We start from the raw sequence: 144179 nt of genomic DNA, 5'->3' as shown, positions 1-144179 counted from the left end.
AAGATGGACTGTATGAGTTTCTTTCTCCCTTTTCCTGCCGTCAGGAATCCTGAGATGTGCTTATGTGGTGACATCATAAAATAGTGGTGCATCCATCACATTAGGGCCCTGAGTAACCACACTTTGCTGTCTGCTGTACTGTTTTTGTTATGAAAATATTGGCAAATATTTTAGGAGCTTCTCATACGAGATAATAACTCTGCGACTAACATGTTAATAACAAATATGTTCATATATCTTTGAAATTAACAACCTTAAGGTTTAGGGGCAACTGGCTGGCTGAGTGAGGACAGCGTGTGACTCTTGATCTCGGGTTCGTGAGTTTGAGCCCCACTTTGGGTTTAAGAGATTACCTAAATAAATAAATCTTTAAAAATAAAAACACCTTAAGGTTTAGAAAGTAACCTTAAGGTTTGGCAAGCTGGCCAAAGGCAGGTTAGCAGAGAGTAAAATGATGAGCAAATTACTAATTATCAGGATAATAGAACTGCAAAAATTTTGAAGAGTTGTGTAGGTTACCTACATTGTGTACAGATGAAGAAACAGAAAGGCGTATGAAGTGTAGGTAAAAGGGGAGAGGCAAGACTCTTGGTTTCTTGCCCTTTCATCCCATGCATTTCTTGCCATATACACTTCCCCTGAAGAAATGACATTCTTCCTTCCATTTAACTTTTGTCTAGCTGTCTAGCTAATCTAGTTTGAAAATGTGTTTTGCAGCCATTATCAGAACTGTAGAGTAAAATGAACCAGGTAGTTAACAGCATGCTTCAATAATATATATTAATGTTCACTTTATGATTAATTGTAATGTAGTTTTCAAAATACAGGCCATTGACTAATATTACTCTGTCAAGGTTATCTTATTGCCTAATGTATAGAGTACTTTGCTAGGCATTAGAGAAAAAAAAAGTAATATTCAAACAAACAAACAAAAACACCATCCTCAACGACTCCTCAGTCCAATGGAGAGTAGAAGAAACCTTCATATTAAAGTGATATGTGTAGTGCTATTTAAGTTATTCTCCAGGCACTAAGGAACACAGAAGAGAGACTGGTTAAGGAAAGGTATTTCAAAGGGGGACTAATTGAACTGATAATTGAAACATGATTAAGAGAAGTTTTCCAGATACAGAAGGGAAGGAATGTGTTCTGACGGCCGAGAGTTTGCAGACATTAAAAAGTTGGAATGCATGATGCAGGTGCCGAGTATGGCTGAAACATGTTGCAAGAAATGAGACAAAAGATTAAAGCAGGAATCATAATCTATGCCAAGTATAATTCCTCTGTTTCTTAAAGATTTTGAATGAAAAAAAAAAGGCATTGAATGATTCCCTGTACACATTGGATTAAAATTTTTTTGAACAAATAATTTTCAACATTTTATTGTATTAAGTTAAAAATAATTGGGGCGCCTGGGTGGCGCAGTCGGTTAAACGTCCGACTTCGGCCAGGTCACGATCTCGAGGTCCGTGAGTTCGAGCCCCGCCTCGGGCTCTGGGCTGATGGCCCTGAGCCTGGAGCCTGTTTCTGATTCTGTGTCTCCCTCTCTCTCTGCCCCTCCCCCGTTCATGCTCTGTCTCTCTCGGTCCCAAAAATAAATAAACGTTGAAAAAAAAAAATAATGATTTTTGGGAGTGTCTGGATGGCTCAGTTGGTTAAACAGCCGACTTTGGCTCAGGTCATGATCTCATGCGTTGTGGATTTGAGCCCTGCATCCGGCTCTCTGCTGTCAGCACAGATCCTCTGTCTCCCTCTCCCCTGCTTACATTCTCTCTCTCTCTCTCTCTCTCTCTCTCAAAGTAAACATTAAAAAAAGTAATGATTTTGGATAAATAGACAAACTGGAAGACAAGGATCAACAATTTCGTTATTAAATAACTGTTAAATGGCATATGAAAGGCAGTAGATCTTAAGTATTCTTACCACACACAAAGAATGGTAAGTATGTGGGGTGATGGATGTGTTAATTAACTTGACTGTGGTAATCATTTCTTGCTGTATATGTATGTTAAATCATCCCACTGTACTTTAAAAATCCTGTTGTATAACTTAATGTTACTTAAAAATATATAACAGATAGGGACACCCTGGGTGGCTCGAGTGGTTGAGCATCCCACTTGAGCTCAGGTCATGATCTTGTATTTTGTGGGTGGGTTCAAGCCCCACACAGACTTGCTGCTGTCAGCACAGAGCCCGCTTTTCATCCTCTGTCCTCTGTCCCTTCTTTATGCCCCTGCTCTGCTTGTGCTCTCTGTCTCTCAAAAATAAATAAACAAAAATAAATGAATATATAAAGCAGATAAATAAATGAGAAACGTGAGAAAAAAGAAAATATTAATTAAAAATCTATATCAAGGTGGCTGGGTGGCTCAGTTGGTTGAGCATCCAACTCTTGATTTCAACTCAGATCCCAGGGTCATGGGATGGAGCCCCGCATGGAGCTCTGTGCTGAGTGTGTAGCCTGCTTAAGATTCTCTGTCTCCCTCTGCCCCTCTCCCATGTTTGCTGTCTCTATCTCAAATGTAAAATTTACTAATTAACTAATTAATTAATTATAATAAATTTGCATTTATAAAATGATGTATCTATAACTCTATTACAAACTATATTTTAATAATTAGATATTTAATACTTTTATTTTAATAATTTTGTAGTTATTTTATTACTTCTGGCTATAATGAGTTGCTTAAATAACATTGCATGGGATTTATAATTGTTATATACTATATAAAATTCATGACTTTTTTATTATAGATCTCCAGGGTGTGTGTGTGTGTGTGTGTGTGTGTGTGTGCATAAGCACCTGTGTAGGGAGCTGCAATAGATATTTTCAAAGTATTTATTTAGCCATGAAATTATAGAATTCTACTTATTTTTAAGTTTTCACTTTAATTCCAGTTAATTAATATATACTATTATATTAGTTTCTATAATTCCACTTTTAATTTATCTAAATTCTTAAGAACACCCAGCAAAAATGTGATAAATTGCCATGTAGAAGAGGGGTGGGCCAATCCTGATTCTATTTCAAAGTAAGAATTAGCTTCCCTAGGACTCCAGAGTTCCACTGGGGAGAAGGCAGCAAAGATTCATTAGAATCAGTGTTAGGGAAGAATCAGGGCGGGACAGTGGACCCCTTAAACCTTCCCCTTGAATGTCTCAGAATAATGCATAAGACAAAAACACATCCATGTAACAATGAGGGCTTTAAGGGGATGATAGTGTGTAATGAGGCACTTGGGTAGTTTCCATTTTGATCCAGAATTTGAGGTGAGCTTTCGGTACTATTTTTTGCTAATGGTGCCATGTTTTTGTTCATTTATTTACTTTTAAGCTCATCTCACTACAATGCTCTTAATATATTTATACATATTAAAATTTAGCTTAAAATAAGCATTACAATCAATGGCAATAATCCTGACAATGTGTATCATATTTCCTGGTTTTAGGGAAGAAAATTGTAGCAATCAGGAAATGTACGGATATTTATGAAGAAGCAGTTCTAGCTTTACATAAAATAAAAAAGACAGCTATATAAAGTAACTAAAAGCATGTGCAGATATTAGTGCTGGGTAAATGAAAATTCTTTGAAAACCAGTCTAAGATGCTTCTTATTCATCCTTTTTCTTCTCCCTCAGCTATAATAGGTTTGCATATTCCTCCAACACTTGGCAATCTCTTTATCATGTTATTTACATTACTGAATTCTAATTTTTTTTTCATTGGGTTCTAGAGATCATGTTCCACTCTTATTCTTGACATCTGGAACAAAGTGCATATTAAAAAAAAAATTTAACGTTTATTTATTTTTGAGACAGAGAGAGACAGAGCATGAATGGGGGAGGGTCAGAGAGAGGGAGACACAGAATCTGAAACAAGCTCCAGGCTCTGAGCTGTCAGCACAGAGCCTGACGCGGGACTCGAACTCACAGACCGCGAGATCGTGACCTGAGCCTAAGTCGGCCACTTAACCTACTGATAAATTCTCCTTTATAAGAATTTATAAGACTAGAAAATGAGTCTTATGTCTTCTCTATGATATTTTCATGCCTTTTTTTAACAAGGTATTTTTTTTCTTTAAACTCATTTTGAAACATTTACTGAATAAACGGAACATATGTCAAACTGAAGTAGTAGCTACTGATGGCTATTACTACTACTGATACCACCTATATATCTCACAGAAAACATCTATGAGAACAGCTGAAATCTTGAGGATAAAATTGTACATAAGTTATGGATTTTACTAGTATTTTATTAACATTTTATTAGTATAAATAATTATGGTAATGAACCATCAGAGAAGGGTAGCTAGCTATTGTGAATTGTTTTGTATCTGATTTAGTAAGAATTACAATAATATTGAGATTAGTTCTAGGGATTCTTAATTAATAATAAACTCAGTATTCTGTTTATATTCACACCCTTCTAGCAGTAATCTGAAGATTTTGGCATCTGATCTTTGTTTACAGTTGTTTTCATTTTCTCACGAGGAATGTTTCATCAAATTTAATACCCCAGGCAGTAGAATATATTGAAGGATCTATGGCAAATTTTAGATGAAATAGTTTGATCCAGTGTAAGTTTCAGAAAATAATGAGTATTATAGAAATTAGAGAAAGAGAAAGACTGAAGATTGTATAAGACATAAAAAACAAACTTGTCATGTAATTAAACTAGAAGAAACAACTGATTTAAAATGACTATAAAATAAGTTGTTATATGCACGTGTATTTATTAAAAAGAATGGTTCAAATTCAATAAATGTATGGTTAATTAACACTGAGATATAAATTTCAAAGGTGCTTCTTTTTAGCACATCTATAAAATGTAGCAGGTGTATGGCCGGTTAAGTGACATGTGACCTGCTTTCCTTGCAGCTAGGGTACTGGCAGTGCTTCTTCAAATATATGCTTCCAAAGTTGTCTCTCATAGCACCTACAATCATCCCCAGAATGGATTTGCTATTATTTACAGGTGTAATGTGTAGTCTCTAATACACTGCAGCTGTGGCCAGGATTTATGATTTTAAATAACTTTTACAAAGTGCACTTGAGGTCATTTTTCCATTGCATGATAAGTTCTCCATTATAATATTAAGTTGTATTTTCATGTGGTTGCTCCCAACCTTAAAATATGCTGTACAGGAGAAAGTAGTAGGAGTTGTGCAAAGCATCTTCAGTAAGAAGCTAGCTATATGATATGAAATAAAGGCAAGAAGAAGTATATCATGGAAGCTGGTTTTTCTATGGTTAAAGCTTGGTGTTCACATGTCAATATTATGTTGGGTCCCCATGTCCAGGGATACTTCCCATGGTGGTTGTTCAGGTTGTACACTGTTCAAAGGCTTCTAGGAGAGGAGGAAAGCTGAGATACCAGGTATGCTCAGCACGCCAGGCAGTGCATCCTGGGATGATGCTGCATCAGCTATTGGAAAGGAGTGCCATATTGTAATCTGTCTCTACAGATTGGGTGCCTTTTTGCATTTTACCTGCTGAAAGGGAGTCTTTTCTTCTTCTTCACATAAGTGTTTTTCACATCCCTGTTCTTTACTTTCAGCCAATCTAGTAGGAAATCCTCTTTTACTTCCTTTGTAGGCTGCTGACACTCTGCTTCTTAGCATTGTTCTCACTCATGAGTCAAAATGGTCTCCTACATGCTTCACTTTTGCACATTGTTTTAGGGGAAATTTTTCAATCAATCCTTCTGAATTTCGAAGCCACCTCTGTTTCTTCCTTATTATTTGACTCATGGGCAAGTGGCCTAATAATTTTCAGCCTCTACTTCCTCTTATACAAAATAAGCAAGATTATTCCTACTTTGTAGATTATGGGGTAAAGAGAAAGGTAATTCATGCCAGTGATGAGCAGATGCACAGCAATTAGGATGCACTTAGGCACTCGATATATATCTATTCCTTTTTTTTTCCCTCCCTGTGTGCTACTACTTAAAGCTATACATGTTTTTAGTTGTTTTTTTTTAATTTATGTTTCTCCCTAGTATTAAAACTACAAATAATAACAAAGGGAGTCTCAGAGTTTTAAAAATCGATGACACCCGTCCTCTCTATGACTCCACACCCGATGTTTCCTGAGTTCCTTGCAGATAGCCAGGCTCTGAGATCATCCTTCTCCTGAATGCATTCCTGAATGTCCGGTTCTGCAAACCACTTCTTATACCACTTGTCTTCCCTACCTCAGGAAGTAATAAAGCTCAGAGCTGAGAATATAGGCTTTACAGCTAGACAGCATAAGTTAAATTCTACTTCTTACTAGCCATTTGACCTTAAGACAGATACTTATATATTCTATTCTTAAAATTTTTTTTCAACGTTTATTTATTTTTGGGACAGAGAGAGACAGAGCAGGAACGGGGGAGGGGCAGAGAGAGAGGGAGACACAGAATCGGAAACAGGCTCCAGGCTCTGAGCCATCAGCCCAGAGCCTGATGCGGGGCTTGAACTCCCGGACCGCGAGATCGTGACCTGGCTGAAGTCGGACGCTTAACCGACTGCGCCACCCAGGCGCCCCATATTCTATTCTTGTTTCATCTCTGAACTGAGAATAATGATGGTACCTACACTTTGGGTTGTTATGAATACTTAGTGAGAGGACTACATGAAAGGTGTTTAGTGAAATGCTGTGGACTAAGCAAATTCTCAGTTTGTTGTTGTTTATCATTTTCTACTTCATTCCTCAGGAAAACCCATCTGTCCGATTGTAGAATTAAATCTCAACTGAGGAACATTTCCCAAAGTGTGTCCTTCTAAAGAGAAGTTAATAAATATTGTTGGTTAAAGCTTACACACACATAAACCCACACACAACACACACATAAATTTGGGAAAAGCTGACTTTAAGGAAAGTTGTACATGTTTATATCCTGGATGAATTCTCAGTTCCTTCAGTATGCCAGGGTGCATCAGTAGATTATGGAGCACGTAGTATGTACTATACTAATTTACCCATAATACCTTCCTTCTAGTGAAGAGGCTTTCAAATCTCTCCTTTTAATCCTAATTCTACCCATCCTTGTTTTAAAAACCAGGAATTGGTAACCTTGGCATGTTTTAGACATTGCATGACAAATTGTCCCAGCTCCATGATCTTTTATTGCCAAAAAGAGAAGACTCAGCATACTAAGTAAGACAAGCACAGAACTCTAAGGACTGTGAGACAATAGTAATTTGGCCTTTGCAGTTATTACCTCATTTGCTTAGGGGAGCTTGTCAAATGGGCATTACAAAAGATATGAAATAAAGCCTCCAACAACAAAAAATTTTCAGGGGTGCCTGGAAACTGGACTCTTGATTTTGGCTCAGATCATGGTCTCATTTTTCATGGGTTCAAGCCCCTCATCTGTGCTGAAAGTGTGAAGCCTGCTTGGGATTCCCTCTCCCTCCATCTCTCTCTGTCCCCACACTGTTTACTCTCTTTCCTTTTCTCTGATGACAAATAAACATTAAAAAGTTTTTTTTTAATTTTTTTGTAATGTTTATTTTTGAGAGACAGAGAGAGACAGAGTGTGAGTGGGGGAGGGAAAGAGAGAGAGGGAGACAGACTCTGAAGCAGGCTACAGGCTCTGAGCTGTCAGCACAGGGTCTGACTTGGGACTTGAACTCATGAACCATGAGATCATGACCTGAGCTGAAGTTGGACACTTAGCTGACTGAGCCACCCAGGAGCCCCTTAAGAAACTTTTTAAATAAATAAATAAACCCAACAAAGTTTTATTTGTTTCTAGGAAGCATGGCCAGAAACCTCAAATCATTTAACCATGTTATTGCAAATTTTATAAAATTTAAAAATAATAACAGCAAACACTGAAATAGTATTTGCTATAAATTGGGGGATTAACATATATTAAGTTATTTAACTTCTACCAATTGTATTGTAGGATACGACTTTTATTCCTATTTTTCAGATGAGAAAACTGAAGCAGAGAGAAATTTGCTGAAGTTCACATTACTTTTATGTTAGCTGCTCTGGAATTTGAACCCAGGAAATAATTCTGACTTTGAATCACAATTATACTTAACAAGTATAATTATACTGTCTTTCAAAATATAGTCCTGACATTAAAATCATAATGAAAACTATGAGCCTCAATGAACTATCTATGGGAATCAAGAGTAAAAGCATGCATTAAAGAAATTATGACATTGATACCATTTGTTTACACACCTTAACATAGTTTTAAATGTTCTAGTATATGATCACATTGAAAGAGAGTATCTAGCTCAGTGGCTTTTGCTGCCTATAAAATTTGACTTCCTTACTCCATTTTTTTTAATCTGAAAAATAATGAGTAAGATACTGTAGTGAGTGCTGAAATAGTGAAGTGGAAAATCACTGATCTTTAACTATATAATCATAGTACAGTTTTTAAATCCCAGTGCTGCAGCTTACTGCCTGTGTGCCTTTGCATAAGTTATTTACCTTTTAATGTGCAGTTTTTCCATCCATAAAGTTGGGATAATAACTCAGTTCTTGGATATTCTGAGGGTTTAAATGTAGAACATATAAACCAGCCGAAGGAGAAAAGCTTCTTAAAGTGATCAGAGTCTTTCTCCTAGAACAAAACCGTTCTACCCTTTCCCTCTGCAAGGCTGACAAAGGTGTGACACAGGAAGACACTGCCACCTGTTAATACTGAGATGTGACAGTGTGTGCCCAAACAAAAAACAAAAAACAAAAAACACTTTTCATTAACAGCTGTTTCAGTCAGAGAAAAGGGGTGATGTATGGGGAATGCTTTTCATCACGTGAGCTGCTTTTTGAATTCAGTAATAGTGATAAAAGAGATGTGTCAGACAACTGATACAACAATCTATGTCTTAATAACTTTTCCTGTCGCCCTGTGTTTGACCAGTATCCAAATCCAGTAGTGTAGCCTAGAAGAGGTGACAATATTGCTTGTATGACATTCCTCCATTGTTCAATATGTTTGTGTTGTTAAGTGGTCAGAATGGTCAGTCTGCAGCTCTACTGCTATAAGCTTACTGAACGTCCATTACAGTTCTGATGTGGAAATGTTAGGGTTCGTAGCAAACAGGAAAGAAGTCTCGAGATGTATTCAATGCAAAAGGTGGGTGGTTTTATTGAAGCATGGGAATAGGACCCATGGACAGAAACAACTGCACTGGGATTGTGAGAAGCAATTGATTATAGACTTTCAAGTTGGGAGGAGGTTAGAGATAGTGTTAGTCTCTGAGAAATTTTTGAAACAAGGTTTCTAGGACCTTGAGGGGGCTAGCTATTGTGAGGAAAATGTCATTTATTACTGTCCAGTAAAACCTGAGCAATGAGACCCTCCAGATGTGTATCAGTGGGTTATATGCTTAGAGGATGATTGCTAACATATATCTTGGGGGGGTAGAGATAAAAGAAATTTCCAAAGGAATTTTTATAAGTTAAAGAAGACTTACAAGATCCTGGAGGTCGGGATAATGTCAAGCTAAGACTGCCTTTTGCCCTTAGCAAAGTGTCAACATCAAGGCAGGTGAATTCCTAGAAGAAGGTCACTGTGCCTATTTCAAGGACTTGTCGATGGGCTACAAGTAGGGAATTTAATTTTGTCCCTTGTTTCCCACATCAGTTCAAGGTCCCCTTGGTGTATATGTAAGGGCAATGGAGGTACACAAGGCACATAAGATGGGACAGATAATATGACTTCAGGCATGGCAACAGTAAACATGAGAGACTGGGCACTTTGGGAAGAGAATCACTGACTACTGGATAAGAAGAAGCATGCCTGACTTTTGTGCTTTAATATGTTCAAATGTCAGAGATATGTGTAGATGAGGACGATGGCTATTAAAAATCCTATCTACGATCACAATACATAATTAACTAATGTTTTAATTAATGTGGGAGACACATTTTGGTTGTATAAAAATAATGCCTTTACAGTAACTCATGTGAACTGCTGACTAATTATGGCTAATTACCACACAACACAGAATTGCTGTCAATTTGGTTTTAAAATGTTCCAGATTAACACTTTTATGTTTTATGCATTAGATTAATAAAGTCTATGCATATAAACTCAGTTTTCATTCTTGTCCGGATGTCATGCTGTTCTTGCAATCTTGTATGTAGAGAAGAAATCACTGGCTACTTTTCTGTATTGAACTGCAGTGGGTGATCATGAGTAATGAGAAGGGTAAGACTGTATTCATGTCAGTATGGCTGATCTATTTTTTTCTAATGTTGCATTGCAAGTATCACCAGAGGTGACATGCAGGTATGATGTGGATTATTCATTCGTGGCTTTGAAGTAAAATATGGCACAATTATAGATTCCTGACAGACATTTTCAGACTCTAGGATAAAATATTGAAATACTCTATTATGTTCCATCTGTGGGGTAGGCACACTTTTACCTTATATTTTACTGTGTTTTGCAGATTTAGCACTGCAAAAAGAAAGAGAATATATCAAGCTAAATCCATTAAAGTGAAAGCATTCCTCTACTATTTGAAGTGTCAGTATGAGACTTCATACACGATTTTGTTTAGAACCAGCAAAATGACAGAATATCTTACCTACGCCTCTTTCCTCTTTGTAGATTGTGCATAGTTTTCTGTTTTCTTCAAATTTCTATGCTGACACCTTAAGGCTTAAAATACTCTTCTCTGAAGTTTATTGCTATTGTAATGAATCTTAAACCAGTCTATAGGACACTCTAAAGTGTAGGGAGCCTTTATGTGATAATGGAAAACAAATCAGTAATGCTAATATCCTTGCATTTGAAGAAGTCCATGATAACAAATGCATAAAAACCTGGCACTTGGTGTAAGAGTGAAAGAAGGATGAAAGCTTTTCACTGTTGGTTGTCAAAACATTTTTTGAAATTCTCAGGCCTGGAAAATTAGCTTACTGTCATCACAGCAGTCTTTTGCCATGCAAGCCATTATTTTAATTTCTTACTGAAATTCCTGTTGAGAAGTCAAGCTCTACAGCATCATGTTTTACATAAACCAAATATGATTATAGATATGGTGGGTCTCCATGTGACAGAAGTGACTGATGTCAGAAATGGGAAATGATATAATATGTTTCTCTGGACAATTATCCTGCCCTGTTTCAGAAGAAAATGAACTATCATTTTTTTAGTGATTTTATTTTTGCTCTCTATGGTCTCTGATAGGATTAGTGTAAGTTACAAATGATTGTTTAAGAAAGAAAAGGCGTGAGATTGATTTTCAATCCCTTGTCTCAAATCAGTGCTGAGAATTGGGAAAATCATATCACATTTATGTTAAGGACCTTCTGCTCAACATCCAGTGTCTCTGCTTTGTGAGTAATTTTATACTATAACCATCATAATAAGTCTCATAGGGGTTGAAATTTACTAAAAATATTAATATATAAGAAAAGAAGGAAAACTTTTAAAAAATATGATAAATACAGGGGTCAGTTAATTAAATGTCCAACTTCAGCTCAGGTCATGATCTCACAGTTTGTGAGTTCAAGCCTTGCATCAGGCTCTCTGCTGTGAGCACAGAGCCCATTTCATATCCTCTGCCTCCCCCTCTCTCTGCCCTTCTCCCATGCTAGTGTGCACACATGCTCCCTCTCCCTCTTAAATAAATAAATGAATAAATAAACAAACAAACATTTAAAAATAATAAAATAAGATAAATAAAAGTAGGATAAATTCAAAGATGGATAAATACAAAGGTGGAAGGAGTAACATGTTAAAACCAAGTCAGCCAATCTTACAAGTCTGGAAGCTTTAGAGAAATACATTTTAAATAATTTTTAAAATTTACAGCTTTCATAGGGCACTTTTTGACAAATAGCAATGCTTTCTAAATCTCTGATTATAAATATCTTTGATAATAATATTATGTGACTGAAGCCAATTGCAATATTTTCTTAGCAGAAAAAGATTTCAGTGATGCTTTCTGAGAAGTGCCTAGGGTGGTTTTGTAATTAACAGATTGGCTTACAATTCCCTGTCAAGTACAGGCCCTCACCTTTTCAGAATTCAAAAGCTTGCGTGTATAATTCCTAAAACTCACCCAATAATGAAAACAGAAAAACAACTTTATATCCAAATAGACATTTTATTCAGACATATATCCTGATTTTTTCCTTGACATAAGCAAGCCACTGCTTCCTATGTCAATGTTTTATATGAGGTATAAGTGGGAGACAGATTCCCTTAGGCTCTACTTCATCTTTACCACATTGTAGGGAAGTACAGTATTGATTAGATGTTTGTGTCTTTAACAGCATTGCCTTGGTCTTTGACTCTGTGGGCAGGAATCAAGTGTAAGCCAAAATTTATCATCTCATAAAGAACTTAGGAGATGTAGACCCATACAACCATGCATTACATACATTACAAACCATACATTACTCTGAAGCTAAGGTTATTAGGAGTGGCCTTTTAAAGGATCAGTTAATAATTTCCAGTGTGGATAAAAAAGGTAGGCTCTGCTAACCAACTTCTTTTGAACTTGTTCTTTAATGATGACATTACTTTTGAGTAAGCTGGATGCCTTCCCTGCCTCTCTAAGGAAATGAGAGATAAGTATTCTCTTTCATGAAGAAAATATGGATATATGATCATAATCTGTAGCAGTCTTAATAATAAATGACCCTGCTTTCTGATTATTCCTAGAAAGCCTACAAATCAGTTACTCTAAAAATAATTATTTTGGTAAACATCTATCTTCTGATTGACATATACTTGACATTCCAAACCATAACTATTTTAAAAGAACTGGAAAACATTTGGGCTGTAAGACCTTATGATAACCCATCAAAATGCACAAATATTTTAAGTTTCTATTTTAGGAAGAAATGTTCACCATTGAATTTGGAAGGTCTACTTTCCGTCTCCACTTACAATGCTATTTGCATTCAATTTCAAAATCAATTTCTGGTACTGAACACTTCAGTACTGACTTGGTCAGTAGAGGGATATATTTTAAATATAGTACCTACAATAATTAACTCTTCTCAATGAAACACTTTCAAGTAATTTTCCTTTTACTATTGGGACATCACAATCTTGCCAGAGAGACAAAAATAATTACTTGCATTTTATGAAAGAGAGAAGTTAAAAGATTCTTTCAAACTATGCAGTAATTAATAAAAGTGTCTAAATATGTCCTATTAATCCTAAATTTCAGCCCAGTTTGTACATAGTTTTTCATGCTTTATGCATTTTTGTTATAGTTCATTGAGTTTTTTCCATTAGGAAATCAAACTCTGCTGTCTCTTGTTTTGCATAAACCAAACATGATTATAGAAGCAGTATATGACAGTATTGACTAATGTCGGAAATGAAAATGGATAACATTTTTCTCTGGACAATTAGTTTTAGGGGAAATGTGTGTGTGTGTGTGTGTGTGTGTGTGTGTGTATGTATACATACTTCTTTATTTTACTTTTGTATATATTTGTGTAAGAAACATATTATATTATTGTAGGATACAACATGGCAAATGTATGATGTAGTAGAATTTTATATTCCACTAAGAAAGAAAAATACTATCAAAAGAGACCATTGATTGCAAACATGCCACTTTATTTCAGGGTTGTTAACATGTGAAAAAAACTTTGCATCTTAGAATCAATTAAATGCATTATTACATAGCCTATTTTCTATAATTTTTGTCATTTATTTGGGATAGTCTAGTTCTTGCTGGATGGGTTTTGATTCACATGTATACTTTAATCTTTAAGCTGCTTGTGAATAGTTTGGTACTTCCTATGTGCTGAAACTGTCCTTTTTTTTTTTTTCTTTAATAGAAAATTCAAAGAGCTGACTAAAAACAATCAAAATTAGGTTTTTAATATCTTATGTCATGGCTTAATTTCCCCCAGAGATTTAAAAGATTTACTACTGCAGATTTTGTCCCAAATGCCTAAAGTCCTTGGTGAACATACTATTCTAGAGTACTCCAAATGTTCTTAAGTTTTTGCTAGTAGAATGAATAAGGACTAAATTATATGTCAACTGAGTTAGATTTTAACACAGTTTTATAGACCAGCCCTAAATTTTTTCAAACCAAGAAAATGATAACTTGTTTTTAAAGAGTGAAATAAGGGGCGCCTGGGTGGCGCAGTTGGTTAAGCGTCCGACTTCAGCCAGGTCACGATCTCAAGGTCTGTGAGTTCAAGCCCCGCATCAAGCTCTGGGCTGATGGCTCAGAGCCTGGAGCCTGTTTCCGATCCTGTGTCTCCCTCTCTCTCTGCCCCTCCCCCGTTCATGCTCGATCTCTCTCTGTCCCAAAAATAAATAAAAACGTTGAAAAAAAATTAAAAAAAAAGAGTGAAATAAAAGATATTAAGGATGACAACTCTGCTATATTAGGTACATATACCTAGTTTTAATCAGAAACATAGTTTTGAACTGTTCTTGAATTTCCAACTAAGACAACTGAGCAATTTCTTTAACTTGTAACTATTTTTCTTCACTCTTCTCATGTGCTGGCATACTCTGTCATGTAAAAAAATGAGAGAAAGAGAGAGATCGATCTAAATAATGGACTATTTCATCAATTGCCTTTAATTTGAAATATTTTTTCAACATCTTTACATTTCATTTTATTTTTGAAGTAGAAGGTCAATAGCTCACACTGCCAAAAGTATGCTGGTTCTACTCTTGAAGTATTAGACTTTATTGAGTTATGTTTCTCCCAGCTTAGTTCACACTTTCTATGTAGACTGAATAAGAGAGCCTTTTATTTTCCTTCAAAGTTTGAAAGGTATTAAAGAATTTAGCCTCCTTTATGTAATATCCAGGTATAGTAATATGTGTAAAAGATAGAATAAAACACTTTCATGAATTTTCTTTTCTTGTAATTTTTTGGCCTCAATTAAAGTCATTTAAATAAAGAACAGCCTCTCTATCTCCCAAGGGGGACTGCGGGGAGGCAGAATGGACCCTGGCCAGAAATCAGAAAACTTGGTTCTACTATGGGATATTCTACATATTACTGATATCTGGAACACAAAGAGTACTCAATAAATATCCATATAGTACATAGATTAATTAATAACTTATATAGAAACAAGTATCCTGAGCCCTGTCCTCATGTTCCTCTTCATGTTCCATCCATTGGAAGTATGGATGCAGTCATCACTGGAGACACTGCAGAAGAGGGAAGAGAAAAGAATTAAAGTTTACCGAATTCATCTCAAGAAGCATGCACATTATAATTTCAATTGATTAATCAGGGAAAAAAAAGAAATATACTGAACCAATCTACTTTATCCAAGTCATTCATTTACCGTATTTGGAGAAGTTAGAATTTGGCTCTGGCAAAATCTGAATTCATGAAAATTGGGGATGATTGAATTGCTAACTTTCCAGTACCTACTCCTCTAGTAAATGGCTCAATTGGATTGGATGCTATGTCATATCCTATTTTGCACTCTTCAATATTGCCTACTTTTTTAGCCAAATGTATGTGTATTTATTCACCTACATCACAAAATCTCAGCAATTATTTATAAAACGTATCAACTTCATCATCATTTAAGCTTTTTTTTTTCAAGTTTATTCATTCATTTTTGAGAGAGAGAGAGGGAGGGGCAAAGAGAGATGGGGACAGAGAGTCCTGAGCAGGCTCCATGCTGTCAGCACAGAGTCTGACATGGGGCTCTAACTCATGACCCGTGAGATCATGACCTGAGCCCTAAATCAAGACTCAGACACTTAACCGACTGAGCCTACCAGACGCCACCCAACTTTATCATCTTTTATCTCTCCATTTTTCTAACCCTTCCTGTTGTTTCCTTACCCACTATTATTATACATTATGGTATAACTAAAAGACTTCGAGCTTACACTAGCTATTAGCTATGTCAAACTTTTCTCATAGACTTTTGTGCCATAGTATTTCAAGACAGAAAATCTCTATTCTATGTATGAGATATTTTGTATTTATTAATGTGTATTATAATAAACATAATCATAGCAACCCTTAGTTTGTTTTTTGTTTTTCTCTCATATAATCCATGATAATATCTAACATAAAATAAAATTTGCTATTTAAAAGTGTATAATTCAGTGGTTTTTAGTTTATTTACAAGGTTGTGCGTCACCATCAAGCAATTCCAGAACATCACTATCAGCCAAAAAAGTAATACAGTACACATTAACACCTAAACTTTAGTGAGTATGTTCCATGATTAAGCACTATGCTGAGCACTTTATGTATAATGTATTGTTTAATACTGGTAATAGTTCAAAGTTGGTAGGTAAAATTTTCACACCTATTTTGTAGAAAAATTGAAATTAAAAGAAGCTGATTAGATTTAGTATATGACAGAAATTCTTGACTACCATCCACACCTTGCAGACTTCTTGTGTTCAGTAGTAACATTCCAGTTCTTTTCTCTTCTTGAAGGTGAAATTGACCTAAAGAGGTATCTTCTTTCACATAGAAATAAAGGCAACAATAAGATATAGGAATCCTATCTTCTTTTCTCCATCTTTGTATTTCAAGAGTGAATAGCTTGAATTTTCTAAGAGAGTCCTGACTTCAAATCTTTTTTTCCCCTGTCATTTGATTATAAATCAGAAGATGTGTACTTGAAGTCTATATATATGAAAATCTTACATATTTTAGATTTACTTCTGTTGGAAACATATTCATTTCTTGCATTAAAGCTGGAAATTCCAATTACATTTTCCCCTGGAAACCTATGGTGCTTAAGTAGAGATGAAACTGTCCTACTCCTACTCAGTAGGAGGATATAACTTTTCATTGGGATGTAATTTTCATAGCACTGTTTCTATAGAAAAAGATGACTGTTCCAAATAGCCAGGTTTTAAGTAGTCGTTTCTTTACAACTTACCAGTTACTTAATGAATATTGATTGAATAAGTAAAGTAATAAATGGATTAATATATGTCATTATTTTCAAATTCCCTGTACTGCCTTAAAGAAATTCATTCTAAAGTATTGTAAAATATTATAACATATTGAAGTATATTTGATTGTATTTGGGGAAGAACTTAAACTTTCCAAAAGAAGTAGACTATATTTGTAGTCTGAAAACAGTATATTTATTGAGAACTTATTATATTGAAATCCCAAATTTATAAAATTTTCCATGTGGCTACACACTTTAGATAGAGCTATGATGCTTCACAGTAAATGCTTGTTTGTTTTTCCACTGGTTCCAAGTGCTTATCTCATAATAATTGTTGCAATGCTAAGCAGTCATTTCTATGAGTACATTCAGTTATAAAACATTGAATCACTCATTTCTACCTACAAAGCAAGATGAGAACTTAATTTCCTCTGGGTGTTCTGTGAAGAGATATTTTGGAAAGTTCTCATGGCACTCCAGATGATCAGTTATTATAATATTAGTCTCTTAGTGTTACTAGATTTCTTTTCAGTCCCTTCCTTCCCTAACAACTCTCTGCCTGGGTTTGATGGGAGGCTATATTTATAGTGATATAATGAATAAACTACACTCTAAAGGATCAACATTGAGAACAAAGTTTGCCCACATCTTCAATAGATGCTGTAAAAAAGAAAAAAAGTTGTAGCATAATTGGAGGATCTAGTAATAATACTAGCAGGTATTCCTTTTATGTAAATTCAGAATTTTAGAGACTAAAATTTAGTCCTCATGCTACCTTTAAGCCACAGTGAAGATGAACATTTCCATTTGGGAGAAGAATTTAAACATAAGATGAGTGTAATACAAATACATCTGTGTGTACAAAGTTTAGTTTTAAAAAAGTATAACGTTTTGCTACATTATTATATATATTACATTATTTTTTAGTTCCTAAAAAAGAAGTAAATCCAAAATGTTTTTGAGGGGAAAAAAAAGCTTTGTTTATATTTTGCTGCTTAGTTTACTTTTTACTTAAAAATATTTCCCCTAGCAACTTTGAAAAGGCTTATAGCAGATTAATTCAATGGTCAGCAAAGGATACTGTTGAGGCCTCATTTGGAATCATTTCAGAGGTCAAACCCACAGTTTGTTCTCCCCTAAAAATGAGAACTGCTATAAACTTAGAAAGAACTTTAATTATGAAGAGTAGATACTAGACTTGAAATCACCTTTTCAAAGGAGCCATTACAACAATATGTGTTTATATTTTCTTTCATTTATCCTAAACAAGATACAATAGAGAATAGGCTAGATAGTTGTTTGAAGGGCTACAGGTGGTTCTTTTCAACATTAGTGCCTCTAGTGTTGGGGAGGAGGACCTTCCTCTGCCCTATGGTCCTGCTAAAGGGACTTAGAATCAAATTGACATTACATAGATTAACAGATTTAATAGATGTATATAGGGGGGATCTGCATAGAAATGAAAGTCCGAAGATCAGTGAGGCAACTTGCAGTTTACCTGAGTTAAAGAGAGGGGTAGGGGTCTGAGTATACAAAGGGGAGAAAACTAAAGAAGGTGAAAAAGGATGTTGGGGGGAAGACAAGTTTGCTTTATTATGCAGATAATGTCCTTTCTTAAAAGGGAGCCTCTGTTAATAGTTCTGTTCCTTTTGTAGGCTCTCCTTTCCAAAGTAAATTTAGGCAGTCTTGGAGGAGGCAGAAAGCTATTCATGCATCTGCTAGGTTTTTATTACTTTTAACCCAAAATAATATTTATGCCAATGTGGCATATTTTGGGGCATCTCATCCTGAACTCCTTCAGTAGGTAGACATGGGACTTGCATGCTTAATAAACTTAACCTCAATCCTAACAACCTGCAAGAAGCTCTTCATTTGCCTAACATGAGAGTCCCAGCATCAGAAGTATTTGTCTAAGCTTGCTTCTTGGAAAGGGACAGAGATGAGGAGCCAAGCTCATGTCTTTCTGAGCTGAAACGGATTCACTTCCATGCCACTGAGGCAGGCAATAGTTTGAGCTACTGGTTTAAAGGACTGAACTCCAGAACATGGAGTTCCTTTCAGTGGTCATCATGGTGACTGAAAAGCAGAGGATGGTTGGATTGTTCTATTGCTGACAACTTTTAAGATACTGTGGGAAACAAACTCCCAGACAGTGAGTACTGATGTTAGATGAGTCATGTGCTGCTTTATACAGTCATCACATGTACCTAAAATTACAAATAAGTCTACAGCATTTTTTATACAAATGATATAATTAGGCCTTTTTGTATTAGACATCTCACTTGTCACTATGAAACTCACCTATTTGCCAGTCCTTATTAAGTGCCACTGATGTGTCATACCTTTACCAGTTCTTATATATTAAGAATCAGATAATTTTTTAAATTGTTTTTCTGAAACCTTGGCAACTGATTTCTGTACATTGAGTTGATCATATAGGTATCGAATAAGACCCCAATTGGTTGTTAAATATGCTGCTAGGATTTCATTGTTTTTAATCTTGTATCCTAGAAACATTGTGTTGGTTGTAACCGGATGGGTTAGATTTCATGAAGCAGAGATTTCATAGGATAGAAGTTGGCAGTTCATCAGGTTCTGAAATATATTTACAGAAATTTCAAAAACATTACTGATGATGTCTAAAGAAATTGATAAAACAGAACTTTTTTACCTAAAAATTACAGGTTAAGTGACAGCTTCCCCTAATCCTTTCCCACTTTGGGAGTTGTTGCTCAGCAAACAGGAGGCCTGTGTGTGTGTGTGTGTGTGTGTGTGTGTGTGTGTTGATGGTGGAGGAGGTGTGTGTGTGTGTGCATGCATGCACCATTATTCATTATCAGTCTTTCCCACTTTCCACCCTGTAACTTGCTTCCTGGGCTTTAGCCATGATCAGCATCTTTACCCCATTCCTGCCTGGGTCTCTTATGGCATATTGCACTGTGTGGAGTCTTTCATTTCTCAACAAGAAAAAATTGAAGGACCGACAGAAACACTGGCTTTCAATGCAGAACTTGATCGTACAGTCTCACGCTTAGGCTCCTGAATGCTATTCCTATTTTAAAGTGCTTAAAAATATCACCAGCACTTATAAATAAATCCCATTACCACTCACATGGAGGGTGTTTCACCATTCAAAATTATGTTGGCCGGGTTCACCATGAGATCAATATTCATTGTAATTTTTCTGTTACTCATGTTAATCAAAAATTTGAAATTAATTGGTTATCTAGGTTCCATCGACTCCAGATTTTGTTTAATCTCTTGCCATATCATTTAAAAAATGTTGGCTCTATGCCTCAATATTGGTATATATTTATTTATAAATTACATAAATATAAATGCATATAAGACTGTAGTAATATATTTTATGCATTATATTGCATACACAAATTCATGGAAAAGAAATTCTAACATTTTATAGCCAGTCTTAATGAATGGTCATTTACCCACCCACCTTACCTCACACCCAGAGAAGTCACCCCTTACTTTGAAAAGCCCTGAAATTAATTTTTCCAGACTATTCCAAATCATGACTGTGGTTTAAATCTATGCACCTTCATGCTATTGTCCTAAGTGTTTTTATCCAAAAGAACTGAAGCTCTTATTGATATTTTCTATGTATGCTAAAATTTCTGAGTTTTATCTACTATGTTCTAAGTATGTTGTGTTGAACTGAACAAGGGCCAGCAAATCCCATGGAGCAAATTTATTTTACCCTGAATTTTCTAAATAAAGTTTTATTCCAACAGAGCATACTCATTTGTTACATAGTGTCTATGTCTATTTTCATACTATAGGGCAGAACTGAGTAGTTGTGAGAGACTATGTGGCTTGCAAAACATGAAATATTTATTATCTAGCCCTTTATGGAAAATGTTTACTGACTCCCAAACTAATCAATCAAATATCATATTTAGCTAGTGATACTTACAAAGAGATTAGTATTAATATGTAAGAATACCAGCAAATATTGCCATGCCTATTAATGGAAATTAAGGAGTGAGTGGATTATAACCTTGATTTAATGATAGACGAACATACATAAAAAATAGGTTTAGTCATTAATTTAAATTTCACCCTGACATAGTTCTATTTGCATTATATTTTCCTTTTTTTTTTTTTTTTAGGTCCTCACACAATGTAACAGAAATACAATTACCTTATTATGTTCTTGAAAACTGAATTATAGTGTTTCCAGTAGAGCATCTGGAGAAACAAAGGAGAAAAATATACATTTTCTATACTTCATAAGAGATAGCTAGACAAAGAAAAATAATTTGTGGGGTGCCCGGTGGCTCAGTCGGTTAAGCCTTCAACTTTGGCTCAGGTCATGATCTTGGGGTGTGTGAGTTTGAGCCCTGCGTCAGGCTTTGTGCTTACTTACAGCTCAGGGCCTGGGGCCTGCTTTGGATTCTGTGTCTCCCTCTCTCTCTGTCCTCCCCCACTTGCACTCTGACTCTCTCTTCAAAAATAAATAAACATTACAAAAATTAAAAATATATACATACTGATGATCTAATCACAGCACTTTTATTCTTAAGTATAACAAAATGATACCTAACAGGACTATAGCATAGTATGGTTTACATGTATTTTTACATATATTATATCACTTGGTACTTAAAACTCTAAGAAGTAGGTAATACACCTCTTATTCTCTGTGTTTTCAGACTGGAGAATACAGGTTTAGGAAATTTGTTTCATCCAAAGTCAATGACTATTAAGAGATCAGGTATGATCTTGAGCCCAGTTCTCTAGATGACTATAACCAAGTATTAGTGTTGACCCATTTGTGAGGTCATTTAAGAGTGTTATCTGCCAGTGTTAAGTAATTTGCATTTGTATTTATATTTTAAGTTATCATTAAAACTCTATGCTTTTATTAGAGTGTGCTGTATAAACATCAATTTACTGACAAGAATTAGCTCCCTAAGCAGTTTGGCCAGACTTTGAGAAGCAAATGGTTCAGAAATATCATCTATCCCTCCTTACACAGGCATTACATACCATATGGTGTCCTTTTCAAATAGTTGAGTATGTAATATGTGTATATGACTATCTACACATATATTGAGGGTAGCTAAGAAATATAGACAAGGCACCTACCTATAAGGGACTTCTAATCCAATTGGAAACCAAATTTAATCTGACATAAAAAGTCAAATTATTATTAAAAGGTGACATATGTGAGTAGGTTAGACAGAAGGTTATTACAAGAAATCAGAAGACAGCAATATCCAGGGACTAGGCGAGTCAGGGAAGACTTTTAAGATAGTATAGAATTTATAAGATTCAGAATATTATCATAAGTAAAGAGGTAGAAAAAAGAGGGGAAATATACTTCAGATGGAATTTATATAGCTTCAGAATTTCATTAAGAAACACAGATTTGGAAGGTGAAAATAATTTCTAATGTCTAAATCCAAGATTGTATGTTATCTTTTTCCTAAAGAGGGACTGTCGGCACCTGGGTGGCTCAGTTGGTTGAACGTCCGACTTAGGTTCAGGTCCTGAACTTGGAGTTTGTGAGTTAGATTGTGCTCTGTGCTGACAACTCAGAGCCTAGAGCCTGCTTTGGATTCTGTGTCTCCCTCTTCCTCTGTTGCTCCCCTGCTCAGACTCTGTCACTCAAAAATAAATAAAGATTAAAAAAAATGTTTTTAGGGGCTCCTGGATGGCTCAGTTGGTTGAGTGTCCGACTTCAGCTCAGGTCATGATCTCATAGTTCGTGAGTTCGAGCCCCGTGTCAGGCTCTGTGCTGACAGTTCAGAGCCTGGAGCCTGCATCAGATTCTGTGTCTCGCTCTCTCTGTGCTCCTCCCCTGCTCACACACTGTCTCTCTCTCTCTCTCTCTCTCAAAAATAAAGATCAAAGAAAAAATTTTTAAAAACTATTAAAAAGTGTTTTTTTTTAAAAGATGGACTGTCATCACTTAGTTTCATTTTGAATAATCACCAATGTGACCAAATATTGAAATATTGCCACCAACAATTAAAAGAATGTCGTGTGTGTATGTTTTTGGGGTAGGAAGAGATGGAGTTTGCTTTCTAGCATAGAGTTTCCTTGAACAAACCTTGTTATGGTTAAATAAACATATTCTACCAATTAGCATATCAGTTTTGTGAACTGTACTTTTCTTAAACACCTAGTGCTGTCAGGGCTCAGAGATCATCTTTGCAGAACTTTTTGGCCCTAAGTACTTTCAAATGGTCAAACTCAAAATGACAATGAAGATTGTATGTAACTCTCTCTCTCTCCTCTCTCCCTCATTCTCCCTCATTTGGAATCCATAGTGCTTACTATAAAACCTGACAGTAAATTTCTGCTTGATGGAATTATTTGCTGCCAAGTCCTTGTAGCCACAAAAATCACACCCACATTTGCAGCATAATTGGTGCCTGCACCTTGTCAACCTGAAAGCAGCAACTCCTGGATGGGGTCATTGTTCATATTATAAGGGTTGAGTCCAGGCTACTTGGTGCTGTCCTCCAGTTGCAGGTCAAAGGTACCAATCCACATGGAAAGTGTGAAGATGGTGATACTTCTGAACCTTACCAATTTGATCAGTTAAAAGCAGTGTTTGCAGGCTTGACAGATACCATTAATTAAATAATTAACCCCAGGAAAATAGATTTGTGAAAATTTCTTAGATCAATGCCGTCATGAAATAATAGATAGTAATGAAGACATTTGTAGGAAGCCAACACATTTGCAGCTGCCAAAGCAAATCAGCCACATGGATTTATTGTTGGCATTTCAGAGAGATAGAATTCTTCTATTTGGCCCAGTGAAGGTTAAATGTTACACTTAGTTTTTCTCTAAATCCTAAGTGACCTAAGTCTAAATTTTTCAAGTTATTACAAAACACTGGTAATGATGAGTGGTTAGATTAATTAAGAAGTACTCAGTTACTTTCATGAGTAGCTCACTTAGAAATTCCATATGAAACTTTATAAAAGCAAACCTAGTAATCCACATAGGATACAAGAAAGTACTTAGCAATTAAAACTAAAAGTCATAGGGCACCTGGGTGACTCAGTCGATTGAGTGCCCAAATTCGGCTCAGGTCATGATCTCAAGGTTCGTGAGTTCAAGCCCTGTGTCGGGTTCTGTGCAGACAGCACAGAGCCTGGAGCCTGCTTCAGATTCTGTGTCTCCCTCTCTGTCTGCTCCTCCCCTGCTAATGCTCTGTTTCTCTCTGGCTCTCAAAAATAAATAAACATTAAAAAAAAAAACCTAAAGTCGTAGCCAATGTTATTTCCTTATAGTAATAATACTATAACTCCCATTTCCATTTGTTTCATAATTAATTTAAATCTTTAAGGAAAATCACCAATATTTAGAGAATAATTTATTGATTCATGTGTATTAGAATATTGTAATGTTTGAAACTTTTTCTAGAAATTTAAGAATTAATATTTCTTTGAAAGGAATACTGAGAAGCATGCTTATTTATCCTCATACTTTTACCTTAACTGGATAATGAGAACAGCAGATATTTTTAAAAGGTAAAAAAGAAATATTTTAGGGGATATTTCATGTCATTTAGGTGTTCCAGTTTAAAAAACATTGTAATTTTATTGAAAGATATAACTATGTCTTAAAATAATAGATAATGGTTCCTAGTTTTAAAAAAAAACACCTTAATATATTATCATTTCTTTCAATTATTGGTATATCCATTTGTTCCACTATTTTTGTAATGTTTTTAGAATATTCACACTAATAATGGTATGTCTAACTCACCAGGAAATTAATTTTCATGATGATAGTTTTATAATTCTCTAGAGCATAAAATGATAATTTTATCTTTCTCTTTGCCTCCCTAGTTAAGGAATAAGAACTCCTATAAAGAAAAGAAATGGTGTTATTATCACTTTTTAAAACTATCTATAATGTCTATGATAATAGATTTCAGCTATCATTATGTATTGAGATAGGTCAAAGCCCCTCATCCTGGCTGGTCTGTTATTTGTATGTAAAGCATGTTTTCTCAGGAGTTTCAGACAGATAAATGTGAGGCTTTTACGAGGGAAGGGCTAGGAGTTTAAGCAGTTTAAGCTTGTCACCTTTTATATGCCCCATTCTTCCTGTTTCTTCTAATACATTCCTAATTTCTCTACTTCTCTCCCTTGTGTCATGATTGGATTAAAATGTGACTATGACAAGTGATTTGAATACCAATGCCTTCCTATTGCATCTAGTCTACAAGCACACTCTTGACATTCAGGTTTAGTCTAATAACGGAGATACAGCATTTTGTCCTCTGGTAAAATTGTCATTATTTCTTCTATTTTCAGTTTTCCTGCTTCTGCCAGATTTTCCTTCACTGTGAACTGTTTTTGCTACTCTGTGCTACCAGCTCTAAAGATGGTGATTTGTAACTAGTTTCCTTTAGAGGATATGCTGTCAGGCTGTTACAGAAAGCTTCCTTAAATTATCATTTAAATGTATGCCGTTCCCTTTGCATTTAAGTTTTCTTAGACCATTAGCAGCATTTTCTCTTCCTTCTTCTCTATTTGTGTTTTCTGTCTCCTAAGTACTGTTCTCTTCTGTCACACAATTCCTTGTTCGTTCTGACCACACATTGGGTGGTATCATGTGACAGAATGGGATTGTGCACACTGAGCAGAAGAAAAAATTGTGACTAGAATTACCTTGCATTCTCTGAATCTATTCCTGTGCTCCCTGAGAGTTATTTCCGGTAAATACTCTGTCTGCATTCCTTGCCCTTTGAGAATCAGTGCAAATATCCCCATTTAGCAGTTGGCTTCAGAGTGACTCTGAATTTGCTGAGTACCCATTCCCAAAAGTGAGGGAGACCAACCTTAACTTAGTCAATGCCAGTTCACAAGATGATGAAGACAGGCATGAAGATTTACAGCTGAACAGGATTTTTGAGTTTTATAGAGAAAGTAATTGAAGCAAACAAGGGTGAGGTTGGTGTCAGGGTACTATATTTAAATCCAAGATCACGTAATTAGCAACAAGGCCAGAATACAATTCAAATCTCCAGCCATGATGTATTCACTGAAACATGTGGCAGTGCATTGGTGTAGTGGAAAAGAGGGGTGTGAAAAACAAAGGGTCTTAATTCTGGAGTGCCTCTTGCCTTGGTTGCTCTGAAAAAAAAAATAGCAATAGCCCCAGGGTAGCCTCAGGGTTTCATTCCTGCCAATGAACATTTGGATGTGAGAGGGGTATTGCCTTGTATTACCATTTCTTTTAGTGCGATCCCTGTGTACTTGGCCAAGAGTGAATTTGCCATCTGCAAGAGTAAAGCCACCAGAATAGCCGCAGTGGCATGTCTGCCTAAATCAGATCAATCCATATCAGGTAGTCAGACACAACCTTAAGCTGGAAACTAAAGTTCAGAAGCTTTCCAGTGCCGTTTTTACTTTCCAGGACTGGCATCTGAAATTGGCTTGGAGGGAAGGGTAGCAATAAAATAGATTAGTCTTTTAGGGGAACATTTTAAGATTTAAAACACAGGTAAAGCCGGGTGCAAAGGACAAAGATCTAAATGTCTTCTTATATTTAAATTTCAACAACAACAACAGATCCCCACTTATAGTATGATAGGAGGCAGATTTAAGCTGGATAATGATCAATCAGAAGAAATCCAGAAAAGAAAAAAAAAAAAAGCCAGATGGTGAGGACTCTAGAAATAATGTCTCGTATTTAATATTGTTAGAAGGAGAAGAATAAGGGAACATATGAAAACCACCTCTAAAATATTTCAAGAATTATCAACTGGAAGAGGCAGCATTTATTTTACAAAGATGAAGAAGAAGAAAAAGAGGAAGAAGAAGAAGAAGAAGAAGAAGAAGAAGAAGAAGAAGAAGAAGAAGAAAGAATGGATATAAATTCCTGAGACAAATATTGTTAAGGTAACTGGAAGAGAATTATAGAAATTAGAGCTGTTACAAAGGCTATTTCATGAAATACTTAAATAATGATTAACTCATCTTCTGAAGAGTAAAGGAGACTAGATGGCCAATTACCTGGTGGAGATTTTTAATGACACCAACAATAAGTAGAAGGCTAGTTTATATTATGTGAAAAAGTTCTTTCTAACTCTAAGATTCTATGAATTTATATAATTATCAATATAAAATATTTGGTTATTTTTTTTTAAATTAACGGTTTATTTTTGAGAGAGACAGAGAGAGACAGTGTGAGCCGGGGAAGCACAGAAAGAGAGGGACACACAGAATCTGAAGCAGGCTCCAGGCTCTGAGATGTCAGCACAAAGCCCAACATGGGACTCAAACCCACAAACCTTGCAAACATGACCTGAGCCGAAGCCGGATGCTCAACTGACTGAGCCACTCAGGTGCCCCCAAAATATTTGGTTGTGTTTTGATTTATTCTTTTTTTTTTCTTTATTACTCTCCTGGAGTCATTTCTAAGGGATTTTCTAACATCTCTCTGATCCTTTGAATTACTCCATTCCTAGACATTTCTCTGTGGATAATTCATTCCTATAAAAATTGGGAACTAGCAATATGTCAAGTACTGTGTGTAAGTTGAAGGAGATACAAAATGAATGAGATTTTGATTCTATTCGCAAGTTGCTTAGTGTGTGCAGGGATTCTTAGATTTGTGATGCATTTTACTCTCAGCTATGGGCTTCAAAATTGGTTTTGTAGAGGAAAGGAAAATAAAGTTGAAGCCCAGTTGCATTTGGTGTGTGCCAGGCTATATGACTAGGCAATGACGAAACCATTGATGTCACAACGTCTTTCCTGCAAACCCAGCAGCCATCATCATTTCAAATTGGCATTCATATTTAAGGGAACCACTGACTATACCTGTGCCAGGTTTTAACTTTGAGGAAGGAAAGGGAAAGAGCATGTCAGCATGGCTTCATCAAGTAAGTTTTCCTTGAGAGTTCTTATAAGAGTCTGGGCACTGCTTTCCAAACTCCACAAAACGGGGCAGCTCAGTTTTAAAAGATGAGTCCCTAGGGGTGGGTGAAAGTCACCTCAGCATAGGCCAGCCTCATACTTCAGCCTGTGAGAGTGGCTGATAACCTCCTCAAGAGTCATGCTTTTTACAAGAGACATGACACAAAGAGGCCAAGGGTTGTATTTTCTACTAGGTTTTTGTATGTTTTCTTTTTGTCGTGTAGACCTTCAGGGGTATATATTTTCATTCAAAGTCTTCCCAGTACCGATGTAATTCACCAATGGGAGTTAATAAACAATGATGTCTCATAATACAGTTTCCTGTTTATGCATTTTCAAAGAAACAAAGCTGAAATCTTCCCACAGAGAAAAGGTATATCCTGCTGTTAATCCTTTCTCCCCAGATGGTCTGTGAGCAGAAGGTTATGATGAGTACTGGAGTTCAAGAAGATTAGCTGGTAGCAGATGTATGAGAAAATATTGGCAGTGAAACTGGAGGCGGGGAAGACAGAGGCAGCAAGCAGCACATGACATACAATAAACACTCGGATATGCACTCAAGAAGCTAGAGAGCCACTTAACAGTAGCTTGAATGAAAAATAATGAGGATTCATGAAGATGTTGGCAGTGAAAATGGGAAGAGGGAACAGATCAGATGACTATGATGGAAGTACTGAGGCCAGAATTGAAACCTTTGTTAGGAAGATGTTAGAGAGTATCAGTTAATCTGATTCCAGTGATTTTTCCCATTCCACAGAAAGAAAAACATTAATGTTAGGATTTTTGTTTTTTTTTGTTTTTTTTTTGTTTTTTTTTTTTGAGAGAGCACTAGTGGGGAGAGGTGCAGAGAGAGGGAGACAGAGGATTCGAAGCAGGCTCCGTGCTGACAGCAGACAGCCCAATGCAGGGCTCTCTAATCCGTGAACTGTGAGAACACAGCCTGAGCCAAAGTTGGACGTTCAACTGACTGAGCCAGCCAGGTGCCCCATGAATGTGAAGGTTTTAAAGCACTTATGCAGAGGAAAATAGCAGCATATACTTTATGAAAGATGATATGATAGCTATCAGAAATGACAGGACTCTGAGCTTTTGGTCCTCTTCCATTTTGTTTCACAAGTAAAGTTTAGTATAGACTTCAAAACTTTAAATTTTACAATGACCCTGAAATCAACGTGTCTAATACTGCAATTTTATCCTAATACAACCACAGCACAACCCCTCCACTCCCAAAAAGTGAAACAGAGATAAAAGAAATAATTTATCTACTCAGCAAATATTTACTGAGTGCCTTCTATGTACCAAATACTGTCTAGGCACCTGTGAATATCAGCAAACAAAACTGATGAAAATCTCCCATAATCTTAATGATTAATAGAAAATTTATATAATATAAGGCAGTAAATGCTGTGGAAAATAAATGAATGAGTATCTAATAAAATGCAAAATCTTTAGTAAGTTATTTTTATCTTGGACTTACATTTGTTTTAAATCTTTTTTTTTTTTTTTTATTCTTGGGGCACCTGACTGGCTCCATCAGTGAAGCATGTGACTCTAGGTCTCAGAGTTGTGACTTTGAGCCCCACACTGGATATAGATATTCTTTAAAAATAAAATCTTTAAAAAATTTTATTCTAGAAATCTAAAAATAATGACAAAAATCATATTTCATATAATTCACCAAATTTTTGGCTTATAGTTAATAATCATTACATAACTCCAGGGGTCCACTTCTGTAACAGATACATTTTTCAGTAGTAAAAATAAATGTTCAGCTATTGCAAGTATTCAAAACAAAAAGGCAAACCTCATCTTGCTGTATTTTTTCTCTTTGGTAAAAGTTAATATGTACTGGAATCCAATGGAAATCTTAATATTATTCCCATATCAATATTTGTGCCAATGACTTATTACTTCATTAAATCCATTTAGTATACATACAGAAAATGAATTTACAGATTTGGAATTTCTTCATATTTTTGTCTCCCTCTTTCTCCATACATCTTATTTATGGAAAGGAATGGAAATGAAACAAATTATTTGACTATGTAAAACTTCCCAAAAAAACTCTAGGGGAAAATGTAAGCATTCCACAAAGTGGTTTAAGGGAACTATGTTCCCATCATTACTGAAGGTCTTAAATGGTAGATAACCATTTAACAATTCAGATGGTTTCAGATTGATGCCTTATATACCACATTTGGTATATAGCATGGCTTATCAAATCCCTTCCATTACTCTGGTTCAGAAATATGAGCTGAGTGCACACGGTATACAGGGAACTCATAGGAGCTCACTCTTTTTTCTAACCAGATCTGGGATGAAAGGGTTTCTGAATAACTTCAAAAATTGGCGACCTTAACTTGGCATCCATGGCTTTAGTAGGATCAGAGAAAACAACATGAAATCAAGTGAAAATGTAGTGTCTTAGTGCATCCTTTTTTTTTTTTTCCTGAAAAGAGCATCCAAAGCACTCATCAGATTCTCAAAAGGTCCCAGTAGCTTTAAAAAGGTTAAAAATAGGGGCACCTGGGTGGCTCAGTTGGTTAAGTGTCTGACTTTGGCTCAGGTCATGATCTCACCATTAATGAGTTTGAGCCCCGTGTCAGGTTCTGTGCTGACCACTCAGAGCCTGGAGCTTGCTTCAGATTCTGTGTCTCCCTCTCTCTCTGCCTCTCCCCTGCTCATGCTCTGTCTCTCTCCATCTCTCAAAAATAAATAAACATTGACAAAAAAAAATTTTTTTAAAAAGGTTGAAAATATCATTCTGCTGTCAGTTTTAGAAGTTCTAGAGATCCAAACTGAACCAAAAGCACCCCGAGTAGATAGGTACCTAAAGAGGGTCTGGCATTGAATCACATTCTTTGATGTTTGTTTGTTTGTTTGTTTATGGATGTAACATTGGCTTTGGGTTTGGACTGAAAAGCTGTAAGCTGTTTTCACTCCTGTGGTTATCATAATTTAAACATTATCAGGCCACCGCAGGAACCTGCAGAAATGAGCAAGAACCAGGTGGTCCATGGTATCAAATGGTGTACAAGCAAGGAAGTGAGGGAAGCCAGAAACTCTCTGATGGGACAGTTCAGTCCAGCAAACATAGTACAGAATTAAGTAGACCATTGGAATACCTGCAACTGTGGTAGAAATTTGAATACCTACCCTGAGATCCTAGCACGAGAGCTGACAAATTCAGAGACAACCTACCCAAGGTAAAGTGTAACTCTGTAAGACACTCATTTGATGATTGTAAAGAATTATGGGTATCACAATATTTTATGTACATTTTACCTTTTATTAAGAACAATTGATGGGACGCCGGGCTGGCTCAGTCAACAGAGCATTTGACTTTTGATCTTGGGGTTGTAAGTCCAATCCCCTTGCAGCATGTAAAGATCACTTAAGAATAAAATCTTTATTGGGGCGCCTGGGTGGCGCAGTCGGTTAAGCGTCTGACTTCAGCCAGGTCACGATCTCACGGTCCGTGAGTTCAAGCCCCGCATCAGGCTCTGGGCTGATGGCTCAGAGCCTGGAGCCTGCTTCTGATTCTGTGTCTCCCTCTCTCTCTACCCCTCCCCCGTTCATGCTCTGTCTCTCTCTGTCCCAAAAATAAATAAAAAACGTTGAAAAAAAAATTTAAAAGAATAAAATCTTTATTGAAAAATTAAGAAAATAAAATCTTCATAAAAAAGAATAATTGAGGATTTTCTTTTATTCCATTTTCTAGCTCTGCTAGTTTTAAAAGTTGTTAGTCCAAGGCTGTCTAGGTAGCTCAGTCGGTTAAGCATCGCACTTCGACTCAGGTCATGATTTTCTAGCTCATGAGCTTGAGCCCCACATCCGGCTCTGTGCTAACAGCTCAGAGCCTGGAGCCTGCTTTGGATTCTGTGTCTCCCTCTCTCTCTGCCCCTCCCCCAGTCACTCTCTGTCTCTCTCTCAAAGATAAATAAAACATTAAAAAGACATTTTAAAAAAAGTTCCTAGTCTATTAAAATTAGAAAAGCATTAATGTACATTTTAAATCAGTCATTTGAAAAATCTTTTGTTAAATCGTCAAAAATCTTCAAATCTTTAAAAATCTTTAAAAAAGGATCTGAACCCAATATAGTGTTTCACTCCTACCTTTCTCCAAAAACTCATTACAGAAATGAGTGGAAGATAAACATAATAGAATCTGGATGAAAAAATCTGGCTCTTGCCAACAGGAGGTCTTTTCATTCCTGGACTGTTGGCAGTTGTCAATGACATTGAAATCCAAGGCTATGGAATGCATGCACACTGATGAGATCTCTTCTCTCCTAGTGGAAAGAGCTCTGGACTCAAAGTCAGAGGAAATCATGTCCAGCAAGTGTGCTGCCACTTTCCAGCTTTGGGATTTTTAGGAAATCACATGAATTATTTTGTGACTTGAAGTTTCTTGTGTGTGTTTTTAATTGGTTTTGTTTTTAATTGAAGAACATATTTATTTAGATTTCTTTAATTTTTCCTTCATGCCCTTTTTGTGTCCCACAGTTTCATCCAGGATAACCATATTTAGTTGCCATATTCTACTATCTTCTTGGTTGTGATAGTTCTTTAGACGTTATTTTTGATGACCTTTACAGTTTTAATGATTACTAGTCAAGTGTTTTGTACAACATCCCTCAACTGGTATTCGTCTAATGTTTTTCTCATGGCCACAGTGGGGTCGTGGTTTGGGAAGGAAAATCACAGAAGTGAAGTACCATTTTCATCATTGAATATCAAGGGGACACACCATAAACATGAATTATAGCTATTGGTATTAATCTGGCCACCTTGATGGCATAGTGTTGTCAGATTTCTCTACTGTAATGTTATTCATTCTCCCCTGTTTCCATACTGTGGGCTTTGCAGAGATGTATCATATCATCTACACTGATAGGAGAGGGGAGTTATACTCTATCATCTTGAAAATGGAATATCTAAATAACATATTTAGAATTCTTCTAGATGAGAATATTTTCATTTCCCTCATTTATTTATCTACTTGGTTAAAATATTTAATGATTTATTAAAATCAGTATAGGTTCGTGCATATTGAGTTTATGGATCAAGTTGTGTGAGCTTTACCATTGGGAATTCTTCCATTTGGCTCTTGTCCCTTTGTCATATCCCCATTATTGTGGATGTTTGCTTTTTTGAATACTGTCTTTCCTTTTTGGCACTAATAGATGTTCTTGGCTTACCTTTTAGATTTCCAGGCTCAGTATTGCAGTCAGCAACTTCTCTAATGAGCCTTGGTTCATTGGATACTGAGCTTGTTGCTAAATATTTGTATGTGTTTCATCTGTATCTACATTAAGCCACACATGAGTTTATACTGATGTCTTCATTTCTAGTACACTATAACAGGGATTATTCTGGACAGTTGTCCTTCCTTATCTATAAAGTTCCACCCCAACAGTGAAGGATCTAGTTACCACTATTCTCCATCCAGTTAATTAATTATCAGCTATAATACAGTGTTTGTATGCAGTTTCTTTTGCCTTTAATCTTAGAGACTACACTCATTTCCAGGTTACTTAGGTCAGCACCTTTGCCCCCTACTCTCTCCATCAAGGTTGTTTCATACGTCTGTATGCAACTAGCTTCTTTTGTCACAGTCTACACTCTATCCCAGAGTCTCACAACTTCCTAAATTTTAGATTTTTTTAATTTTAAGTTTCACTTTCTGTGCTGTAAAGTTACATGGAATATTGACAATTACCTATTGTCATATATCTACCATTACAGTATGATAAGGAAAAGTTTCACTGTACTAAAATCCCATATGCTTCATCTATTCAAAACCCCTCCCCCTCACTGGAACTCCTGATAACTACCAATCTATCTTCTCTGTTGCTTTGCCTGTCCTTTTTCACACTGGCTTCTTTCACTTGGCAATATGCATTGGTGCCTGCTTTTATATGACTTGATATTTCACTCCTTTTTATGGCAGAAGTATTCCACTCTATGGAACCATAGTTTGCTTATCCATTCACCTATTGAAGGATATCTTGGTTGCTTCAATTTTTAGTAGTTATGAATAAAACTGCTATAAACATTTTTTGAAGATTATATATGGAAATATGTTTTCAAATTAGCTCTAAGAATGTGATTACTAGATTGTATGATAAGACTTAGTTTAGCTTTGTGAAAAACTGCCAAATGGTTCCAAAGTGGATGGATTATTTTAAATTCCTGCCAGCAGTGAATGAGAGTTCTTGGTGTTCTACATCCTTCCTAACAATTGATGATTGTCAGGTTTTTGGATTTTTGTCATTTTAATAGGTGTGTAGGAATACCTAGTTGTTGTTTCAATTTGTCTTTCCCTAATGGCAAATACAGAGAACATTTTTCATATTTTTTAATGTTTATTTATTTTTGAGAGAGAGACTTAGCACACGCATGCACGCATGCAAGCAGGGAAGGGGCAGAGAGAGAGGGGGGGCGACAGAGGATCCCAAGCTGGCTCTGGGACAGCATAGACAGCATAGAGCCCAATGTGGGGCTCTAACTCAGGAACCTGTGAGATCATGACCTGAGCTGATGTCAGATGCTCAACTAACCAAGCCACCCAGGTGCCATCAAGCATATTTTCATATGCTTGGTTGACATCTATCTGCCTTCTTTGGTGAATTATCTGTTCAGACTCTTGCCTATGTTTTGAATGTCCTCTTTGATTTCTTTCTGTCGAATTTTAAAACTTCTTTTTATTTTGGATACAAGTCCTTTATTAGATATATGTTTTATAAATATTTTCTCCCAGTCTGGGGCTAATCTTTTCATTCTCTTAAGATCATCTTTCACAGATGATGATTTAGTTTCAATAAAATACAAATTGTCATTTTTTTTTTCATAAGTTTTGCTTTTGGTCTTACATCTAAAAATTCATCACCAAATTGAAAGGCACATCAGTTTTTTCCTATGTTTTCTTTTAGATGTTTAACACTTATATTTAGGCCTATAATCCTTTTTTTAACTTAATTTCTGTGAAACTTATGCTATTTTTTTTTCCTGCATGTACATCTAGCTTTTCTGGAACCATTTGTTGAACACACTGTCTTTTCTCCATTGATGTGGCTTTACTGCTTTGTCTGCCTTGTTGATGTGCCTTTTTTTGTTGTTGTTGTTGTTCTTTAACAATACCCTGCTCGCTTGATTACTGATTATTGTATTTTTACAGTACATCTTGAAATCGGGAAGAACAAGTCATTGAACTTTGATCTTCTTCAGTATTGTGTATCTTTTCCCTTTTTGTATAAATTTTAGAATCAAGTTGTTGACATATACAAAATACCTTGCTAATATTTTTATTGTAACTATACTAAACCTATAGATCATATTAAGAATACTTGACATCTTGGCAATATGAAGACTTCCAATTCGTAAACATGGAACCATTTATTTAGATTTTCCATTTATTTAGATTTTCCATTTATTTAGAATTTCTTTGATATGTTTCATCAGAGCTTTGTAAATTTCCACCTACAGATTCTGTAAATCTCTTGTTTCATTTATGACTATGTATTTTATTTTGTCTGCTATCATAAATGGCATTTTTTTTACAATTGAAGTTTCAGTTATTTATTGCTAGAATATAGGAGAGCAGCTGGTTTTTACATATTGACCCTGTATCTTCCGACTTCCTTACTCAATCCTTAGTTACAGATGTTTTGTTTTGTTTTGTTTTGTTTTCTTTCTCCAAATTCTTAATTAAATTCCAGTTAGGTAACATACAGTGTAATATTATTTTCAGATGTCAAATTTAGTGATACATCACTCACATACAACATCCAGTGCTCATCCCACAAGTGCCCTCCTTAATGCCCATCACCCATTTAGCCCATCTCCCTGCCCACATCTCCATTGGGAACCATCAATTTATTCTCTATTGTTAAGAGTCTGTTCCCTGGGTTTGCCTCTCTTTCTTTCCTCCACCCCCATATCCGTGTTTTGTTTCTTAAATTCTGCATATGAGTGAGATCATATGGTATCGTCTTTCTCTGACTTATTTCGCTTAGCATAATACTGTCTAGCTCTGTCCATGTCGTATGTATATATACCACATTTTCTTTATCCATTCCTCAGTCAGTGGACATTTGGCTTCTTTCCATAATTTGGCTATTGTTGATAATGTTGCTATAAACATTGGGGTGCATGTATCCCTTTGAATCAGTATTTTTGTATCCTTTGGGTAAATACCTAGTAGTGCAATTATTGGATCATAAGGTAGTTCTATTTTTAACTTTCTGAGAAACCTCCATATTTTTTTCCAGAGTGGCTGTACCACCAATAGTGTAAGAGAATTTCCCTTTCTCCATATCCTTACCAATACCTGTTGCTTCTTGTGTTGTTAATTTAGCCTTTTTTTTTTAAGAGAGAGAGAGAGAGAGAGAGAGAGAGGGAGCTTCTGCATATGCATGCACTTGTGCATGTGCAGAGGAGGAGCAGAGAGAGGGAGAAAGAGAACGCCAAGCAGGCTCTGTGCTGTCAGATCTCATGAACTGTGAGATCATGACCTGAGCTGAAATGAAGAGTCAATGCTTAACTGGCTGAGCCACCCAGGACCCCTAATTTTAGTCATTCTAAATGGTGTGAAGTGGTATCTCATTAAAGTTTTGATTTATATTTCCTTGATGATGAGTGATCTTGTGCATCTTTTCATGTGTTTGTTGGCCATCAGTATGTCTTCTTTGGAAAAATGTCTATTCGTGTATTCTGCCCATTTTTAACTGGATTATTTGTTTTTTGGGTGTTGAGTTTTATAAGTTCTTTATAATTTTGGGCACTAAACAAATACCTTTTCTTATGCCATAGGCTGCCTTTTATTTTTATTTCCTTTGCTCTGTAGAGCTTTTTACTTTGATTAAGTCCCAAAAGTTTATTTTTGGTTTGGTTTCCCTTGCCTCAGGAGTCATATCTAGTAAGAAGTTGCTGCGGCCATTATCAAAGAGTTTACTGTCTGTGTTCTCCTCTAGAATATTGATGGTGTTCTGTTTTATATTTAGGTCTTTCATCCATTTTGAATTTATTTTTGTGTATGATGTAAGAAAGCAGTCCAAGGGGCGCTTGGGTTAAGCGTCCGACTTTGGCTCAGGTCATGATCTCCCAGTTTGGGAGTTCGAACCCCACTTTGGGCTCTGTGCTGACAGCTCAGAGCCTGGAGCCTGCTTCAGATTCTGTCTCTTCTCTCTCTGCCCCTCACCCACTCGTTCTCTTTCTCTCTCTGTCTCTCAATAATAAATAAACATTTTTTTTTAAAGAAAGCAGTTCAATTTCATTCTTTTGCATGTTGCTGTCTTGTTTTCCCAACACCATTTGTTGAAGAGACTGTCATTTTTCCACTGGATATTCTTTCCTGCTTTGTCAAAGATTAGTTAACCATATGGTTGTGGGTTCATTTCTGGGTTTTCTATTCTGTCCCATTGATCTAGGTGTCTGTTCTTGTCCAAGTATCATACTGTCTTGATGAGTACAGCTTTGTAATGTAACTTGAAGTCCAGAACTGTGATGCCTCCAGCTTTGCTTTTCTTTTTCAAGATTGCTTTGGCTATTTGAGGTCTCTTGTGGTTCTGTACAAACTGTAAGATTGTTCTAGCTCTGTGAAAAGTGCTGGTGATATTTTGATAGGGATTGCATTAGATGTGTAGATTGCTTTGGGTAGTATAGACATTTTAACAATATTTTTTTTCTTTTAATTCATAAGCATGGAATGTTTTTCCATTTATTCGTTTCATCTTCAATGTCCTTTATCAGTGATTAACTGTTTTCAGCATATAGATCATAGATCTTTTACAATTTGGGTTAGGTTTATTCCTAGGTATCTTATGGTTTCTGGTGTAATTGTAAATAGGATTGATTCCTTGATTTCTCTTTCTTCTGCTTTTAGGAAGATTTTGTTGTTGTTGTTTTTGTTTGTTTGTTTTAGATTCATGACTATGTTTTTTTTACCCTACAAAATAAGACTAATAAGAACTCCCACCTCATAGTTTAACCTAACAACAACAAAAATACAGTATTATAAAGGTGATGGATAATACAGATTCTCATACATAGTAAGAGTTTACTAAACAGTAACAATAATTTTAATTCAACAAGAAACTTTGATGTAAAGATTGTTTTCATAATTTGTTTGAAAAAAACTAAGCAAATACATTCTTTTCCTAATTACTTCTGTTGTTAACAAAAAAGTAATTAAGGAAGTATTTAATAAGGTGATTTTAAGTTCTCTGTACCTGATTTTTCTTTTGTTTTCCTTTAACTTGAGACAAAGATATTATTGTCAATGCATGTACAATGCATTGTTCTTGGTGTTACTTTCTGTCATAGAATTTCTTATGTAAAAAGGTGCAAATCTTTCATATTATTGTTATCATAGTGTTATTGTACTAGATTTTATCTATACTACTACAAAATTGCTGAATCCAACTTGAAGGAATTACACTATCTTTAATTAATTTTATCGAGCAAGGAGTACAGATAGAGGTTAGAAAAAAATTTATAATACTTTCTTTGACCTATTTTATTTCTTGGGATTTCAGTTTAAGTAAGTAAAGTAGTAAATAGTGAGGGGATAGAAGTGTTTGAAAAACTTCATGGGGCAAAAATGATACAACAGCGACAAGTGTTTAAAGTAGAGATGGCATGGTGTGTGAGCCAGAAAAGCCAGCATACAAACTTCTCTCTGGACCAATTGGCCCATATTCTGGTGCATCCTCTATGAGCAATTTCCACTTTTGTTTGAGCAAAAGAATCACATTTTATTGCTATTCATATTTCTCAATTCTAAGCTTCACACCAAATGTTTTGATTTAGTATGTCTGGATTTAAGTATGGGAATCTGAATTTGAAGAATAGTTAGGATGTCTGGCAGACATATTTTGAGAAAGTACCTGTTAAGTACTGAATTGTGTTTCCCCTCAAATTCACTGGTTAACCCTAACACCCAGTGTGGTGTCATTAGAGAGAGGGCCTTTAAAAGAGGGGCACCTGGGTTGCTCAGTCGGTTAAGCCTTGGGCTTTGGCTTGGGTCATGATCTCACTGTTCGTGAGTTCAAGCCCCATGTCTGGCTCTGTGCTGACAGCTCAGAGCCTGGAGCCTACTTGGGATTCTGTGTCTCTCTCCCTCTCTCTCTGCCTCTCCCCCACTTATGCTGTCTCTCTCTCTCTCTCAAAAATGAATATATATTAAAAATTTGAAAAAAAGTAATTACGGGTAAATGATGTCACAAGGGTGGAAACGTAATTTGATAGGGTCGATGTCCTTATTAGAAGAGGAAGAGACACTAGGGTGCATGTGCACAGAGAAAAGACCATGTGAGGTCACAGCAAAAAAGTGACCATCTTCAAGCTAAAAAGAAAGGCCTTAGGAGAAACCAAACCTGCCAATACCTTGATCTTGAACTTGGAAACTCCAGACCTGTAAGAAAATAAATTTCTGCTACTTAAGTTACCAAGTCCATTGTATTTTGTTATAGCAGCCCTAGCAAACTAATACAGTATCCTCCTGCACCATTTATACCATGTGTCTATTATATGCTAGATATTTTTAATATAAGTATGCTGAGCACTAACTACATAGGATCTCTTCCTTTATAAAACACATAATTTCGTTGGCATTAATTATTTCAAAATTCATTTCTCAAGAGATGTCATAATATCAAGGAGTATGGCTTCTGATTCTTGATTATTTCTCTCTTTGTGAAACAAAGAACAAGAGTCATTATCTATTGGAAATACCACTATTTTATAATAAAATTAATTAAGAAATCAAGATCTTCTTTTATTGGGGTCAAAGGCAAAGTGTCAGTGGATGATTAGTTTGAGTGCTAACCCAGCCATCTACTCACCTACTCATTTGGCAGACTTGCACACTATAAATCTGAATAACTGCATGTGGTTTTGTGAAAGAAAGGAAAACATCATTCTCCCAAGAGAAATCCAGGGAGAAATCCACTAGAACTATTCATAACTGACAAATGGTCAGGTAGTTTGGAATTGGTATGTGGAGGAGAAAATCCAATTCCAATAGGGAGGCTGGCATAATACATTGTCGCAAACCAGGAAGGGGCTAATGTTCACAGTATGACTTTTTGCAGGTGCTCACACTCTTAGAATTATAATCGAGAATCATAAAGGGAGTATCGTTTTGTTTGCACTCTGTTGGAGACAAGCCTCACCAATTTTGTTGCCTTCTTATAGTCTGGGGTTCTTCCCATTGTGTTACCACCTCCAGCCTGACTATAGTGAGAAGGTCAGGATAGATGTCCTATCTCTCTTCTCTGAGAGATAGGTGGAAGCCATACAGTGTTCACAAGTTAAGCAGAACAATGAAAGCCTTTTTGTGAAGAGATGAAGGGTCTAAACTTGAGATGACAGAACAAAACAAAGCTGACAAATCCAAATGTCTAAAAGAGATCTGGCAACCAAAACAGTGCACGTGTGCACACACAATATTGATGAGTAAAGATTATACTGATAAAGAAGCTGGTTAATATAGTGGAAATACTCTGAAGCTGAGAGTGAAAGCAGACCACAGATACAAAGGATATTTTTGATTTCAGTTACCTCTTATACTTTATGGATATGCTGGGTGTATTTTAAGGGGCCAAAAATACAAAACCAGCATATATGCTAAACAAATATGCAAAAAGGGGAGAGCATGTTTTTGTGCTCATTCTTCTTAGTATTTCATGCTGTTTCCACTGTTAATGCCCTTCCCTTCTGCTCCAACTTGGTAATAAAAATGCTTGTTCAATCCTGGTGGAATTAATACACACAATGTTAGAAGGTGCATTAACAGTGCTTGTAGTTACATTAATTAATCTGCAAGAGTTGGCCCAGAGGAGCTCAAAAATGTAGAGGAACTTGGTTTGCTGGTTAAAAATATAGTCAGTTATTTCATTCTTTGAGTCTGTATTGTGTGAGATACACTCTCTGTATTATGTAGATGAAATTAGTTGTTATGTGAAAGGATATAGAGTGTGTGACAGACTAACACAAAGGAATAGAGAATGTCATAGATATTAATTATGTTCTATACTTTTGTTAATCATATTATTATTTATTAAATATTTCAGGGTGGATTACCTTTTATGTTATTCACCTTGAAGGCAGTTAACAGAGGAGTTACCATTTTCCTCTGCATGGTGAGAAAGCCAAGGTTCGGAAAGGTGAATGTTTTTCACCTTTCCTACCTCTAACCAACCAGCAAGTGGGATTTGGAATGTAAACTGAGTATCAGTTCCTCTCATTCCTTGTCTAGTGTGCTTTCCCCTATATCTGATAGCCTTCTCATAAAGCATAAACAACTCTAAAAACTAATAGTGTTTCTGGAAACTGTTGTTAATTTCAGTAGATCAGTTAAATCCATTCCTGATTACCAGACATAGAAGATATAGAGCAGAGAAACACAAGATTACATCATAACTATGTAAGGAAAAAGTTTGAATTTGATCCAGTTCGTGCTATAGGCACTTAGCACCAAAGAGCCCAAGAGCCACTTGATTAACATCTATTTTCAACTCCATGTTCAAAAGTTTGTAATTGGTAACTTGAAATTGGCCAGAGTGGGTGTATTTACATTAGAGAAAAAAGTAAATGCTATGCAGTCATGATTCTTTTATCTAGAAAGATAGTTAAGTAATTTTATTTGCACATTGGGGTGGGAGGTGGGGATATGAGTAATGAATAACAGAAAAGTATGATCTTTGGAGTAAAAAAGAATTTGGTTTGAGTTCTGTCTGTACCATTAGAGAATAGAGTGGCCAAATCATTCTCTCTGAGCCTCATTCCCTATTAAGCCTAAGCAGCTAATAACATCCTTGCAGAGCTTTAGGATTAATAATCATGTATGTAAGTGCTGACATATAAAAAGCAGTCAATTTTAGGTGTTATTATTAGGATTATCAGAAACTTCACTGTTTTTTTTTTCCCTTTGTGACAAGTTTCCACATGAGTAAAGTTAAAATCACGTTTGTGCTCTGTGGAAGATGTATGCCATTGGAGAAAAGATTTTTTCAAATGGGAAAAAAATGATAAAATCCATTAGGCTCTTTAGAAACAGGTACCATTATAATTTTAGCTATTTATTGTTACTACACAATACAACAGAATATAAAATCCAGCTAAGAGAGAGCTACTTTTGCCAAATTGAAATAACAGGAGGTAAATGGTACCGTTCTCCTCCAAAGGATCTGTAGATTTATAAATTGGTTGGAAGCATAGGGTTTTGGTTATTTTGTTTCATATGATTCACAGCGCCAAGCACTGCAGTCCTAATTTTATCCTGGGGCATCCATTCAATACTTGCTTGGAGAGAATAGTGCCACCAGCCGCGTCCTCATAAGCACTGCCAAATATCCAAATTTTTTTTTCCTGTTTGGAGACGAATACACTCTAAAGAGCATCTATGAAGCCTAAGCTCCTTTTTTTTCTCAGGATGACAACCCAACTCTTGTATCAAAGTAAGAGTTTAGATTAGGAGTGACATTTCTATAAGAAGCATCTTATTCCAACATCCAGGGACTCAAGGAACCTAAGACAATACAAGTATTGTGAAATCTTCAAGAATATACAAGGCAGTAAACATAGTAGTGGTGAAACCAGAAATAATACAGAAGGAAAATAAGCGCATAATGACAAAACATTGAAAACTAGCTTTTGTTTAGTAGAAATGCTGAGGAGCATAACTGTTTTGGGTACCTCAGACTCAGGGAAAGCACCTTTTTGGTCCTTCAGGCACATTGCATTGAAGAAATTTAAAGGGCACTGCAATGCCTGCTAATGCCATATAGAAGACACTCAGGAAGAAGTCCTGCTACTAGGGCATGATTTCATGTAGAAAATAACAGCTTTTGAGGTACCCCATTTTCTGCTTATTCTATGAAAGGTATGAAGCAGGTCAAAGTGAGTCATATAGATGATTATGTATTTATTCATTGAAGCCTTGTAATAAAAGTATAATTAATGGTTTAGATTAATGAAGTGGTTAAGGAGCCTCTCCTCCAAAAAAAATGAACAACAGAACCTTGGTTGTGGATCAGGAAGCCTTTGAAATAGGTGGTAAATTTGCTATTGCTTCTTTGTATGCAAATAGATAAGCATTTACAGGACAAAAGAGAGGGTTCTGAAATATGAGGTTATATTGGTAGCAAAGCTTTGTTGCCTCTCCTTTTAAAATCATTGGCTGATGTTGAGAAGGAGGAATATCCTCCAGAGTTGGCAAAAGAACCAAGAGGTCACTGAATAGACTGCTTGCATTACTGGAAACAAATATTTCACTTTATGTTCCAAGACACTTTGCTAGGAGGTATTAACATCCAGAAAGTTGAATATTTTTGGATGAGAAAAAACGTAGTTACTTCTGTGCAATCTCTAAAATAATGCCTTCTGGAAATTTGCATTGGCTTCATTTGCTTTATGATACCAGTAACATGAAAAGACTGGTAATAAGTAAGAAATCGATCTGAAATAGAGACCAGTCTTCCAGCCCCCCAAATGGAATTGGTCATGATAAAATCCCCTAGCTCTCTTAATCATTGGCAAGTGCATTCTTTCTCAGTTTTTTAGGGAAAATATTTAAGGAAAAAAATCACCAGGCCCACCTCATTTTTTTGTATCTTGGTTGAATTTCACAGTGTTTCTTGCCTTTTAGCTCTTCCATATCTTGGTAGATATTTGAGGTCTGCCTTAATAACTATAGCAATCTGTAAATTCTTTAAGTGGATATTTCCTGTCAAGCCCTGGGGATCAAATGTATCAGACCAAAAATTTGATTTTATTTGTAATGAAAATGGTAGAGCACTATAACAAAAATCCAATGGTCTAGTGGTGCAAGCAAATAAAATAGGCCTTCTCCCAGGAAAAAAGCCTAATGGAGTTCCTGCTTCAAGCATGAAAAGTAAAACCATCTGACTGTGACAAAGCTGCATGGTATTTTGTTTTTTGTTGAAATTCTAACTTTTATAGGGCTAGTGGCCAATGACAGAAAACAACCATGGATCCATTGACTATGCAACTCTGCACCAGTTACCTTGGATTAAAGTTGTGTTCTCAGGCAATAAATATGTGCAAACTGGAAATGATGAGTTTCTGGATCCCTGCAAAGCACCTCCCCCCACTCTTTATTTTTTAATTCAAACCACAGCAGAATAATAGGCAGAGAAATTCATTTTAAAATTTAGAGAGACAGTGCAGCATTCTAAGAAAGGCATATTATTGTGTATATTTGAAAACATCTTTTTATACCTAATTGGATTTCTCTGGTTCTTAATTAAATGTTACAATTTAAGTCAGCTATTGGTTGCATGAACTCTTAAGTTAGCAGGAAGTAATTGTAGAACTAGAATTTCAGTTTAGCATTCTGCTTTAATATGTAGGACACTGACCTGGACCATGAAATAGCAGATCAAATCTTTTGTCTCATGGTTTTTGAAGACTAACTGCTTAATGTCTTTAAAGCTCATTTCCTCTTTTTCGAGAAAGAAGACAATCTGGGAATAATAAGACCAAACCTACTCTGAGCTTCTTGGAGAGAGTCAACTTTGTGGAATTCCTGATGATGCTGTTAGTAAAAATGCAAAAGAAAGGAAGAAGGAAGGAAGGAAGGAAGGAAGGAAGGAAGGAAGGAAGGAAGGAAGAAAAAAGGGGGGGGAGGGAAGGAGGAAGGAATGGAGGAAGGAAAGAAAGTATCATTAACTACAATTCTCTGACTGAAATGAGTTTGAATTCAGTGAAAAAACAAAAGAAAACAGGTATCAAAGATAAAAAAAATATTTCCCCTCTTGCAAGACATGAGAGAATAGGAAGCCTAGTCTTATTATAGTTTCTGTCATTTTTTAGGTCAACTGGGTTTTGGAATATCTATCATCCAAATTCGGCAAACATAAAGTACTCTGTCGGGCAGAAAGGTTATAAGTTAATACACCCTAGTCCTTCCTCTAAAAAATCTCACAATCGAGTCAGTGATAAATATTTAGACAGCTCACTGTTTCTAAAAGCCAGAATTAAATGAAAACCATTCCAAATATAAAGAATTTTTAACAGAAACAAAGAGAGAGGACTAAGTCTTATAAGGATGAGCAGTAGACAAAGAAAATTCCAAAAAAAGTATTTTAAATTATACATTGAAGACTGAAAAAGATCTCACTAACTGAAAATAAAGGAGGGACATTCACTACAAGCTAAGGAAAATATCCTGGGAAACATATGGAAAATTTATGATGGTTGAGGGAACAGATTTGATGTGTTTTTACATTATTTATATCAACATCAATGAAGGGATTAAAAATCCTAAAATTGGCTAATAGTAGATGTTTTTGAGTTTTGCAAGTTGAGGACTATCCCCTGTAAACTGGAGATTCTGTGTGTGTGTGTGTGTGTGTGTGTGTGTGTGTGTTGTATTACTTCTCACACTTTCTCTCAACTAGATGGTATTGTTAGATTGCAAGAAATATGGAATACTTTCCAGCCACCTTCAAACCTCAGGTTCAATATCTTAAAGTTTTGACATTTTTGGACCATAACTTTCCAAATTTCATATATGTATAATCAGGTGTGATGGAATTCAAAACATGCTACCCCAAAATATGACATTTGGCATATTAGATATTTATTATTATTATTTTTACCCTTTATTTTAGAGAGAGAAAGAGCTTGAGTGGGGAGAGGGGCAGAAAGAAAGAGATAATCTTAAGCAGGCTCCACGTCCAGCTCAGAGCCCAATGCTGGGCTGTATTTCATGACTTGGCATCATGACTTGAGCTAAAATCAAGAGTTAGATGCTCAACCAACTGAACCACCAAGGCATCCCTATATTAGATATTTTAAACTGAAGGAACTTGAGAAATGCAGATGAAGAAAGGACTCTAACCTCTCCCTTCTCTCCTGAAGCAGGTCATATCACCATCTTGTGAGAGGTGTCCTCTCCATACCTGGAGGAAAGAAACTTCCTTTTCTCCAAAGACAGTGAGACACCAATTGCAATCCAAATGAACAGACTTTAATCTTTTGTCCTATCATGTTTTTCTACAACTTCCCATAATTCATTAAACCTACATTTTAAAAAATTAAAAATTCAGGTTTAACTGTTTTCTGAGTCATTTCCTTGTCATAAAAATTATATTAAATTAATGTTTTATGCCTTTCTCTTGTTAATCTGTCTTTTTAAAGTCTAATTTGCAGGGCGTTAGCTAGAAGGGTAGCTAAGGGTAGTAGGAAAAAAAAATGTTTTTCTTCCCTACACGTGCATATGATGCTCACTTGTCTGGTGTTAGAACTTAATTATTGTTTTATGACATATGCAATTTTCTGCCATACAGTAGAGGTCTCCTCAATTCAAAGATATAAAAACTGAGACTGAAGGATCTTACTAAATGATCTGTTAGTAAGTACTAATTACTACTAATTACTAATTACTAGATTAACTAGTAGACTAATTAGTAATAGATCTGGATCTAACCTCATGCCCCAAATTTTGGTTTGGTTTTTCATAACTTTTTTGTTCCACTGTAGGGAAAAAAACATAATAATTTTTTCTCTATACTTCTAGGTTCTTGACTGAGACTCTCTGTGATATAAAATTAACAGATTAACATGCAAAAGACAATCAGAAACTTAATACCATGTATGTATGGGAGATAGCCAGGAAAACAGTGACTCCCAAATATGGCCCAAGCCACCACTAGCTAAAGACTAAAGGTGTTGGGGCTGATGGGGTGAGGTTGGGGTAGGGTCGGAGCCAGTTACAGGATGGTTGCAGGCATAGCACAGTAAACAAGGCTAGTCAGATCCTTGCCTTTTCCAGTGATACAGTTTCTAAAAATGTAATCATCCTCCTTTTCCTATTACAGAGATGGAGACATTCTTACAAATGGAAATTTCTCTTATAAATGTAAATGTTCCTTACAAAAGGTTAACTTCTACTTGGTTTTCAGAGTTTTTTCCTGTCTGCTCTTTCCTACCATAAGTAGCCTAAAATAACCCTGGTGGCAGAGTCATGTTTTAGGGTGGCAAATTTTGTTTCCCTTCATTACTATACTGCACTGGTCCCTCCTCTTCAATAGAAGCTTTGAAGGCATAATTAAACCTAGCTTGGGATTGGCAGTTATTATTAAGTGGAATACATTTCTTAAGAGAAAGGAGGAGAAATATATATATATTTTTCTCTCTATGTTGTTGACAGGCTAAGTTTTGTAAGCTGAGTACCTATGTCAGTATGAATTGGTTAAAACTATGACAGAAGTAGAACACTTGAATTTTGCTGATTTTACTAAATTCTTTTTTTCAAACCTTGACCTTATTGCATACAATAACATATTAGGATACTTGTTTTATTTGCTATAACTTATTGCCTTTATAGGATAGATTTCTACTGCCCATTTAGCAGACTTTCTCTGCCCTGCAGATAATCTGCAAATGATACTAAGTTACTTGCTACACTAAAATTTCAAGATACTGCATGGGATTCTATTTCCAGAAGTGTTTCTCGCATTCATTCTTGGGACATCCAATGCTCAGATCATGCCAAAAAAAAAAAAAAAAAGACATACTATTTTATCCCCCTATTCCATGTTCCCTCAGTATTAACTCATTAAGTGATGTCAACTGGGAGTAGATCAGAGGCAAAGATAGGCATAAAAATGGGAATTTTGAGTTAGGATGACAAGAATTCCAAGATGAATGATGTTTAACCATACTAAGCTTTATGTGAGCTAAAGTGTTCTAAACTGTTAAGAAAAGATATATATAAAAGATTTATATGCATATATATATATATATATATATATATATATATATATTAGGAAAAAAAAACTCACTGTCTTGCCTAGGGTACCATTCCCAAAGTGACTATGGCTACTTTATAACCCTGATATAGAAAACTGGTGGCAGAAAACTAATAATAATACAGATGATCCATAGAAAAGCAAATAGATTGTGCTTGATGAGTACAGTTGACTACTGCCCAGTGAATTTAGTAGTCTTAAATCTTTTACACATTCGTTTCAGTGTTTGTTATTATCTAGATATGTATAGTTATTTGAATTTGTGTTTGAACTGGTTATGACATCTTACCATCCCTCTCATTAATGAGTTAAATAAATCAGCACATGATTATTTAAAATCATATTAGAGTCATAATTTTGCCACTTTTTCAAAAACGCTTTTAGCAGTATAAATCAGTGGTTCCAAACTCTGGTGTGTATTACAATCCCCTAGAGGACTTGTTAAGACACAGATCACTGGGCCCCATTTCCAGCGATTCTGATTCAGTATTCCTGAGTGGGGCCCAAGAAGGGAAAAGAAGTAAGTGCCAGGTGGTACGGATGCTGCTGGTCCAGGGACTATCATGTCAGAACGAACCACTGGTATAGATCATAGTGCCCCAGGCTGATGATTACAATCCCAAGAAATCTCCACTTTGCCTAAGCAGAAGGATATTCATTCCAAAACCTAATCTGCAGCCCTAAACTTTTTTCAGGTCCCTATGTGAAAAGAATGTTTCTAGTCCTTTCATTTTTCCCCCTATAGCTGAATAAATCAGCCTCTTAAATCTCCCGATTTGAGCATTAGAAATAGTGGCAGCTTCTATTAAGTAATGTGATGGGAAATAGGACGGTATCATAGAAGACAATATAAGATTCACTCTAGACCAATTATGTAGTTAATTACTCTAGTGTGTGAACTTAGCCTTCAAAGCAATCTCAATCGGGCTGAGGAAAAAGCTACTACAGACAATTATGGGATGTGTGTGGTGTTAGAAAGGGGAAGACAGAGCTATTGTTGGAAGAACAGTATAAATGCTGAGCAGAGTAATCTGAAATAAACATAAATGGAACTGTGTTTTCCCTGAGCTGTAGTCTTCATTGCATAATAGGTCCTTTCCATTCTAATTTCTATGATTCATTTGCTCACTGGGACATGTTATATATTTTTCTTCTTTCCCCTTTCCTATTGCAGGATATACATTATCCTTCCCTATTGTGACTATAGAATTCAATATGCATTTTTATTGTCAGACAGGAAGGCAGCATTGGAGAGTACTTTAAATGAACAAACATCTTTTCCTTATTTAAATCAAAAGGAAATCCTGATACCCTTGGATGAACACTATATATGCCACCTAAAGATGTAATTATTGTTTTCCTTTTGTATTTTCACATTCCCAAGTGAAAAAAAAAAGTAAAAGCAAGTCCTGTCATTGCTATGCTGATAATGGGAAAAATATAAACAAAACTTTCAAATACTTGATGTTGACTTTTTAAAAAGCCTTTTGTGAACCCATACAACATTAGGTAAATTAAATCTAATTTGCATGCAATTTGTCATGTATTTAGAAGTTGGTGGCAATTAAGAAATGCAGTTTTTTAATACTGTATTTCTCTGTTATGTACATTAAAAAAACATCAACACATTTCTCTTATATTCGTGAGATTACGACGGTGCACTCTAGTGGACAAACTGAGCACTTGAAATTGCACACTAAATTTCTGTAAGGGTTTGATAATTTTATACACACAAGCTGACCTGTATTAAATTCAAACAGAAACTCAGTAATGGCACTTTGAGTAAGTAGAAGACAGTGCGTTATTTTAGGAGGAGAGAATTTGTGGATGGGACAATGTCTGAGTCAATTTGGATTTAGAAAGTGGTTTTCTTTTTCTCCCCTCTTTTCTTTCCTCCCATTTTCATTTTCCTTTGAGCAATAAACTCTCAATTCAACATTATAAAGCAAATATAAAGTCACGACTTGAAAGCTGAGGGCATAAATGAAATGTTATTATCACAAATTTCAGGGCCATTTTAGGAGGTTTTCACTTTGGTGGAGAAAGCTATTGAAGCAAAACCATTATGCAATGGTACCTCTTCATAGTCCTTGCATGTGGGATGTCAAACAAATAGAATACTAGAAGCATCTAACATAGAGATTTATGAAGACTGTTTAATTGGTTGATACTCAACGCTAACATTAGAAAGAGTAAAAATATCTGAGCAATACCTTAATCCTAAGTTTTTTTCCCCCTGAATGTATTGATATTTTGAGACTAAGATTTTTGCCTGTTATTCTAAATTATATAATAATCATGCATACTTTCATTTGAATTTTGTAAAGTAATTTTCATATTACCTGTACTCTTTAAAAATATCCACAAGTAAAGTTTAGGTTTGGGGGTTTTATTTTGTTTTGTTTTGTGTTTTACATTTCTGAAGTATTATCTAAGAGTCTTTAACAGAAAAGGTGTTTTTATGTTTAGGATACTTACAAATTATACATAATTGGAAAAACAGGAATTTGCTTATCCTCACATCTAATGTATCCATGACTAAAATAGTAGAAAAAAAAATATGCTACAAAGAAAAGGGTATAATCTGTTCAAATACTAAACACCCCAAATCTCTAACTCAAAGATCACACTTTTATGATTAAAACCTTTTCCCTTGAATATTAATAGGTTAAATGAACTATGAAATAACTGTGATCAGTTATCTAAGAAGTAAACTATACCATGAGTGACTTTGCATATTATTGAGGGAATGGTTAGTACAAGTGACTGCTTTGTTATAATGGAATGGTCCAAGAGCTGCCTGCAATTCTAACTCTGACTCCCAGAAGTAAATGTGTCATAGTTGATGTAGAAATGTTGGGGTTTAGAGCCGATGACCAAGAAAGAATTCTTGAGATGCCTTCCGTGCAAAAAGGTGGTTTTATTAAAGCACGGGGACAGGACCCAGCGGCAGAAACAGCTGCATGCACTGTGGTTGTGACAGCTGACTGATTATATACTTTCAAGTTGGGAGAGGGTTAGGGACCGCTAAGTCTCTAAGGAATTTTGGAAGCAAGGTTTCCAGGACCTTGAGGGGGCTTGCTATTGTTAGGAAAAGGTCATTTATTACTGTCTAGTAAAACCTCAGTCATGAGATCCTTCAGATGTATAAGCAGGGAGCCCTAAGCTTGGAGTATGATTGCCAACCTATATCCTGGGAAGGTAAAGATAAAGGAAGTTTCCAAAGGAATTTTTATATGTTAAAGTAGATTTATGCGATACTGGGGAGTCGGGCTAAGATTGCCTTTTGTCCTTAACAAGTATCAATACTGAGGCAGCTGAGTTCCCAGAGAAGGTCACTCTGCCTGTTTCAAGGACTTGTCAGTGGGCTGTAGACAGTCAGGAAATTTAATTTTTCATTTGCCTTTGTTTCCTACATCAATAGTCATGATTTTCTTAGACTTACCCTATGTTTGGTATGCAAATCCTTGAAGAGAAGGCCCAAGAGCATTGGTCAACATGGTGGTTGTGAATATTGGCAAGCTACTGTACATGAGTGTATAAGGAACATTTCTATCTAACCCTTTATTCCAGTTCAGGCTCACTCACGAGACTCAATTGGCCCTAATATAATCTTAGATTTGAACTTACTGCTTCAGGACAAACATAATGCCATTAGCAAAATAAATGAGATGGTAAAAGTTGCTTCTACTCGTTCTTTCTGATTCACTTATAATAATTTTGTTAAATTCAACTGAGCATATACATATCTATTCAAAATAAATGAATTCATTTTATTTTTGGCTTTAAAATAGCCCTTCTGTTTACATGGGAGATATCCAGAAAACTAAATAACTCTCCAAAATGGCTCAAAACACCACCTTAAATACTGTCAAAATACTGGGGGGCAAAACAGCCAGGTATGGGAGGCTATCAGGAAGTTGTTGAGGGTTAGATTGTTATGAAGATGTAGGTCATAGCCTTCCCCACTGATAAGCGCTTCTAGAGATTTAGTCATCTTCCTCTTCCTGTTACAGATGGAGACACTCTTACAAATGGAAATTTCCCTTATAAATATAAATATCTCTTATAAAAGGGTAACTTCTACTTGGTTTTCAGAGTTTTTCCTGTGTCTGCTATATCTTAAAGTATTTCTTTAAAGTATGTCTTGTTATTTACAAGCTCAAAATAATCCATATGCTAAAATAATCTGTATGCATATTTTAGATGGCAGATTCTTCTCCCCTTCACCTGTAACAATGCCTAGCCTCCTAATAAGATTGTGAACCTTTAGTTTTGAGTTACTATGGATGGAAAATTTCGCTCTCAACCATAGACAGCAAAAGTCTACTTTGTTAACTGCTTATATAGCCTTTGAATTAAGTGTGGGACTATGGGTTGTAAGTACTTGAAACCCAGACTTGAATAAAATATAAGAATATATGCTCTTTGAATAACAGGAAATTCAACAGAAAGATATTTTTATAGGTTGAATTGTGTCCTCTAAAAAAAAAAAAAAAAAAGAAAGAAATGTTGAAGTTCTTACCCCTAGTACCTCAGAATGTTACATTATTTGAATTTGGGTGTCCATGAAGGTAATCAAGTTAAAATGAAATTATTAGTGTGGGCTCAAAACCTGGTATATTGGTGTCCTTATAAAAAGGGGATATTTTTTACATAGAGACAGACAGATATGCATATTTGTAAATAAGACAATGAGAAGACAAGTATCTACCAGCCAAGAAACACCTGAGGCTAACAGAAACTAAGAGAGATCAGACACAGATTATTCTCTAGTGCCTTCAGAGGAAACATGGCCATATCTATGCCTTGATTTGGAGCTCTGGCCTCTAGAACTGTAAGACAGTAAGTTCTTATATTTTAAACCATCCATTGGTGACACATTGTTATGGCAGCCTTACAGAATTAATTCTAGTAGAATATGCATGCATTATAATTAGGGCTCTGGTGCCATTTCCCAACAATTCTCTTTATTCTCTATTTGGTGTATCAGCTTTGATTTTAGGTTAGTTATATCTTGTTCACAAGAAGATTCCAGCAAGATTTAGGCTTTTTTTTTAAATGATTTTTTTTTAAGTTTATTTATTTTACAGGGAGGACGATATAGCATGAGTGAGGGAAGGGAGAGAGAGAATACCAAGCAGGCTCTGCACTGTCAGCTCAGAGCTCAATGTGGGGCTCCACCTCAGGAAACTTGAAAGCATGACCTGAGCCAAAACCAAGAGTAGGAAGCTTAACCAACTGAGCCACCCAGGTGCCCTAGCCCTTTTTTTTTTTTTTTTTTTTTTTTTTTTTTTTTTTTTACCTCAGAAAGATGAGAGAAAACTTGTCAATTATTAAAAAAAAAAAAAAAAAAAGTTGTTTGATTTCATTGATTCTTACTTTGGACCAATAACAATGGCCTTGGGATGCCAAGTTTTGATTGGATTAAGCCTCAGTTCCTAAACTAACAAGTAAGGAGGACAGGGAGGAATTGCTATCCTTATCATAACCTAATCAGGCTTACCTCTGTAGTTGGAATTAGCATCCTTAATTACATGGGTTTTTCTGGGGAGCAGGATCTACCTGAAAAGTCCAGTGTTCTTTTAGGAAGGAACACAAAGGAAGATTCCATGGTACTCATTGTATCCCTTGTCCTTTCCACCATGGCAAGCACTGGAATAGCTGGAAACCATGATTAAAGGCTTCTTCTATGGTGGAGGCCTTTTGGTGGCCATTCGATAGATACACATATTTGAGGGTCTAGAATCTTTTTTCAAAAGTTCTTTTAATAGACTGCTATAAATCTTTTTTTTTTCTTTCTTTTAATCCTCCAGTCTTACCCACTAGAAGTTCCTGGCCATGTGCCAAATCTCTGTCATTCCCTAGTAGTCAATGTAGAGCCTAAGCTCAGACCATATCTCTTTCCAAGCATAGTGGAACATAAGATGTTTTGCTCTAAATGCTGCCCTTTTGAGTGAGGATTGTTTTCTTCTTTCATGTTCTTAGGACCATACAAGAGGGAGTGTGATTATGTGGAAATTCACTTCAGCTGATGCTGGTATACAGCACCTAAGTTGGCTGCCAAGTCTTGCTTGCTGTCAATTCCTTGGTTGGCTTTTCACCTCTTCAACATTGTTGGAACTATTTCCCGCATTAAATGTCCTCTGTTAAATGTTGTTATGTCCACTATGTTCTGTGGTGTCTCTCCTGATCAGATGGGGGCCCACAAATGTGGGTTGACCCAATCGAGTGGAAACTGGTGGTGCAGATGGTGAACAAATTCACCAGAGGCAGAAAAGAGGAGATAGAAGTATTGATATATAGCAAAAGGGAGCAGTACACAAGACAGCAAGAGAGACTGTAAAGAGGCAGGGTGAATTGAATGGCATCATGAGGGAGTAAGGGAACATGTGGGATTTTCCGTTTGGTAACTGTATCCAGGTATAAGTAACCCATTGATCAGGGATGGCTATGGAGATTTTGAGGCAGCTCACCTAATGGGCCTGTTTGTATACAGCTCTGGGGTCACTGTGTGCCCTTTTGCCTTGCTGTACATTCCATTGCTCAAGCCTTAAAGAGTTCTCTACATGTTCCTGACTGGACTCAGACTGATCTAGTAGTGCTCCCAGTTATTTATCACATCTGTGGCTAATGTTTGATGTTGGTGTAAATGGGCAGATTCCTTATAATTATTGTAAAGCCTTCCAGGTCTTTCTGACGCAAACTGCAGCATCTCAGAAATTTAAGTAACTTTAAGAGGTTCACCATAGTAGTATATCTGAGTACAGAGATGGAGCTAGGTGCCAGCTCTCCTGACTTCCATTTGAGTGTCTTTTTATTTCTATATTACTCTATATTTTGTAAATATTATATTTCTGATCCTGCTTATAATTCTCCATCTAATACAAATTCACTTATTTTTCATAACCAGAAATAATAATCCCACAGTGAATACCTACGCAAAATTTTCAAGATTCAACAACTTTTAAATTTTAAGACAGATTGTCTGTAAGGCACTGCTTCAGTGCACTAAATAATACTCAAGTGGCTTGAAAGAGTTAATTCAGCTTGCAAAAGAGCTTAATTTATTCCCAAGACATAGCCCATACACAGGGAGAATATGGCTCATTAAATCCCTTTCAAAGACTCCCGATAGAGAAGTGTGTTTTTGGATCAATATTATGTTCCTGTGGACTTAACGGAATCACAATTACTCTTGGGAGGAGGTTAGCTTTTCCTTCTGGGTGTGGAACTATTTTCAAAGATGGATGTTATACCTATGCTTATTCACAATTCCGTTTAAAAAGAAAACTGACTACTTAAAAAAAATGACTAAGAATTAGGTAATCTTTTATTCACTAGTTGCTTTTTCCCCCCTTTCTAGCAGCTAATATAAGAGGTTACCCTTCTGTTAAGTATTATGTTTGCTTGACACTCTTTGTGCCTGCAAACTTCAGCTAGTCAGATTCTCTAATAGAAACATTGTAGTTCACAATGTACTTGGTACTTGGTACTTGTACTGCTCAGAGTTCAGAAACAAGCATTAAAAGCAAGCTTGCTTTATTAGGTGATTCTTTCCCCTAGTTGTATACATACTATAACACCCAATTCATATGATGACACAATAAAATGGTGTCTTCACATTGTCCAAAAATTGGATGAAATCTCAAAAATCATGATGATTCCCCCATATAACATAGTGAAGTGTTTAAGAATAAGGACCCCAAAATCAGTTTCCGGATTTAAATTCTGGCTTCACCACTTAGTTAAATTTGTGGCTCCATGACTTCAAGTCTCCAAGTCTGTTTCCTCTTCTGTATACTGGGGTAAAAAACATCATCTTCCTCATTAGAACATAGATGACAGGGCTAAATTAAGTGAAAGAGTATATATGTGAAAGTTCTGATTATATCATATATAATCAGTATTATTGTATATATTGTATTATATAAATGCATATTAGCTATAATTATTACATGGATATTTGTAAGCATTTCCATTATTTTTAAATATGCAAGAACTTCATTAGTATAATTGATGAATATTATCATAACTATTTTTAAAAGTGCTCTATCTATCTATCTATGTATTATTTTAAGTAGACTTTATACCCAATGTGAACCTTGAACTCATGACCCTAAGATTAAGAGTCATATGCTCTACTAACTGAGCCAGCCAGGTGCCCCTATCATAACCCCATTTTTAAAGACAAATTTTGCATATCTTTATAGACTACAAAATCTACATGGGCAGAGACACATAAAAATATCTCTGCCAGCATCTGTTGGCTATCTCTTCAAAGTATAATGACAAATACTATCTATACATTATTAAGCACAACATTATTTGTATGATTATGAAGGGGTTCAGGACACCCCCCCCCTTCCCCAGAATAGGACAATTTGGCCTGTGGATTAATTTGAGTGGAAGACATTTGAGACCCTATGGGTTCAAGAGAAACTTTTGCCTCTCCTGTAGGGACATAAAATAATCTAAATTGGGACGACAGTCTTTCCCAGAATAAGGGTTATTAGCAGAGATATGTTTTATCTGAGTGACCCATCTGTACAGTAGGGCAAACATCTAACTACCAAACATCCACTCTTCTTATTGCCTTGTGAAGCCCACTCCTTTCCTCTTAAATCCCAGACCCCCACCCTCCATCTCCTTGGTTTGGAATGATGTATACAGCTCATTTTGCCTGTCTTTGGGATTTCCATGTTGACGTGGATTCCCCCATTTGTATACCTATTGATTTTCCCCTGTTAATCTTTCTCATGTCAACTTAATTCTTAGTCCAGCTAGAAGGACCTTTGAGGAACAGAAGAAATTCTTGCTCCCTGACAATTACTATACTTATCCACCAAATATTCTCCTCTGACTGATGACTATTGGGAGTCTTCTGTGATGGTTCTCCTAACTAGTTTGAAATGGAGTGGGCTGGGGAAAGGCTTAGATTTTTGAGTTTAATAAATCAAGGAGCTATTCACATCTAAATTATTTTTAACTGTGTGAAATTTGCCCTGTGTTTGTTATGAAGGCAGAAATAATAACAGCATTTCATGATATGTTCTCAGTCCTCTACCAAGTTCATAAATTATAATGGCAAAATGTGTAAAGAATTCTCTGATGAGTAAAATATATGAAATACTACCTAAAAACCTCAATGCACTATTAACAAAAAGCTCAATTGCTGTTAATTTAAAAAGTCATTATTTCTGGATAGAATACATAATCTCTACAGGGTTACAAGCATATTTTTCCTATATTCACCCACTGAAAACATCCACTGTCATACACCGTGAAATATTCAAACACCTGACCCAAAGCAGCAGCTCTTTCCTTCACTTCTGAAAGCCACTGATAGACCATGAGAAGGAAGAATATAACTACTAAGGGCTAAAGGGAAGAGAATGGCAGAAGAAAGAATTGGGCCATTTTGCTTCCTCACTTGTGCAGCTACAATATTAAATGCCAAACAACTTTAAGGCTTATTATATATATGAAAGTCATTTCAGCTCTGTTTGTTAACAACTAATCATTCATTGTAAGGACACAAACATCATAAGTCTATTATTTTTGAGTTTCATTTAGTTTCTTTATGTTTTGTTTACATAATCATTTTAAGGATCAAACAATGTTTGCTTTATTTCTTCCTTATGACAAGATTTGTGAATATACTGTCTACTTTCATTCATTAAGTACATTATGTACATTTTACATTAGTGTGAAATTTAGTTTTGTAGAAATATTCTGTAAAGCACAAAAATATAATATGAAAAAAACCACAAAGTATATTGTACCCTTCATGGTTAGCAGCATGATTGATAATTTTTGATATCCCGCATAGTGATTGGTGCGTGGTAAATGCTGAATGTTTGTTACAGGAAGAGAGGGAAGGAGGGAGCAAGGGAGGATGAGTAGATGGATGGTTGGATGGATGGATGAGGAAGGATGGAATTGAAGGGAAGAAGGAAGTTTGTGATAACTGAGTGGGGAAAACAGAGTGAGAAATGTTTTCATTTAACCTGGATCTTTTTAGCTGGGTAACAAGCGTTCACACCTGTTAAAAAAAAAAAAAAAAAGAGGTGAGACAGATGATAATATTCACTTCATGTGTTCTGAAAATCAAAGCAGATAGCCTGGGAGAAATGCCCACTTTCACAATACCTGAAATATAATAGGTGTTCCATAAATGTCAGTTTCTCTTCTTTTGCATAGCTTGGCCTGATTTTACCTTAAAGACAGGTTTCTCAGTATTTCCAAGTTACAGTTGAACAGATGATTCGAAGGTGGGGAATGACACGGTTCCAACTCTTCGCACTTCTCCCTCCTGTGCTGCTTCTTTTGGGCGCTGGCCACTAAGCAGTCATCTTTTTTAACCTCACTCTGAGTGAGCTCATCTTTGGAGAAAGTTTCCTTCTTGTACTCCGCTTTATTCCATCAATAGAAACTATTGATTCGTAAAGCCAGGTGGAGCATTCCTTGAGGCATATGGACATGCTATCTGAAGATTGCATTGCAGTGTAAATAATCACAGAAAGGAGCCTAAATAATTAACCAAGTAAAATACATGGTTATAGCGGTTTATCTTTAAGTTTCATGTGGATTTGAACATTAACATATTTTAGCACTCTTTGTCTTAAAAAAAGTTAATTGAAACATAATCATGTTTGAAAAGGAGCAAAATTTCCATATATTTATTAAAGGAGAAAAGATTCCTCTCCTTTGACTAGAAAAAAGGAGTGTAGGATCACGGAAGAGGCAAAACAGTGTCCCTTGACAGAGGAAAAGGAAGACTGTAGTGTCACTGACATTATGGAGGGGAAAAAAATCACAGTATGACTAAAAACAGAAGATGAATTAAAATGCATGAGCTGGGAGAGGGCTCACAGTGGGAGATGAGTAAGTACTGGTTAATATTTCTAATACCTTTAGGGGAATAATACAAAACAATAATTGCCAACTTATAACTAAGCCATGTTTTCCTAAAACAGAACTCTTTTCTTCAAAATTAAGAATATTCTTCTCTTCACTTAGAAATAAAAATGACTTCATTCTATGCTTGTAGAGAATAATATACTAGGTACAAAGTATTCAGTGGCTTCTGCATTTTTTTCTTTTTTATGTGGGTGTCAAATCTGCTGTGAGAATATAACAACTTTGATTTTGCTTAAGGTACATTTAGCATAGCATGGGGTAATGTGTGGTTTATACTGACTTAGGAAGTTTTAATATTGATGAAAACTAGGCATTGCATATGCTTACCCTTTTCATAAAGTTGAAACAGCAAAGTGAGTCAACATTTAACTTCATATAATTTTCTAATGAATGGTTACATAGAATGTTTTTCAGAGTCTAGTATGGATGAAGAACCACATCTGCCAAAGTATTGGGTAGGAAGTTCAGGGTTAAACTGAACCACACAGTAAAATAAAAATAAGGCAAGGGTATACATTTGAGAGGGTTCCATGGAGATTTTTTTATTCTTGGTTTATTAAATAACTATTCATTGCAACTGTAATTTTACACATTCAGAAGATTTCTGCAAGGTTTTGCCAGGTTTATTGTACCAAGGCAAGTTAATTTTTATATTGACAAAAAGTCAGAGTTTCTTTAATGTCATTGCAACAGCCCACGAATGTGGCCAAGGACACCCCCACCCCCAACACACCTGCAACATAGCCTTGCCTATTTCCTTCTCCTTTTACAGTCCGCCCTCATTCTTGGGGTCCCAGCTCAGCTCTCACACCACAATCTTCTCAAATTCTCATTGATCATCTAATTCAGTAGATATCTATTTGTAACCTATTATTCCAGATACTTGGCATAAAAAATGGCTTGACAGATATAATCTCAATCTTCACAGAACCCACATCTTGGTGAAAAAGTAAATAAATACATATAAAAAGAATTTATATTAAGTGATGTAATCAGATTCGAATAAATGCCAAAGGAATGTACTGGATTCTGAGATAGATCATGCTACCATAAGGTGAATCTTGACTAACTGGTTCACTCAAAAGTCCTTGCCAGGTGTAAATAGGATGCTATTGTAGGTAAACACATGTACTTGGCCTGCAAGCCATGCTACTTGTCTATAAGTAACTTGGCATCAGAGTATTTACAAGTTCCATAGCTGTAAATACTTTAGAAAAAATGTTTTAAAGAATACCTACCCTACTTGATATATACTATTCTCCCCAATTAAGAGTAGTTGGGGATCCATATATATATCTGCAGAAAATTACTGTTGGAAGACTCTTGAGTATCACTTACAGAGTATATAGTAACTTGACTTCCCCTTCAAAAAATCCTCTCATAGTCCTATTAACATTGACCCAAAAGCTTTGGCAGGATTGCATCACTGGATACAAAAAAGGGAACCTGGCTTAAAGTGGAAAAAGAAACAGATGGTAAAGTGTGTTCTACACACACATATAGGTTTCTTGCCGGGGAAGCTGATGCTTCTTTTAATCCAGTTCAGTATGTTCTAAGGCAGCTACTATTTCTGAAAGCATTGAACATGCAGGGCCAAAGTTTCTAAGTATGGACCCACAAGAGGCAGGAAGGAAATGATAGATGTTAAATGTCCTGGAAAAATGAGGGGGTTGCCATAGATGGTTGCAAAGATCCCTTCCAGCTCCAATACCCTGTGCCTGTCTGTCCTCTGCAAAGCCACATGGAAGTGGTACCAGAACCAATAACAGTTCTCAGGTGACATCACTGCTTTTTCCTCTAAATGCTTTGCTTTTTTCATTTCTCTTTTGACACTTACGTTTTATAAATTTGAAACTTCTTTTCAAACCTCACTGATGTCTCATTCAAGGTCTGCAGCTCTCTCTTGCTCTGAGACTAACCTAGAGTTAGACCTTTCTCATGACAAATGACATCCAGTCCCAGTATAATTCAAGACATCCTTATTCTAAGTAACCATCCTGTGACCATCTTTTTTTGCTCTTTCCACTTACTGAACATGACTTTTAAAAATTAGAGGGGTGCCTGGATGGCTCGGTCGGCTAAGCATCGGTCTCTTGACCTTGGCTCAGGTCATGATTTCATGATTCATGAATTTGAGCCCCGCATCCCACTCTGTGCTGGCAGTGCGGAGCCTGCTTGGGGATTCTCTCTCTGTCTGACCACCCCCTTTCTATTTCTCTCTCTCTCTCTCTCTCTCTCTCTCAAAATAAATAAACAGTAAAAGAATAAAAATGAGTTATATTTTGGATACTTACCATTTAAGTTAATCTCAGTCATTAGCATTTTAGTGACACACTTGAAAATAGGATTGTTGGGGGGAAGGGTTAGGAATTGACAGTCACTATTTGTTCTCTGGATACAAAGAAACTATTGAGCTGATTAAATATAAGAATACAAGCTTATGGGGCACTCCTTTACTTGCCTTTACAAAAGCTAATGGTCTTAGATCCTACGTTTCTCTAGATTTTTTTCCCCACCAGTTTCCAGAGTGGGTATAAGTAACTAAGAGTCTTGATGAAATTAGGAGCGTGAAAGATGAAAATTAATCAATGGTGAAGTCAGAATTCAATATATTCAGTGAAACCGGAAGCCAAAATAAATTAGTGGATATAAAATCAAGAAGACAGGTGGAATAAATCCAAATGTCATTGGTCAGATCAGAAGCACAGGTCAAAGATGATAAAAGAAGCCCCAAACCAGAATTTTGGCAAAAGTCAAAGGCCACCATCAAGCCATGGGTTTAAACTAGATATGGAATCTGTAAGCAGAGCTGGGGTACTGAAGACTAGAGTCCTGAGCATTTTTTGACCAGAAACTGCTTTTCTAGATGGCCTCATTAATGATTTTAAATAAATATACTAAAATGCATACACTAGTGATAATTTTTATATTATATTATGTTTTATGCAATTGTTTTCCCAGTTATCCATAAATGTTTTTATGGTGCCAGTTAAAACATAACTGAAGACAGGTTGTAATAATTTAGGAGCCAAGAGCAGCAAGTCAAGACAAGGAGCACAAAGAAGAGGGGGTGCTGAGGTTAAGGAAATCAGTAAAACAAAGCAGAAGGTCAAGAAAGTAGTAGACACTAGCTCTTAGACTACCTGGCAATGAAAATGTGGTAAATATCACTTAGGAAGCCTTTTATATGCTTTCAACTTGTAGCAAGAAATAGCTAGATTCAAGAGCAGAACTAACATACAACCTGGAGGCAGCTAATGCTTGTATTAGGAAAATAGGAAGCTCACTTGGTGGATGTGAACTATCAAAGATGAGAATTCATTGGCAATCCTGCTGGGAGCAGAAAAATGAATAGGATAAGGTAAAGAGAAGGAGCTCATATTTCTGTGCTAGACTTTTTGCTTGCTTCAGCCCATTTAACCATCTTGCAACAGTTATGAGAAATTGTTAGTAATCTTTAATAAATGAAATAAACATGTTTGAGTAAAGCCAAATGAATTGCCTATGGCCAACCAACTGATTGATCAAAAACTCAGATCCAAATACACAAGTTGACAGTGTAGGCATAAAACCCAATTTTCCAATTGGATCCTATTTTACTTATAGTACTGTGCCATATCAAAAATGAAATTTCAATGTTTTCATCCTTATGGAGTCAAACAAAATTTTGTCAGGGGCATAAATTTGGGAGCCGCAATAATGGAAACAAAAATTTATGTGGTCAGTGTTGCAATAGAAATCCAGCGATGCTAAATTGAAAATAGAAGGAAGATATTTTTTTAATGAATTTTATGGAAATTCATTTCTTTTGAAGACATTTATTTCCTCAAATAAACAAACTAAAATGAATAATACTAATACATATTCAACAATCACTGCCAGGTATGTTAGTGTCTTTGGAGACATAATCATATATATAATTTTCATAAAAAACGTTGTAAGGTAATTACTATTATTTTCCTCATATTATAGATGAAAAGACTGAGATACAGAGAATTTAGCACACTAGCCCAGGGCCACATACTTATGAAAGGTTTGGTGCAAGGATTCATAGATGGGTGTCACTCCTTCATATTTACAGTCTCCAGACATTGTAATTTCATGTTCACAAAATAATATATTTAACTTACCTATGTTATAGGTGGCAATAGTCAAACTATAGGTAGGCTCCCATTACATTATTCTTCCTAAAGATTAAATCTTCTTTGTTACACAATATAGTGAAAGATGTTTGAGTAGTAAAACATCCACAGTAGTAAAACAAAATATCCATGGCATTTAACATTTAATAACCAATTTGATCTGCTTATTACCTATAAAATATTATAGTTTGGATGTCTGTAGTTACTTTTTTGAGTGCGGAAAATAGATTTTTCTTTGACAGGTGTAGTGATGTTTTCAGACCAGCGCAGTTTTTGTGGTATTTCCATTTTTAAACAAGGTGGGCGTTTGGTTAAACTATCTTGCTTCCACTATAAAAATATTATCAAGAAGAACAGCATGTACTTGTTCATCTTCATTAATTGAGTGGAGAATATTAACTGTTCTCTGAATGCAATGATCCATCATATCTTTTCAGATAAATGGTTCATGTCTTAGCAAATGTACCTTTCTCTGAAATAAACCATTGCTCAGTAGCAAGTAAGTAATATTTATATTTAGATATACCTTGTATGCTGAGAAACATTGAAGCATCCTGAGACAACTCTTGAGATACCTTCACAGTCCTCATTCTGGTTGTTAGCCTGTACTTAGAAAAATCAATTCAGGCCATTTTGAAACAGTGTTTCGTAAAGGTAAAAGGAGTTTGCAATATTGCCTTAGTTTGAAATGTCCATTTTTCCAAATCCTGAACAATTTTGAATGTTGTAGCTGTGATTTAACAGTTCTTCAAGTTTTTAGTGAAGTGTAAGAAACTTGCTGAAGATGAAAGGTTAACAATCCAAAGATTCAGTTATGTTTTAACGGGCAACCTAAAAACATTTATGGATAACTGGGAAAACAATTGCATAAAACATAATATAATATAAAAATTACCACTAATGTATGCAATTTAGTATATTTATTTAAAGTCATTAGTGAGGCCATCTAGAAAAGCAGTTGATGGTGATTTATAATGTTCAGGAAAATTACCTGGTCATTAGCTAAATCCAGCTGCTAAAAAAATTTTGTAAATCAAGTTAAAGAAGGTGTTTTATGTACCTTAATATATTTCATATTTCTTAAATTATCAATATAATATTACTAACATACTATTTTCTTGAATTTAGAAAAAAACAGGGAACCATTGAGAGATTTCTGTTATTTTAATTTAACACTTTCCCCAATATTGACTTACAATTTAATATGTTACAGAAAATTGCAAATAGAAACCTGAGATTCCATACAGTTATGATTCTTAGCAGAGAATAAATGGAACTAGGTCCTTTTAGAAATAATTTGATGAAAATGAATATTTCTTAAGCAACAGCACAGACTAGTGGCCATGCCTTTAAAGCAAATGTTTGCCTTATTCTGGGACATGTTACCTGAGGTAGTCATATGTATGTATATATTATGAAATGGTATTAAACAAATGATATGTTTAAATAATAATCATAATACACTATAATTTTATGGATCTTAAGAGTATATTAGCCAAATATACCTTATTCATTCTATTTTGCATCCACTCGAAATTGCCTAGAAATTGTTTTGAAAATGATAGGTGAAAAAATGTACACATAACTGCTATCACAGATAGTGAATTTAAAGAATATGTACTTATTAAAACATATTTCCGTGATGTGTATTTTTTAAGTTTATTAAGCTTTAATAAGCTGGTCCTCTATAAGCAAGGCTATGTTTTTAGTTTAGAACAGTGACAGATTGATAACACTGAGTCATATTTTATATATGTCAGTTCATTTGTCCCAAGACTCTCAATTTATAGGAAGTCACTTTAAATGATGTCCTTCTAATATTTAAACATTACTTTCCCCCAATTAAAGTGTTTTGCCAATTATTTTTTTTCCAAATTATACTTTTTTATTAAAAAATTCTTAAGAAATTTGTCTGTAGGGAAATCAAAGGGTACTACTCGGCCTAATGGAAAATTATGGGTATTCTCTGAATTGTCTCCTAATAATGTGAAGAGAAGAAAAAGATGAGCAAATTAGTTCAAAGACCTCATTTTGATCTCTAAATCTTGAACAAATTTTCTTTCCCAAACTCTATAATCAAACTTTCCTGCATAGAATATACTCACCATTTGGAATGAGAGAGTGGGAAGCCTTCACATTGTGATATGCAGGAGATAATTATGAATAAAATGACTCATAGACTGGTAGCAAAAGGTAGAATACTGAATGGCTCCAAATAATCTGAATAGTGGATAATAAGCCTGTGATTATTTTAGATTGTGCCTATTCCCATGAGGACACAAAATCTGTCCTATAAGTTCTGAAAGTTTTGCATTGGTCTGTGATTTACAATAATTATTTGGATTCCAATCCCAGCTCTATTGTCTACTATGCCTACTAAGCTTGAAAAAAAGTTGCCACTCTTGCTGAGCATCTATTTCCTAATCTATAAATTGAGTATAATATTAATGACCTAACAGGATGTTGGCCAAATGAGATAATGTTTGTGAACACTGAGAAATGCAAAATGAGAACAAACTATTTATTCCAATGGCAAGGTTCTCAATCTGTATCTGTGGATATTTTGTTTATTTATTCATAAAGTGGTGATTTTAACATTGCTCTTTAATCTCTTTATGGGGAAAGATCATAGGTATCAACCAAATCTAATTCCATTTTTACATCTGAAAAGATATTCCCCTGGGATACAGAGCCAACACACTAAATTAAATCAATGACTTCATTGTTATAGTTTTGTTTGTTTTTAATTTTGAAAAAAAAAGTAGCAAAATTTGTATCTTCTGAAGTTTGAGGATAATTTTTTTTTCAACGTTTATTTATTTTTGGGACAGAGAGAGACAGAGCATGAACGGGGGAGGGGCAGAGAGAGAGGGAGACACAGAATCGGAAACAGGCTCCAGGCTCTGAGCCATCAGCCCAGAGCCCGACGCGGGGCTCGAACTCACGGACCGCGAGATCGTGACCTGGCTGAAGTCAGACGCTTAACCGACTGCGCCACCCAGGCGCCCCGAGGATAATCTGTTATGTCTTTTCTGTTGTTCAATCACAAAGAATTATTTTAAGGAAAAACTCTTAGTCACTATTCTCTTATTCCTGTTAAAATATACTCACAAACAAAATTTTAGGTAGAATATTTATTCTATAGTGGCACAAATTGGATGCATTATAAGTATCTTCAATAGTAGATGGCAGGATGTCAAACAAGAATGAGGGTTCTCTATTATCTTCCATGACTTCTGAGACTACAGGGAAAATGGGGGACAATACATGTTGCAATTCTAAATTTGTGTCCCTGTGTTATAAAGCATAAGAAATATGCAGTAATCAAAATTGGAGAGTTGATTTAAATCACAATGATCACAGCTCATGATCAAAATATTTATTTTGGAACTGCAATTCATTATGCATGCTCACTCATTTGGATGTTTACATTGTAAAAGACAAATCAACCTTTGGAATCTTGCAGTTGTGGGTGAGCAGATCCTACATTACTAACCTAGAAGGTTTCCTCAGAAACATGACATTTGTCTCTATGTCACGTTGATTTTAAGGTGAGAACCATTTCCTTACATTTTTTGCATCATAAGCTACTCTGAATTGTAAGTCTAAGCTATGAAACATTTCAGAGAAAAATGTACATCTGCTTCATATGAAATTGTGAAAACTTATTAAGGAGACTCATAGGAACCCCAAGGTTAAGACTTGCATCCCATAGAAGTTCACCATCCTAGTTGGTGATTGCCAACCTGTTTTCTGCAATACTTCCCATGAATAAATGAGCACTTTGAAAGAGAGGATATTATAGGGAATATCAGAATTGCCTTCTTCCTCAAACATAGTCCTGATCTCTAAGTAAAGCAACAAATATGCTTCCTTTCAAATTCCAGTGGTTTGAATCATTTTGGTTGTGTGAATAGTATACATTAGTTTTATGTAAAAATTACAGATTATTGTGCAGAAATACTCTGATGTCCAACCCTAGCAGAAAGGCAGTGTCACAAACTACAGTCTTTAATCCACAACCAGAAAAAAAATATTTCATACAGTTTGTGTTTTTAGAAATCTGTGATCTCTTAGAGATCTTCTTTTCCTTCCCTCTTTTGAACAGATTAGAAACTAACTGAAATCCAGAAATAGCCCCTTACTGCCCATATTTGGTAAGTGTCCAAACTGAGATTATAATCAAATATTCTCAGTTAAAACTCAGTGTTGTTTCTTCTGAACTTTAAACTCTTCACCTGTTCATATGTATGGGCATTAAAAAAAAAAAAACTTTTTCAGGGATGTATTCATATTAGGTAAACAGTGAACTCTTGGCAGTTTTATGCTTTCTGTTTACCATAAAATATTGTCATGATTTTAAAAGTGCTGGATGGCATCTGTCATTTAAATTTATTTGAATGAGGATGGGTAAGGTGAAGAACAATGTCCTTTGCAGTTGGTGCCACATAAAGCATATCCAGGCAGCCCTAACCTTCCTGTTCTCAAATTCTTCCTCATCTGGTTGTTTCCACTTGTTCTCAGTTCTCTGTATTTTACCTTCCACAAACAGCAGCAACTCTGTCCATTTCTTCGTCAATACTAATGTATTAGTAGTTCTGCCAGTAGCCCCTCTTGTTATATTTCCTAAGGGTAACTGCATCTTACTAAGGATGCCAGCATAAAGCAGCAGGTAAAGTGCTGAGGGTGGAATTCTACCTCAGAGCAAGAGTAGCATTCTGATTTCTCAGGAAATGGTTTAGATAAATAGGTTCCTCCTCTATAGTTCTACTGGGCTACTTTTAACTAAGTTGGCAATCTGGTGTTTTAATATATTATATTTAATAAATTAATCTCCTTACAGGATTAATCTCTGAATCTTAAACCTCCCCTTCCTTTTTATGCTGACTTATCAGAATATGTAATAGTCGGGCAGGAATGGAATACACTTTAAATTACGCATAGGGAAATGACCCTGGTGGCAGCTGAAAAGGTAAAAAAGGGGGTTAAATTTGCTCTTATCTTTTATATGCCTACAGGGCCTTATTTGCTGGTGTTTAAATCTCTGGGAAAAAGTAGTTGGAGGTTTCAGTATTTTGCTACCTCTGCTACTGTGTTCCCATGAGGGCAGTGCCCTATTTCTTACCATTATTCATTGTCGTTCTGCTTCTAAATAGCAATACTTCTGAGGATGATTGTGTAGTACTGCGGATGCTGCTTTACTTGAGCTAGGATGAGATTCCAGAAATGCTGTCACTGAAGATGTGCTTCTAAGAAGGATGTTATTTTGCCATGAGCAGATGAGATCATACATTATATTTAGGATTCATAGGGAAGGAAACTGCTAATGGGTTACAGTCTGGATCTAAACTTTATATTTTATTTAAGTTGCATTAGCTTTTAAGAAACAACAACTTTTCTTTTTCCTAGGTGATAATTTTCTTTTAAAGTGCTTAAACATTTCATGCATTTGATCATGTAAAGAAAGTATGTTTTCCAAAATTAACCCAATTAGTGGTATTTTTGTACCAGTGATGCTGAGATTGCTAAGATTTTTTAAAGCTATGTTTCTTTCTCGTGTTAAATATTTTAGTGAATCCTGCAAAGCCTCAAATGTAACAAGAAAATTGGGGATGATTTTGTTCCTTACCCACCCCTCAGTTTTAGACAGAATTTAAAAATGTGTTTGAAGAATTGCTCCAAAATATAATATGCTTATTTTCAGAGAGCTGTTTTATTTTAGGTTCCTAAAAAAAGGGGGTACTGAAATATTGAGAAAACTTTTTTTATAGATAAAATCAACAAATTGCTTCTTCTTTTTTTTAAATGGCCTTTTTTTTTCTCCTAAAGATTGACTGCAAGTGAATGTGTTACATTATTTATTTTTGTAAGTAAGCTCTTCGCCCAACGTGGGGCTTCAACTCCTGACCCTGAAAGCAAGAGTCACATGCTCTACTAACTGAGGTAGGCATATGCCCCTAGAAATCTGGTTCTTTTAAGACTGACTTGGGGCACCTGGGTGGCTCGTTAAGCATCCAACTTCGGCTCAGATCATGATCTCACAGTTTGTGGGTTCAATTCCCGCATCGGGCTCTATGCTGACAGCTTGGAGCCTGGAGCCTGTTTCAGTTCTGGTCTCCCTCTCTCTCTCTGCTCCTCCTCCACTTGCGTTCTGTCTCTCTCTCTAAAAAAAATACATAAACATAAAAAAAAAAAAACTCCTAGGGAGTTTGGGAAGATGGTGGAATAGGGAGGACTCTGAGCACTCCTTGTCCCATGTTTACAACTAGATTGCATCTACATCCAAGTCAGTAAACCAGAGAGCAATCTGAAGATTGGCAGAACAAACTCCACAATCAAATCTAGACAAGCTGCCTCTAAAAGCTTACGAAGGCTGAGGGAGGCTGCCCACAGGAGGGAGAGAGGTGCCCACACTGAGAGGGCACAGAAACAGGACATGGCACCACAGTTCACTCAGGGAAAGTGAATCCCCATAACGTTTGGCTTTAAAGACCAGAGGGGCTAAAAACAAATAATCCAATGAAGAAATGGGCAAAAGACATGAATAGACACTTCTCCAAAGAAAACATCAGATGGCCAACAGACACATGAAAAAATGACCAACATCACTCATCATCAGGGAACTACAAATTAAAATCATCATGAGATACCCCCTCACACCTGTCAGAATGGCTAATATTAACAACCCAGGCAACAACAGATGATGGAGGTTCCTCAAAAACTACCCTAGCACCCAGCAATTGCACTACTAGGTATTTATCCAAGGTATACAAGTGTGCTGTTTTGAAAGGGCACATGCACCCCAATGTTTACAGCAGCACTATCAACAACAGCCAAAGTATGGAAAGAGCCCAAATGTCCATCGATGGATGAATGGATAAAGAAGATATGGTGTGTGTGTATATATATATATATATATATATATATATATATATAATGGAGTATTACTCGGTAATCAAAAAGAATGAAATCTTGCTATTTGCAACTACATGGATGGAACTGGAGGGTATTATGCTAAGTGAAATTCGTCAGAGAAAGACAAATATCACGACTTCACTCATATGACAAATTTAAGATACAAACCAGATGCACATAAGGAAAGGAAGCAAAAATAATATATAAAAAAAGGAGGGGGACAAAACATAAGAGATTCTTAAATATAGAGACAAACTGAGGGTTGCTGGAGAGGTTGTGGGTGGGGGGATGGGCTAAATCGGTAAAGGGCATTAAGAAAGACACTTGTTGGGATGAGCACTGGGTGTTATACATAAGGATGAATCATTGGAATCTACTCCTGAAATCATTATTGCACTATATGCTAACTAACTTGTATGCAAATAAAATAATAAAAAAATAAAAATTAAAAAAACGAAAACAAAAAAAACATATGGAACCTGATCAAAACTCTACTCAAAGGGGAACTCTTACACTTAAATACTTTCATTAGTTTAAAAGAAAGTAAATAAATAATAACTCAAAAAGGCAAGAAAAACAAAAGAGAACAAAACAAATAGGATCTTTGAGAAAACCACAAGAAAAAACCAAAAAGTCCAAAATTGAAGTTAACGAATTAGAAAACAGAATGTAGAACTAACAATATATATCCAAATATGTCCTAGTTATTTGTGTTGTGAGAGGAAAATAATAAAAAAGCTAAAATGAGAGGAAAAGGTGAAAAAAATATATATAAAATAAAAACCAGAGGGGCTGAAGTCCATGAGTTTTTAAAACCAGTGGGACTTGGAGCCTGGAGCTTTAAAAGTCTTCTGACTCAGCACTGGGAGAGCTGGAGGGCAAGTAATAGCTAAGTCTCTGCCCTTAAGGAGACATCAGCCTGTGTGGAGAGGCAAGGTGAGAACACGAGCTTATACAACAATGGGGGCAAACAAAAGACAGATCTGTTCATTCTGATTTCGAAGCATGTTGGGGACTTTGAAGACCAGGAGCTGGCAGGCACCATTTTTCTCCCCTCACCTCCCAGCATAAACATAGAGAGCCACCTGAGGGGGCACTGCACAGACACTACCTAACCAGTTAGCAGTGCATGATGCCAACAAGTTCTCCTGAGGACTCCCCACTCCAAGCCAACTAGCCTTGGCACCCCTGGGCTCAGGGAAAATTTTGTTAGTGCACATATCATGCCAAGCCATTGTGTTGCACCCAACCACTACCTCGTGTGGCACCCAGCTGCTGGGTGCCCAGCTGCCATGCTGCACCCAGCCATGAGCCCCCAGTCACCATCACATGCTGGACACAGCCATGCCAAACCCTCAGCTGCCCTGGCCCCCAGTCCCCAGGCAATGAAGCACTTCAGGGAATCCAACATAGGACTAGTGGCTCAGTGCACATTTTACTAACACCATCACCCCATTCCCAAATTCCCTGGTGGGCATACCCCCTCAGACCTGGCCTGCCAGGATCCCACTCAGGGCTCACAGAGAGTGAGCACAGCCCACAACAGTCAGAGAGTCAGTGCAGACAACTGTGCTGAAAGGAAAATTGACTCGGACACAACAGCAGGGCATAATCCACACACATAAGAGACTCTCCTGATGTGCCAGCTTCTGGTGAACAGGGAACACCACGCTGAAGGACACTGCAGGATCTCTTCTTCATAAAATCACTGCTTTCAAGAGCAGAAGACATTCCTGACTTTCTTAACACAGAAAAACAGACACAGAGAGGCAGACAAAATGAAGAGACAGAGAAATTTATCCCACATGAAAGAACAGGACAAGTCCACAACCAGAGATCTAACCAAATAGGACAAGTCCACAAACAGAGATCTAACCAAACAGTCTAACCAAACAGGTAACATATCTGATAGAGAATTTAAAGCAATGTTTAAAAGGATACTCAGTGGATTTGAGAAAAGAGTGGAAGACATGAGTGAAACTCTTAGCACAGAAATAAGGAATAACATAGCAGAGATAAAGTGCTCAATAAAAGAACTTAAAATGTGTTTGATGGAATGAACAGGCTGAAAGAAGCAGAGGAATGAATTAGTGGCCTAGAAGAATAATGGAAAGTAATCAAGCTGAACAAAAGAGTGAAAAAAGAATTGTGCCAAATGAGAATAGACTTAGAGAATGCAAACATAATAACATAAGCATCAAACATAATAACCTTTGTGTTATAGGAGTCCCAGAAGAAGAGAAAAGGGGGAAGAATATCTGAAGAAAGAATAGCTGAAAACTTCCCTAATCTTGGAGAGGAAACATATCCAGATGCAGGAGGCAGAGAGAACTCCCACCAAAATCAACAAGAGCAAACCTACACCAAGACATATTGTAATTAAATTTGCAAAATATAGTGATAAAGAGAAAACCTTAAAAGCAGCAAGACACATGAAGTCAGTAACTTATTAGAGAAAACTCATAAGGATTTTTCAACAGAAACTCATGATATATTCAAAGTGCTGAATGGGAAAACTCTGAAGCCAGGAATACTCTACCCATCAACGTTATCATTCAAAAAGAAGGAGAGATACATAGCTTACCAGACAAACAAAAACTAAAGGAGTTCATGACCACTACCCAGCCCTGCAAGAAATATTAAAGGGGACTCTTTGAGTGTGAAGGAGAGACCAAAATGATAGTATAAAGGTAGGAAATACAAAAGGAGTAAAAATGAATATTTCTGTAAAAATAACTCAACTAACAAAAAAGGATGTAAAATATAACAACATATACCCTAAAATATGGAGACAAGAGGAGAAAGGAATGGGTTCAAACCTAAATGACCATCAATTTAATATACACTGCTATTTCCAGAAGAGGTTATATATTAAAGGTAACAGTATATCAAAAATCACAAATAGGGGCACCAGGGTGGCTCAGTCATTTAAGCGTCCAACTTCAGCTCAGGTCATGATCTCACAGTTTGTGAGTTTGAGCCCTGTGTCTGGCTCTGTGCTGACAGCTCAGAGCCTGGAGCCTCCTTTGGATTTTGTGTCTCCCTCTCCCTCTGCCCCTCCTCCACTCATTCTTTTTCTCTTTCTCTCTCTCTCTCTCTCTCTCTCTCTCTCTCAAGAACAAATAAACATTAATTTTTTTTAAAAAAATGCAAATATGCAAAGAATAAAGAAAAAGAAATCCAAATATATCACTAAAGGGAATCAGCAAAACATGAAAGAAAGAAAGAATCAGAGAAAAACTTTAGAAACAATTACAAAACAAATAATAAAATGGCAATAAATACATATCTACCAATAATTACTTTGAATGTAAATAGACTAAGCACTCTGAACAAAAAACATAAGGTGACAGAATGGATACAAAAATAAGTCCCATCTATATGCTGCCTACAAGAGACTCACTGCAGACCTAAAGACACCTGTAGATTGAAAGTTAGGGGATGGAGGGACATCTGTCATACTAATGGATGTCAAAAAGCCAGAGCAGCAATACTTATATTGGACAAAATAGACTTTAAAACAAAGACCATATCAAAAGACAAAGGAGGACATTATATAATAATAAAGGTAACAATCCAACAAGAAGATATGACAAATGTAAATACTCATGAACCCATAATAGGAGCACCCAAATACATACAACAGTTAATAACAAACTTAAAGGTACTAATTGATAATAATATAATAATAGTAGGGGACTTTAACACCCCACTTGCATTAATGGACAGATCATCTAAACAGAACATCAACAAGGAAACAAGACTTTTATTGGCATAGTGTAACAGATGGATTTAACAGATACATTCAGAACATTCCATTCTAAAACAGTGGAATGCACACACTTTTCAAGTGCACATGGAATATTCTCCAGAAGAAATCACATATTAGCCAATAAAGCAAGTATCAAATTCAAGAAGATTGAAGCCATATTATGCATCTTTTTTGACCACAATATTATGAAACTGGAAGTGAACCACAAGAAAACAATCTGGAAAGATCACAAATATATGGAGGTTAAATAACATACTACTAAATAATGAATGGGTCAGGCAGGAAATAAAACTAGAAATTAAAAAGCACATGGAAACAAATGAAAAGGAAAATACAATGGTCCAAAACTTTTTGTATGTAGCAAAGTGGTTCTAAGTTGGAACTATATACAATACAGGCTATCTCAGGAAGCAAGAAAAATTGCAAGAGATCAACCTAACCTTACACCTAGAATAAACAAAGGCTAAAACCAGCAGAAGGAATAAAATAATAAAGATTAGAGTAGAAAAAAGTGATATAGAAACTACAAAAAACAATAGGACACATCAATGAAACCAGGACCTGGTTCTTTGAAAAAATCAATAAAGTTGATAAACCTCTAGCTAGAGTTATCAAGAAAGAAAAAGGGGGGGGGGGACTCAAATAAATAAAATAACAAATGAGAGAAGAAAAATAACAACCAACACCAAAGAAATACAAGCAATTTTAAGAGAATATTATGAAAATCTCCATGCCCAGAAATTGGATGACCTTGAAGAAATGTATAAATTCCTAAAAACATATATAGTACAAAAACTCAAATAGGAAGAAATAGAACATCTGAACAGGCTGATAACCAGCAAAGAAATTGAATCCAAAAAGCTCCCAATAAACAAAACTCCAGGTCCAGATGGCTTCACTGGCAAATTCTACCAAACATTTAAAGAAGAGTTAATAATACCTATTCTTCTCAAACTATTCCAAAAAATAAGAAAGGAAGAAGAACTTTGAAATCCATTTTATGAGGCTAACATTTTACTGAAACCCAAACTGGATAAAGACACTACTAAAAAAGAGAACCAGAAGCCAATACCCGTGATGAACAAAGACACAAAAGTCCACAATACTAATAAACTGAATTCAATGATACATTTTTTAAAAAAGCTTTCACCGTGATCAAATGGGATTTATTCCTGGGTTTCAAGGGTGGTTCTATATCTGCACATCAATCGACTTGATACTTCACATCAGTAAGATAAAGGATAAGACTCAAGTAATCATTTCTTTTTTTTTAAATTTTTTTAATGTTTATTATTTTTGAGAGACAGAGTGTGAATGAGGGAGAGAGGGAGACACAGAATCCAAAGCAAGCTCCAGGCTCTGAAGTGTCAATACAAAGTCCAGTGTGGGGCTCGAACTCACGAACTGTGAGATCATGACCTGAGCCGAAGTCGGATGCTTAACTGACTGAGCCACCCAGGCACCCTGTGATCATTTCTTTTTTAAAAATGTTTATCTGTTTATTTTGAGAGAGAGAGAGAGAGAGAGAGAGAGAGATGGGGCAGAGAGAGGGAGAGAGAGAAGCTTAAGTAGGCTGTGAGTGCAGAGCTGATGTGGGGCTCCTTCTCACAAGCCATGAGAGCATCACCTAAGCCAAAATCAAGAGTTGGATACTTAACTGACTGAGCCACTCAGGCGCCCTTCATATGATCATTTCAATAGATGCAGAAAAATCATTTGACAAAGTACAACATCCATTCATGACAAAAAAAAATCAACATAGTAGGTTTAGAGGGAACATACCTCAACATAATAAAGGCCATATATTAAATACCCACAGCTAACATCATCTTCAGTGGAGGAAAACACTAAAATCAGGAACAAGAGAAGGATGTCTACTCTCATCACTTTTATCAACATGGTACCTACCACAGTCCAACAAAAAGAAATAAAAGGGATCCAAATCTGTAAGGAAGAAGTGAAACTTTCACTATTTTGCAGACGACACAGTTCTATATATAGAAAACCCAGAAAGACACCATGAAAAACTGCTAAAACTGACGAACAAACTAAGTTCACAAGACACAAAATCAATGTACACAAATCTGTTGTGTTTCTATACACCAATAATTAAGCCGCAGAAGGAGAAATTAAGAAAAAAAATCCCATTTGCAACTGAACCCAAAATAGTAAAATACTTGGGAATAAACCTAACTAAAGAGGTGAAAGACCTGTACTCTGAAAAATATGATGAAAAAAAATTGAAGGTGACACAAAGAAATGGAAAAACATTCCATGCTCATGGATTGGAAGAACAAATATGGTTAAAGTGTTTATACTACCCAAAGCAATGTATATTTTTAATGCAATCTGCATCAAAATATCAATAGCATTTTTCACAGAACTATAACAATTCTAAACTTTGTGTGGAACCACAAAAGACCCTGGATAGCCAAAGCAATCTTTAGAAAAGAAAGTAAAGCAGGGCACCTGGGTGGCTCAGTCGGTTAAGTGTCCGTCTTCAGCTCAAGTCATAATCTCATGGTTTGTGGGTTCAAGCCCCACATCGGGCCCTGTGCTGACAGCTCAGAGCCTGATGCCTGCTTCAGATTCTTTGTCTCCCTCTCTCTCTGCTCCTCCCCCCTTGTGTTTTATCTCTGTCTCTCGAAAATGAATAAATGTTTAATTTTTTCTTTAAATAAAAAGAAAAGCTGGAAACATCACAATTCAGGATTTCAAGATATATTACAAAGCTGCAGTAATCAAAACAGTATGGTACTGGCACAAAAATAGACACATAGATCAATAGAACACAATGGAAAACCCAGAAGTAAACCCACAACTATATGACCTTAATCTTCAACCAAGCAGGAAAGAATATCCAATTGTAAAAGGACAGTGTTTTCAACAAATGATATTGGGAAAACTGGACAGCAGCATGCAAAAGAATGAAACTGGACCACTTTCCTACACCATATACAAAAATAAATTCAAAATGGCTTAAAGTCCTAAATGGGAGACTTGAAACCATAAAAATACTAGAAGAGAACACAGGCAGTAACCTCCTTGATGTGAGCTGTAGCAACTTCTAGATATGCCTCCTGGGCAAGGAAAACAAAAGCAAAAATAGATTACAGCGACTATATCAAAATAAAAAGCTTCTGCACAGCAAACAACCAACAGAACTCAAATGGAACTTACTGAATGGAAGAAGGTATTTGTCAGTGACATACCCAATTAAGGCTTAGTATCCAAAAAATATAAAGTAGTAATACAGCTCAACACCTGCCCGTCAAAAAAGACACTTGTCAGGATGAGCACTGGGTGTTACACATCGGGGATGAATCACTGGAATCTACTCCTGAAATCATTATTGCACCATATACTAACTTGAATGTAAATTAAAATAATAATAATGAAAAAAAATCGGTTAAGTCTGGATAGAAGGTACAAATAGACATTTCTCCAAAGAAGACATCCAGATGGCCACTAGACCCATGAAAAGATATTCATCATTGCTAACCATCAGAGAACTGCAAATAAAAACTATAGTGAGTTACCACTTCACACCTGTCAGAATGGCTAAAATCAACAATACAGGAAACAACAGGTGTTGGTGAGAATGTGGAGAAGGGGCAACCCTCTTACACTGTTGGTGGGAATGCAAACTGGAACAGCCACTGTGGAAAACAGTATGGAGGTTCCTCAAAAAGTTAAAAATAGAACTTTATGACCCAGCAAGCACACTATTTACACTGTATTTACCCAAAGGATACAAAAACACTAATTCAAAGGGATCTGTGTATGTACCCTTATGTTTATAGGAGTATTATTTACAATAGCCAAGATATGGAATCAGCCTAAGTGTCCATTGGTTGAATAATGGATAAAGAACTTGTGTTGTATATATATATGAATGGAATAATATTCAGCCACAAAAAGAATGAAATATTGCCATTTGCAACAACATGGATGGAGCTAGAGAATATAATGTTAATAAGCAAAATAAGTCAGAGAAAGACAAATACCGTATGATCTCACTCATGTGTGGATTTGAGAAACAAAACAAACAAGGGAAAAGAGAGAGACAAACTAAGAAACAGACTCTTAACTATAGAGAACAGGCTGATGGTTACCATAGGGGAGGTGGGCAGGGGATGGGTGAAATAGGTTATGGGGATTAAGGAGTTCACCTGTGATGAACACTGTGTGTTAAATGGAAGTGGCAAATCACTATATCACAACACCTGCAATGAATACAACACTGTATGTTAACTAACTGGAATTAAAATAAACACTTAAAAAAAAAGAAAAGAAAACTGACTTTCCTAAAATTCAATTCCATTGAATTTCACATTTTTAAAAAAATCTAGTACAAAGTCAAAATTGAAAACTCTTCAATGATAGTCTCAGTCTTTCACATAATTTCAAACCATCTCAAGATATAACTATATATTTCTCAAACGACAATTTTTGGTGTGTGTGTGGATATGAAGAAATAAAATATTATTCACAACAGTAACTTTAAAAAGTACTTTCTTTCACTAGTGGCATAATGCATTTTTTGATTTGTGTATATATATATATATATATATATATATATATGTATATATATATATACATACATACATATATATATTTAAGAAAGCATGCACATTTAATGGAAATGTTATATATTTTACATTCTTATTTTTCAAAACATCAAAATGCATTTATTTAAGGAAATTGAAACATTTTTCAATTTATCACTCTCCAAAACAACAAATAGAAATTGTGAAAGAAAAACAATACCACCCACATTACTGTAAATTTGGTTAGCAAGAAGGCAGAGTTTTACAGTAATAGCTTTTAAGCAGATTATCTAATTTTAAAATAGTGCATATGGCACTTTGTGTGAAACCGAGATGGAAGAATACATTGCAGTTTGTTTAAATGCCTTTAGCAGTAAGGTTTATCAGTGATCAATTTAATTTTGCATTTAATAGCGTTTTGCTAAATTCTTTCTCTCATTTTTTCATGATTTTTATCTCATTTTTGAAAGAACCATTCTTTGAAATGTTTAAGCCATCTTTGTCTTAATTTTTGTCTTTGTCTTACTCTTTGCCACTGACTCAGAAAGAAGTTACCTGTATCAGCCCCATAAAGACACCTACAGAAACCAATTTGTTGTCTATAGTTGCTTAGGACTCTGCTGCTGGATCTCCCAATAGCCTGCACAGTTCTGCTAAATTGAGAGAATCACCAATTTTTATTTGGGAAAAACAAGGGCAGGTCAGCAGTGATTGCATCCCACATTCAGAGTGGTGGCAATTAGGTTGTAGTGATTTGGCTGCTTATTTGATTGGAATTCTCAGTATGTGGTTTGGACAGAAACACATCAGCTCTTAGGACTCCCTATTAGATGCATCTAATGTATTTTGACCAATTGTTGAAAGTGCCGGATGGCTGTTTGTTCAAAGCTACATTCAGCATGCATAAAAACTGTGTGAGTGCTCTTAATTCAATGGCATCAGACTTGCAACAAAATGGAAATACTTTGAGCTCTCTGGTCAGAAATTGTCTATCAGTACATTCATTTTTATTGATCCTTTGACCCAAAAATGCTTGTTCATCTCACTTCTTTCTCTAGTTTGAGCTTATTTTTCTGGACAGAGTTGTGGCAAACACTGAGGTTACTACTGTCTTTTACCTTTCCTATTCTAAATATATCTTTACTTTGAAACAAAGTCATTCATTACTGAAAGCAATGTGTATAACTTTGTAATTCTGAATTTGTACACTTTAACTAAAGGTAATTTAGGAGAATAGCATTAAAGCTTCTGGATTTTTTCCTTCAAAACTGAAATAATTCAATTGTGAAGTTCACATTTTAAATAACAGATGTCTCATGTTTTTTGTTCTCCAAATAGACATAATAGTGTTTTGTCAATTGTTCAAATTTTGCCCTATGCATTAATTCACATGATGATACTAAAGCAATGTTATCCAATTTGAGAAATCTCCCCAAATTGAAATGCTGAGCAGAAAAATATCTGCTCACACCCCACCCCACACTCTTCCTTTTCCTCCAGATAAGAAAGCTGAGAGTGGTAGAAACTTAGCAACTTTCTTTGGACATAGATAGAAATGACATCTTAATCCAAGAGTTTTAGTTTATGTATTTTTTTTAATGTGAGGAATAGTTCTTTTAGGTGGAAATTGAGAAAAATGTTCCTGAATTCCTGAGAGTAATTTAGCTTACTTGTGCTAGTCTTCCCAACTTTTCTTTTTTTTTTTAATGTTTATTTCTGAGGAAGAGAGCGTAAGCAGTGGGGGAGCAGGGTGGGAGACAGAGGATCAGAAGCAGGCTCTGCACTGACAGCGGGGAGCCTGCTGTGGGGCTCAAACTCACAAACCTGTGAGATCATGACCTGAGCCGAAGTTGAATGCTCAACCACCTGAGCCACCCAGGCACCCTAATTCCCAATTTTTCTGTTTCATTTCTGTATAAACATGCACAGATTCTAGCCACTTGTAAATTTTACGTATTGGTAGCCAAAACTCATGAACTCTTCTTTCTCAGAAGTTTATTTTGCCATATCATGAAAATAAATGATTGGCTTTGGGGAAATGGATGATTTACATTCCTGCACTTTACATCAGAACTACATCAGAGTCTGCACTTAGTTTATTTCAATGCAAACGAGAGCTCCAAATTGTCAAACTACAAATAGATGGTGACTTTTATTCATAATTTTTATAAATTTTCAGGTTTTTTTACAATTACATTTTTGATGATTAGAAATTGTATGCATTATCTTAGGAAATCGAACTATAGAGATGGGAAGAATTTTGTGCCCATCAAATCCATACATATGTCCTTTTTATATAGCCTGTTGAAAATCACAGTGATATCGAGGTCAACTTTTTTCATAGTCACACACTTTGTTTTTTCTGGTTACTTAGACTGATCTTAAACAACAGCAGAACAAAGTTTTGAGAATCAGTAAGAGCCATAATTATTAAAATAATCCAGAAGATCTAAACTAAAATCAGAGCCATATGAAGGGAGAGGAGGAAATGTATGCAATAAATATTTTTTACCCATTATCAGTAAAGTGACGAAAGCGATACCCATATCATCAGAGTGATGATAGCTGTCTGTGGTGAATAAAAGATATATTTAAATTGTTTCCATCTAATTCTGCAACTGGGCATATATCTTTCAAGGTATAATGGTTAAGAGTGTAGACAGTCTGTTCTGATTCCAGCTCTAGTATTATCGCTTGCATGAATTGATGTGAGTAACTTTACTTCTTTGTGTATCAATTTCATTTTCAAAATGGTGATATTATTAATATCTTCATATGTGTTTGTAGAATACTTAAATCAGATATTGAAAGTGTCAGCCATAGAGAAAATGCTGAATTAAATGTTATCTAATTTGTTGTTCGCTGAGATAGAGAATGCAGGAACAGATGAATGGAAGCAAGGTGATTGAAAATGTCCCAAGCTGAATTGTGAATGTCTTTGGCACATCCATGTATAAATGTCCAATAGTAAGTTTGGTATATATGTTTGGGGGCTATGCATTTGGGATTTATCAGTAATAGGCTATTTTGGGAAACATGGCTTTGTATGAAGTGTGGTAAGAAACGGTATAAAATGTGGGGCACCTGGGTGGCTCAGACATTTAAGCATTCAACTGTTGGTTTCAGCTCAGGTCACGATCTCATGTTCTGTGAGTTTGAGTCCTGCACTAGACTCTGCACTGACAGTGCTCTGAGACGTTCTCTCTCCCTCTCTCTCTCTCTCTCTCTCTACACCTCCTCTTTGTGCTCTATGTCTCTCTCTCTCTCTCTCTCATATTAAATAAATAAATAAAAAAAAGAATGAAGGGTGCCTGGGTGGCTCAGTTGGTTAAGTGTCTAACTTTGGCTCAAGTCATGATCTTGCAGTTTGTGAGTTCAAGCCCCAGGTGGGGCTCTGTGCTGAAAGCTCAGAACCTGGAGCCTACTTCAGATTCTGTCTCTCCTTCTCACTCTGCCCCTCCCCTGCTCACACTCTGTCTCTCTCTCAAAAATAAATAAACATTAAAAAAAAAAGAACGTGAAATTCAAAGTATGAAAGATGAAATGCTAAGGAAACATGAGATAACATGTAATTAATTAAGGAGGAATAATCAGAGTGATAGGAAGAAAGCTAGAGGAAAACAATGTCATAGAAGTCAGGAGAGAAGTTTTAAGATGGTAACAGTAGTTAGCAGAACCAAATGTTAAATAACACAGGCAAAATAACTGAAAACTTAATCGGCATTGGAACTGTCATTATGGAGATCATTGGCAACTCCAGATATAGCAGAGTCAGCACCAGGAATCTCTAAGGAAGTGTTTAAGTTATGAAGAGAACTTTGTAAGTGGAGTTAGTAAAGGTTAACCACTTTTTTTGGGAGGGCATGACTGAGAAGAGGAGAATGGAGAAAAGTAGTAACTTTATGGAATATGAAGCTTACAAGTATTTCATTGCTTTCTTTTTCTTTTGAGATATTGGAGCTTTCAAGTTATCTTCAGTGTAATTATTTTGTAGATACTACAGTTGCAGTTTAACAAAACAAAATATCTTTCTGTATGTAAGATAATTGGCATGCTTCCCAACACAACACAGATTGTTGCTCTTTCAAATATTCTAGTCTGTTCTCATGGGAAACTTGTCTTGATTACACCATCCAGTAAGTGTAAAGTGAATGTATCGATTTCCTATTAAAAAAAAATTCTATGCAGTTCATGGAATCCTGGTCAAATCTCTTAAACATATATAATGTCTTCTGCTGATATTCAGTATGGTTGATTCACACCTTATGGGTGCCATCTGATGTGATGCTGAAATTGTGACAAAGTTGGTGTTCACCAAGGAAATGAGCCTTAGAACTGTTAGTCATGCCTATCAGTCAGAAACATCAGTTAAGCATGGTGGTAACACTGTAGTCACCATGTAGCTGTCAACAAGCTACCATTTGTGAGCCCCACATGTCAAGGAAAGGTATGCAAATCTGCCTTAGAAAGCAGAAATGTCACTAATGTGTGCACACTGTCAGTCCTAACCTGCCCTGGTTCTTATCAAAAGAATTAGTATATTAGTACGTGTTTTTGAAGTATCTATTTCTGGATTGTTATTTGGAAGATACGCAAAGTGAGTAGCAGTGAGTGTGCTGCTAGCCACCAGGTGTGAATGCCTGACACTGTAGCTTATGTTAGACCTACATGCTAGCAAGAATCTGAAATAATCATTGGTAAAGCATATTCCATCCCACAATTTACATGGGCACATGTCTCCTCCTACCTTTTAAATACAGACAAATGAAGATCTAGGCTTTCTGCTTCTTGGACTATGCTCTATAGTTCATCTTCAGAAGCATACTGTCTTGCCGCTATATACTCACTAGTCCTTTTCCAACCCAAGTTTGTAGACAAAATAGATTACTATTATTAATAAAGATGCCACAGGGACACCTGAGTGGCTCAGTTGGTTGAGCATCTGACTTTGGCTCAGGTCCTGATCTCACGGTTTGCGGGTTGGAGCCCAGCATGGGGCTCTGCGCTGAAACCTAGGAGCCTGGAGCTTTGCTTCAGATTCTCTTTCCCTCTCTGCACCTCCCCCTCTTGCACTCTATCTCTCTCTCTTAAAAATAAATAAACATTAAAAATTTAAAAAATAAAGAAGCCATTAATTATGAGTTTTATTAATAAGGAACTCAGATTGTCAGGGTTGCAAAAAAGAAGATATTGAATGGAGGAAAAGGACTGTTGGGTTGGTCTAGAGTTTTCAATTAGCAAGATAGTGAAAATGCAGGAAGACTAGTAGGGTTTTAGTTATTGGGTGTATGAAGACGTTGACCTGAGGCCAACCCAGAAATGGAAGCAGGAAGAGGGGGCGAGACTGATGTAGACTAGGGGAAGGGTCAGAGGCAGGAACTTTATAGTTATGCTGAAGAAATGATTTAGAGGAAGGAGTGGAGGTTGAATAATAAGGAGCAATTGTAAGAAAGAATTTCAGTGAGATACAGAGTTCGTTTTAGCTTTACCTGTGGATTCAGGCCAATTGCTTACATGATTATATTTTACAATCTTTTATGAAAGTATTATCTTATATTCATCTTTTCTTTTTTTTCCTTTTTTTTAATTTTTTTTAACATTTATTTATTTTTGAGACAGAGAGAGACAAAGCATGAACGGGGGAGGGTCAGAGAGAGGGAGACACAGAATCTGAAACAGGCTCCAGGCTCTGAGCTGTCAGCACAGAGCCCGACGCGGGGCTCGAACTCACAGACCGCGAAATCGTGACCTGAGCCGAAGTCGGACGCTCAACCGACTGAGCCACCCAGGCGCCCCATATTCATCTTTTCATTACACATATATTTTATTAGGGAATGTATCTTTAATATCTGTTTACAGAATTATACCAGATACTAAACAACTTTTAAAATAAGTATGCATACTCTAAAATTTTCACTTTTTTCCTATTACTGTCTACCTTTATTACCCTCAGAAATTCCCTCTTTTCTATAATTTATTATAGAACAGAAAGTATACTTTATACATTTTCCCCTTTCCTATATTATGAGTCTCCTTAACTGCTGGTGTTTATAACATATTTTAAAAGCTGCTTTAGTGTTCTAATATTTAAAATCAGTGACTATGGGATAGGATTTAATTTGCAACATCCATGGTCAGGGAATTTTTAAAAATGATTAGTGCATACAAGGAATGGTAAATTAGCTTCAAATTTATAATGTCAGATCTTTTGTAAATTATGTAAAAAGCCATGTAAATAATGGGTCTAAACACAAACAGCATGTGTTTTAAACAACATATTTGATCTGGTGTGTGTGTTTTTGAGTCTATTATTCACTTTTTCTGTGAAAATTAAAAGCAAACAATGAAGTGTCAGAAAATGATAACAATACAACACAGAAGAAATACAACAAAAAGAAACAATAGGAAACCCAATATCAAAGAGCAAAGGAAAAACCCAAGCTCTTCTAAGAATAACTTGAGTAACATTGAGCAGTGATTCAACGTGCTTGTGACACATTTTTCCTAACCTTTAAACAGGGAGGATTCTGTCAAAGATATCTACTTCAAAGTTAAGTGCATACTATAAATCTCAAGAAAATGTTTTTATAAGACTTATAATAACTTGTGAATTAGCTTTTAGAAAGAAAGGGTTAGAGTATCCTCTTGCATAATTTTGAATACCACCATTATTAAATATTGCTTTATTCTATGAAATGTGCATACTTTAGTGGAAAGGGCTTCTTTAGGGAAATGTGAAGTTTGTAGCACTAAAAGCTCAAAATTATATGCAGGTCTCACACATTCTGTATCTGTTAATGGAAATATAAAAATGGTTAAAATGTTCGAGAACAGAGAGGTAAAGGTACAAATCAAATTAAAAGCTATTTTAAATGTTAAAATTAAATGGCACAATTTGAATTCTAATATCTTACAAAAAAAAGTGTTAGAAATGTTTAGTGCCCATGTAACTATTTAAGAAATTTCATTTCTTTTTCCTAAACTCCTAAATATATTCCTACATCTAGACAAAAGTTTTATAACTTTTTGGCACATTTTCATGAACTAATTGACTCTAAGACTGCCTGGGGTATATTAGGGAAGGGGTATGAACAGTACAATCCTTTAGGAATTGCTACTGATTTTTGAAAAATGTCAGTTTCACATTTTGACAATATATAAACTATCTTTCTCATTCTTTCCTCCTGGCATTCTCTTCCCCTTTATCTAGCATGTGTGAATTGTAGACGCAGGTAGCATATTATTGAAGTTAGAATGGAAGGCTCTGAATCCGACTGCCTGCATTTAAATCCCATCTTGACCGCTTACAGACTGGCAGGCTTTGGGGAAGTAACTCAGAATTTCTCTGCTTCACGTTCCAAAATAAAGGGAATCAACAGTAGTTTCTTCCTTCTTACTTTGCATTTGATCATGGAAAGAAATGGTCAATGTAATGTGCATGCAAGACTTCTGGCACATGGTAACGACTCAATGTTATCTTGCTTAGGTTCTGTAGACCCTACATTGTTCAGAAGTTTAGCAAAAGGTTTTAGCAATATCTTATAAGCTTTTAACAGTACCCATTGAAAGCATGTAGAAAAAATTAGTTCTGATACAATTTTCTATCAGTCCTGAACAAGAACTATTTGTTAAATTAGACAGACTAGCAGTCACTCAATGGAGTTTTTCCACACTAATCATTGCATATATAGTGTGTAGTAGCAAGACTCACCAATTAACTAAGTAATGAAAACATGTATGTATTTTCCCATCTAAGTAGCTAGAATTCTACTATATTCTGACTTTCTGAATACATACAGAAGTATAGAGCATGACTTCAGTTCCAGTGATCTAAAACGTAGTTGAGGAAAGAAGGCATATATGTAAAAATGTGTGATGAAGTAGATATTACTATTGGAACAAGCCTATGAATGCAAAATAAATTATGGCTCCATAGATTAGGTGTTTAGATTTTGGTTTAGAAGGCATGAATGATCGAGGCACCCGGGTGGCTCAGTTGGTTAAGCATCTGAATCTTGATATCAGCTTAGGTAATGATCTCACTGTTTGTGAGATCAAGCCCAGGTCAGGTTCCACACTGACAGTGCAGAGCTTGCTTGGGTTTCTCTCTCTCTCTCTCCCTCTCTCTCTCTGCCTCTCCCCCAAGGTGCCCTTAAAGCTCACTTTTCTGTGGACAGTAAATGGCAGAAATTTTGCAGATTTCTCCTCAGATGTCAGGAGCAAATGACCAGATAATCACTAAATAGTTCATGGAATCACTGATCTTTGTTACCCAATTCAATTCTATGTTGTTAAATGTGTAATTTTAATTTAACTATTTAATTATATGTGATTTTTCTTTGAGCTGTGATTATCTGGTAAATATTCAGCTATTCACTTGTGTATTTTCTATCCTGATACATTAAAAGTTTTTGATGTACATTAGTTACGACCTCAAATATTTTATGTTTAATACTGTGCTGTTAATTTGAAAATTGTGAACTTTTCTAGAGTACAACAGTCTCTTGGATGTGGGATAACAGTTTTATAGATAATAAGCATAATTTGATAGGTGGTGCTTTCTGAATCTATGAGAAAACATATCTGAATAATGAGTAACATAATAGAAAAAAAGTTGTGAGTGGTTCATATTTTATGCAACATGAAAAAGAAAAAAGATTTAAAGATCATATATATATATAAGTGTATATATATGAAGATCATATTATGTTTTAATAAGGTAAGTTGTTTTTTAAGAAAAGAAAATGGGTTTGTGGTTAATCAAATTAATATCTTTTAGCATGAAATTTTATATCAGAGAAATATTTAAGAATCGTATTCATTCTTTAAATGTGATGGTTATAATACTTTATATTAAAGCAACCCTTTTGATGGCATTATTATTTAGCATTAATTAGTCAATTTTATTAATCTATAAATTGTCTATTATTGCTCTCCTTTTTCATCTCATCAGCTGACTTAGATATAGCATCTAATAGCTACCAAAAAATGTGAATTCACAATGTGTTCCTCCCCCCCCCTTTTTTTTTTCCTTTTAGGGAAATCCTGAGGGGTTTGACACTTTTCATCCACCAGCCATTAATCGTCCTGTAGGGAAAGGCTATACGTTGGTAAGTCACACTCATTGGAATAGCTCTTTTTAAACCTGTTTGATTTGATTGTAATGCAGAACAAGGAGGACTAAAGTCATGCTAACATCATTGCCTGGGTAAATAAAGACTTCTTTTCAAACAGAATTTGTAACATCAGGATTGGGTTTTATTTTTAACCAATCTACTAATAGGAGTACTATTAAAGCCTGTAGTTGTAAAATTAAAATTATATACAGAATGCACACTAGTAGTTTTTTAAAGTCTCTAATTGTGGTGGTATTACTTATATATATATTGTTAATTTACAGCATGACCCACAAGCAGTAGTTGAATGAGCATCCATGAATAAGTCTGAGGCTGCAAATGAAAGCTAATAAATTCTATCAATTTTGGTAATACATAATAGTTATTTTGCATGTTGAAATTCAATTTTAAAGTTAAATAATTCTTATGTATTTTATGCCATAAAATAAAATACATGTTTTTGTTTCAATTTATTATTATTGTTGTCTACCTATAAATAAATGGCATTAATGTATCCTAATATCATGTTTCTGAACAACCCTCACCTCAATTATCCAACTAAGTTTTTTTCTTTCTCTATCTTGCACAAACACGCACACACACACACACACACACACACACACACACTCACCCATTCCTTAAAATATCAAACTTTATTTCATACGTTATACTTCGGTTTAAATTTATGTGCTATGTTTAAGTCAAAATTAATTAATCTGAACTTTTCCAATTTCTCTAAACTTCAGTTTTTGAGGTATTTCTCATGTCCTCACATGCTTTGTAGCTATGACCTTCAAATGTTTTTGATGAAACAATCCATAAATTAAAAATATTAAATATACACTCCAATATAGGCACATTATTTATAAATTACATTAATTTATTGCTATCTTTAGAAATACAAATGATGGTAAAAATATGAAATGCTCCTAAAAGAAATTTTTAAGATACAATGACAGTGTATGTATTCTCTCTCTATATATTGTATATTGTCTCTCTAGAAATCCTTTGCTTTTTCCTATTTCTGTATACTCCTAGAAGTTGTGCTGGGTACTCAAAGATTCTAAAAAACCTCATTTTAAGCATGATTTTGTATAGATACATGGTATACTGCAAGTCAGTGAGTGTGTTTATACATTTATATACACAAATGTGTGTGCGTGCATGTGGATGATTGAGATAGGACTGGCTGGCTCAAGATTTTGGGGTGGCTTAGAGTCACAGCCAAAGATCTTATCTGAGTATTCCTTTTCTGGAAAGCATAAGGAGTAAAATAACTCAGAGGGTCTGTTATAGGGAATCAAATAGCCAAATAAATAGTTAGGAGGGATACCTTGTGTCGTATGGAATACCTCAAAAGATATCTTGTCAAGTTGATATCTTGGCAAAAATAGATTCACACCGCTTATTGTCACTGTGTGATAGAATTCCTTAGTTACACATAGGCTTGCCATTTTTTTTCTCAATAAGGTCCTCAGTGGTGAGCCACCAGGTATCATACTATGAAGAGATGAGGGGAAGATTAAATGGTTAGAGTGAAAATCATTTAATCCTTATTATTTCTCCAAATGTGAACCAACAACCCCATTAAGAGTTGTTTTTCACAGTACCTCAAGTTAATTTCCTTTGATTGTTGAATATAAACCAAGAGCTTCCCACCCCTGTCCTTACAAAAGGAGCTCACATTTAACTGGAGTCAAATCTCAGTTCAAATCTGAAGCCAGGCAGGGACATGGTATGACAGTTAATGACAAATCCAAGATTAACCAGACAAGGCAACTTTCATTAAATCTTCAATAGCAAAGTCTTCATAATTGCTGATTACATTTACTTGAGCCCTCTTCTAATTTAAGAGCCTAACACTGCAGAACCAGTTAAAGAATCCATTTAGATGCTCTGTTATCCAGGAACCAACTCTCTACCTCTTATCTTCGAAAATCTCATTATCAGACACCTTACTGAAATATGGATCTATTGTATCCACTTCATTCCATTTATCTATTGGCTTAAAAATGCTCATAAAAAATAAAAACAATAAGAAATAAAATGAGACTTGTCTAACAAAACTCAGTAAATCCTTAATGACACTTACCAATTATGGCTTTCTTCACAGGACTCTCAGGTGATAGGGAATTCCTTTAAACTTACAGATATTTTGGGGATCTTCTATCTTACCTAGTCATAGTACATGTAATCTGTCTTGTCTAAAACAAACAAACGAAAGAACCCTCCCAAAAAAACACAAAAAAACAACTCATTATTATCTGGCCTTAGGTTCACTACACTTGGGCTCTAATATTTCTTTATGACTTGATCTAGAGAAAAAGAAAGAAAGCACAGCAATCAGTTTTGCTGTTTCACTTTGGATTGAATTTTTCCTGTTCTGTGTTCTGAGCAGCCAATCCCTTCAAAAAGGTGTCTGAGTTGTTAGATGTTGAGAAAAAGTGGGAAAAAAAGAGGTTAATTTGCTACCCTCCCACAACACAGGTGAAGTTTTAAGCAGTTCTGTGCTCAAAATTGCTAGTGAAAAATCACAAACCGTAGAATCCAAGTGTGAAGATGAGGTGGGGTGTGATTCCAACAAGGTGGTTAGTTTGTCTCTTTATTGAATAAACTATGTGCATCCTTTAAGGCATAGGAACTGTCCTTTAAGGCTCAAACTGTCAAGATTTCCCCAATTGGTATTTTTATAATTGGGTAGACTTCCCATGGTGACTCCCTTCCTTCTTTACCTATCACTAGGCCCTTATTGACCCTTTTCTTTGTTGTAAGTCTTCCCTTTTCCCAGATATCCCTTTCAAGGGTTAATGTTAGCTCAATGGCTTATGTTTCCTCTCCTTTCAGTCTGTACCTTTCATGCTTGAACTCATCTACTCTTGTAGCTTCAGAAATCATTTATATCTAGTGATGCCCTAATCAATATGTTCTCTTAAGATCTAATTCCTTAGAATCATATCAGCATATCTATTTGATAGCACATTAAGCTTCTCAACTTTCAGTATATTAAAATTGAACTCACAGTATTTTCCCACAAGCCTATTTTTTTTTCTTTCCTGTTTCTCTGAAGTACCATCTACCCAGTTTCCAAAAAAAAAAAAAAACCTGGGAAGTATCTTGGATTCCTCTTTCACCTCTCGTATTATATCATCCATGATGTCTTATTAATTCTACCTCTGGGCAAATGAAGAATGTCACTGGCAGTAAGGAAAAGCATAATATGTATCGTAAAACTAGTTTGAAATGCCAGTGGCAACTAAGTTCATTGAGAGAAATTGAGACTGTATGGCTCAATAGGTTGAGTATCTGACTCTTGATTTGGGTTCAGGTCATGATTCCAAGGCCATGAGATCAAGTTCTGAGTCATGCTCTGGGCTGAACATGGAGCCTACTTGGGATCTCTCTTTTCCTCTCTCTCTGCCCCTCCACTGCTTTCAGTCTCTCTCTCTCTCTCTCTCTCTCTCTCTCTCTAACCCCCTCTCCCTCTCTCTCTCTGCCTCCCTCCCTTAAATTAAATAAGTAAACATTAAAAAAGAGAAACAAAATGATCATCATAATCTAAAACAAATAGAAAAGATCATCCCTAAGTAAGAGCTAATGTCATAATTTTTTATCATTAAGTTCATTGTATTTTACTATAAACTCCAATCTCTTTAATTTTGTTTCATTAATACCTTAGTATTTCTTGCCTGTAATACATATGCATATATCTTTGAAGAGCCATTATATCATTTCCCTATAATCATATCAATTCTAATGTTCAAAAATTTCCATTATGTGATAATATCAGTGAGAAAAGAGTTATTTAACATAACTGCTTTCACATGTTGTGATTTAACATATGTATTTTTCTCTAATCCTTCTTTAAAAAAATTTTTTTAAAGTTTATTCATTTTCTGAGAGACAGAGAGAGACAGAGCATGAGCAGGGGAGGGGCAGAGAGGGACACACACGCAGAATCCAAAGCAGGCTCCAGGTTCTGAGCTGTCAGCACAGCCTGATACAGGGCTTGAACTCACAAATTGTGAGATCATGCCCTCAGCTGAAGTGGGACACTTAACTGACTGAGCCATCCAAGCACCCCTCTCCAATCCTTTTACATAGAATGGAACATACGACACACATTTATGTTAAAAATGTTTTAGTAGTTTTATTCTTAGCCACTTTTTTATTTAATTAAGTTTTTAATTCCAGTATAGTTAATATACAGTGTTACATTAGTTTCAGGTGTACAATATAGTGATTGAACAATTCTATACATCATTATTCAATACTCTTCATGATAAGTGTATTCTTAATCCCCTTCACCTATTTCACCCATTACCCCACCTATCTCCCCTCTGAAATTCTTTATTTCAATGAGTACTGTCAGTTAAAGTTACTGTTTTTGTTTAAACAAAAACATATTTTTACTTGAAGCATACTTCAGAATACATGGTTCTAAAACCATGGTTTTATAAACCATGTTTATAAAACATTCTATCCAAGAAAAAATAGAATGCACATTTTCTTTAAGTACACAAGAAAAATCCCCCGGTTAAATCACATAAAAAGAGACATATAATATGACAAATTTAAGATGACTGAAATCAAACCAAGTAGATTTTCCAGACACAATGGTACAGAACTAAATACCAACAATAAAAGCTAGAAAACTTACAATGTAAATATTAAACATTTGCTATTGTACAAGCAATGGGCTAAATAAGAAACCAAATGGTAAATCAAAATATGTCTCAAAACAAAAGCAAAGGAAAACACAATATTCCAAAAACTATGGGATGCAACAAAAGCTGACGTTAGAGTGAAGTTTATGTTTTAAATGCTTGTATTAAGAAAAAATGGCTTAAATAAACAATATTACTCACAAAGGAACTAGAAAAAGAAGAAACTTGCTTGAAATCTAGTAAAGGAAGGAAATAACAAAGAAAAATAAAAAATAAATAAAACAGAGACCATAATAAACAATGTAACACTGAAATTATGACCCATTTTTATAAAAAAATAAAATTAGCAGTGCTAATTAAAAATTTATTAAAAATAACATTAACTACAATAACAAGAAAAAATGAGAGAGGGAGGGAGGGAGGGAGAGAGAGAGAGAGGGAGAAGGACAGAGAGAGACTCAAAAACCAAAATGAGAAATGGAGGAGAAAACAATACAACAGATAACCACAGAAATACACAGTGTGATAACAGATTACTATAAACAATTATATACTAACAAATCAGATAACTTTAAAAAACCAAGGGGCACCTGGGTGGCGCAGTCGGTTGGGCGTCCGACTTCAGCCAGGTCACGATCTCACAGTCCATGAGTTCGAGCCCCGCGTCAGGCTCTGGGCTGATGGCTCAGAGCCTGGAGCCTGTTTCCGATTCTGTGTCTCCCTCTCTCTCTGCCCCTCCCCCGTTCATGCTCTGTCTCTCTCTGTCCCAAAAATAAATAAACGTTGAAAAAAAAATTTTTAAAAACCCAGATAATTCCTAAAAATGCATTTTACCGTAATTGAATCATGAATCTTGAATCCAAGAAATCGGAAATATTCTTAGACCAATAACAACTCTGAAAGTTGAGTTAAGAATCAAAATTTCCCAGCACATAAAAGCCCAAGGCCACATGGTTTCATTGGGTAGTTCTTCCAAATGTTTAAAAAAATATTTAAAGACAATCTTTATCAAAATCTTACAAATAATGGAATAGAAGGAACACATTTAAAATCATTCCATGAGGCCAATACTATCCTAATATCAAAGCAGGCTAAAAAAATTACAAGAACAAAAAAAGTCTAGTTTGTCCTATATGAGTAGTGCTACTCTGACTTTCTTTTGACACCCGTTTGTGTGGTGAATGTTTCTCCACCCCCACACTTTCAATCTGCATGTGTCTTTAGGTTAAAATGAGTCTCTTCTAGATGGCACATAGATGGGTCTTGTTTGTTTGTTTGTTTGTCTTAACCATTCCGATACCTATGTCTTTTTATTAGAGTCCTTGGTCCATTTACATTCAAAGTAATTATCGATAGAAATGTATTTATTGCAGTTTTATTTCTTGTTTTGTCTTGTTTCTGGGATTTTCTCTTATCTTTTCATGTCTTTGTCAGTTTTTGCATTCAAATAATACCCTTTAATATTTTTTGCAGGGCTGGATTAGTAGTCATGAACTCCTTTAGTTTTTATCTGGAAAACTTTTTATCTCTCCTTCTATTCTGATTGGTAGCCATGATGGATTAAATATTACTGACTGTAGAACATTCATTCATGTAGAACATGAATTCAACATGTAGAACATATCATGCCACTCCTTTCTGGCTTGCAAAGTTTCTGTTGAAAAATCCCCTGCTAGCCTTATGAGTTTTTCTTGTAAGTTACTGACTTCTTTTGTCTTGCTGCTTTTAAGATTTTTTCTTTAGCACTATATTTTGCAAATTTAATTACAATATGTCTTGGTGTTGGCCTACTTTTGTTGATTTTGATGGAAGTATTCTGTGCTTCCTGGATCTGGATGTTTATTTCCTTTCCCATATTACGGAAGTTTTCTGCTATTATTTCTTGAAATAAAATTTTCTGTCCCCTTTTTCTTTTCTTCTTCTGGGACTCCTATAACATGAACGTTATTACATTTGATGTAGTCACTGAGTTCCCTAAATGTATTCTTGTGTTGCATAGTTCTTCTTTCTCTCTTTCGTTCAGTTTCATTATTTTCCATTATTTTGTCTTCTAGATCACTAATTTGTTCCTGTGCTTCCTCCAGCCTGCTGTTCACTGCATCAAGCCTGTTTCCAATCTTATTTATTGCATTCTTCACCTGACATTCTTTTTTAATTCTGTTATCTCTGTCATAAGGGTCTTTCAGATGTGTTCCATTCTTTTCTCAAACCCGAGTGAGCATTCTTATGATTGTTGCTTTAAATTCTCCATTAGGCTTGTTACATGTCTGTTTGACTATATTTTTGGCTGTGGCCTTATCTTGTTCTTTCATTGGCATTTTGTCTAAGCCTCTGCCTCTTCTCTGAGTTAGAAAAGCCAGTATGTCTCCTGGTCCTGAAAGTAAATGGCTTTATGAAGAAGAGGACATGTAGTGTTCATGGCCTGGTGCTTTGGGGAATATCTACAGTATTTTCTGCATGTACTCTTCTGTTGTGGTTTGGCTGCTCTGTCTTTCAGACCAGTCATCTGCAGAGGCTCTCCTTGCCTGCTATGGGGAGTGTTGGGTGGCTTGCCTGAATGTGGCAAGTTTTAACTAGGTGTGTTCCGGTCTGCTTGTGAACTGAGACCTGGCACCAATTCCACAACAACTGAAGCCCCGCAGTACTCTGGTTGGGAGACATGATGTGGTTTGGGGTTTGTGCTAGTCTTTTGGGTGAGGGGCCTACGACACTGGGACTGAGGCAAGCTTGGCTGAAAAGGGCAGTCTGCCAGAATGCAGGGAGGTAGGGCTTGGTGTAAGCAAGTTAGTCAGCTGTGCTGCCTTCTGCCATGTCTCTGCGTTTATGTTGAAGGGCAGGGTAGGGAAAAGGTGCTGGCCAGCACCTCTGTTCCCAGAGAGGTGACTCTGAACATTGCCTCCAAGAATACTCTCTGAGACAAGTGAATAATTTCCCCACCATGTGCTCCAGGCATTCTTCAGATCACTGTTTCCAGGCCATCTGCCCCAAGGTTGTTTGCCTTCTCTCCAGGAGCAGTGAAGTGCCCTCTGGGCTGTATCCCAGCCAAGCCTGCTGACCTTTAAAACTCCAGGCGATAAGCCCCACTGGTTGCATCAACTTAAGACATTCAGTATCTCTCATTTTCCAAGCCAATGGTTTGGGGAAACATTCTTCTTTTACATTCCCTTGTGTGTTTCTCTCTTTCTCTCTTTCTCTCTCTCTCTCTCTCTCTGTCTCTCTCTCTCTCTCACTCCTCTGCATGTACAGCTCCGTCGCCTCCACAGCACCTGTAATCCATTTTTTCCCTAAACCACATCTCCATACTTCCTACCTTCTTTGATGTGGCCTCTTCTCGCTTAGTTGTAGAGTTTGTCCTGTAAGTCTTCAGGCCTGTAAGTCTTGGATATTTAGGATGATTTAATAGTTGCGAATAGGATGAGAAGAGTCTAGGGTCTTCCTACTCCACCACCATCTTTGATCTTTGTTATAGTACTTTTGGACACAGACTTAGCATGGCTAAAAATATTGTTTGAAAGATTCATATGTACATTTCGCCATGTACTGGAACATATTTGTGAATTAGCAATTGTTGTCCTGACAAGTTGGAGATGGTCATATCTCATCCATCTCTTTCTACCCCCCAAATTTAATGCTTATATTTTTATCTCAGTGGTTTTGAACATCACAATGGAAGTTTTTATCAATTTGCTCAATATTTTTTTTTATTACTGGAAGAGGAAATTTTGGCTGCCCTTAGCATATATAATAGGTTTTGCTTTCTATGTTTCCCATTACCCATGGTTTCAGTTGCTGGCGGCCAACTGTCATCCAGAAGTAGATGATCCTTCTTCTGAAGTATTGTCAGAAGGTCCCTAGTTTCCTAGCACTATATCACAGTGCCTGCATCATTAATCTCACTTTATCTCATCAAATAGGCACTTTAGCATCTCACTTGACAAGAAGGTTGAGTACAGTACAATAAAAGAGAGAGAAACCATATTCACATAACTTTTATTATAATTTTTCTTATATTTGTTCTATTGTATTATTAGTTACTGTTGTTAATCTCTCACTGTGCCTAATTTATAAATTAAACTTTAGCATACATATGTGTGTATAGGAAGAAACTGTATATATAGGATTTGGTACTATTCATGGTTTCAAGGCACCCACTGTGGGTCTAGAAACATATCCCCCATGGATAGGGGGATTACTGTAAGATATAATGAAATTGATAATTCATATCATGGTCCAACTTCTATTTATTAATGGTAGACCCTCCTCCCTCCTGCTCATCCACCCACCCTGCGTCAGTTTTCAGGAATCAGACTCTATTCCTATCAATGGCCAGAGTGAACTGAATTAATAGAAGGAATTACCCCTTTTTATTTATTCTACCAAGCTGAGTCTCCAGAGGAATGCTTCATTGTTGCAGATAATACATCCCTGGTTTGCTGGCTGGCCTTAATGGGATGTTAAAATCGATTGGAGTAATTTCTCTGTCACCTGAGAAGCACTGTAGGTTTTGTGGTGTATTGCAATTACACATCCTTCTCATGTCTTCTAAAGAATTTTATAACATTAAACCAAGTGTCTTCCTTGCTTATGACACCACAACTTCCTTTTTCTAAGGAAACAGTTCTTGTAAATGTGTGATATACCTGGAATCCAGGCAGACCCACCACAGTGGTTGTGTCAAAACCAGGACAGATAACATTGCACATGGTAGGAGTAAATTGAAAGTGTGAGGAGCTAAGACCTTGTGTATTTGCAATTAACAGTGCTGCTATATTGATGAAACAGTGCCCCCTTGTGAAGGCAGCCTTATTCTTGTGAATACTGTTTCAAAGCTTAATCACAGATTGGGAGAAAAAACAAACAAAATCAACTTTACTTTTTGTTCTATTGTCTATGTTAATCACTGTCAGGATAGTTATTTCCCTGCCCTTTGAGAAACTCAGGCAGGCTCTTTGTGTAACTTTATGTTTTTTTTTTTTTTTCTGGTAACTTTATGATGTAAAAAAATGTCCACAATCCCTTCAGAACTTTAAAACAGTGTCAGTTCATGTTTAGTCTCCCGGATTAATGTGAAGACCTCTTCCTTGCCAGTCTGAGCAATTTGCAGGCCAGTAGTTCAGTAAAGATTGGGTGATCAATTTCTTTCCCCTTCTGTGTTCTCATACAATTGATTCCTTTCACTACAGTTTGCCAAACAGTTTCAAAATCCTTAGTTTTGGGGCATGATGAGAGAGAAGAGGTAGGGGGATCAGTAAGGTTCTTGGATAAATGATACTGGCCTAACTGGCAGATATTTAAAGCTGATTTTTTTCAGGGCCCCAGAGTGGTTCAGTCAATTAAGTGCCTGACTCTTGATTTTGGTTCAGATCATGATCTCACAGTTTGTGAGATGGAGCTCTGCATCAGGCTCTGCTCTGACTGAGAGGAGCCTTCTTGAGATTTTCTCTCCCTCCCTCTCTCTCTGTCCCTTCCCCCCACCTCTTTCTCTTAAAATAAATAAATGCACATAAAAAAAAGTAAAGCTGATTTTTTTCTTGTCAGTATATCTGTGGTTTCTTCAAAGACCCCACCAATCTTTACAGATATTGTAAAGCAGTATCTATCAGGCAAGTAGCAAACTTTTCTGACATTCATTGTTAAAACATTCTTCAGCACTTAGGCATCAGATTTTACCTCTAGTTTTCTTTCTTGAGATCTGTCCATGCCCTGCAGTTCTCTTTTCTGTCAGAATCTTTATCTCACCCTTTGTATTTCTCAAGTGGGAATGTTAAAAATGCCCCCCCCCCACTGTAATGCAAGTATTAAAACCCCTAGAAGGTATTTACCCTCCTAACAGTTACCTGAGGGTCACTCTCTGTTGTTGTGGTATTAGTAGATTGTACCCCAGATTTGTAAAAAGTCAGTGGGGGAAACTCATAGAATAGCTTTTTCCGAGGAAATCTTTTTGAAATATCAGTTTCTTATTTTCTCAATGTGGGTGAGAGATTTAAAAGTTACCTAAGTTTTGTTTTATTTTATTTTATTTTATTTATTTTTACTTTTTTATTTTTTAAATGTTTATTTATTTTTGAGAGAGAGAGAGAGAGAGAGAGAGAGAAAGAGAGAGAGAGGAGCGAGCCCACAAGCAGGGGAGGGGCAGAGAGAGGGGGAGAGACAGAATCCGAAGCAGGCTCTAGGCTCTGAGCTGTCAATGCAGAGCCTGGTATGGGGTTTGAACCCATGAACTGTGAGATCATGACCTGAACCAAAGTCAGAGACTTAACTGACTGAGCCACCCAGGCTCCCCAAGTTACCTAAATTTTAAATTATCTAAAATTTGCCTAAAGACTGAATCCACTTGAAATGTGTACAGCCAAACATCTATTCTAAGTCTCTCTTAGATGCATAAAGAAATTCTGAAAGAAATATGAATTCTCCCATGATCAATGTTGACTCTTCAGAAAATTTAGTAAGCCAGTTCAAATCTGGCTGTCAAAGAGAGGGAAGGAGGCAAACCATAAGAGACTCTTAAAAACTGAGAATAAACTGAGGGTTGATGGGGGGTGGGAGGGAGGGGAAACTGAGTGATGGACATTGAGGAGGGCACCTGTTGGGATGAGCACTGGGTGTTGTATGGAAACCAATTTGACAATAAATTTCATATTAAAAAAACAAACAAACAAACAAACAAAAACCCCCAAATCTGGCTGTCAAATGGGTTGTGTTATGGTTATGTTTAAATATACATATCTTGATATTTATTATTCTCAGCTGAAATTGTTTAATAATCATAAAATATCAAAATTTCTATAAGGACTTGGGGAAAAGTGGAAATGAGTGAGTGGATCAGTATGAAACTCTTGAAGTAGTGAATTGGGACATGTGGTTGCAGTAGTGAATATACTATAGCATTATATCATTTTTTAAAAAAAGTATGACATTATGAGAGTTAATTATGTAATTACAATAAAGGGATTGCAGATTTGTAGTCATAAAAGTTTTAGAGTCTAAGGGATGTTATTTTCTCAAGGCACTAGGCAATCACATGGAGCAATTAAATCTAATAAATGACAAACAGAACTCCTTTTGAGGGGAAAACTTGCCTTCCTGGTTGAGTAGCAGCCAGAATATACAAAATTCCATTTATAAAATATTCTCCATACTTAATCTGAAATGGATTTTAAAACCACTATGTAAATCAACACACACACACACACACACACACACACACACACACATATATATAGTTTTATTTTTTTTTCAACGTTTATTTATTTTTTTGGGACAGAGAAAGACAGAGCATGAATGGGGGAGGGGCAGAGAGAGAGGGAGACACAGAATCGGAAACAGGCTCCAGGCTCTGAGCCATCAGCCCAGAGCCTGACGCGGGGCTCGAACCCACGGACCGCGAGATCGTGACCTGGCTGAAGTCGGATGCTTAACCGACTGCGCCACCCAGGCGCCCCTATAGTTTTATTTTTTAACTTATTAATTTTTTTAGTAATCTCTACAACCAATGTGGGGCTTGAACTCATGACTCCAAGATTAAGACTCACACTCTCCACTGACCAAGCCAGCCAGACACCCCTAAAATCTTTCCTTTCTTTTTGGTTTTTATTTTTGTTAGTTAGTTAGTTTGTTGTTTGCTTGTTTTAGTGGGCTCCATGTCCAACACAGGACTTGAACAATACTTTAAATAATCATGACAAATTCTTATCACAATTTAATTATATATTATTAAAATATTTGCTATCTTTCATCAAATACATTTCATGACAGAGATAATTCAAATCTTACTTTCATAAAATATTTGAAAATACATTTTTTTAAAGATTTTATTTTTAAATAATCTTTACACTCAACATGGTGCTCGAATCCATAACCTCAAGATTGAGAGTCACATGGCCTACGGACTGAACCAGCCAGGAGTCCCTGAAAATACATTTTTGAAATGATTGAACATACATTTCAAAGTTAACATTGGACATTGTTAACATTGTCCAATGTTAACAATGTCCAATGTTAACTATGTTCAAGTGTTAACACTATAAAAATATAGGAAGTACACCTGACTGAAAAATAAATCATATGCTTTTCAGTTAAAATCAAAATAATTAAAGTTTACAAATTAAAGTTCTCATTTTGTAAAAAAAAAAAGTGTATTTGAAATAATCCCCAATCATTATTTTAAAATATTATTTTGAAGCATGAAACTAATGTAATATTTTGCTGAAGAATAAGCATTGGCATATCTACTATGGATGTAAACAATGTCTTTACCTATCTTAAGTGAACTGTTCTTTTTTTTTTTCTCAAGCTTGTTTTGTTTTGTTTTGTTTTATTTTGTTTTGTTTTGAGGACGTAGGTACTTAAGCATTTGTACTAGGCTCTTACTTGCAATGCAATATAATATATGAGTGTTAGTAGCTAATAAAACAAACTTAGAACTTAATAAGATGAAGAATATAGATTTTATATAATTCTGTAGCAACTCTCATACTTTATCAGAAAAAAAAAATGTGTGCAACTTGACTTCTGACAATAAAATATGTGAGGGAACACTGGACAGAATTCAAAAAGAACAATGGTAAGTTTGAGGGTTTGTGAAATACTTGAAGGTAAGAACAGATTTATTTAGCTAAAAGAGGTAGGGCTTTCATTTCTTCAAGTTCATGGTAGAAATTATAAGAATTGGTTTTCCTTCACCTGAGGAAGAACAAGAGTCTTCATTTTAAAATGTATGATACCCCAGTTACACAGGCACGTGCATCTGTGGCACAACAGGAGAGGCCCAGACTCCTTTCCCAATGGAGCCTTAGTGTCTCCTTTACTGACAGTTTATAGGAAGCTTGGAATGTAGTTAATATATGGCTTTGTTTCTATATGGAAATCATGAGATGGGATTTTTGGGAATATTCCTTTTAACAGGACTAGTGTCTAATTATTGACTTCTATGATGATATTCAAAACTCTTGAAGAGATGACGAGCTTTTGACATATTGTGGTTTCTGATCTCTGAAGAAAACTTCGGAACTATGTATATCATCTGCTGTATACTTATAATGAGTAGTCATAATTAAATTAAGCATAACAGTGATATATACATTTAGTGATTTATGAAAATCTGATTAGGGCCTATTTGTTACTGATTAATCTTTACAAAATAATCTATGAAAAAAATTTCCTGTATAAATATGTAAAATATATTATTTTTATTTTACTTTAACTTTTAATTTGGACAAAGTATATGCTTTTAGTACAATATTATTTTCTGAGACAAAACACAATTTCATTCAAGGACAGCTTCATATGAAGCCAATATCAGGGTTTTTTTGAGGCTTTTAACACTGAGTCATAAAACATGTTACAGGAACAACTCATTACAACCAAACAGTTCAATGGGCTTTCTGCTCTATGATAGTGAATTATTGGGAACTGGAAAACAATTAATAGAAAAAAAATTTTCTAAAATGGAATTTGGCTTTTGGCTCCATTTTATTGCATTTTATTCATTCTAGTGGCTAAAATAAGGCTTAACCAAGTTAAATCTTAACTCCTGCCCAATCTACATAAACTGTAATAAATTAGTTTAATGATTCTAACTATAGTTTAAAATTCAATACCCAGTGTGTAAAACTTATGTATGGTGGTTTTGGCCTATGCAATACAAGTGTCTTTGGCTTTATTTCTCCTCCAGTTATGTTTTGAATCAGGTAGCAATATTTTTGTCATATTAGCAAAAATTAGTAGCATTCAGGTGTGAGAAGCAGAGTGATTCCTTATTCCACAAACATTTTATTCATATGAGTTGCACATGCCAATAAATTAGAATGCTATGTTTGAGAGCAGCATATCAGAAACAAGTAAGAGATATGGGACCAAAATTTCCTTAAAAAATAGGGGTTTACCATCAGACACATCAAGTAAGGAGGTACAAAGTTCTAGGTTTGGTTAATTCTGTGAGTATAAAACATTTTGAAAACTGCTTCTTGTCCTTTTCCCTTCCTCAGTCCCTGGGCTTCTTTCATATTCAAGTTTATTTCCCTCAAGGTCATAAGATGACTTACCTGTGAGGGTCTGATTTTCTAATGCCTGATATTTTCTTTAGAACCCCCTGGCAGACTTTCTCAATCCAATGACCACATTTGGAAAGCAGCATTATAAGATTAAGTAGCTCACATTTTCATAATGTGTAATGGGAGACAGATCTATCAGACATATGTGTGTGTGTGTGTGTATGTGTGTGTGTGTGTGTGTGTGTGTGTGTGTGTGTGTGTGTGTAAGTCTAGTTGCTGTTCCATGAGAAACCAGCACACTTGATAGAAGCATAAACCAATTGCTGTGGTTTACAGAGTGTAGAAAAAACACCTTGGTTTGTATAAGTCTAGTAAAATTGCATAGAGGGGATAATACTTGTGATAAAGAGGATGGTTAAGATTGTTCATTTAAAACAAGGGGTTTAGGGGTGCCTGGGTGGCTCAGTCAGTTAAGTGTTCGACTTCATCTAGGTCATGATCTCACAGTTTGTGAGTTCAAGCCCCGTGTTGGGTTCTGTGCTGACAGCTCAGAGCCTGGAGCCTGCTTCGGATCCTGTGTCTCCCTCTTTCTCTGTTCCTTCCCTGCTCATGCTCTGTCTTTCTCTGCCTCAAAAATAAATAAACATTAAAACAAATTTAAAAAAAAAATAAATAAAACAAGGGGTTTATAAGTGGATAAGGGTAACAAAAAACAGGATTTTCCAGTTGTATTAAGTGACTAACATCTATTTCTGAGAATATCATTTAAAAAAAGTGATTTATTTATTCTGACAGAAAGAGGGAGAGAGGACAGCAGGTGAGGGAGAGAGAGAAAGAGAGAATCCCAAGCAGAATCTGTGCTGTCAGTGCAGAGCCCACGTGGGGGCTCGATCTTAGGAACCACGAGATTATGCCCTAAGCTGAAATCAAGATCTGACGCTTCACTGATTGAGTCACTTTGGCTCCCCTATTTCTAAACATATTCTTATGGCATAATAAATGTGAAAACGAACAATATGGATGTGTTCCTAAACTTGGGAATGCGGCTGTGTTGTACCAAGGCTGGTGGTTTGTTTAAGCAGAGAAAAAAAGGTCCAAATTAGTAGAAGCAGTATTTGAAATATTTGATTATGAAATGTTTCCTTTTATAATGTAAGAAGTATTTTTTATTGTTAGAAATATATCTTTAACCTCGTCAAATGACAAAATTAAAATGATTATGATTTCAATCTTCAACACTTGAGGCTGAATTCAGTATAATAAAAAAGCTTCTGAAAATTGATAGGCAAAAGTACAAGACAACAACAAAAAAATAGACAAAGTCATGAACAAGAATTTCACAAATGAATGCCTCATATCTATATGAAAATATGCTGGCAGTAAGATAAATACAGATCAAAACATAATGAGAAATAAGTCTGTTCTAACGAGATTGAGAAAACTGAAAGATCTGTCATCATTACTAATTGTCAGTGAAAGTGTGTAACAATGGGAATGGTTCACACGCTGCTAGTGGGAATGTAGGTTGCAGCAATCAGTTTAGGAAGATTTTCTCATTGGACCAGAGGTATGTGTGACCCATGACACACAATTCCCCCCTTTTTAGGAATAATAGCCTAAAGAAACGCTTATAAACATGCTGTAGGAGGCGTTTCCATAACTTCCCTAACAATGTTATTTGCATGAGAAATAAACCAAAAAACCAACAATCCTAGAAACAGTCTACAGGTTTCTCCACTTTTCAATTACAGTGTTTCTTTCATAATTAATAAGTGCCTTGTGGAGAGATTCTTTGAGACTATGTAAGTATTCTCTTCTTTCTTGGGGTACCTGGATGGGTTGGTTGGTAGAGTTTGTGACTCTTGACCTCAGGCCCCACGTTGGGCATATAGCTTACTAAATAAAATAAAATGAAATAAAATAAAAGGGGAGTTGAATTAAAAAAAAACTTCTGTTCTTTCTCGAACTTCCACCCACTACTTGCAGCCTCTCCTGATGACATTTAAACTCCATTATTTCCTTTGTATTTATTACTTGGCATTCTACTAAGGAAGAGCCTATCTATCATCTATCTATCTATCTATCTATCTATCATCTATCATTTGTTTACATATATTTAGACAAGATATTTCTATTTTATTCAAATCCATTTGATATAAATGGATTACTTATAAATAAGTGTGCTTCAAAATAAATTTGCATCACTAACAAAAATAAGCATTTTTTCTAACACTTGTTAAAATGAAGAAAATATTTATAATAAAGCATTTACTTACAAACCATTCAATATTGCATCACATGTTGGCAGATTACATTAAGCCTTATCAACTGCACATGCCAGATTGACAGTATGCAAGCAAGTTCTGAGGAACAAGGACAGGCACAGGTAGGTAGAGATAACTGTAGCCTAGTGCCTCACACAGTAGATGCAGATTCAAGGGATTGACATGTGTCAGGGGCAATACCAGTCAAAAGACAACTAGAGAGATGTATATGAGACACACGTAATATGGGATCTTGGGAGCAGCATAATTTTGCCTAGTACTAACCCAAAGATGAAATGTTTCAAAAGAACCCTGTGATATCTTATTATAAAATCTGCTCAGTTTCTAAATCCCACCAGAGGACATACATTTTATAAGATTCTACCATAATGGTAGCTCCTACTGGCCTCTGTTGTGCTTCCCCCTTCCTTTTCTCCACCTCGTCCTCTTCCTCCTCCTCTTTTTATGCTATAAGATCTACTGTTAAGATAATAATTTTAGTAGATGCCTCAAGTAAATCCCTTCGTGCTTGAAACACTCCACTATGTGGTTTTTATATATTATTTCACTAGTGCTTACAATAGTTCTTTGAGAAACATTATTTCATCATTTTACAAATGAGGAAATTGAAATTCAAAAAAAGGTTAAATAATTTTATTGAAATCTGAATACAGTGTTAACCTTTTATTAATTTATCCCATTAATACTAACCACGTGTCAGTGTTGTCAGACATCTGTCTTCTCTCAAGTCAAAACTACCACAATCTGCCTAGCTTTTTAAGGCATTGTATCCACTGGGCTTGCCTCATCTCTTCAGCTTTATCGCCTATATCTCCCTATAATATTTTTCTAATTTCAGTCTCCTCAATCTTTCCTAAGTATGATAAGCTTAGTTCTCCCTCCAAACATTCCATCACTATGCACTCTCTTATCTAGAATGCTCTTCATTTTCTCATCTGCCTATCCAAATCATATCTTGTCTTTAAATCAAGCTTTTTACTACTTCTTCTGTGGAGCCTTCTTTTTCCTTCTAGAAAGTTCACCCTTCTGAAAACTTAAGTTTCTTATTATTGGTAGAAAGTAGAAACAAGACAAAAAGCTTACAATTATGGAGTATCAGTTGTATTTGAGTGTGATTATAGTGAAGATATCCGGCTCCAGAATCAGGTTCCTGAGGAAAAAACAAATTTTTTGTACTTACTGAAAGTGTGAACTTGAGCAAAAATTTAACTTTTCTCTGTATCAGTTTTGCATCAACAAAATGGCCTATTGTATATAATAGGAGTGCATAACTCATAGAATTTTGTGTTTTGAAAGACCTACAACATGTAAATACCCGCGTTGTATTAACTGCTTTGCATGCACAGAAGTTAAATCTCACAGGGATTCTCATTTTAGAGTTGTGGCTCCAATTGACTTTTACTTCTTAATATACATATAAAAAATCAAATTACCTCTATACTTCTACTATGGCCTATGCAACCCCAGCATTCAATCGTAAGTTCATTGAAATTTTATTTTTAACAGCTCCCAAAGGGTTTCTTTCACAAAGAAACATGATTAGTCTGAGTGTGAAATATTTTCACATAGACACACTGACTTTATGTTACTATGGGCTGCTTTCTTCTACTATCAAGGTTTTCTTAACTATTCAAATATTTATCTAACATAATAACAATAATTATAAAATGTAAGTCAGCAGCTGTTAGTGCACATGGTTTTGTTGCTAACAAATTCAATTAGAGGCATTTCTAGCTAAGCCAATCAAAAAGCAGGTAACTCTGAAAGGTCAGTTCTGAATTATTGTTACCCATAATCATTTCCCAAGCCATTAAGCCCATAAAATCCAATTGAAACTTAAAGCCATAAAAGTAAATTATAGAAAAGCTGCTTAAGTAGGTAGTGAGAGTTCCATACATGTGAGCAAGACACTTGTCTACAGAAATTACTTTGACTGTATTATCCACAATAGGACTGCTCTAGTGAACTTTGTGTGGTCATTACCGTTTATAGACCCCGTCTCTCAAGACATTTTAATCAACCCCAAACAATCCAATGAGGTGAAGTGCTAACTGGAGCGTTTTTAAAACATACTCATAAGATAGAGTAACAGGTCTCGAATTAGAAGTGAAAAAAAGAAAAAAAAAACACAGTTAAATATATAAACTATGCTTAGGGTGCCTGGGTGGCTCAGTCAGTTGTGTTCGACTTTGGCTCAGGTCATGATCTTGTGGTTCATGAGTTTGAGCCCTGCATTGGTCTCTGTGCTGACAGCTTGGAGCCTGGAGCCTGCTTCAGATTTTGTGTCTCCCTTGGAATCTGCATGTCTCTCTCTGCCCCTCCCCAGCTCACACACACACACACACACACACACACACACACACTTTCTCTCTCTCTCTCAAAAATAAACAAACATTTAAAAATGTTTTAAAAAGAAAGAACTATGCCATTACTCACATTAGATGTCTTTTGTTACAATAGAGATTGATGCAAAAACTGTTAGGAAATAAGCCCACATCATATAATTTATAATGAACATTAAAAATATATTCATTACAGAGGTACCTGACTGGCTTAGTTGATAGAGCATTAGAGCATGCAACTCTTGATCTCTGGGTTGTGAGTTCAAGCCCCACATTGGGTATAGAGATTACTTAAAATCTTTAAAAAAATGTGTATATATATATATATATATATATATATATATTCACCCTAAGGTGATGATATGTATATAATATATGATTATATATATGTTTTACATATATATACACATATATATATGTATATGTGTATATGTGTGTGTGTGTTATATCTCCAAATCCAAATTTTTCTCTTCTTTGTTTCATTCTTCTTATTCCATGTGTCATTTCTCATTGTGTAAAGTAAGATTCCTTTTGTCATTTAAGACATGTTGAGGCTGTTCTAGCTTTTTTGAAGTGAAATGTAGTGAAACAGTGTGAATGAAAACAAAATTTAATGTTGTAATTTAGTATACTATTTCTAGAATAAATACTATTTTCTTGTTATGATCCCAAGTTTTTGGAAGGAAAAAGGTCTGAATACATTAGTAATTCTCCCAGTCAAAACTCACATACAATAATTTATGGCCATTGGACTTGGTATGTGCAATTAACAGTTTGCACAATGAAATGTGAAAAAGTAAATGTAGAATTTCTTCTTGGAAGTCAATGGAAAAGGGGAAAGAACATGGATTTTTGCAGACTAAACATCTGAATTGGACTTACAGCTTTGGAAAATTACTTAGCTGCTCTGAGTCTTAGTTTCCTCATCTGTGAAGTGTTTTTGTAATGGGGAAGGTATTGATCCACTAAGAAAATATAGCAACTAAGGCGCCTGGGTGGCTTGGTCGCTCGAGTGTCTGATTCTTGATTTTGGGTCAGGTAGGAATTCGCAATTAGTGAGATATAGCCCCAGCTTCAGGGTCTGTGCTGACAGTGTGGAACCTATTTGGGATTCTCCCTCCCTCTCTCTCTGCCTCTCCCCCTCTCACGGTCTCTCTCTCTCTCTCTCTCTCTTTCTCAAAGTAAATAAATAAACATTAAAAAAATCAACCTAAGGAGGCTGATTGTCAAAATGAGTTTTAAAAAATATAGCACCTATAAAATATATACACCTAACAACAGAAATACATGCATAAAGTAAACTACATAAGTAAAATATGACAAAATTGAAGGGAAAATAAACCATTCAATATTAATAAAGATACCAATACCACAATTTTAATGACTAATAAAACAACTCGGAAGAAAATCAACAAGGAGACAAAAGACTCAAATAACAATTAATCCAATTAGACTAACAATTATCTATAGAAAAGTACATTGAATAATGGCAGGAGAGAGAGACTGGTGATATTTCCTATATATAGAATGAATGACTTAAATAGCAAAAATCAGTCTCCAGGTATCAGGTGGTTTCCCATGTGCGAGAAGGACTTTTCAAAAATAAAATGGAAACAAATTAGATTTTAAATAACAATTAGTAGTTTTTAATTTGCAAAAGTTCATTCTATCACTGCAGAAAATTTTAAAGAAACAGAATAGCTCAAAGAAGAAAATAGACATCACACAAAGGCTAAAATATAGAATCTATTGATGTGTTTTTTAATGCATACTTATCTAGAAAATTTACTCATGTTTTTTTTCTTTAAAAAATTTAGATTCTATCATACATACTGTTCAAAAATCACTTCATTGTTGAAACATATGGTCAACAATTTTTCCACCATTAAATACATTTCTACAGCAAATTTTTCATGATGTTAAAATATCCCTTCACTAATCTATTCGTTGTTTAATATTTGATATGTAAGTTATTTTAACTTATACAATAGACTGTTTAGTTTTTTTTTTAATTTTTAACTGGTTAAAAAGATTGCATATATTTTCCAAGGCATTATGAGGAGTTTAAAATTCAAATTCCTATTTAAAACAATGATAGACCAAGACTTGAAATAGGGGCAAAATTTAAGAGAATAATGCATATTCTGATAGGTTGAGAAAATGTCAACATGAATTTTGTTCCTCTCACATATACATAAGTTTTTCGTTTAACAAGTCATTAATTCCAAAAATATTAATTGAGACTTATTATGTATAAAACAATTTGATAGATGTTATGAGGGTACCAAGATGAAGACCTGCATGACCTTAAGGAGAAAAGAGAATAGATAAAAAGTACATTTAACAAGGAGATTTATTCATCATTTCAAGAATAGAGTAGCAAACAATCATCAGAAGCACAATAGTATTTGGATGGCAATGAAATGAATTCTGGAAGTACAAATGGAAAGAGCACAGAACTGGCGAATGGGAGACCTGGTTCATGGCCTGGGCTCTGCTGCTGCTAGCCTCCCATATGACCTTGAATGAGTCCTTATATCTCTTTTCCTTAAGAGCTGATTTCCTCATCTATAAGAGTATGAGATTAGAATTCACAGCCACTGAGGTTACATTCAGCTATAAAAGTGTGTAACTTTCATAGTAGAATTATTTTTTTCTTTTTTAATATAAGAGATTATAATATATTAATATTGCAGATTATAATGGGAGAAAATAATCATTGAGTCTGTCTGAACTAATTTTTCTTCCTTTCCTTTCAAGGGTTGCAGAATGAGAACTCTTGTGTATACTGTTAGACATATTTCACGTTTTGGGTAGTTTTTCGGTAAACTCTAGTTTTGGGGGGAGCATGCAGGTGACTCGGTTAAGTGTCTGACTCTTGATTTCAGCTCAGGTCATAATCTCACAGTTGGTAACATCAAGCCCTGCATCTCGCTGTGTGGAGTCTACTTGGGATTCTCTCTCCCCCTCTGTCTTTGTCCCTTCCCCACTTGTGCTCGCTCTCTGTCTCTGTCTCTCTCTCTCTCTCTTCCTCTCTCTCTCTCTCTCTGTCTCTCTGTCTCTGTCTCTGTCTCTGTCTCTCTCTCTGAGTGTGGATCCTACTTGGGATTCTCTCTCTCCCTCTGTCTTTGTCCCTTACCCACTTGTGTGCTCTCTCTCTCTCTCTCTCTCTCAAAATACATAAATAAATTTTAATAAAACAAAACAAAAAATAATACTATTTGGGAATGGATCTTTGAATGTATGTGATTATATGGATGAATTTACTTAATTGATTGAAGCTCTTTTCTCATCAACTGTAAAATGTGAATAATTACAGTTAGTATCCCTAGTAGAATAATTGAGAAAGTTGTAATGAGATATTGTATGTAATGTCTCTAGCATCATGCTGGCACATAGTAGCCCATAATAAATTATACATGAGTGAGTCTTCTCTTCTACAGTCAACTTACTTTTTCTCTACATCAAAGATAGATTTTTAAAATGAAGTTTGTATTTTACTTTACCACAAATTATACCATAAATTCTTAATGAGCATCTTTTTGAACAACTCTCTGTGTATTTGTAAGTTAAGTTTGTGTAGTCAATAAGTAGCATTACTAAACAAGTTAAAATGTAATTTTTTTAAAATTCCCAGCAACACTAATAAGCAAAATGTAGTCTTCTTGAAAATTTTACTATCTCTTTTATTACTGTTGGAGCAATGGAAATCACAGACAGTGTTTAACAAACAAGTCAGAGATGTGTTTAAAAGGGAAAAAGAATTTTTGCTAGGTCCACAATCTGGAATTCACACTGTCTTTAATGTAATATTATGATTTAATATGGTAAGAGCAAAGTGACCATTATATGATGTTGCATTTGACTGCTTAATTGCAGTCAAATTGAGAAATAAAGTTGAATTTTTGAAATGTCAGAATGAGATGCTCTCTGATAATCAACTTTTACTATTATCTTGTAGGTAGCTAACCTATATAAAACCAAGGGAAGGATGCCTTGAAAAGTTAGCAAAACCTTGATATGTGATCAATTGAGAAAACTGTAAAAGAATGGAGAAATAAAATTTAATATGCAAGCCTATGTAATTATGCAGTCTTACCGTCTTCCCTCTGGTAGAGTCAGAAAATAGATTAAACCACACTTCCAGTTATAAAACAAGTCATGGATGTAAAATACAGTATGAGGAATATGGTCATTAGTATTATAATAACTTTGTGGTAACAGATGATAAGTAGATTCGTCATGATGATCATTTCCCGACATACATAAATGTTAAATTACAATGTTGTATATCTGAAACTAAACTAATATTGTATGTCAACTATATTTTGATAAAAATAAATAAATATAATGGCACACTTATATTTCTGTATCCCTCTAATTTACAAAAATAAAACTAAAACAAAAGTAAGTGTATATTGTACAACCGATATTTGGGGACATATGTCTGCAGTTTTCTGATCCTCTGTTTACATCTAAAACTTCTCTTAACACCTAGTGTTCATACAATTAGGCAGCACTTCAAAGTCCTTAATACAGTTAATGAACCATATTTTTATATAGATTAATAGAAAGTTGAGTATCTACTATATTCTAAATGTTGGAATACTAATGTAAAAACTCAGAACTTACCCTTTGATAGCTCAAAACTGAGTGGTCAAGTGACAAAAAAACAATTTAAAAATGCAATTACTTAAGTACTATAAAGGTGAGCAAAGTGCTGAAGAAATGCATATTTCAGAGTTCCTGCTTCAGTATTAAAATATTGTAGAAGATTAGACTATGCGGCAGAGAGTGTTAAAAAATGAGATCAGATAGATGAGTAATAGTTTTATTTTATGCATCTTTGGCTTTGTACCTCCAATAGCATAGCCACGTGTCTCACTGGATGGTACACATTCCATAGTTGTGTGTTCATTGATTGATGTCAGTGAATAGGCTTTCATTCTTGTATTTGTGCCTGAATTGCTGTGTACCTTTGAGTCTAATCTTTTATGTATCATTTTTCCAGTTGGCAGCTTAAAATGGATGATAGAAGAGGTGATTTATGTGAAGATTTATTCATTCAGACATTCTGACTACCTTGTAGATAATTTTAAACTAGAGAATAAAATAAATAATACATGGTTAGAAGTATATATTTGCCCTTTCTTTCCCTCTATGCTATTTAGCAGAAAGATACAAAATCTTACTTTTGAGAACTGTACTCAATGGAAAAAACAAACAAACAAACTAAAGATGATGGCAAGCCAAAATTATCATATTTTATTTTATCTTCAAAATTTTATTTAATTCTAGTTAGTTAACATATAGTGTATAAAAGTATCAAATTTTAAAGCATCACAGTAGGAACTAAAACATAAAATGGCTAGCAGAAATTTAAATATAAAAAATTGCATGTATCTCCCATAGGTATAAAACATTGAAAAAATTCTGTAATTAAACCATCAACATTTCCTACATCCATTTTTATTAAGAACCCAATGAAATATTTCATACATGTACAGTATAGCTTTTTTATAGAATTTATTATACTCTGGTAGTAATTGCCATCAAATACTTTCCTCTGTGGTGAATTTATTTCAACTATTCTGTTTCTGTAAAACGTGAAGAAATTTCCGCTATAGATACAAATTTTATTTTTGAAGCTAATCATCCAGAAATTCCTAAGGCTGAGTTTTTTCCTACCTCTTGTGTATTTTATGTCATAGAGGGAAAAAGGTTTATCTGTATGAACCTAAGCAATTGAAAAACACAAATAAGAAGCATGAGTAAGAACTGATTATCATGCTTATCAGTAGAATATTCAGGATTGTTTTTTACATTCTTAATATGAATTTATTTATTTTTTGTTTGTTTCTGTGAAAATTATCTTTTTGCCACCATCAGCACAGTAAAGTGCTCTTAACTGGATGCTGGGGAGTGATACCTCTTCCAGGATCCAATAACAACCTTGCAGAAATCAATGAAAACCACCATATCTTTATTCTTTTATAAAATGATAGTAATAAAGCCTTCTTTTACATATAGTGACTGTGTGATATGGTAGGAATAATATTGGCTTTGAATTCATTTAACTGAAGTTCAAATCATGTTTTTGCCACATATCCTATATTTGGATACAGAACTGTAATTCAGTGAACTTTCATATCACTGATAGTATGATGATAATAATTATGGCACAAACTTGTTGAGAATTAAATAAATATATTCTGGAGTGCGCATACTCCTCTAGCATATCATAGAAGTTTTAATAAAATATCAATATACTTCATTTATTTAGTCATGATCTTGAATGTTATATGGACCATGTCCAGGTAATAATGTAATCTTGCAGCTCATTGATTTGGATGCTTTTGATGGGTTGTATGTTCTCTATTGTTTCTTGCAATGAACAATAGGAGGTTAGCCTATAAACAGCTGCCCTGATAGACAATAACAACACTTACACAGGCAATATGGTCCTTGGAAATCTTAGTGTTTTTTACTTGTATTTAACAATTGCCACGAATATTGAGTTTTGCAGTGCTTTTATGATAGGTCTAAAAATCTTACACTGAGGAATTATCTAGTGCACATAACAATGCTAGTCTTGGCAGATGAAATAGTAAAAGCTGATTATTGTTGCCGCATTAATAGAACTTACAGTCTGGTAGAGAAGATGCATATTCATAGTTAAAAGATATTAACTCATACATAAAGTTTCAACTGTGATAGTGCTCAGAGAAGCAGTGGAAAAGATGATAATTTTTCACATCTGATTGTCCTATAATATTTTTTGTTCTTGCCTGAATTTTCCCTCCTCTTTCATCTCTTGTTCATACTGTGCTTACAGCTTCATTTTAGTTTGTCCTTTCTTTTTTATTTTTTTTTTATTTTTTTTTTAAATTTTTTTTTCAACGTTTATTTATTTTTGGGACAGAGAGAGACAGAGCATGAACGGGAGAGGGGCAGAGAGAGAGGGAGACACAGAATCGGAAACAGGCTCCAGGCTCTGAGCCATCAGCCCAGAGCCTGACGCGGGGCTCGAACTCACGGACCAGGAGATCGTGACCTGGCTGAAGTCGGACGCTTAACCGACTGCGCCACCCAGGCGCCCCTAGTTTGTCCTTTCTAAAAATATAAAGTATTTTTTATATTCCCCAAAAATCTTATATAAATTTCTATGTTGACAGCTGTTACAGTATTTAAAATTCTGATTAGGTAAGTAAATATTCCAGTTTGATTAAGGGAATGATTAGACATGTATGTACTTCCTTTAAAATAGTTATTGCCTACAGGTTACCTGTCAATATCAAATTTATCATTTAAAAGGAAGGATTTAATGGAATAAAGTTAATTGGCTAAAAACAAGTAAACTTTGGGCATTTACATGGACCAAAAAACTTGCTATGGACCAAACATAATAGAAGGCCCTCCAAGTGTATTTGTCCCTACTGTCTCTCTGTCCTTCACCTAAAATTTGGAATATTGATCACTGATTAAATAAAGTTAGAACTTAGGAGGTGATTTTAAGTCACAAGGAATGCATCTACAAATCCAGTTTAGTGTTTTAATAGAAAGCTAGTAAGTAAAGAGCAATGAAAGTTCCTGAAACTCTTTTCACAGTATAATCATAAATTCCTATTCTAAACATGTGAATCCCCAGAGTTCTACATGCCACAATGGTATATATCTCTCTGGGAGCTAAGCATAGTCCTCCCCCTCAAAAAACAAAAATGCAAATATTATCTAAACCAGCTCAGCACTGCGTATTTGTCAGGAGTTAAGCATTATGCTTTGATGCTGGCCTATCCCTTAGTGTGCTTTGGCTACCTGAATGAAGTGGAGAAATCAATGAAAACTAATTTAAGAAATCAATACATTAGTAACCTATCAGTGAAAAATGAATTAGAGTAAGCTCTTTCGTGTATTTGTTTTGTTAAATTCCGAGTTCCAAAATGCCAGGAAATGCCAGCTTTTTGGTACTTCTTCAGACAACAGATTACTGACTTGACTACCAAGGAAAAGAAAACTGAATGAAAGTTAACTAAATTCAATCTAACCAACCAATATTTTACAATTAAATGCTTTTCAAATGATAGGAGCTTCAGCTTTTAGTAGGTGAAATCAAAGTTAACAGCTTGGAGCATTGACAAGGATCTATTAAATCTTTTTCCACTGTAAGAAAAATAACCCAATCGTATGTGATTTCTTTCTTCTAAAAATAAATGTCTTTAATAGTGATAAAGACTTGGTGGATGGGTTGTGGGGAATTATTTTTTTTTATAGCAAGGGTCTATTTAATCATTCATTTATTATGTTTTAAATAAACAACTTTGTAGAATTTGCAGTATATTCTATGTGCTAATGAGATGAAACACTTTGCTATTGTTTCTTGTTTCTATCTATAATTACTTTAATTTCTCTGATAAATCTGGAGTATTAAAAATGTTACCTAGCTTACATAGCATTTTCTCTCCATTAGAAGTTATTGTATTGGTTTGAATACAATGACAAAAGTAATAATTCTTAAATGTGAAAAACAGTTTTTGTGTTTCATTAGTTTTAATACAGAAGCTTCATAGAGTTCTCTGTGGTCTTTCCATAACCAAAAGGATCTAGATGAGACAGTCTAAAATCTCAACTTTTTGTTCCATTTCCGTTACAGAATTTCTGTATATGTATCTTTTTATGAGATGGCAGCAGTTGGGACTTAATGGTCACCTCTGGCTTAGAAAGCCAGTCACCACTGAGTCCAGCATATGAATTGCCACAGAGTCCTGTGCATGCCCCCTTGGTTGCACACTGCACTGAGCCATCTGTGAAACACACCCCCCTTCCCCAATTTCCATAAGAAAACAAAAAACAAAACAAAACAAAACAAAAAACAATCAACCAAACAACTCCCAAAACATTCTCACAAGCCACAAGCAACCATTATTGAACATTTGAGAAAGTAAGGAGACATTATATGAACATTATAGATTAATTATAGACATCTTATTTTTGTATATATTTGAGAAAATTACTATGTAAATATGCTGCATTTTAAAATAATTCAAAATTCATATTCAGCTTTTCTCTGAATATGAATCAGATGATAGATTTTATTTTTCCTTTTACATAATATCTGGAGACACATGAATCACAGTTCAAATGCTGTCTTCTCCAATTTCTAGTGGGGTGAATGTGGACAAGTAAGTTTATTTCCTAAATTTTGTTTCTCAGCTTAAAATGAACATTTTAATAATATCAACCCATAATTAGGTTGTTGTAAAGGTTAAATATATAGAATATTTCAAGTACCAGGCAAAAGGTTTAAGACTCCAAAGTTTCTCAATGTTAATGAAACTGTATTAATTTAATTTTCTATGGTATTGGATAATTGATCTTTTCAAAGAAAATTTTCACTAAATAAATTTAAAGCCCTCATTTATGTTTTATTCTTAGACAGTAGGTTAGATTTGGCAATCAGTAATTGGAGAAAAAGAAGCAGAAAAATAAAATAAAATCATCCATTGTAAGTATTGTTACTTATATTACAGGTAGTCAGTTTATTCACACACTTGTTTTCAATCACAAGATTTTTTACTGGGGGCATTAGCGATTTCTTTATTTTGGTCTTTTTTGGATGTGTCATACAGAATTACTGGTCAACTAGAAACTAATCTTGAATCAAATTGGAAATGCTAACCGTCCCCAGATTTGTAGTATTAAACTAAGTGTCTTTTTCATAATGTAGCTAATTTACTACTTTCTCTATATACTTAACTAGAATTTGTGAATCTTAGGTAGGACTAAAAGTATGGAACCATTATAAATGTATTTATCCATAACCTTAAAAATCAACCAAATTTTGGTAAAATAAATATGGGACTGATAAATACAGTTTGATGGTTTTGCATAGATTGTACCCAGAGTTTATTCCTAACCAGTTTTGACTCTGAACAGAGAGTTTAAGAGCTAATATCTTAAATATCCAAAAATATACTAAAAATATCACTGCATTTATTTACTATTTTAGCCAAAACCTCCCTCATATGCATGGCAGTAGATGGCTTACTAACAAAATTGTTGGCTGTGTCATATTTCTCCTGACAAAGCAATTTAGACATAGAAGAGATTAACACCACTGAATAGAACCATATTACCAGAAGCAATTCATGAGATCATATGGTTCAGCTTGAATGCAATGCCAGTTAGTGCCCAGATATCCAAACAATGGCTTTCTGCCATATTTAACTGGTCCCCAGGTCCCCATGGACAAGTAATTCAGAACATCTCTTAGTAAGTAGCCTGTGGTCCACTATTATAATCAGAATTTTTTTATTCTTCTTCAATGCTGCTTTTGTTCTCAGTACTTTTTTGTTTATTAGACTACCTTCCATAAAAATGGATATAAAAATCCATCTGCAAATATTCTATATTTTAAATGCTTAATCAACTTCTGTCTTCTGTTTTTTTTTTTTTTTCTAATCCATTTTCCATGAAGATGAGCTAAAAATAATAATCATACAAATAAAGTAAACTGATGTGTGTGATGTCAGTGCACTAAAGGTTTATGTAGTCTGGTGCAGAGACGGAGATTTTAGAGCCAGACAAACTTGCATATGATTCCTGGGTCAGATAATTTCTGATTGTATGTCCCTAAAAGTAAACTCTTTGAGGTCCAATATTTTCTTTTGAAAAACAGAAGCAATTACTTCTACCTTAGAATAGTTTTGAGAGTTGAATGACCAGATAATATAAGTATTAAAATGGCTGGTGTAGTGTGGGTATTTGTTACATTAAAATTGTTGCTATTAGAGCTAATATATCAGCAATATTATTCTTATTTTGGAAAAACAGTTAGAAGGAAATACTGACCACTGAAAACTAAAATGCAATCTTTGACAATGAAAAATGTGAGAATAAATAACTTCATTCCATTTATTTTAAAAGGCTATTAGACATAGGTAGAATGAGGGTTTATTGCCAAAATATCATATCTATATTATAGCAAGTCTTCAGAAGTCTGCTCTAGTATTTTGTGGATAGGATAGAACTATACCGAATGAGTGATTGGAAAGATGGAGGAATTCCTACTTACTTGAGTAAAGAGTTTTGACTCTGATTATTGGTTTGATGAGAGGAGATATAAACCATGGCTGACATAAGAACTCACACTTTTACATGATTTGAATGGATATATTAATTATATTCTAATTATATTCATGCACAGCACAAAACTGGATAAGTGCTGTGATTCAATAAAACAGTAAATGGATTCAATAAAACAGAAACATGATCCAAATACAGGTCACTTTAACTCTGGATATTTGTAGGGACTAGATCATAAATATTAAGTAAGAGTTTGGGGAGATATAAAGGAAAAGAAAATTTTAAGGAAGAAGGATCAGCATATACCTTAATGTTAAGATTAATTACAGCATTAGTAAAATTAGTGGGAAAGTGGTAATAGCGAGACAACAATTAAAAGGAATAGTCACGTTGGAAATGATAGTTGAATTTTTATGCTATTCTAGTGAAGAACCACTGAAAATTATCAGAGGACTAAAATTTTTCCTGTCACTTACACTTTTTGAATATTTAACCTAAAAATTTGAAATCTAGGGACACCTGGGGTGGCTCAGTCAGTTAAGCGTCTGACTCTTGATTTCAGCTCAGGTCATGATCTCATAGTGGTGAGACTGAGCCCCTCATTGGTCTCTCTACTGATAGCACAGAGCCTGCTTGGGATTCTCCCTCTCCCCGTCTCTCTGTCTCTCCCCCTGCTCGTATGCTCTCTCTCAAAATAAATAAACATTTTTTTTATTTTTAAAATTTTTTTTCAACGTTTTTTTTATTTATTTTGGGACAGAGAGAGACAGAGCATGAACGGGGGAGGGGCAGAGAGAGAGGGAGACACAGAATCGGAAACAGGCTCCAGGCTCCGAGCCATCAGCCCAGAGCCCGACGCGGGGCTCCAACTCCCGGACCGCGAGATCGTGACCTGGCTGAAGTCGGACGCTTAACCGACTGCGCCACCCAGGCGCCCCATAAACATTTTTTTAAATTTGAAATCTAAGAATCAAAAGCACCAGTATATAATTTAGTACAATGTTTATCATTTTCTTACTTCATTTTTAATATAATGATATTATTCTATATTTACAAATATTATTTTATAATATATTTGTATTATATACATATATATACTTGTATGTAAATATATATAATATCATGCCTTGTAGCTTTTCTTTATGTTACATCATAAGAATTTTTGATATCATTAAAAATTCTTAAAATCTTAATGTTATTGATTGATCGTACAATAGTTTCTCCTTTCATTTTTAATCAAGCATTTAACATAATTATTGAAAAATTTTTTAACGTTTATTTATTTTTGAGAGAGAGACAGAGCGTGAGTGGGGTCAGGGCAGAGAGAGAGGGAGACACAGAATCTGAAGCAGGCTCCAGGCTCCAAGCTGTCAGCACAGAGCCTGACACAGGGCTTGAACTCATGAACCATAAGATCATGACCTGAGCTGAAGTCAGATGCTTAATGGACAGAGCCACCCAGGCGCCCCTGTTTACCATAATTGTTTAGATTTTAATATAGTTTTGTCCTTTTATGAATAATACTTATGATGAATCTCTTTTTATGTATGTGTGTGCATTGCAGATTGTTAGGGATAAGATCTTTCTAAGGATAATAACTAGGTCAAAGTCTACATGGTTATTTTCATTTTGTTGATATCTATTACCAGGTAGCTTTCCACAAAGTTTTATTGTGTCATGCCGGAGAGATTATATGAGAGGGAGAACCTGTTGTTGAGTAATGAAAGGCACATATACATCTGTTTATGTGTTTCTAACCCCAGACAACTCTACTACTTTAAAAAAAAATAGTATGTAATTCCTTTTTGAGAAAGAGAGCAAGTGAGAGAACACAAGCAGAGGAGGGGCAGAAAAAGAGGAGGAGAGAATCCCAAGCAGGCTCCATGCTCTCAGTGCAGAGCCCCAGGAGGGGCTCGATGTCACAAACAATGGGATCATGACCTGAGCTGAAATCAATAGGTGGACGCTAACCAACTGAGACACCTAGGCGCCCCTCTCTTACTTTTTAAATAAAAAATAGAAAAGGAGGAGATGGGACACAATTTAAAATTCTCAACAGCCAGTATGCATTTTAGAGTTATCTGGAGAACAATGAAAAAGAAAAAAAAAAATATGTGACAACCTTTTGATGCTTGGCCAAACTTCCTGCCAGGATGGAGGAAAGGAGCTGGGACATAGCCAGGCAGCGGTCCCTAAAAGGTGAGCACAAGTAGCACCTACAACTGTTTTCTGAAGAGGATCTTATTCTTAGCTATCTTTTAAAACTGAATTGCCATTGTGATACAGACGTAAAGTCTATCACCATAATTATCAAATAATAAAAAGTGCTTGTGTCTCATTTACCTTTATTTATTTTTCCCATTTACCTTTAAAAGCTGCTAGTTAGGTCCTTTGGAAATGCCAGTGCCAGCCATTTGCTGTCCCAGGACAGTAACAGGTACAATCACAAAAGAGTTATAAAATGAACCTTATCTGGGATGAATGTAAAAGACAAAAAAGAAAATTCTGTAAGAAATGCTTTCCATATTTTATACCTTCTTATGTTTTGTATTCTTTGCAAAAGAATACGATCAAGTTGAGAAAGTTTTTCCACTGGTATGAAGTGTGGCAACCTAGCATTACAGTTGACTTAGATTTTGAGTTAATTGATAATTAAAGTATATCCCTAAAAAACTAAGCTAACAAGCACTGACCTACTTTTCAATTCCAGTAAGTTCATATCTTTGCCAACTGTTATGAGTGATTATACACCTGGAGTGGAAAGTTTAAGTCAGAAGATATTTGTCATTTCTACTTTAGTTGATATTGCCAAATTTTCTTAACCACCATCTGTATGTAAAATTTCACACTGGTATCTAATTGTTGTTTTAGTTTATTATGCCTGATGTGCTGGACCACATTATTATTTTTCCATTCCATTTATTTTATTATAACTTTTTATTTTCATTCCATCTAATTTTTAGTAGCTTTATTGGAATATATTTATATCACATAATGTGCATTCATTTAAAACACACAATTCAATAGATTTCAGTATATTTTTAAGTGATGCAAACATTCTATCTAATTCTAAATATTTTATCACCCCTAAAATAAAATCTTTACCCATTAGTATTCATAACCATCATTCTCCCCAAACTCCCAGCCCTAGGAAATAACTAATTTACTTTCTGATTCTACAGATCTGCCTGTACTGGATGTTTCATATTAATGAGAATATACAATGTATAGTCTTTTGTGTGACTGGCTCCTTCCACTTAGCATTATGTTTTTGAGGTTTATCATGTTGTAGAATATATCAATACTACACTCATTTTTATTGCTGATTATTTTTTTATTGTATGAATATACCACATTTTATTTACATCAGTGGCCATTTGGAATTTGTGTGTGTGAAATGCCGTTGATGTCCCTTACACATTTTTCTTCTGTGTGGTCACACATCTGGCAATGATTTGTGCAAGCTCTTTATATATTCTGACTATGTGCCCCTTGTTTGTTATATACATTGCACATATCTTTTCTCTCTTTATGATTTTCCCTTGCACTGCTTCAGTGTATTTTGATGAAGAGGATTTCTTAATTTTAATGTTTGGTTTACCAATCTTCTTTGTTTTGGTTAGCGCTTTTGGTGTTCTGCTTAAAAAATCTTTTCTCAAGTCCAAATTCATGAAGCTCTCTTATTGTTTATCTTCCCTAAAGATTTTACTTTTTGTATTTTCAAAGCTATTTTGATATGGAGACAGAGCATTTCTCCCAAGGGCCCTCATGAGGTAGATACATCTACTGTGGTGGCATGTCCTCTGGAATAACATGGTAATAAGTTTAATGGAGATATTTATAATAACACTCCATGTAAGCAGATGTCATCTTGCTAAAAGTGCACTTGAAGAAAAACAATTCTTCAAGGATGGGTTGGTGAGCGACATATACCAGACATCCTTCCCAGGCCTGGGCTAAACAGCTTTGCAAGAACAAAGCTGTTATATTGACTTTGAATTATCACAATATAAAAATAAAGATGATATGTATAACCACATTAATAATTTTATAAATACACATTTTTATGTTGAAAATTATTTATTATAATGGGCTTTGCAACTGAAATGACTTTGTGGCAAGATTATTCTAAAAGAATTCTAAAACATGTAAGTTTTACTTATTTACACATGTAAGATTATTCAAACACCAACCTGTGAAGTAAACAAAAACATTACTTTTGTCATTGTGATTTTATCTAATTCAAGTTTGATCCCTGTAACAGCTTTATTCAAGTCTTAATCACGTTATGTGGATTAAGCTCTATGTTCCGATTCTCTCTGTAAGGCATGTAAGCCAAGAAATGACAGAAACAACTTGGCTAGCTCATCTTACATTGTAGGAGAAATTCTCTGATATTTAATGGTGGGAAACCCTTCTTGACCCTTTTATAAGAAATAAATCCAAAATGATGACCTGAATAGACATAATAATTACTAATACAGATAAACTTGTTCTGTCATGTATCTTGGTTGCAAAAAAGATGGCGGAAAATAAATGTCACCAGAAAAATTTCACCTATGAATCCGTTCCTCATTAAACTCTACACTCCACAAACTAAGATATATGCATTTGCAAAATCTAAGTTCAAAGGAGATGTTTTAATTGGACTATTTTTAAAAAATACACAAAGAACCAAAACCAAATTCATGACTGAGAACTTCAGAGATGGACTGCTTATTAAACATGGATTCACTCTGTTAGTCTGTTTGCTAGTTTGCTATTTTTCAGTGTAAGATATGTTTATATTTATATATATTTTAGCCATCATTTTCCACTATGTGAATCACGTGTAACTTTTTTTTTTGTCATCCTAGAATGAAATGAAATGTATTAAACTTTGTGACCAGCTTTCATATATTATCTGACTTAACCCTCTTGGTTATTAGCCCACATATTGCTGCAGCCTATGCAATTATTTCCCCATTTTTCCATATAGAGAAACCAAACTTTGTGAGGTTGTATAAGCAATCCAAAGTCATCTAGTTTGTAGGACTGGACTCGATCTCTGATTTAAAAGACCCCAGGGGTAATGTTCTTTCCAATGCACCATCAGTTGTGCTCTGCTGTATGTTTTCTATCTATCATATATGTCATATCTATCTTTGGTAATACAGTTTAAAATAATATTGTCTCTCACTGAAGCAAAAATGCTTCACTTATAGAAATAAACATGACCTTGATCTATAATTCCATTCAGGACTATCGTTCCTTTAATTTATTCTACATTACATTTCCATACATTGAAATGTAGAAGACATGTGAGTAAAAATGTACAATCTGCATATTGAACTTCTTAGTTTTGGCAGAGAGCATAGCTACTAGCTAGAACAACTCTTTAGGCATAGCTGCATGGAGTTATTTATTGCCAGTAAAAACAGTGGGTAACAACTAGAGCCCTGTGATTGGATTTAGTGCGACATTTACTTAAAACAGACTGTCCTGATGTATGAGAGGAAGAACACAGCACCATTATGTATAGTCATTAGTGCAAAAAGTAATTGGTCTTGCTTTGTTTTTCTCTGTTTCCCTAGATCAGTTGTTCCTTTTCTTCTTATTGAAAATAAATTAAGATTTTCTCTTCTTTTGATGTATGAAAGATGTCACTTATATAATTCCTGACCATAACAAAGAAAATAAAAGCTTTCCTTTAGATCTGGGAAAACAAATCTTTGTATCTTAAAAGTATTTTAAACATACCTTTTAGAGTTTTGATAGACTGAGCTCTACTACTTCTAGATATGTGAAATAATCACCCTGAAACTTTTTAATAAAGAAAGAAAAGAAAAAAATGACAACATTAAGGCTACATATTAGGGCAACAACATTACTAAACAGAGAAAAAAAAGAATAAATGTTTTAAGAAATAGGCATAAATGTAACAGTGTATTTGTGATAGACTCAGACCAGGCATTTTACTTTTAAGTCTTACATTCTGTGTGTGCTTAAAATCAAATCCAAAATATACAGACACTATATCGAATATAATTGGAAAAAAATGTTGTTTGTTACCTTAAGGAAATCAGTTTGATCTTCAAGCCTGAAGGTCAGAGAACTCCTGAACTAATCAATTAAATAAAAACTAACGAGTTGGAATTCATAATACATTCAGGCAGGTTTTAGTCTGAGAGAGAAAATGAAAGATTAAATAATAGAAAAGGAGAACTTTAACAATTGACATAATTTCACAAAATACAATTTTTGGAAATAATGGATGAATATGTGCAATATAGTCTAAAGCAATTTTGGTTTTTCATTGAGGCTCAATAGATGATTTTCTATTTGGTGACAGATTTTAATCATCATGTTTTTACAATCAATAAAGGCAATCTACTTTTGAAATAAGGTTAGTGATATATTTAGCTATATAGCATCCCAAAATAAATATTCTTTTATATTCAGACACCTGTTGTAAAAGCAGATGATTGTCTAGGTGCCTTGTTATTGACATCTTTTAGAAGAAATGTGTTGACATGATTATAATAAAACTGCTGTCACTGCAAATCTGTCAGTTTAATATGACTCTAGAGCTGCTTTGTAGGATTTCATTACCAATTACAGTAAATAACATTTCTCTTGTGAAAATGTGAAAAATGAGTTTCAGTATACCAGGTATCTTTTTCCAGTGTGAAATAAGTATACTGAAAAAAAATCCTATATGAGTGGTAAGATTTATTCCATGCATTACTGTAATGCTAGGCAAGCTGAGTATGAAAAAGTAAATACTCGTTCATGAAATATATGGCATACCAAACCTTAAAGAAACTGTGGTAGTTACTTTTGGGAATGAATCTTTGTTAAGAAATGATAAGTGTAATTAGTTTAAGATTATAAAATCTAATCTATGAAATTATTCATTTGGTGTTAATATCCATGTACTAATCATATATTTAAAGGCTGTGTTGGAGGTTTACTATCCGTGCTTAGGATTTTGATTAATATTTAGCCTACCCAGAGAAAAGCTTGTTTGTTGGAGTTAAGAGTACAAAAATCTCTTGAGTTACAGTCTAATCTCTGCTTGATTATAGCTACATAACTTCCTCCCCAGTCACACCATATATACCCTATATATTTTCCCTTCCCCCGCCCCCTCTCTCTCTTCCCCAGCTACTCTCCTGGATTAAATTCTCTAAAACCAATTTCAGTTAGATGTCATTTCTGTTAAAGTAATAAGGGCAAGTTCAACCATTCCAGAATTCTACAGAGTAATTTTTTTAGATAAAAAACACATAATATGAAGTCTATCTCATTAACAACATCTTAAGTGTACAGTGTTATTAACTATATGTGTATTGTTGTACAGGTGATATCTAGAACGTTTTTATCAGAATGCGGATAAACAAAAATGCTGCTTTTCTAAGTGATAAAATTTAAAAAGTAAATGTTAAACCATGTAAATGTTTTCTTTCTTAATATAAAATTTGTCTTTGGTTTATTATAACAGTTTATTATAAAATTTATTATATCATATAAACATTTAACATAATTTGAATTACACAATAAAAATATGTAATATAAAAGTTTATTATAAAAATGTTGGCTTTTGTTTATGTTAACAGTGCTCAATCCAAAAATTTAGGTAATATGAACACACATTAACAAAACAATAAAAGCTGGGGTGCCTGGGTGGCTAATCTGTTGACTGTCCAACTTCAGCTCAGGTCATGATCTCACGGTTTGTGAGTTCGAACCCTATATCAGGCTCTGTGCTGACACCTCAGAGCTTGGAGCCTCCTTCAGATTCTGTGTCTTCTTTTCTCTCTGCCCCTCCCCCACTCATGCTGCCTCTCTTTCTCTCTCTCTCTCTTTCAAAAATAAAATATTATTTAAAAAAAAATAAAACAATAAAGGAGAGGTTCCTGGGTGGCTCAATTGCTTGTCTGACTCTTGATTTTGGCTCAGGTCGTAATCTCATGTTTGGTGAGTTCAAGCCCTGCATCAGGCTCTGCATTGACAGCACAGAGTCTTCTTGGGACTCTCTGTTTCTCTCTCTCCAGCTCCCCTGCTCAGAAATAAATAAATAGACATTAGGAAACAAAAAAGAAAACAATAAAAGACTGTCAGAGTGTCCTCCTCCCCAAGGAGGAGATAATTATTGTGAATTGTTTTCAGATTATAGTTTGAGACTTTTGTGTTTATACATGCATAAATTGTGTTCAAAGCAGTAAGATTGCATTATAATTCCAGTGTTTATTTTTATATGCTATCAAGAACAGTTATTCACACCAAAAATATTGTCCTACAATATCAGTTTAATAAATGTATAGTAGTATGCAATTATATCAATGCCTTGTAATGTCTTGAACTTTCCATTGATAGGTATTTAGCCTATATCCATTTACCATTATTGCAATAATACTACAAAGTAAAAGGTAATGTTTACCTCTTCTCATAATTGTTCAGTTATTTTCTAGATGTGAAATTTGTAGTTCAGGAGATATAATTTTAAATATTTTGACATCTACAAAATTGCTGTAAAAAAATTGGTAACAATTTGTATTTCTAGCAATGTAAGAAAGAGGCTGTTTTTCTTAAACCATGCTAACTTCATCTTTGTAATTTCTAATGAATAAACTTTTAATTAGTACAAATTTTACAATGATTATTTTGAATTACAAAATTCCCAAGTTCCTATAGGGTTCTCCCATATGCAAGACAAATTAATCTTCTAAGAAGTAAATTGATATTTCTATAATTATTACAGAGTTTTCAATGTTTGGTTTTAAGCTCTACCTACACATCATTTTTCACTACTATAGACAACTAGATGACTTGCTATACTTCCAATCCAGGACATTGGAGATAGAAAAAAAAGAGAGTATGACTTGTACGATATTGTTATATTTTTCCAAATACGATATATAATTAACTAATATACAATATATATATATATATATATGTGTGTGTGTTTCTCATAATCAAAAATTATTGTAAATTATATGTTGTTATTTTTTCTCAGATTACTTATTAAATTATACCAGATGAACATAATATTTTAAAAAATAATAATTGTTTAACTCTTTTCAGTATTTTAGGATGAGGACTGCAACCCACTGCATCAAACATAACTATTAGGACTAAGAAATGAGGGCACCTGGGTGGCTTAGTCGGTTGAGTGTCCAACTCTTGATTTCAGCTCAGGTCATGATTATGTAATTTCTGAGACTGAGCCCCATGTCAGGCTCTGCACTGACATTATGGAGTCGGCTTGGGATTCTCTCTCTCCCTCTCTCTCCACCCCTCCCCTGTTCATGCACACACACTCTCTCTTTCCAAATAAATATTAAAAAAAAAAAGGACTAAGAAATGAGACTACATATGGTTAACATGACTTAGTTGCTTGTTCCCAAGAAATCTTTGCTCCAGAAAGATAAAACTATAAACCAGTAAATAACCTCACTGCTAACCTCAGAAAACTAATGCAAAATCAAAACAAAATCAAACAACTGTTGACTGGCTGGAGGATGCACTTTCAAGGTAGCTTATTCTCATGGCTGGTGGGTTGCTGATGACTTTTGGAAGGAGGATAATTTCTCTCCCACATGGACCTGTTCACAGAATGCCTGGTGTCAGAACATAGCATCTGGCTTTCTCCAAACTGGGTAATATAAGATAAAACTGTAATTTTTAATAACTTAGCCTTACAAGCCAAATAATATCTTTTCTACCATAGTCTATTCATACAGAGGAGTTACTGACTCTGGGTCACATTTGAGAGAAGGAAATCAGGTTTCCACAGTGTCAAAGAATTTTCAGGCATATTTTAAAACTTTCATAGAATATAGTCTGTTCTATAGCTTACTCAGTTACCAGAGCTTGGAATTGTATATTAAATAGTGGAGGTGATAGGATAATGTTGAAAGTATTATTTGGATACTTGTTTATTTTAATGTTTAGGAAAGCCTTCTAGAGCACCACGAAGAGAAAATTATTAATACTTTTTAAATTCATCTATTTATTTTTGAGTGAGAGTGCACATACACAAACAGGGGAGGGGCAGAGAGAAAAAAAGAGAATCCCAAGCAGGCTCTGCACTTCAGTCCAGAGCCCAACATGGGGCTCATGATCCAACCATGAGATCATGACCTAAGTTGAAATCAGGAGTCAGACGCTTAACCAGCTGAGACACCCAGGCTCCCCAAAAGAAAATTATTTTTAAAAGCTTAAGCTATGCTGACATTGATGTCTCTGACCATCTCAGGACATATTTCCCAGTATAGGAGAAAGGTCTGGAAGACATATATAATAATATAAAAACAAAATGTTCACTTACAAATATCTTTATAAAAATACTTAGTACTATTTGAAATATGGTATAATGGAAAAAAGTTATGTAAAGTACCGCTATTATACAACTCAACTCTAGAGGTAATTATATACATTATAAATTAGCAGATAACTTCTGCTATGATTTTTATTTACTACCCAGTGTAGAAGAGAAATACTAATCAAAGCTACTAGTTCGTGTCTGTATTCAAATACTTAATGTAAAAGCAGCTCTCATGTGTGTTCTATGGGAGCAAGGGACTTAAAAAGTGTACAGGTGCAGTATGTATGGGTAGCAAGCTTGGGGTCATAAGCCTGAAGCTGTTGTTTTAATAATTTGATTTTAACAAGAGAGATGGGGTAGAATTATTGGGAGTATATGTCTTGAAAATATCAGTGGAAAATGTGTTTTTTATAGTTTTGTACACCATATTCTCTTGCTCATTCTTAAAGCATGACCACTAATTAGCTATGTTTTCTAAAGTAACAATTTTAGTGATAACCTAAAGAAAATAAAAGATAATTGTGAAGTATTTTATTGGAGAAAAACAATTATATGATATATTCAAAAAATGAGTAAAATTTTATTTTTGATTATGTATATTTATTTGGATTATGTAACCATATATGTATATGTTTATGTGGATTTAAACTATGAATCATAGCCATATAATGTATCACCTACATACTAAAATACATTTCAATTCCTATTAAATGTTTACATTAATAAAGCTATTTTACTCAATAAGTTTTATTAATGTAATGAGATAAATGTATAATTTAATATAAAAGTATTAAAACCATTATCTTCAAATATTTTAAGCATAAATCTTTTTTTAAAAAACATTTATTTATTATTAAGTGACAGAGAGAGACAGAGCATGAGCATGGGAGGGGCAGAGAGAGGAGGAAACACAGAATCCCAAGCTGTCTCCAGGCTCCCAGCTGTCAGCACAGAGCCCAACACTGGGCTGGAAATCACAAACCATGAGATCATGACCTGAGCTGAAGTTGGATGCTTAACCAACTGAGTCACCCAGGCGCCCTTAAGCATGACTCTTTAATTACCCCTCCCTCCTGACAGACAAATTTTGTAAAACTATCTGCCCATCTTACTGTCTTACATTGTCATGTCTTTTATTTATTTATTTTATTTATTTTTTAACATTTATTTATTTTTGAAAGACAGAGACAGAGCATGAGCAGAGGAAGGGCAGAGAGAGAGAGAGGGAGACACAGATCTGAAGCAGGCTCCAGGTTACAACTGTCAGCATACAGCCTGATGCGGAGCTCAGACACACAGACCATGAGATCATAACCTGAGCCGAAGTCGTACACAACCAACTGAGCCACCCAGGCGCCCCAATTGTCCTTTTATTCTTTAAGTTTATTTATTTATTTTGAGAGAGATTGAGAATGTGTGCAAGCAGTGGAGGGGAAGAGAGAAATAGAATCCCAAGCAGGCTCTGTGCTCACAGTGCCCACATGGGACTCGAACTCATGAGCCCTGAGATAATGACCTGAACCAAAATCAAGATTCTGTCACTCTACTGACTGAGCCACTGTGCCCCTCCATTCTCATGTATTTAAATTGTATCCCTGGCTTTGATTACCACATGTTATGTGTTAGTAAAGACCATTTCTCTGAGCTTCAAACCCATTCAAACCCAATCATACATCCAATGCATGGCTTATGGATGTCTACATTTTTTTTCTTTTCTTTTCGTTTTGTTTCTTTTCTTTTCTTTTTTCTTTTCTTTTCTTTCTTTTCTTCTTTTTTTGAGAGATCGAGATAGAGGGGGAGTGGGGCAAAGCAACAGGGAGAGAGAGAATCTTAGGCAGGTTCCACACACAGCACAGAGTCAAATAGGTGCTCGATTTCACTACTGTGAGATCATGACCTGAACTGAAATGAAGAGTAGGTGGCTTAACTGACTGAGCCACCCAGGCACCCCTACAGTCTTTTCAAACGCACTATATATTCTCTGACCACTCTATATATAGGTCAGATTATTCTTTTGTGTTTACTTTTTTTTCCCTAGTATTGCTCACTGTTTCTATTATACTTACATAATTTATTCTTGACTGTTATAACCTTTTGTAAAATGTGAGCTTCATAACAATACATATTATGTCTGCATTATTATTGCACTTTTACCACCTGACAGAATATTTACCCCATAGATGTCTATTGACCATTTTAAAAATGGCAGAGCTAATTCAGTTGTTTTGAAGAAATGGTGCATGAATCTCAGAGTCCTGATGTCCTATCACCAAGTGAGTAGGCTACTGATCACTTGTATGGAACCATAAGAACTTTATAGAATATATTTTTAAAAGCATTAATTTAGAAAAGCAACATACAAAAATTTTTCTTTAAGAAGATTGTCATACTCATTCATAATCTGTAAAATGATTAAAAGTAGAAGAATTTTATGTTTCTCTTCATTTCTCACTACTTTTGACACTGTGCATTTCTCTGTATAAATCTACATTTATGTCTCTTATCATATCCCTTCTGTCTAAAGGATGTCCCTCGACATTTCCTATAGCATAAGTATGCTGAAAAAGGATAGGCTTTAGCTTTTCTGAGAAGCTTTTCTCATATTTATTTTTAAAACATATATTTAGAGGCGTCTGGGTGGCTCAGTCAGTTAAGCCTCCGACTTTTGATTTTGGCCAAGGTCATGATCTCAAGTTTGTGAGATTGAGCCCTGGGACAGGCTCGGTGCTACCAGCCTGTCAGCTGGCCTTCAGTATATTTACTGAAGATAGAATTATGGGCTGAAGATTTTGTTTTCTTACAGAAATTTATTTATTTATTTTTAAAAAAAATTTTAACCTTCATTTATTTTTGAGACAGAGACAGAGCATGAACGGGGGAGGGTCAGAAAGAAGGAGACACAGAATCTGAAACAGGCTCCAGGCTCTGAGCTCTCAGCAGAGAGCCTGATGCAGGGCTCGAATTCAGGGACCGCAAGATCATGACCTGAGCTGAAGTCGGCCGCTTAATCGACTGAGCGACCCAGGTGCCCCTCTTATAGAAATTTAAAGATGTCACTGTGTGTTCTTGTTGTTCTAGCTTACATAGTTTCTGAGGGTTTTGCTGTAATTTTCTTTGGTTTGTTTTGTCTTATTTTGTTATTGTTTTTGTCCCTGTATGTGTAATATATCTTTCTTTTCTGCTGCCTTAAAACTTTTTCTTTCCTTACATTATAGTGACTAAGATGTAGCTTGGTGTGTACATGTTTCTATGTTTTGTTATTTATTCTGCTTAAGGTCTTTTGAACTTCTTTGTTCTGTGGTGCGCTCTCATTAATTTTGGAACTTCCCATCCATTATCTCATTTATATATTAATTTTTTTTCTCCTGTTCTCTATTGGTTCTCTTTTTTGGGACTGAAAAACACTCATGAGAAACCAATTGATATTGTCCCACAACTCTTGATGCTCTGTTCTTTGCATTGTTTTTGTTGTTTAATTTTCCCTCCATCACTATAGTTTTCTCTCTGTGTTTCAGTTTGTGAATTTTCTACCCATGTATCTTTGTTTCTTTCCTCAGCTGTATCAAGTACCCTTATGTGTCCATTAAGGAAATCTTCAATTCTTATTATCATTTTTTTAGTTTTAGCATTCGTATAGTTTTCGTATCTCTGCTAAAATCCACCATCCATGGAAACATATTCTTCATCCTTTCTACTAGATTTCTAACAAGTTTCACAATTATTTTAAAGTCCCAGCCCAATAAATCCAGTGTTTAAGTCATGTATGAGTTTTGTTATATTGATTTTCTTGTCTCTTGACCATGAAGTGTTTGTTTCTCAATTTTTTATTGAATGCCAGACATGAGTTTATAGAAGAGAGACCAAGGCAAATAGCATTTATGCCTGATAATGGCATACATGTTATTCTGATAGGCCATTGTATGAGGATTGAGAAAAGGTAGTCAGAAGTAAGGCTAACAGGACATTCCATTGAACTTGACCTTCAATAATTGTTTTAAATTATTTTTCTTACTCCTATATATGTCAGTAATACCTTCCCTCCATGCTTGTCTTTTTTGGAATTCTGGCTAATTGGTTCTCTGTAACATCACTGATCTGATAGAATTGAGAAAATTTATACTTTTCCTTTTTTTTTTTGGTTAGTAGCAGTAGTACCTCCCACTTCCTACATCCTAGATAAAAGCAGAAGATTCGTAACCTCTTTTTTTCTGAAAAGATATTTTACAAATACTTTTTCAAAATACCTGATTGTGTAAGAAGAAATATTAGGTTCATATTTAAATTTTTTTTAACGTTTATTTATTTTTGGGACAGAGAGAGACAGAGCATGAATGGGGGAGGGGCAGAGAGAGAGGGAGACACAGAATCGGAAGCAGGCTCCAGGCTCTGAGCCATCAGCCCAGAGCCTGACGCGGGGCTCGAACTCCCGGACCGCGAGATCGTGACCTGGCTGAAGTCGGACGCTTAACCGACTGCGCCACCCAGGCACCCCTAGGTTCATATTTAGATAAACCTCCTAATGTCTTTTTAAAAACATTTTTTAAAGTTTATTTATTTTGAGAGAGACAGAGACAGTGTGAGTAGGGGAGGAGCAGAGAGAGAAGGAGAGAGAGAGAATCCCAAGCAGGCTCTGCACCATCAGAGCCCTGATGTGGGGCTTGAATTCATGAAACCACAAGATCATGACCTGAGCCAAAACGGAGAGTCAGACACTTAACTGACTGAGCCACGCAGGCTCTCCTCCTAATGGCTTTTTAAAAATAATCCCTTCAAACCAGCTTATGTTGAATTATAATTATAAATAAACTTGAATTCTCTTCTTTCTTAGTGTTATCTTTAAATAACTTAAAGGTAAATGACAATGAGTTACATAAATTCTGGGAGATTTATTAAATTCAAAGGGAATCATCAAAAGCTAATTGATGTATTCCCTTCAGATATAGTCATGGCAATTTTCATTGTATCCACTCCCTCTTTTGCCATTCTTGAACCACGTTATTATACCTTAATATTTCTGCACAAAAGCTTAAAAAATATCCCCCCCACCCCATCACTAGTCCCTCTATTTTATGTTCAGGTCTGTGATTACATGTTATTTATATCATTGTATTTGTGGATTTGGTTTTTCAACATTAAAAGCTTAAACATAGATCTATGAATATTAAACTCTGTACTTTATGCATGCATCTAAGCTCTTTTCCTTGAGATGTAATTTTATTGCTGGAATCTGATATTATAAATGTATTGGGATACCAGTAAGAGCCTTGAAATAAGATCATACATCACATGCTGTTTTATGTTTTTCTTGTATTAAACCCAGATATGCATTTGGGATTTCTATTTGATGATTTCCACTCTGGAGCTCTTACTACCTCACAGAAATGTATAAATATTACAAGGCTGGGAGATAAGTCTATCTATCAAGGCCTTGAACTGGCATCACTTAAAAGAGTAATCTAAAAACTTTAAAGACTTTGAAATTTTAAGTAATGACTGTACATGCTTAAGTTGACATCTGAATCATATTGACCATTTTTAAATAATTATAAAATATTTTATTTTAAGAGTACCATATATTTTCTATGTTTTTAAAATGTATTTATTGAAACCTTTTACCTTCAGCTATAAGGCATTCAATTTACAGAAAAAATGTCTGTTCTAATTATATGGTAAAGTTAGTCCTCATGGCCAAAACAAACATCAAATCAAATTATCTGTCAGAAAAGATTGGTTTCATGTTTTAATTTAAGTAAACTTGTTAATACTCATCACATATGCAGAGTCTGAGCTCTTCTAAAATAGGTAGCTGGATGACTAGCTAGAGAATAAAGCACACAATTTTGCTATTAATAGTTTATCATCTCACTGTGATGTACACCTGAAATTAATGTAATATTGTATGTCAATTATTCTTCAATTAAGAAAAAAATTAGTTTGTCACCTTCATAATACATGAAAAGTGCCTTTGCGGCTGCTGCGTGTGTGTGTGTGTGTGTGTATGTGTGTGTGTGTATGTGTGTGTGCATGCACGTGCAACCATTTACACCCAGGACAGTGTAAAACTTAAATAGCAGAGTTACATTTTGATTTTGTATATTGTGAGGAGGACCTTTGTGACCAGGCAACTTGGGAAAAGAAAGGCAAAGCTCAGACACTATAGCAGACATGAAAAATTTTAACTTTATATAAATTTAAATAGATGCATAAGGATGTTGGTGATCTTGCAAATGTTCCACTTAAACCTAATGGTACCTCTGTTCCATTTGGCATGTTTATTATTACCTTTCAGGGTTTTGTATCCAAGTTGCAGATTTCTGTTTTAGTTTACTGTAAGGCTCATAATTCCTGAAGAAAACATCTTCAACCTGTTTTCCAATCCAAGTTTACTTAGTACTAGCGGTGGTAACAAACTCTACTGAGTGCTTACTCTATGCCCAACAATATTATAGGAATCATATCAACCTTATAGATTTGGTGTTATCATTATCTCCATTTTCTTATACTAAACTAAATAACCTGATCAAGGTAACTTAATATCTGTTGGAATCCAAGTAATTTGATTCCAGAACCCAGATGCCCACAGGCTATATAATGCCTTCCTCAAGAGCCTTTCCTGATTAGCTCAAGAGAGTTCTCTCACTTGCTTTGTATTTTAGTAGGTTGACATAACATGGAGTAGTGCATCTCAAACTTTACTGCATGTGTGAATCACATAAGAAATTTGTTAAAATGCAGATTCTTCTTTAGGAGGTTTTCGGCAAAGTCAGAGATTCTGCATATCCGACAAGTCCAGCTGATGCAGTGCTGCTGGTCTTAGGTCCCCATTCTGAGTAGCTCAGTATTTCTCAGTCCTGAGTATAGCAGAATTACCTGTTGTTTTGTCTGCTCTGAAACTTGGGGATGGAGCACAGGCAATTGCATTTTATAAAAGTCTCACAGGTTATTCTCAATAATGGCCAGAAGAGGAACCACAGTTGAATTTTTGTCTGAACCTCCTTTACATTACTTTAACATATTTTATTTTATTTTATTTTATTTTATTTTATTTTATTATTTTATTTTTATGTTTATTTTATTACTTTATTTTATCCCTAAAAGCTGTGTTAGCCCTATTTAGAAGGGAGAATCTAGAGGCTATGTCTTAAAATACCTAGGGAGCTGAAAAAATGGAGGGGAGTTGGTGGAGATGGTGAGGCTAAATCCCACCTTGCCACATTATGACCCTGTCATGGGGTGCAACTCTATCAGCTATATACATAAGAATGGTGCACAGGGGCGCCTGGGTGGCGCAGTCGGTTAAGGGTCCGACTTCAGCCAGGTCACGATCTCGCGGTCCGCGAGTTCGAGCCCCGCGTCAGGCTCTGGGCTGATGGCTCGGAGCCTGGAGCCTGTTTCCAATTCTGTGTCTCCCTCTCTCTCTGCCCCTCCCCCGTTCATTCTCTGTCTCTCTCTGTCCCAAAAATAAATAAATGTTGAAAAAAAAATTAAAAAAAAAAAGAATGGTGCACTGTATCACTGGGAGTGTGTACTGGGGAGGGGTAAAGCTAAAAGATGTTGTTAATGCAAGAGTGTGTGAAGAAGAGAGCATGTACAGTTTGAAGAAGTCTGCCCAAGTGATTCTGATATACTCTTATCTATGCCTAGAGAATCACAGATTTAGAGCATGTATTATAGTTACATTTTATTTGTATGTTGTGTTTTGAGATTTTTCTCCAGTTCTGCTTGTCTCTACCCCTAAATAAACTATAAACATCTCAATAATAAGACTTGTGAAACCTCTCATCTTCTTACCAGGTGAATGAATAGAGCAAGACCTCATTCATTGTGTGTTATATTTATGAATTCATTTATTCAACCAATGTACCAAAAATTTTTCATATATCAAACAATATGATAGAAAATTAAAGATGTTAGACAGAGTTCTTATCCTCAAAGAATTCACAATCTAGTTAAGATACAGAGGGAAGTATATATGGAAGTATTCTGAAAAGGTTTTGAAAGGATGTCAGAGACCCCTGAGAAAAGCACCCCAGCCTAGGAAATTTATCCTGAAATTAATGGAATAAGTAGGTGTTAGTAGGAGACCAAGTGTAGCTTCATTAAAACAGGTCATCTTGATGAAACCATTAAAAAAAAATTTCTCTAAGCCCAGTGACCCTGGCCAAGAGGTGTCAAAACACCTTTATGGAAAGAAATACACAATTAAACACTACTTGTAAAGTGAATGGTATTCATTGTCCACATGAGGCTGTAGGCAGCTTCTTTAATAGCAAAAGAGAAATATTTTTTGTAAACATTTTGGCATAATTTAAAACAGGCCATCTGTGCATACTTCTGTGGGAAATAAAATGTTTTTAATTGGTGGTTTTTATATTTAAACATCTCTGGAAGCCTACATTAGGTTCAGAACTAATACATTGAAGCTATGTAGTCAGTGCCTTTCTGTTGTAGATCATACAAAATAAAACAAGACCAAAAAATCTCTGATATGTAGATCAGAGATAATGAAGAGGATATCTCCATGTTTCATCAAGTTGAAGATGTTGGGCAAGCCTACTTTTTCTAGCTGCTTGTAGTGAAAGTTACTTCATAATTTAATTGGATGCAAATCATCCCAGGGGTCATAATTTCTAAATTCCTATGATATGGACAAATCTATTTATAGAGCAAGCTGAATATGTGCTCTCCCTTTTTACAAGTATCAAAGCAATTTCAGAGGTATGGAGAGTCTGTGATTACTTTTCAGTATTTTGTGGCCTCCTTTAAGTATTAATTATATTGGAGCACATTTGCACTGACTAGTTAACTAGAAAACTAACAACAACAAAAGACCATAAAAATACAAATAAAAGCCCCTTAATTTATATCAAGGTATATATTTTCACATCAACATATTTTCCTAACTCAAGGTAAAATCTTGCACCTGAGCTAACCTTGGGTTCATCTTTTAGTCTCCGAGGCAATTAGTCTCTATAAGGCGTATAAAGAATGCAGTATAGGGGTGCCTGGGTAGTTTGGTTGGTTAAGCGTCTGACTCTTTTTTTATACAATTTTTTGATTTTAGAGAGAGACAGAATGGCCAAGTGGGTGATAGGGTCAGAGTGAGTGAGAGAGACAGAAAGAGGCAGAGAGAGAGAGAGAGAGAGAGAGAGAGAGAGAGAATCTTAAGTAGGTTCCGCACTAATGGTGGAGCCTGACATGGGGCTCAATCCCACGACACTGGGGTCATGACCTGAGCTGAAATCAAGAGTCAGATGCTCAACCCACTGAGCCATCCAGGTTCCCCAAGTGTCTGACTCTTGATTTTGGTTCAGTTCATGATCTCACAGTCTGGGATTGAGGCTTGCATGGGGCTCTTTGCTGGGTGTGGGGCCTGTTTGGGATTCCCTCTCTCCCTCTCTCTCTTCCCCTCCCGTCTCTCTCAAAATAAATAAGTAAACATTTTTTAAAAAGGAATGCAGTATAAATAATGCAGTTTCTTCCTTTCTGAGGCAGGAAAATTGGGTTTAGAATGATAAGAGTGAGTGAGGAGTTATGGAAATTTTCTGAGCAATTCAGATTATGTCTCTTTCCAATTGTCATCAGAATATCTGCCAAACTTCAATAGTGTTGCAAAAATTCAACCATGTTAGTGTGTGTCTTCTTCCCTTCTGGTAAATGTAATTATATACTAGGCTCTTTGGAATTTTCTAAGTCTCCAAAATCAGTTTTGAGGATGTTCCCATTTAGCCCTTTGAGCTAGGTTGAATTATGCCCCCCACAAAATGTCCATGCCTTAATTCTAGAAGCTATGGATATATTACAAAAGGAACCTTGCATATGTGATTAATTAAGGATCTAATGATGAGGCAGTTACCCTGGCTTATCCAAGTGGGCCTAATGTAATCACTAGGATCCTTATAAGACGGAGGCAGAAGGGTCAGAATTACTAGGAGATGTCGGGAAAGAAGCAAAAAATAGGAGTAATGTGAGCAAGAGGCTTTAAGACAACAAATGCCTGTAGCCTCTAGAAGCTGAAAAAGACAAGGAAATGGACCATTTCCTCAGAGCTTTGACAAAGCCTGACATCTTGACACAAGACTGATTTTGGATTTCGTACCTCCAATTTTAGTACCGCCAGGACTTTTTAAGTCCCTAAGTTCATGGTAACTTCTTGTGCCAGTAATAGGAAACTAATGCACCAGGACATTGACAAATACTCACGCAATGTATATTAAATGAAGTGAAGGGGTAAACTTAAAATCATACTGGTAACCTAAAAAGCTAGCATGGGAATAGTAGGAAGTTTCACTGTAGCCAAACTATAACTGCTAGGAGGACTGCAGAAGCATAAAACAGAAATTTCTCAAGGGACTCCCCAAACCACTCATTAACTTTTTAGTTGATTCCTCTTGAAGGAAGTGAAACAGGTGTCAAGATTTCATATTTTTCAAGAGAGGTAAAGAACAAATGTGCACGCTAAATGCCGAATGTTTATTCTTTAATGCTTACTGTGACAAAGAAATTGGGAAAACTGCTAGAAATGGCCATGAATGTTTGTTCATTTTCTCTGTGGATTAGGTTTTGACTGACAAATTCTACATAATCAAATAGCATACAACATGAATCTGCATATTGTCAAATGCTGCAAGTTTGATTTATATTACTTGAAGAAACACAGCTCATTCAGATGAAACAGACTTTTAATGTGAAGAATTCAATATTTTTTAAAAATTCTGTTTACAATACACTTTGTTACTAAAGTTAATGGTCAGGTATAAGTTACTAGCAACATTACTGAAGATGATTTTACTTATGAAATTCCTTTTTTGTTAATATAGATCAGTGGTTGTGAATTTGTGACCTGTCCCAAATTTGTTCTCAAAATACTAACTGTTTATGCTGTTTAAAATGTAAGTACACAAGGAAGGAGAATTCCAGGGAAGATGGTGGAGTAGAAAAATCCTAAGGTTACCTCTCCCCACAGATACAACTAGATAAGTCTCACATCACTGTAAATAACCCAGAAAATGACCTAAAGACTGGCGGACAGATTCTTCGCAGCCAAATATAGAGAAGAGGCCACATAAAAGAAGGAAGGAAGGGCAGAGGCATGGTCAGGAGCTAAATGACCTTACAGGACTGTCTTCAGGGGGACAGCTACCATGGGAGCACAGAGGGGAAAGAAACAGACCGTCATAACAGGCACCCTAGGCACAGGAGACCTGCGTGATTAAGACGAATCCCCATGACACTTGGCTTTGAAAACCAGAAGGACCTAATTTCAGAAGTTCCTCACAGTTTGCAGAACTTAATACCTGGAACTTTAAAAATCAGTAGGCTAAGCTCTGGGATTGTCAGGAGGGCAAGAAGAAACCAAATATCTGTTCTAAAGACACAGCACAACAAATAGCACCACGGAGATACAGCATAGCAGCAGCAGTTTGAAAACTGCAGGGGATATTCAGGACAGATATTTGTTTACTAATCTCAGAGCATGTGCTGGAGGGGCAGGGATCCTTGGGAGATTTCTCCAACAACAAAAGAGCTGTGGGGTGCCATTTCTCTCCCTCCTCATCCTAGACACATGGACACTCATGGGAACAAGCTCAGTGCCAACACTCCACCTAGCTTACTAACAGTGTGCCCCACCCCCACATTCTCCAGTGGGTCTGCCCCTTCCAATATGCCTTTGACCTTTGCAAGAGCCTATCCAAAATGGTGCTACAAGCCTGGCAGTGTGCAAGCAGCCCTGACAGGGGCCAGCACCACTCTAAAGTGACTCCTGCTCTAGGGAAAGGTGAGATAACCACACACCAGTCCCACTGTGGCCCTGGCAGTAGGCTGGGGGCAGGCAGCTGGCCAACCAAAGAAAGATTTTCAGGGGACAACATAGGGAGAGCACCTTGCAGTTCAGTGCTACTGTATCTCTGGCAAACCCTGATCTGACTCAACCAAGACCAAGGTAGCCCCAGACTGGCCCACTAACAGCACAGGGACCAGACACTTCCCACAACAGGCAAAGAAAACCAATATAGATGACTGGATTGAAAGCAAACATGGCTCAGCCACAACAGTGGGATGCATCCAACACACATAGGAGACACCCCTGAAGTGCCAGGTTCTGATGAACAGAAAGCATTGCATTGCAGGGCACTGCAGGATCCCTTCATAAAGGTCACTACTTTCAAGAGCAGGAGACATAGATGACTTTCCTAACACAGAAAGAAACAGACATAAGAGTTACATAAGACATAAGAAACAGACATAAAGAGTTAGACAAAATGACAGAGAAATATGTCCCAAATGAATGAATGAAGAAACAGACATAAGAGTTACATAAGACGTAAGAAACAGACATAAAGAGTTAGACAAAATGACAGAGAAATATGTCCCAAATGAATGAATGAATCACAGCAAGAGAGCTAAATGAAACAAAGATAATATGTCTCATAGAGAATTTAAAGTAATGGTAATAAAGATACTCACTGGACTTGACAAAGGAGTGGGCTACCTCAATGAGACCCTCAACAAAGACATAGAAAACATAAAAAAGAACTGGTCAGAGATGAATAACTCAATAAATAAAATTAAAAATACAGTAGATGGAAGAAATAATAGACCAGAGGAAGGAGAAGAACAGATTGGTGACTTGGAGAACAGAGTAATGGAAAGTAATAAAACTGAACAGGGGAGAGAAAAATAATAATAAAGGGAAATGATAAAGGAAATAATAGATATCAATACAATAATAATAATAGGGGAGTTTAGCACCCAACTTACATCAATGAATATATTATTCAAACAGAAAATCAATAAGGAAATAGTGGCTTTAAATGATACATTAGACCAGATGGATTTAAGAGATATATACAGAACATTCCATCCTAAAACAGGGGAGTACACATTCTTTTCAAGTGAACATAGAACACTATCCAGGATAGATCACAATTAGGCCACAAAACAAGTCTTAAGAAATTCAAAAATAGTGAAGTCATACCTCACATGTTTTTGACCACAATGCTATGAAACTAGAAGTCAACCACAGGAAAAAATCTGGAACCACAACAAATACCTGGAGGTTAGATAACATGCTATTAAACAATGAATGAGTCAACCGAGAAATCAAAGAGGAAGTAAAAAATACATGGAGACAAATGGAAATGAAAACACAATGATCCAAAATCTTTAGGATTTAGCTTAAGCAATTCTAACAGGAAAGTTTATAGCAATACAGGCCTATTTCAAGAAACAAGAAAAACCTCAAACAACCCAACTTTACACCTAATGGACCTCGAAAAAGAATAACCAGCATAATCCAAAACTAACAAAAGGAAGAAATTAATGAGATCAGAGCAGAAATAAACAAAGTAGAAATAACAACAAAAAAAGAACAGAATAATTAAACCAGGAGGGTTCTTTGAACGCATCAACAAAATTGATGAACCCTTAAACATAGACAGCTTCATCAAAAACAAACAAAATTAAAATAAAAACAAAAACCCACAGAGTATTTGAATAACAACATCAAAAATGAAAGAAGAATAATACCGACACCACAGAAATACAAAGGATTAAAAGAGAATATTATGAAAAATTATATGCCAAAAAATTGGATAACCTAGATGAAATAGATACATTCCTAGAAACATAGAACCTACCAAGCCTGAAACAGGAAGAAATAGAAATTTTGAACAGACCAATTACTAGCAATTGAATCCGTAATCAAAAATTTCCAGTAAACAAAAGTCCAAGACCAGATGGCTTCACAGGTGAATTCTACCAAACATTTAAAGAAGAGGTAATACCTATTTTTCTCAAACCATTCCAAAACATTGAAGAGGAAGGAAAGCTTCCAAATTTATTCTGTGAGGTCAGCATACCCTGATACCAAAACAAGATAAAGACACCACAAAATGAGAACTGCAGGCCAGTATCTCTGATGAATACAGATGCAAAAGTCCTCAACCAAATGTTAGCAAACTAAATCCAACTATACATTTTTAAAAATCATTCATCAAAGTTAAGTAAGATTTATTCCTGGGTTGCAAGGGTGGTTCAACATTCACAAATCAATCAAGGTGATACACCATATCAACAAGAGAAAATGATAATATATATATATATATATATATATATATATATATATATACACATATATGATCATTTCAATAGGTGCAGAAAAGTATTTGACAACATACAACATTCATTCATGATAAATTCAGGATAAAAAAACATATCATTTCAATAGATGCAGAAAAAGTATTTGACAAAATACAACATCCATTCATGATAAAAATCCTCTGCAAATTAGGTGTAGAGAGGACATATCTCAACATAATAAAGGCAATGTATGAAAAGCCCGTAGGTAACCTTATACTCAATGGTGAAAAACTTAAAGCTTTTCCTCTAAAATCAGGAATGAGGCAAGGATATCTACTTTGCACACTTTTATGCAGCCTAATACTGGAAGTCCTAGCCACAGCAGTCAGATAAGAAAAGAAGTAAAAGGTATCTAAATTGGTAAGAAGTAAACCTTTCACTATTTGTAGATAACATGATACTACATATAGTGTATATATAGACTCTACCAAAAAAACTACTAGAAATGATAAATGAATTTGGTAAGGTTGCAGGATACGAATTCAATATGTGGAAATCTGTTGTATTTCTATGCAGTGGTAATGAAGTAGCAGAAAGATGGATTAATAAAACAATTGCATTTGCAATTGCAGCAAAGATAATAAAATACCTAGGAATAAACTTGATCAAGGACATGAAAGGTCTATCTGTGAAAACTATAAAGCTTGATCAAGGAAACTGAAGAGGACACAAACAAATGGAAAGATATTCTAGGCTCATGGATTGGAAGAACCAATATTGTTAAAATGTCCATACTACCCAAAACAATTTACACAGTTAATGCAATCCCTGTCAAAATACCAACAGCATTTTTCATGGAACTAGAATAAACAATCCCAAAACTTGTATGGAACCCTCAAAGACCCCAAAGAGCAAAAGCAACCTTGAAAAAGAAGAACAAAGGTGGAGTATCACCGTCCCAGATTTCAGGCTTATACTACAAAGCTGTAGTAATCAAAAATAGTATGGTATTGGCACAAAAAATAGACACATAGATCAATGAAAGAAAATAGGGAGCCCAGAAATAAACCCACAATTATATGGTTAATTAATCTTTGATAGAGGCAAGAATATGCAATGGGGAAAAGTTTCTTTAACAAATGGTGCCGGGAAGCTACATGCAAAATAATGAAACTGGGACACTTTCTTACACCATACACAAAAATAAATTCAAAATGGATTCAGGACCTAAATGTGAGTCCTGAAACCATAAAGAACCTAGAAGAGAGCCTAGATAGTAATCTCTTTGGCATTGGCAACATTTTTTCTAGATATGTCCCCTGAGGCAAGGGAAACAAAGCAGTTGGGACAATGTCAAAATAAAAAGCTACTGCACAGCAAAGGAAACAACCAACAACCTACTAAATGAAAGAAGATAGTTGCAAATGACATATGCAATAAAAGATTAGTGTCCGGGGCGCCTGGGTGGCGCAGTCGGTTAAGCGTCTGACTTCAGCCAGGTCAGGATCTCGCGGTCCGTGAGTTCGAGCCCCGCGTCGGGCTCTGGGCTGATGGCTCAGAGCCTGGAGCCTGTTTCCGATTCTGTGTCTCCCTCTCTCTCTGCCCCTCCCCCGTTCATGCTCTGTCTCTCTCTGTCCCAAAAATAAATAAAAAACGTTGAAAAAAAATTAAAAAAAAAGATTAGCATCCAAAATATATGAAGAACTTGTTCAACTCAACATCCAAAAAACAAATAAACCAATTAAAAATGGGCAGAAGACATGAACAGACATTTCTCCAAAGAAGGCATACAGATGACCAATAGACACATGAAAAGATGCTCAACATCTCTAATCATCAGGGCAATACAAATCAAAACCACAACGAGATATCACCTCACATCCCTCAGAATATCTAAAATCAAAAACACAAAGAAATAACAAGTGCTGGCAAGGATGTGAAGAAAAAGGAACCTTCATACACTGTTGGTGGCAATGCAGTCACTTGCAAAACAGTGGGGAGCTTCCTCAGAAAATTAAAGATATAATTACCACATGATTAGTAATTTCACTATTGGGTGTTACCCAGAATATGAAATCACTAATTTGAAAATATATATGCTCCCTTATATTTATAGCAGCATTGTTTACAATGGAAAATTTATGGAAGGAGCCCAAGTATTAATCAATAGATGAGTGAATAGAGAAGAGTGTACACACGTACACACACGCACACACACAGAGTGGAATACTACTCAACTATAAAAAATAATGAAATCTGGCCATTTACAGCAACATAGAGGGTATAATGCTAAGTGAAGTAAGTCAGAAAAAGACCAATACCAACAATTTTCTCTCACATTTTTAATTTAAGAAAACAAATTAACAAAGTTAAAAAAAAGAAAAGAAACAAACCAAGAAACACTTTTAGCTATAGAGAACAGACTGATGGTTATCAGAGGGGAGGTGGGTGAGAAGATAGGTGAAATAGG

This window comes from Felis catus, chromosome D4 (genome assembly GCF_018350175.1).
Source record: "Felis catus isolate Fca126 chromosome D4, F.catus_Fca126_mat1.0, whole genome shotgun sequence".
Classification (NCBI taxonomy): domain Eukaryota; kingdom Metazoa; phylum Chordata; class Mammalia; order Carnivora; family Felidae; genus Felis; species Felis catus.
The sequence above is the reverse complement of the archived record's forward strand: the minus strand, read 5'-3'. Positions refer to the sequence as shown.